This window comes from Anopheles moucheti, chromosome 3 (assembly GCF_943734755.1).
Source record: "Anopheles moucheti chromosome 3, idAnoMoucSN_F20_07, whole genome shotgun sequence".
NCBI classification, from domain to species: Eukaryota; Metazoa; Arthropoda; class Insecta; order Diptera; family Culicidae; genus Anopheles; species Anopheles moucheti.
Genome location: NC_069141.1, coordinates 14,396,002 through 14,519,296, shown reverse-complemented (window position 1 = coordinate 14,519,296; position 123,295 = coordinate 14,396,002). Strand labels below are relative to the sequence as shown.

The window sequence follows — 123,295 nt, the reverse complement described above, 5'->3', positions numbered from 1 at the left end:
CGCTTCCCTTTCCCGAGTTCCTTCGCAAGCAAAACGGCTGTTTAGTTTGGCAGTCTATGTTTGGCAGTCAAAGCATGGTTGCGATGTGTTTATTTTCTTACCGATCAACCGATCGGCGCCGATAGCACGCACGTAAACAATACACGGTGCGTCCTTGTACGGTTACTTATTTGTCGCGATTCTTGAAAAGATTTATCATCCCAGACCGTGACACCATTTGCAACGCGGTGGAAGTGGACGACAGTGCTGTGCCGGACACTTCGGCAGACGAGAAAGGACCAACGGTTCCACACGGGGGATGTTGTCGGACTGGATGTTCCGTCCCACATGGCGCATTCGTGTCGATGGCGTGTCGATAAATTAAATCCATGTACGTGTAACATAAGCACGTATATGTCGGAGGCCCCGATATTCGAGTCCAATGCAAGTACTTTCGGCTTTTCCCATCTGCTGAACGCGGAAGAATATTAAATCACTATGCACACAAAGAGGTGATTGTGTTCCAACACGTCCAGCGTTGCCGGCCCGTGGAAGAGGATGGAGGGCGTTAAGGGTGCATCACTAACCGGAAGTTCTCGATTAATTACATGCTGCACTGTGAAGCAACACACCTTTCGTACATTCTCTTGTGTGTCATCAGGAGTCAGAGTGTACTGGACTGCAGCAGTCATTTAATCAACTGGTATAAAGTTATCCTGTGGGAGAATTATTGTGGCAACCGCAAATCATCTCCCCCCGGGAAGGTGGAACTTGTAACCGAAGAAAGCAAACACTTGTGACAAGGAGTGGCCATATCTGCAAAGGTAATTAAACGTGGAGCGGTTGAAGCATTGAAATACCCTTTGTGGAGTAGCTTCCTTTTGTTTCAATTTACAACTCTTGTTCTATTAGGAAGCTATTTTCATTTACTGAACATGATTTTATCTATTTGGTTGCCTAAGCTGTCAGCTGACTCACGCATGTCCCAGAAGAACAACAATCGCACATTCGTTTCAACGTGCAAACCGTTTAGCTGACCGTTTGTCCAAACAAAAGATTTAGCCGGTCAAGCTAAATATGGGGACGGTTGGTCATCATCTCTGGTAATAAAAATAAATGAGACAATTAGCACTGGTTTGCTGCCTCTGCACCGCCGTTGCATCTCACACGGGAATTTCGTATGTAAATTTCTCCAGAGCACTTGGATGGTTTTTAAAATAACAGAGCCCTCTAGCGGCAAAAAAATACATCACACCGGACAACAAAGTCTACGCGAACTTCAGCGCTGTAGTTCATATCCGTTCCATTCGTGCCTTTGTTTCGTTTGTTTGGAAAAAAACTTTATCAACTGCCCAAAAAATCTAACCGGCGCCAAGCAAATTCAGAACTAAACGTTCCGGATGTTTTATTTCATGCATTCCCATTGCATGCACGAGTTGCTATGTACACGCACGCTGCTGGAGAGTTGTGCTTTTTGTCCGGTTTTGGCCTGCCTTACTGTGGGTTTACTTTCGTAAAACTTTACTTTGGCCGACCGAAGGAACGCACAACAACCAAGGCCACACAGTTATTGTGCGTGTGCGTGCGTCCGGTTACTGTCCTTCAAAAAAGGGGATAAAAGATTGGCCGATGCAACTCACGGCGGAATTGCTGATTTGCATGAGAGGTTCTGCAATAAATCCGAAAATACATTTCTGCGAATGGAGTGGCGAGTAGCGTGAAGAATAATTTCAATGTGCTGATTATAAATGCATGTTATTAAAAAGAAAATATTATAATACACTCATCAAACTCTAATGTCAAACGTTAATTAATAAAACATCGGCCCTAATTGACTTTATTTTTGGACCACCGGACCTTCAATTACCAACAAAGCGTTTAATAACCGGCAATCCTGCATTCCTAGTGACCTGGAGGCTTCCTGTACATGGTGCATTGTTCCGGCACACAGTGATTATGCACACATCTCGAAACCATACACCGTACCGCGGGTCACAATTGTTTGACCTTCTTACCTTTTTGTTGGCCCTGTTCGGTCGGGCTGACATCGACCAGCCCGTACAAAGCGAAAGGGATTTATCGATTTTTAGTTTATCCGCATGTCGAACATTCTGACGCCACCGGGCAGGGGAAGTAAATAGAAAGTGTTTCGGGGGAAATAGCAGGCGAAGTGTTTGGCAAAATTAAGCAAACATAAAAATGCTCAAAATGGATTTCCCGTGTACACTGCCATGTACATAAGTGGAAGCAATCGTCCAAAATAGCGTATGGTGTTTGGCGTAATTAGAAGGCAGGGAAAATTGCCACTATTTTTCTGTTGACGGGCTGCTGTACAGTCACATACAGCGGTGACAACAGAAGCAATTGAATGTGTGGACAATAAAGTGTCGCAACTCAAACTGTTGCCGTTGATGGTAGCTCCAACCACACTAATTTCATCATATGCTTTATTAATCCATTTATCCGCTTAAGAGAGAGGGGTTGATTAATGGCTGTTGGAGTCCCGATGGGAGTACTAGGGAGTTTTTTTTTTGTTTAGGAGCTTAAGGTTGATGTCTACTGGTCTTTTATAAATTTTTTTAATTAATCAATCTTTTTATTGGGAAATATTTTAGAAAACGTCAAAAACTCCTTCAAAATCTCCTTCCATTTATGAGCTGTCAGATTGGTTTTAGAAGTCAAACGCAAAACTGACTTGTGATCTCCACTCCAACGAACGATCTTCAGTAGAAGTACCCCTGTCTGCACGGTTATCTGAACCAATTTTAAGTGATTTAACAACGTACGCATTCACTCTTCATTCAGTCGTCTCCGTAGCACCCTGTGTGTAATATTAGTGGTTTGCCTTCCCGGCAACTGCGTTAAGCTGCATCATGTCGCCATGATCTCATGTCTTCCCGCCGTCGCCCTACTCTACCAGCAATAAAAACCACAGCAACAAACCAACTGCTTCAACACTGACCAGCAAATCCCTGGGTTCCGTTCCACTTTCCCCTCGCAGTTCGGGACGTCCTTAAGAACACGCGCTCACAGTAGGCAAGAAGAAATGGCCCCTTCACGTGAAGCCGCTGGCGGACGATAATAATGACATCATCATCGCGCGGTAAGCGCGTGTTTGTAAAATGACGGGGTTTGAAATTAACGCCACACATGGGTGACTGTATCTATTGTAACCCCCGTCCCCAAACAACTGTGCGGGAAAGACCGTACGACCACACCACAAGGGGTAAGAATGGGATCGTTTGCGGTAGTTTGTTTGCATGATCGTTAACACGCTGCACATATGGCACACAAATATGCGCCGAATGTGTCGGTTTCGCGCGTTTTGTCAACACTTGTGCGTTTACCTTCCGGAATTTTCTACCCCGCTGGGATGGAGTTCATCATGGAGGCACTATTTTTTCACTCACCCCATCGAGGCACTAGGCGACACTTCTAACCTACTTCTAACGAACCGTTAATGAAGCAAATTGTGGCACCCATCTTTCCAGTGAAATTTCTTGGGAAACTGATGCCGGGTGGAGGTTAAAGTTCAACTGACATTAAGTGTTGTCCAAGCGACACTTTGCTCACTGCCGATGGGCAACTGCGTGAATCGTCTCACATCACACTCAAACTCATCTTGCTCCACCGTAAGCGGTAGATGAATTCCATCAACCCGTGGCTAGTGAATCACCAATTTGTCGCACGAAACAAGGCTGGAATGTTTAAAAGTTTTCGCACGTCTCACTGATTATGCTGCGGACGGTAGGAAAGCCGTACCGCAATGTCTAGAGCGAGATTAATGTTCAAACGAGACTAGGTTACCAGTTGTATCCCCGGCTAAAGCGCCACGAAACGACACACCGATCAGGGCAGACGTAACGAGTTGGTATGCATATTACAGTGGCGCATATTTTAGGTATGTTTAAATTCGAAGTAGATTTGACATTGATAAATTTAATGCATAACAATGAGTTATTTTATTGGTGATCGCGGGTAGGGTGGTAGAGGGAAATGCATTCTCAGGCATGTATAGTGATTTTTTTGCATACATTCAATACAATTTCCTATCGGTGTGGTTTAAGGAAGAAATATTGAAATAAAAAATGCACTCTTATGTGACACTCTTTACCTTTCAAATAGTTACACTGGAGGAAATAAATATAAAAGTGCAATATTTTTTATATGTAAGTAAAAATAATTAAATCAGCAAATGTTATTCAGATTGAAACTAGATCACTGCACAATAATGTCTTCTTTGGAATGGGCAAATAAATATAAAGACACCATTGAAATATCTTTTGTTTGATCATCACCGTGACGCTCTACAGCAGCTAGAAACTAAAGTCACCAGAATAGCATGATTGGGTGGGTTTTTTTTAAAAAGTTTGGAAAGTCCTATTTAAAGTAAACCAAAACACACATCCAAACATCCATAAATTAAATGATATTGAAATTAAGCTTAATGCACGAATGCTTCAAGCTTCAATTAAATTAATTTTAGCTTGCCTGTGTTTATAATTATTTTCATCAGTGTAACGTAAACGTGTTAGATTTCGTATCACACACAGTGATGCACCATAGATCACTGACTAGCATCAGGAAATCATTAATAAGAAATTTTATTACAAATAAAAAACACTCTGCGCCACGATCGTCCAATCTGCTTTCAGCGTATCATTGATTATTGATTGTTTGGAAAGCCACATGTCACAACGAATCAATTTATAGCAATGAACTAACGTCAACCGTTATCACTTGCTCCACATTGCGCCTCGATAGTGTGTTAAAGTGAAATATAATTATATATATAGTTTATAACGTGTTCGCAAACATTCGCCAAGAAAGTGTTGGTAACGCGAACGCTGTACGTGAAAACATATTGTCCAAGCGCCCAACGCACACTACACACGAGTGACAACCGATTCTTATCAGTTTGATAGCACATGTCCTAAGGTAAGCCATTAACCAAACATTACCGAATAATGTTTGTTTCCCCACAAAACGTCCGTCAACAACTTCAGCGAAGTGGCATTATTCACCTTCCAGCACGGTTAAGGTTGGTGCGCAAAGAAACGGCCAAGCATTTCCAAGCATACCCGACCGACCGGTCGGTGCATTTCGCGTGCGTATTTGTTCAGCAAAATAAACCAAACTTGTCGCACGCAGCAGTGTCGTCTCGCATCGAGGTGGAGTTCGGTTTTGCGCAAGTGGGATTTGCTTGTTTTTAATCTTACTGCCAGTTTGCTACACCTCACCCGACTATCGACGGCAACACGTTGCAGTCGTGGATGTGCGCTGCATTAACCAACACACACCGGAAGAGGTAGCAACAAAAAAGGTAAAATAAGTAAACAGATAAAGGCAGACAAAACTGAAAACCACCCTTCGGTAATGACAGCGATAAGCTTTCGACCCTTATTCGCAACACGTGTGGTTGTGGTTTAAAATTCCCCTCCCCGGTGGAATTTATATGCGTACAGGAGTCACTTAAAATTTCACCACCAGAGTGAAGTGATTTTGCATGCTTTTCGCATGAAAAGCCATCCATCCTCCGCTTTCACAACCCACACCAAAATGCGCCAATGCAAAACGGCACCTGTTGTTACCTGCTTCGTTTCGACGGGTGGGCCTTATGAAAGGAAACCTAAACCTCGCCATCATCCGGGGTTTGGTTCGTTTTCGGTGCGGTTTCCGGTTCTCTGGCCTGAAGGGCGCACCAATTGAAACCCAACACCGCGGTGGACCGATCGTACAGTTGGTGCCGTTTTGCTGCACTTTTTCCCCTCTTCCTAGTGGGTGCCTTCCGTGGAAGCTTCTAGGGTGCGTCAGCTCTTATGACACATTGCCTTTTTGGTGTCTGATGAATGATGCGATGAGCATGCAGCCCTAAGTTTGTAGCACTTGGAGTAGCGCACCGGTTTCGTCCAAGACGCGTACCATCCCCGCAGACATCACTGGTGCTCGATCACTGGTGCCAACAATTCGTTCCATTTCCCGCAGTGTGTGTGGCTCTGGTTAATGTCATCCCGTTCCCGAACCACACCCAACCACAATGTCTCAGTGCGTGCGGTGATCGAGCAAAGATTCGGTGTGGCCAAATGCGAAGTACAGTCTGGATTTCGGTAAGGGGTGGAAAAAAAACCAGAACCAAACAAACACAAATGGCGCTCGTTGTTTCGACGTAAACAATCGCATCAACTTTACTGCACGGCGGCGGTGTAGAAGTTATTATACGCTTTCTTAATTTACAATCAACTGTGACTAAACACACACACAAACACACGATCTGCCCGTGCTTTCCATCTCGAGTGTGAGGTTAAATATGCATCCAACAGTGGCAGTGATGATTCGTTACTTGGACCTTCCAGGCCACCGCAAACTGAGGTCCGGAAATTAATCGTCGGAACGCAAGATCAATTGAACGCTATTGACTCCGGAACGGGGGCACCAAATGGTGCTATTGACGTCACGGTTCACTGTGTGTCCATAAGGTACCAGACAACCAACTAACCCCTAACTCCCCTTTTGGGACTTTCCCCGATGACAGTTTCCCAGTTGTGTTTTATTGTTTTCCGGTTTTTCTTTTTATGTTTGCTGCATTCCTCAGAACTTCATGATGCTTTCAATGGACGCACAACTCCATTGATTGCAAGTCCTGGATCACTGATCGGTGGAAAGCAGTTGAGGGCTGGAGGCACTTAGGTGCGCCCCAGCATCGGTATTCCGACATTGACCACACTGCCCTGGTGTGCGTGAGCACTGTTACCCCATTCGCGGCAATGTCTACCGCCTGCTAGAGGGTGACTATGCGTCAAGGTAGCTCGATGCGATGATCACGAGTTTGCACGCGAGTTACGGTACGTTCGTGTGAGTAGTTGTGATCGCGGAATCGCGGAGACAGTCATTACAGACTCACCTTTGCCGTCGAGGTTCGGTGATTCATCAGCACGCACGCATGACGTGTGTGTTTTCCGAAACTGGTACGGTGGACTTTTGTCGACGCGTATCAAGGAAGTGGAGAGGGGAAAGACCATTCCATAATAATGCATAGTGATTTGGTGACTATGCTTCGGTAGCTAGGTATGTCTGCACAGATGTCGACGCTGGCAATGCTAGTTACCAATTGAAGAATTAATATTCCTTCTGTTTGTACACGCAGTTCATTTAGGCTTCCTCACTTTGATTTTGAAGTCATTTTGACGTTAAAGGGAATGACCCCCAAACAATGAGAATAAATTAAATCCATATTACGGAACTGCATGTCTAAAATGGGAAGGAATAGAGGTTCTAACGTAGCTAGTTTGGAACGAACAAACAGTAAAGGTCGGTAAGGCATGATCCTACAAGCAGTTACGGTATGGGTTCAAATCTCAAAGGTTGCGTGCCGTACAGAATTTTATTATTCTGCAAGATTCAGTGATTCAGTTATTCCAGTTATTATAAGTTGTTATAAGTATAATAAAGATCGGTTTTTAGAGTTCAAAAAGATATTCCAGCCTCTTTTCAAGTTCCTTGTCTTCTCGTGTTAATAATCTTTTTCTCCAATTGTAGCATTTGTGCTTCATATTCTTCAAGAATTGTAAAGTAAGTAATAGAATTAAATCAGAAACGTGATTAAACGCAATGAATCAATATCGAATAAAGATCCCTTAGGAACAGAATGAGAAAAGAACTAGCATAGCATCATAGCTTATAAGTAAATTAAATAACATCTGTTTTAAGCCTTTATCGTATCAGCTCAGTTCGAAGCAACAACGCAACAGTTTGTTGATTTTTGTTTTGCTCTGTTCGCCTCCTACATCTCCTATGTGTTTAAGTTTGCTGTGCTGTGTTATCATTATACACATTTCTTCTCATGTTTTTTTATTCTCGCTGTTCCCTTCCAATTCGCTGTACGATATATCTTGACTTTCTTATACACTAGAACTGTTTATCTCATACGATACGACTCGAACGTACGGGGACGAGTTTCCCGTTAGCAAAGGAAGAGTTGTCGCACTGGTTTGCTTCTTGAAACCCCGACCGAAGGCGAAGAAAGAAACTCAGAACAGAACAGAGTGGTAGAACGATAATCTGGTACCTCGCCAAGGGAACTGGGCGTCTGTCAAAAAAGTTAGAAAGCTCGAAAGTGGACAACTGTTAAGGCAAAGAAAGAATAAAACACACAATCGTTCGTTTTCTCTTCTTGCGGGGTCCTAAACTCGTGCAGCGTCGAAAGGGCTCAGCGGTTCGATCGTTTAGGCCACTTTCCTGCCAAACAGCTTAGCGAGTTAGTTACAACTGCACGGCGACCAGGACGGGCATATCAGCCGGTACGTGGTTGTTGAGATGTTTCAATATTTACCATTGGTGTTTTGAGTGCGTTGGTCAAACATTTTCACGTGCACAACGTGCGTATGTCTTCAATGTTTTCCGACGACCCGCAGCGGTGAGAAACAGGCTAGTTGCGCTCTTTATTTACCCATAAGGGAAAATAGGCTTTCAAAGAGAGAAAAAGAGTTAAAGCCAACGACAAAACCCAACCGTGGATAGGATGTGTTCCTATTTTTTGTTTGTCCCATGCCCATATCATCGGAAGTGGAACACCTTCGGACTGTCAAAACAAAAGTTTGGATTTGATTATAAAACTATCCGCCAACAGAAAACGTTTACGTTCGCGTATCAGTTTTATTGTGCAAGCTGTTCAACTCTGGGCTGTACGGCCCCGGTGGTTCGCAAATGTAAGCCAACGTGAAAGACTAATACGTCCGCTGGACGGGAAAATCCACCTGTCGTCAGGGTCGTTTATTTCATTTTCCAACAAACAACAACTGAACCATCAAAATCCGATGTTTATCGGTGGGTGGAATGGGTGTGAAAAACCACCCTCAACCACACGCCTGGCACATACATTCTATAAGTGGCCGCGCGTCGGAGAAAAAGATTCACTTCACACGCTCCGTTTTTATTTTTGTGAGATGAAGTGTTTCAACATTTGGAAGTCTCTTATAGCAAGCTAAACAGCGAAATATAATGGATAGCAATCAACACCTCCAACAACCGCTCCAGGTCGCGAATTGGTGGTGGAATTCTTCCCGGGAAGCAACATTTTACACTGCCGGGAGCGGGGATTTCTGCTTCCCGAACATTGCCCCTGAAAACCCACCGAAAAATGTGTGATTCAAAAAACCGGTTCACAAACCACGAAGCAGAAGAATAGGTTAGGCAGGAAGAGCTTGAAGTATAACCGTTGCGTCACGGCTCCGAGATGCTGATCTTGTTTGGCTTGTTGCTCTGAAAGATGATCGACAGCATACGATCCATTATCGTTTGTATTCTCAGAGCCCCATTCTATTTCCGACGATCACTTGTCCCGCCTTTTCACTTCAAGGTTTTGCAGCATAAGACGTTCAACCAAATTTGATGACCTGAAAACAAGATTTAAACCACAGAAAAGCACACGCACACAGCCAGCACAACAACTTCACATACTAATGGGGCACCGCAAAAAAAAAACCACCAACGATCGAGCGTATGCTGATGTTGCAGATCGGTAGAGGTGTTTTCATGCCATTTTCCTTGCCTTGCTTGTTCTACCGGCGAAGAAAATGTTGCTCGTACCGACCGAAGAAGACGACACGATAAATTTGGCGAAGTAAACAATTTATCTTTCACTGTGCATCATATTCTTGGGTTAAGCAAGCGGTCAAAATAAAGTAACAAAAAACAAAAAGACAGACGAGCAACTCTGTCCCGATCAGCACATTCTTCCAACATACTGCTGGCGTTTGCCTTTGGGGCCGGACCGGCGGACGGACGGTTGGTTTTGCGTTTCGTTTCGGCGAGCAACTTCCACCCGTAGCTGGTGGGATGCAAACGCGGCAACAACAACCAAGAAGGCGACACGCAGTAACGATACGGCGATGGCGACGAGCTGCTTAGGGCGGCCCCACGGTCACACACATATTCACGACGAGTAAAAAAGATAGCGCACTTTTTTACATCTCCTTTATATATATATGCAACATGGGTCCACTTGTGCGGTTCGCTGAGAACGGCGTGGCACTCTTGCACTGCCCTTTTTTACCCTTTCACCAAAGTTCTACCAAATCACAAAATACGCATGCATGACGGTGACTACATAGAGCTTGTTACGTTTGGCACCACATTGAACTTCACGCGCGAAAGCGAACCGCAACACATTTTCGGGTGACATTTGGGCTTTAGAATGCGCCAATCCCCACGATTGGGTACCGGATCCGTGGGACGCATCCGAAACACCATCTTCTGCCGCTTCACTGACACAGCTTTACGAACGCTTCACTTTGGGGGGGTATGGAATGACGCTTCTACCGTGCCACTAGCGTTTATGAACACGTGAGCTCGGTTCGTTCTGTTAAGCTGCGCATCGATGGGCGATACCGAGGCGTCGAATGATATTGGCGCACAATCGCTGAAAGCACTGCCGATCACTGCGATGCAAAGACACACTCACAATCAACACGGGTGCACGTTTGATAATGCAGCACAAAGTGCAGTGGCCACAACACACAAATAACACTCACAGGCTGATTCTGGTACTGGACGGTGGTACGAGCACACTAACCGTACGTCTCACTGCTTCGGCGGTCTGTACATGAATGAATGGCGTTGAATGGAGCTGAACGGATGAATGCGATTGAAGCGACGAATGAACGTTGGGTGAATGCAAGGCACGCCGTAAGGTGTTAACAATAGTTGTTAGTGATAGGTCTACAATTATTGTTCGTAATCAATTTTCTTCCTTTTTCCAACAAAATCCTGTTGCATAATTCACTGTAGAACACTAAACATGATTAGTTTAGCGCATAGAAACCGATGAAATATAATTACGTGTGTTAAAATAAAATGAATTTGACTTTAACTATTTTTTTTTAATTTTTTTTTTATTTCATAAATTTATGTACCATGCTGTTTCATTATGAAATTATTTGAGTAAAGTAATTGAAGTGTTCCTGTGTTCCAATTCATGAGGTGAAATGAACAAACCAAGAATTGCCTACTTTTAGGGGTTTTTATGTTTCTGATCAAACGTCGCTGAATGCGGTGTATTTGTCTTGCATACTTTCAGGGGTGAGAAATTTTCGGAAATTCGAAATTTTCACATTTTCATAATACGGAAACGATTATAAAAAAATGATAATAAAAAAATGATAATGGTATAAAATGATTGAATATTTTAAAAACAAGTTTAACACTAAACATCAATACATTATAATTTTATTTATAAGCTTTTAATGAAATAATTATTTGTGTTTTGCCATTTTGACGAATTCTTTTGATCGCAAACAAGATCGCATAATACATTTTAATAATTAAATTTTATTAAAACAACATGTAAAAAATACAATATGGGTTAGATTTTAAATTATTGCATCGGTTCATAGATCTAAAACGCTGAGTGACACGTTAATATTTTTAAAGTTTACGAAAAATAAACAGTAAAATCAAAGTTAAATAAATGTTCGAAAACGATTCAACCGAACAACAATCGTTGAACGTTCAACCACGTGTTGTAAACCATCTCGAACAAACGTCAAAGAGAGCCAGACACCACGAACAAAACACAGAGTTTATAAAGAGAGGCCACCGCGCACGGGAAAACATTTCGTTCCAACTCGTCAATCGGTGCGCACGTACGTGCGTGTTGGGTGCGTGCGTATGTGTGTGTTGTGAACTTACTTTGCCTACCATTGTCAAACGAGGCGTGCGTGAATTCGTGTGCTGTTGGTAGTTTCGAGTTTCTCTCGCACGGAACGGCCGTCCGTGTGTGTGCGCGTGTATACGAGCTGGTCGCGTGAAATTAATGCACCATTACACCACACAACTGAAAAACCGATCCGCGATCGTGCGTTTAGTGAACGTGTGCGTGTATGTGCGCCAGTGAGAGACGACCGTATAAAGGGTGGAAAAAGGCGCGCGCCCTGCGCTAGGGAGCAGAAAACAGAGGGCGGAAGGTTAGATTTTCCCGTACATATTTTCATCTTTTCCACCGCTCGCTTGCCTCATTGGATACGCAGAAGAGAAAGAGCGAGAGAAAGATCGAGCGAGTGGGAGTGCGAGATAGAGAGAGATATTACATAGTGCGAGAGTAAAAACCCCTGTGGTAGTTGTGCGTGCGCGCTCCGTGTGTGCGCAAGGTTTTACTTTTTGATATTATTTTCCCCTGGCCTGCGGTGTCAGTGGGAAAAGGGGTAGCGACGGTTGGTGAGTGCGTGCGTGTTTGTGTCGCATCAGTGTGCGTGTGTGTGTGCTGTGCTGTATGGTGTTGTGTTTCTTCACGAGCGTTGCGCTGCTACTGCTGCTGCTGCCATCATCATCATCTCTTCGACGCAAGTAGCGCGGTTGAACCGTGTGTTGTGTTGCATTGCTCGGGCTCGGAAACTCTCGACCTAATAGTGCAAAATGGCCACGAGCGACGACGAACATTTCCATCTGTACGAGGTGTTTCAAAATTGTTTCAACAAAATAGCCAACAAGCAGCCGCCTGGTAAGTCACCTTAACACATCCACATCCTTCTCCATCATCATCATCATCAAACAGCATCTCATCCACGCACCGTCATCATCGCCACCGACACCATAAAGCGTCAAATTCGTGAAATGATGACTGTCGGCCGGTGCACCAGTGTGCGTGCGGCCGTGCGTGCGTGCGAAAGGCAAGAAAAGGTGGTGTAAATACGGCGAACCGTGTTATCCCTTCTGGGCAAACGTACCTTCGTAGTGTGCGTGCGTGTTTTAATGTCCGTTTGTTGAGGAGCTATTTTTTTTGTTCCCTTCGTTTCTTTCAACTTTATCAATTCGCATCCACAAACGCACAAGCGGAGAGAGCGCTAAAACAGAACAGAGGGTGCATTTTTTCTTTCGCTCACGCTGCTTTTGAGCTAGGGGAAAATGTGCGGGAAGAAACGGTACGACAAAAAAAGAAGCCTTCTTCGTTGCGTCCCTTTCCCACACGATCGAAGTAGTGCGTAAACGTGTGTGAGATTGTGTGGTGTGTGTAAAGAAAAGCAGCAAACAGCAGGGGTAGGAGTGTAATGAGCGTGTGTGCGTGTAATGTTACAGTCGATTAGGCTTGACTCTTCTGGCCCTTTTTTTTAGACGAGAGGCAAAAGAACCAAGAGAGTTAGAGCAAAAAAGAACTTGTATCGGTTTTTTTTTTGGTTGATGCAAAATAATCCGGAAAATTATGCGTTTTTGGAAACTTTTGTTCTTCATGGCGTTAGATTGTTTTTTGTTTCTTTTGTAAAAGATTGCTACGATTGTTTGCGGTACGGTGAAAGGTTCACTCTGGGCAAAACGCTGTAAAACTGCTGCTGTCGTGGGCGACTTTGTGCTCAGCAAATGTAGTTTGGGGCGCTGTTGCGTTTTGCTGTGAGGAAAAGCACCTTAAACACACACACACACACGCGCGAGCGTGGAAGTCAATGCAAGAGAAGGGACATTTGTGTGTATGGGTGCATTGTTGTTGTTGGGGCTTATTGTGTGGTGCAATCGCGTATGGAATGATGACGATAGACGTTTGGAAGAACACAAGAAAAACGGCACCACCAAGCTGCTATTGGAAGTTGGCCATCCAGACGGTACATGGGAATCCAGCATCTCACAGTATGGGTGTACTATTGCTGCGGCTGCTGCTGTTGATAAAGTGCGTCGCACAATGAGCTGAGCGAGAAAAGTGTTAAATCTCAAGAGATTCTCATCTGAGAAGATGAGCAGGACGGAGAGCAATGGTGTGTTGTGATACTAATACTGCCGTTTGCTACTACCATTACTACCGCCTCAAAGTCTTTGAAGCGCGTTTGGAAGGGAATGCAACTTTTCATTTGGCAAATCTTTTTTTAAATATTGTGAAAAGATGCTCCTGTTGGGTTTCTTCGTTTTGGCCTCGAGCTAATGTGGTTATTTATTCGAAATATCAAGGATTGTTTGGGAACACTAGACTCGGTGTATTCTCTTGCATAAGCCACGCGTTGGCAGATGTTTGTAAAATATTATTTTTCTTCACATCCAAAATCGTGCTGTCATGCAAGGACCTGTCAAATGCATGCGAAATTGTACCGCGGGGTGGCGGTGGCTGCCACATCCTGTGTGCAAAGGCGTTTTGGGAAGGAAAAGTAATCTTTCCACCCGTTTGAGACGTTTCCGTGTTTCGCTCCTTTTCACTCACAAAGTTGCGTGTACTACACGGGTGGGTGGGCGGGGGACGTACGGTGTTGTGGAGCACAGCGGGGCAGTATGTGGCAGCCTACTTTGTTGTGCTCTGGTAAGACGTAAACTTTGTTTCCTAATGAGTTGTCCGTCCTTGTCAACTGGGACGACGGAGGGTGGTTGGCTGAAACAACAAGGGGATCGGAAAAACATTGAGTACACACACACACGCGCGCACAGTGCCCCGTTTGGAGTTGAAGTAGTACGAGTCGAGTCTTCGAGTACATTTCCTTTTCAGGGGGGGGTTTTACGAATACTGCGGTTTTATATTACTTCGACCCAAGTAATGCCCCGCGAGATGTGCGTTGGTCTGACGAACCTGTGGGAGAAATGTTCACCACCTTCCAAGTCTGGGCGGCTGCAGCATGTCCCATATTTATGTCTTCGTTCAATGTCGTCGCTGTGCATAAATGTGCGGCGTGTCTCCAGCTGAAAGATACTTGCGCGCACGGTGGAGTTTGCCGCTGCTGCTGCTTAAATAGTACCCGCAGCTTTTTTTACCACAGCCCCCCATCGGTTTCGCTCGGTTCTCCATGAGTCTCCGGACACAGAGCACACGGGCTGATATGGTCCGTGGAGTGCATAAAACATGTGAATGGCATTTTCACCCCTTGCGGTGACTTCTTAGCCAACGACGAATACCTCGCGAATAAGGCAATCGAAACTGTCAAAAAGTGAGAGTCGAGTCAACCGCAAACCTCCGACTGGAGCACTGTAGAAGCGCGAACGCACCCGATGAAGGCAAAGCACACAAAGCTACACACAGACACACCACCCCATTTCCATAGGGAATGGAAAAAGTCCCATAGAATCCGGGACTTTGGGGAGTATGCTCCGTCCCTCCCTACAAGATACAAACACTGACCAAGAAAGGCAAAAAAAGCAAACACTTTTCCAGACAATGCTATGCAAACGAGCACACAAGCAAGAGAGTTTTTTTTTAAGGGGCCACATCGGTGTGTCTCCCCGACGAAGAAAGACTGCTCTTCTTCGTTTTTGCACCCCCCACATTGCGAGAGGGATGAAGATGGCAGCAGCCAGCCTCTGGAGAGTGCACGCGCGTATTTCTTGAGCAGAAGGCCGCCTTCTTGGGTTTTGCGAGAGCTCCGGCTGTGGTACACGACACGGAACACAGGAAGCCAACGACTTGTACATTGTTTTTCTTGCCTTTTTTTATTTGCTGGGGAAATGCGGAACTAGCAATTGGACGCCCAGTGTTGTCAAACAATAGAGGGTCTATTCTGGGCCATTGTTAAGCTCATGTGAGTGAGCATTTGCATTTGGGTGTAGCTGCTTTTATGTGTGATGGCTATGTAGGCCAACAAGATATTTCTTATCATTCACAACATGCGTCAAGTTTAATGGGTCCGAAGCAGCAGTATTAATAACTCTAATGTTAGTTATGTTAAAAATGCCCAAAATTTTGTTGGAATCAGATCAGTATCGAGTCGTTATTGAGCTTATTTTCCATTAATTATGCCGAGCCTGCAGGAATCTAAAATTGACTTCTAAAATGTGCAGATGATTAAACGACCCGCTCTGTCTTCATTACGACAATTGGATCTGCAAATTTGAGAAGGTTTAAAAGTAATCATCCAGGAGCCCCCAAGTTATCGTTCAAGATGTCCCTAGGGTTGAAAACAATAGGGAAACGATGCAAAATTGCAACAGGCATTTGTCTTCTCATCAAAATTGAATTTCTTTGTGCTTCGTCAGTCGTCCTGATTGTGTCCAATGGTTTTAGAAGATCGCTATATCACGGATTGTACCAACAACAGTCCTAAAAATGCAATGATATTTAGTTATAATGCACGAAACGACGAACGATCGACGACTGGATCAAAACATGTGATATCCTGGTCACGGCACCAAAGTAAACCAATGAATATGATTGTTTTCTTTTCTTTAGGCTAATCCTGCAATCACTTACCATTTGGTGTTAAATAATAGTTTTAATATAAACACAATTAGGACCAACAATCAACTATTGATACTGTTACTGGTCTGGTGTTCATAGCGCCCAATATATGTCCTGTTTAAATTATGTCTAATTAAGCCGTATTCCAGTGGACTATGTATTTAACAAACATCAAATATCAAACAATTCAACAATGACCAGCAACCAGCATCAACAATGTATTGCAATGTAATTCGTACAAATTAATAAAGCCACATAGAGACGGGCGTGTGTGTTTGCTTACACGTTTTCCGGTTTGAAACAAATCAACACCATAGCATGAATCATGTTGCGATAAGAAAATGGGGAGGAGTGGGGGGGGGGGGGGGGGGAATAATTCAGCCAGCTCTCTAGTCGCCATGTCAATAGAAACAACAAGTTACAGATTATACAACCAACGCGACATACTGCAGCGCGCGCCTGTGCACTATAATGTTATGCCGCGCCGTGTTTTTATGATAACTGTTATTTGTTTCCACTGAAAAACATACGTATTTTTGTTTTCTTGCGCGCCGTTGTACCTCATCGGCCTGACACGCGAGGCGATATGCCGAATGCAAATAATTCATCATCTCACACCCGCCGATCCGGTGTGACGATTGTGAGAAAATGGTCCAAGAAATAGAACCAAAACTGTCACATTTTGCCGATGAATCCGTACAGGCAGTTTGGCAACACAGGCGCGCGCAACAACGGTCCGGGTGTTGTGGGGTCGTGGAATATTGCTTCGACAGTGCTCTGGAGCGGTCAGACAACAACAAACAAAAAAAAGCCACGTTTGCGTCCCCCGGTGCTGCGAGTGGTTTACGCTAATGGCGTAATTTTGCCATTTGTTTTTAGCCGATCACATTTTATATTTATGGGACAATTATAAATGGTACTTGTCACATACGCACATTCGGCATACGCATACACGCAGCGATCGTGGCCCAACGAGATTTCGCAACGCGATCGCCTGCCTTTTCGGCTGCCCGTTGCGAACCGTTTCGTCCAAAATTCGCGATCACACATGAAACATTAACCATGCCGGGCGCGCGTTCATGCTGCAATGCCGCAGGAGGCAGCACCACCCCGATGGCGAAGGGTGTACAGTAATGCTTGTTTTTTTTCCTTCTTCTTTCAAACATTTCTCGCCAGTACATTTAATGCTTCTAGGACCGTTAATCTTTTTCAAACTCCCCAAACCTTATGCCGTATGGGAATGTTGCGGACGCTTCGTTACGAAAAGGGAGAGGGTCCTGTGGGGGCAAAAAGCGATGTGTGTGTGTGTGTGTGTGTATTATTTGTTGCTCCCCGTCACCGGGTCCGTTCCATCGAGCTGCGAGTTTCTTATCTTGGCGCGTTGTTTTTATTGGTCCACGATGGTAAGCTCCGGCAGTAATCGAATTACTGGAGGAAATGTGGATTTGCCTGCCGCTCACGAGAGGGTCGGAAGCGGCCGACACATTTACGCGGACGGGCATACCAGGCATACATATCGATGCAAAGAAATAGAAACATCAACCAATCAGCTTGCCTATCTCTCTATCAGCTAGTCGAACCAGACGCTAAAGATAAACGATTGTTGCAGGGGGTTGGGAGGGTGTGTGTGTGTGTGTGAGGGTGGACCGGGGAATGTTCGGGGAACATCGGAGCGAAGTGCAACAGGGGCCGGTTTGCTGCAGATTAATGGTTTTGGTTGCCGGAGCCGTTGGAGGTTGATCGTCGTAGAACGCCGAATGGCGTGGAAGTTACCGAAGGCCCTTTTTTTCAAAACTGGCAACTTTGGCGATTAATCGAGAGGCGCGATTACGTTACCGCCGTATTGCCAACCACCGCGCTTGTAGGGCATCGCACTACAGAGTCCCGACAACCTCTACCCGCTGGCGCGAAACGATTGATAAAAAGCCATTGCACAAATAAAAGCTCTCGTGGTGCGGCCCGTGGCTGGCGTGGCGCGCTGCTACCCAAGCGGCGCACACTGCCGTTGATTTATCGTCGAAGGTCCGGAGATAGCTGCATGGGGGAGACCCGCCCGAAGGCGTTGTGGATCTATGCGATCATCCACGGCGTGAAGCAGAGCTGCAGTAGCTCCGGGACGGGATCGATCTGAAATGATCAAGGAGTCACCAGATATACGGTTGGCATTCTTATCTAAAACAAAATAAGCAAAAAACCCGAGTAAAATATTTGCTCCTTGGAAAAATAGGTAGCACATTCTGCATGAATTTTGCCCGACGATCGATGGTCCATAGTTTGGTACGACCGAAAAGGAATCCTGTTTGGTATGTAAGCTTGGAGCTACAACCATACTTTTGGTACTCGCTTCATTTGTCTTATGATTAGGTATAATTCCCGACCCGGGTGGGATAGTGAATCATTTCTCATTTATGTTGTCATGTGGGAAACGTATTAAAAGCGTACCGAAAGCAGGTCTTTACCGGTTGTGAATTTGCATGGAGAATTGGAAGGAGACCTAGCTCTGAAATTACTATTTCCATTCGGAGGACGCATGCACGAGACGGTTTGAGGTCATGTGAACAATTCCTTCGGCTATTAAGCCATTTGCTACCTCTGGAATCCAAGTCCTTGCTTGGAGCGCTGCGAAATTTCTTCGTCTCTTAGTCTTTAACATTGGAAAAGAGTGTCTCATGAACTATGGTTAAAGTAAATAATAATCAAACACTATAAATAATATTTTGGGGCGACTCCTTGGAGTATTGGTAGTGACGCCGGCCTTCAATCCCTCGTACGCAGGACCGACTGTCCAGCTACCAGTAAGTAAAGTCATAGAAGGCCAGAAATGACAGGCTTATACACCTATACATTTTGGTCGAATGTCATCTTCATGAAGATATAAATAAGTAAATAAATAAATAATATTCTGAGAGTCCTTCCTGTTCGAAGCGGTGCATTATACAAATCAATAGAAGGTTGTTTTTCATTTAATCCAATTTACCTTCACCGGGCATTAGGACTCTTATCAATCCGCTAGGCATTATGAAAAAAAAATTTATTGACCCAGTCGATGACTAAATAGCGCTTGGCAAAAAAAAAAAAACCGACTTAGCTGTCCACACTTGCGCCACCTCCACAACCTTGCGCGCACCACACGAATTACCTGCGAGGTAAAACAGAATGACGAAGTTATCACGCGGGCTAATCGATAAGAATGCGTGCGGGGAAAATCGGAACGCACAGATAACAATATGTGACGGAGATCTGACGCGCTTCGTAGCAGCGTAGGGCACATCACCTCAACAACTATTAGGTTAACGATAATAATCAACCGTTTCGATCGATTTTGATTCGATCCGCGTTCGATTCGCGCCTGCCACCCTTTGCTGGCACGCCTGGCTGTATGTGTGTGAGAGAGGGGGTGGTAATGGAACCAGGATAATAGAGGGGTGACGAGTGTTCCGTTTGGTGGAGTTCTGGTGGTGGTGTGCATGTTTGCGTGCCGCCGAATGTATTCGACAGTCGGTCGCGCTATCAATTATCACTCACCCTTAGCTCTTACGTATCCGCGCGATGGTAGACCGATGACTGGTTGGACATGGTGCTGGACTTCCCGAGAGGCGGAAGGAACGGCACGGTTATTATCAGGGCAGAAGGAAACCAATCACCCTAGTATAACTATGCCATACGAAGGATACCCTAAACAGGAGACAACCCCCGAGAACGTTCTCTCCCGCCGCTTGGTTGCGGTGTCTACGTAGTCGTAAAATCCAACAACCAACGCGAACGCCCCAGAGAGTACTAACCTTCGAAGGGTTCAGCCAGATAGTGGGTAAGGGTGGCAATTATCTTTCCGATTAACGCGACGAGAGGCACCGGGCACGGTGCAGACAGCGGTGTGGTGTACAGTTTCTTTTTCGCCCGTAACGTATTAAGTCAAAGTATTCACTCCCCCGAACAGTAAATGATGGCGATTATTATAATTGTATCGCGCGTATCGTTTTTAATTCGATCGATGATAAGAGAGGATCAGCGTGTGAACAGCATGATTTACTAGTCTGGTGCGACTGAGTTGTTATTGTATGCCAGGTATGCGGGGCAAATGGGTAGCTAGCACGCTTGCGTTTGCTGTTGCGCTAGCGTTGGTGAGACTCGGCGCAAACTGAATACGAATTTTGAAGAATGTGGCACGGTGTGCTTATCAGTTGATTCCAGTTGATCAGTTGATTGTCTGTTGGTGGAAAATAATAATATATTCTGTGTAATGGAGCAGTAGTACTGGTGGAATGCTGAAAATATCTTGAAGAAGACTCTTAATAATGGACATATAAAACTCGAGAGTTCGAAGATTTCGAAGATTCGGTGTAGAATCTCCCTTGGGCTATGAACTTCTAAAGCGATAACTTGGGTATCTGACATAAAAAAACCAATATCTCAAGACTATTCTTCGGAACTTCGTTGTACAGTAACTGCCTGTTTGCTATGTGCCTGTACTAAGACCACTTGCGTCTCGAAAGGCTCGAATGCAGTTGCGTTCATACGTCATGATCGATGACTCACTTTCACATCCGGTCGAAGACTTGGTAGCAGTTTAGGGGTGCAAAAGAACAATTGGCCTCTTTGTTGAAGAAAGGTTATTTCTGAGGAGTTTTGAGGAACGAGTGAATGAGGAGCGCTCAAGGCACAAGTGTTAATCACCAAGACTCTAGGGAGTTAGACGTAGGAAAGAGTTTCATATTAAACTCGAGAGTTCAAAGATTTCGAAGATCCTGTGCAGAATCTCACTTGGGTTATGAACTCCTAAAGCGATAATTTGGGTATCTGACACAAAAAACCAATATCTCAAGACTATTCTTCGGAACTTCGTTGTACAGTAACTGCCTGTTTGATGTGTGCCTGTACTAAGACCACTTGCGTTTCGAAAGGCTCGCTTGCAGTTGCGTTCATACGTCACGTTCGGTGAGTCACTTTTACATCCGGTCGAATACCTAAGCAGCCCTTTGAGCTACGCAAGAGGTTGTCTGTTTGTCTCTTTCTTGCTGAAGGTGTATGTCTCCCCTTGAACGTGTAGTTGAATTCATAGCGCAAGTGTTAGCGATCCAGTCCCAAGGAGTTGGAAAGAGTTGATATTATTGTGACCAACTATTTCAACTATTTATTCTAGGGTCGTCCACGTCCACGCTGGAATCGAGTCATCCAGTCATTTCTAACCTCCACGGTTCGCCCCAACTTTAATTCTTTCTTCAACGACTGTTTTTGTTACGATGTGATCATTAGGCGAGGGCTTCCATTAGGGAAGGAAGGGACTGTCGGAATGTCGACGCACTCGTTGCTTTAGTTTAACGGGTTCGGTAGGGCAAACCTTGCTTCCCTTGTCATCTCGGGCCGGTGTCATCGCCGCAACCCGTAGCTCGGCTGAGTCCGCCAGGGAAAATCGAACCAACCATCGAAAATGCGCACCGAACGCGCGCGGTGTTAATCGCCCTCCTTCTTGGTCCTATTGGCTGTTTGCTAATGTTTGTTGTTTTAGACCTCGCGCTGGCCGCCACCGAACCGACCCATTCTGGACGGCACAAACAAAGCTACATATTGAAGCTACTGCTGCTGCGGCTGCTTCACCCAATCCGTTGGTCCGCCGGGCGTATGCGTTGTTTAGGTTGCGTGTGCAGCGAATGATCATCATTATAATATTTCTCTCTCCACTGGTGTAAGAGATTCCTCCACCTCCCCTCCATTCCCAATCTCTCCCTAACCCTTCTTCCGCCTGACCGACGTTAAGCGCTTCGGGAACCGTTCTTGAGTTTCACTTTCTTCGTTTTCCGTGCGCGAAGTCGCGAAACGCTGAATGTCGTTGAAATTAGCACCACGCCGCGCAAAGTTGGAGCACCGCTGACGGGCGAGCGCGTGTGTGGAGTCGCGCAACAGTAAATGGATTATTTTTTTCCCTCTTCGTTCGTTTCCTCAACGAACCGCCAATAATCTGCGACGGGTTTTTCGGGGGTGGCTGGGTGGGGTCCATGGCGAAAGATCCGGCGGGCAATGCGCTACGCTGTCGTTCATGCGTTTAATTATTGATCCAATGGTCTGTTGGATTAGGGAATGCAGGAAGGGCGCATTACACACCGTAGGAACGTTTTATCGTCCGCGTAAAGAGCGCGAGAGCGAGTAAGATGATATGGGTGAGTTGTGGAATAGCAGAGTTGAGCATAAAAAAGTAAGATGTTATGATGATCAGATCAGCTTGGAGAAACCGTGCATGAGATGAGGGATGATCTTGGGGTGGAAGTCACCCAACCAACCATTGCATGCTCCCCTTTTTTGTTCCGAACCGTACAAGCTTCTAGAGTTTGTCTTTGTATCGTAGTGTCTCCCCCTCCCTCCCCCTTCTCATCATCGATCGACCGAAGATCGCCATCGTTTCTGTGTGTTTTTCTTACTTTTTCACTTAATGATGAGCACGACGCTGGTAGCATCTTTTTTAGCTACATCATTCGAACCGATAGAGAGCGAGAGAGAGAGAGAGCGAGAGAGATGAGAGGGTTGAATGGGGGGTGCTGGGTGTGTGGGGGGGAGATGGTTATGGGGAGATCAAAAAACATAAATAATGAAATTATGGCCTTTTTCTTGGACTGTATTTTTGGAAATCATGCGCCTTTGTTTGTGTCCGCGCTTCTCTCTAGCGTCCGCTTGGTTGTTGCCGTTGAATGCGCTATCCGTGTTGTCTAGTCCGCGCGGCTGGTGAAGCTGATGATTCCGGCGCACCACACACACACACACACTCTGCGGTGGTGGGCATTTTTGCGTCCATCTTTATATCCCCACGGGGAACGCGTGCGACACACCGAACGAGTGCGACCGAATCTCACGATCGTTGGTGGAGTTAGTTCATTCTTTATGCAGTTTTGTTTTTGCTTTGAAAGTTCTCCAAGCCACCACAAAACGGTGTCGCACTTCCTAAGTCATTTGGCTCGGTTATTTATCGCCGCTATGGTCCGTTCGCCTTAGCGCGCAGCCTCTTTTGCCTTTGTGCGACTTTTTTTGGGGCGCGGTGGGTGAACCGATGATCATTCACGCGCGTTTGCTTTGCTGATATTATTAAACAGCAGCTACGCAAGCAATAAAACCGTACGAGAAGTATATATCTGCGCGGTATGTTCTATTTCTGAGGGAGCATTCTGACCATGGAGCGGAAGAGATTGACATTTTTGCCGTCCCCAAAATTCTACGAATGCAGTGTTATCTCATGGGTTCGTTCGCTCGTCTCCAAAGGCTACATTTTACCGGCCTTGATGTTGGGATCTCCACACCAGAGCGCAAACAGGGATTTAACCGGCGCGCAGGGTTATGGTGACAGGTTTACGCAAAGTAATGGCACCTCTCCCGTTCTTGGTTGAAGTTGCGTTGCGTTTTTTTTTTGTGGAAAATTTATGATTCTGTCTAATGGCCGGTCAAGTTAGATTCCATTGGTCCGATCCTACTTGGCGGCACGCCGTACTTTACGATGTGGTGTGCTTTAATGGGAAAATTGGCAATCCCAATGAAAGCAACACTACTTTTAAATTTCTTTTATATTTTATTTCACCCACAGACACAGTTTTGCTTGAGATTTGCTTTATCTGCGCAGCAATCGAAAACAAAGCGAATAATTACAAAACTTCCACGTTCCGTTAAAGTAGCAGTGGATTTAAAATCAATTTTCCCCGGGGGCATAAGCCGGTGGGGGAGGGGACCGGTTGATAGTGTTATTTAATTTCCTGCCATCCAAATGGCGTGTGAAAAGCAATTGGACGCGTGATGATTATCCCATTTTACTGGTCCGTCTCCCTATTTTTTCTTTATCTTCCATCCTCTCTCTCTCTCTCTTTCTATGCCTTCAAAGACAAGGCATAAAATTGAATTAGACTGTGCGCGCACTTCGGTAGTGTAACACAAATTGCGTTCAACATTTTCCTTTGATTTATGCCCATGCCCTCCGCGGTCCTTCGGCCGTTTGGGCGTTGATGTATGCTGTCGTCATTACGATCAGGGCCACAACCATCGCCCAGCGTTTTCGCTCGGAAGGAGAAGATCTTCTCTCTAGCATTTTGGCTTCACTGCGGCGACTGATTCACAAGACCAAACCAACGAAAAAAAAAGGGAAAAGGTACAACGAATAAGACAACACCAACAAGGGAGAAGGGGGGGGGGGGGATCATTCCAAAGTGTGAAAAACTAATGCGTATGTAGAAGCGAACCGCCATCGTTCGTTGGGAAACGGAGGAAAATTAGTAATAGTGTAGCAATAATAACAAGCGCGCGTTTTTTTTCTTCGTTGGTGCGCTTATGCGGAAAGGGAGAAGGAGGAGGAGAAGGGACAGGGTTTGAGGCAAATAAAAAAAAACGGAAGATGATTTTGAATTACTATTTATGATTTTATATCTTCGCCTTTTTTTTTTGTTGCTTTCTGGTGCTGGTCTTGCTGTGCCACACGGTTCAACTTTATGACGGGGCATAATTCTTCGGCGTAGTTTGTAGAGACGAGACGAGCCTATCCTCTTCGTGTTGCGCTACTAACTCATGCGTGTGTTTGTGTGTGTGTTTATATATGGTTAAGAGTGAACGTTATGCGAGGGATGCTGTTAGGAAGGCAGTAAAAGATGAGGTGCACTTCGTCGTTTCGTCGGGGGTCGTCGTATGCATTGCTGTGAGAAAAGTGTCCATGAGTGGTGAAGCTGCTGTGTGGACGAAGGTGGGGGAAGGTGGGACGAGCACGATCGAGGCATCCTATGCTGGGCTGCTCTTGGCATATGATCATAAACATTAAGAAGGCAAGTTGGTGGCGGCGTCGGGCTTTTTCGGAATTATTGGTATGGGAAAAGTTGAAGCAAAGCCAAAACGAAACAAAAAAAAACTGGAGAAAAAGGGGGAATAATATGGAAATTGTACGTCAACAAGGAAAATAAATACGAGGAAAAGCCAACATAATGTATAGTTTATCTTTGTCTCCTATTTCGTTCACTCTTCCGGTGGTAGTTGCGGGTGGTTGTAATTCTGATGTGGGACGTTTGTTTCGCCATCACCATCGCTCTTGGTCCAACGAGTTTTGTTTGCCCAAAGTGCACATTGTAAGTAGCACTAGGCAGCTAGTCAGTTTCTTTCATAAACAGCGCAGTAATAAGCATAATAGGCAAAAACAATCTCTAATTTTGATGTTAAAAATAAAGAAGCAATAATTTTTCCGAGTCTCCCATCGTTATGTCTCCGTCCCGCGACTTGGGGTGGAAATTAAAGGAAAAATTATGAGCTGGCATACATCAACGCCGTGTTGAAGAATTCCCTTCATCTTACCAAAACCAGGTTTTTTTCTATGCTGCCCAGAATGTTATGTTTCCTTTACCTTATCCCTTTTGCTGAAAAAGGAAGAAGGTTTTTTCTTCTTTCCTTGGATATCAGTAGTACCAGAGCGAGATAACGCAAAACCTTCGAAAGAGAGGGAAAATCCACTCCCAAGATGAAAAACTCCAATGTGAATGATGGCAAGTTATCAAAGTCTCCTCGGCTAACGATTATTCTCGAAGAACTTGAGCAAAACCAACACAATTCGAAGCATTTTCGTTTTGGATTTCCAACTTTTTTTGTTTTCTTGTGTGTCATTAGAACTTTCTTTCGCGAGGCCAGGAAAAGCGAAGGAGGACCCGTTTTTACCTCCCGTCCACTGCACATATGCGTCCCACACACACACGCGTACAGGAAAGGGGACCGGATTACGTTTCCGGGTCCGTTCAGTGTGAAAATGCCCTTTCGGTATTTCCTTGCCGGCTTTTGTAATGGGCGAAAGCGAGAGTTAAGCAGCCTGGGTTTGAGCATTAGCTGACCAAAAAACAACAATTTAACTCATTTGTGACCCGGCGGCGGCATTAAGTTGTGTCAGCACAGCAACACGGCAGCAGGGTCGTGTGCTGTGTGTTGGTCGTTCTCAATTGGCAATCGATACGTGCATAACCGGAGCAGGGGTACAATTGTTGTTCGATATAACTTTATCCACATAACTTCCAGCTAATCTGCGGTCCGGTTGCGAAATTATTTCTTACCGCACGAAAAAAATCACAGGAATAGATAGTTTGCTTTTCTGTTTTTTTGTTTTTGCAGCACCCCAAGAAGTGGGTCGTGTGCGGCGATTCCGCCATAAACGATCGCAGCGCAGCAGTCTCTTAATCAGCGGTGTTGGTTGGTGGTGGCTTCTCTCAAACAGGCTTGCTCCGCGCGGCCGTCACCGGCGTAGATCGCAATCTTGCGCAGAGTTTGGTAGCGGGCACCGCCAACCCAGTCCTCTGCGTGTCCTTGCTAGGTCGACGGACCGCTCGGTTCGGCTGCCAGTTGTCTGGCCGTGCGGGAAAAGAAGTCATTTCCCGCTGCGAATTAGCCCGCTTGGACTTCAAAAAATGCTCTCTCGCCTCGCTGGCAAAGGTTTGCTGCAGGAGGACGTAAATAAAAAAAAAAGTACAACAGCTTAAATCATAACACCACCACGGCATTTCTTGGGGTGAAGGTGCGGAGAACGTGCGCCAAATGCTGCTGGAAGGCATATTTTCCCGCCAGTTCCTCTCGGTGCGCCCTCGTGTACTTCACCTGGGCGCTGTGGTTTTTGTTAATTTGTAATTGTGTTCGCCGTTGTTTGGGATTTCCCGGGCCACGGGAGTTTCAGAGTGTTTTGCGGCGGGCCCCGCTCGGTTCGGACAGTTATTATTAACCGCGCAGTGGTTGAGTTACGAATTTTACCTGCAAAAGTAGCCGCAAGGGGTTTTTTGGTTGCTTTTTTTCCCTCGTCTTCTGCTGCTGTGTGGTGCTCTGCAGCATAACTGCAGCACCCACACCAGGGACTCCGGTCCGCCTACATCTTGGGTACGTGTGTTTGTGTGTTACGCCGCTGGATGCAGGAGAAGGGCCAATGGTTGATGAAGGTCGGAGCAATAGACGGCGAGCATTAGAATTCCACCACACCGATCGGTCGGTGGGCAGTTTCTGTCTTCTCCCGCACGGCTTACACCGTTTGACGTGACGTGACTGACTTGGCCCGGTTCGGATGAGGAGTGAGTGGCCTTGCAGAATCTTGTCTTGTCTACCGTTCTGTAGCTTTCCTTCTGCCGTTCGGCATGTTCGGTGGCCTGTGGCTCTGTCCGACTTACCTCTTCTGAACCGTTGCCCGACGGGGAATGGAAGGAGTTGTTTGGACAGGCTTTTGATGCTGCGCTAGACGGCGTGAGGGAGGGATTTTTTACATCGTGTCGATGCAGACGATGCAGATACGGATCGGACGGAAGGCTTGCTGGTGGCAAATAAGTGGCACAAGTTTCGTACGAATATTTGGAAGCCGGATCTCGATTGGTTAAATGTATATCTCTTAATGAACTATTAATTGAGTTATTAGAGTGGACCCTCCCACCCCTGCGATCCTTTTAATGATATCGTTTGCCAATGTGAGATTTTGATAGTGGAGGAAGTCTGCATCTCTCTTGAGTGGTGTAAGTTCAACCAAAGAAAATGATAATCTTTTGCCTTGACCATTTAACACGCCCGATTCGCATTCGATGTTCGAATGTGATAGATTGGAAATCAAAACTGTGGAACGGCCCGGTATGAAGTTGGAACCGCCATTATTGCTTCCTGCATCATAATTAGCTTGCTTATGAATAAAATTACCGATGTGCACTAATTTGTGCGGTTTTGTCGGTCCTTCCGGACCCGGCAGAAGGCGGCGCAGAAGCGAGATCGATTCGGAATAATGGTAATTGAGTGCACCGCCGTTCGCGTTTGGAACTCCGGCCCAAAAACCGTCGATTGCAATGCCCAAAATGTTGGGCTGCGCCGTTGGGTGCGCTGGCAGGGAAAAACCCGTTGAAATGCAACCATAATTTTAAACGCGCGAGCGACGTTCTAAGCGAGGAGGGGCGAGGACGGAATGCGCGTTTAGTGTTTTGGCAAAACAGCAAAATCAGCATGCTCTCCTCCCGGGGATGGTTTCGGAGTTCGCTACGCAATTTAAATAGCTTTTCCTGCTTTGCTGCTGGCACAATTTATCGTGGCATCGTACTCTCGCTCCCTTCGCCGTGTGCGGTGGTTCTGGTCGCGATAGAGGGAGTTTTATGCTTTTTCACGTGCAATATTGCGAGTGTGCGTGGCGTTCAACTGCGCTGCCTTCCACCACCTTCACCGTCGGATGTGATCGTCCGGAATGCAACGGGAAACGGTGCAAATGAACGGGCGAATAAGCTCAGAAATTCCGTGTTCCGTACGCTGCTGCCCGGGAATGAGTTCCTCCAATATCGCGCGAAGTCAGTCAGTCAGTCAGTTGGGCAGAGATTGGACGAACGTATCTCTGTGCGCGTCCTTACGTCATCGGCCACCGTTAGCCCAAATCACGCTGCGAACGACAGATCCCACAACGCGCGGAACCTTCTCGCGCCTGTGGGAAACAGCTGCTATTATTTGTGCGCGCTCCACATGTGTTCCCGCGCGGCTCCTCGCGGTGCTGTGGCATCAAGAACGCATTTTATGCTGTGCGGGCAGCAAAAAGGATTCAACCTGCGCTCTCCTCCGCGTCGCCGTTCGTTTCGCTGGGGGATGACGATGGTGGTTCTGTTTATCTTTCGGCTGTATTCGTACGGGGCGCATTTTGTGTTGCATTTCGCGATGTGTGTGTGTGTGTGCGGACAGTTTGTTTGAGGTCATTTGCATCCGTACCGTGTGCCGGGGGGTGGGTGGTTGGGTGTGTTGACTTGCCGGGCGCGGCGAAGTTCATCCGTGCATGGCAGGGTGGATTCTCTTTCGCGTTCCCATACTGCGATGATAATTAACTTTGTTGTCACGAATTAGTCCCTCAAGTGTGTGTCTGCACAACTCTCTCTAGCTCCCTGTAGTTCGCCTTTCGCCCAGGGATATGCATCGACACATATTTTGGCCGTGCGCGCGCTGTGTGTTCGTTGCCTTCTTCGGGTTTCGTTTTTGATTGTTTTTCGATTGCAAAGGTTTTTGGTATTATTATTTGCATGTTTTTGCCTGGCCACCGCAGCAGGGGGGAAGTTAAGCAGCAGCAGCAGCAGCTCCGGTACGATAAACAATTCATTGCGATGGGAATACGCTTCCCCGCTATAAGGTTAGACATTGTAATAAGGTGGAAATTAGTTTTCCAGCGAATGTGAAAATTATTACTATGTTGTCTATTTTCACATGTCTGCCCCGGGGGTGGAAAAATCATCACGCCGGCCACGAGTTTGCATTGTATGGATGATGGAAATAACAATAAAATCTGACTTGTTAATAAATTGGTTCTCTTGCGTAGATTCGGAGGTATCCTGGTCACGGCACCAATTGACCTAAGAACAGGTTGGTTCACGTACAGCAACTGTTACGCTGGCAATTTCTCTTTGAAACATGCAATTAAATTGTTCCAACAATATTTTATTTTTAATGAGTTTTTATAATATTTGACTTTATTCTAAGTGAGTGTTAAACTTTCTAATTAACTATAATTATTCGGCTAACTATTGAAGACTCCTGGTATGTTTCAAAATAAGGTCTAATGCACTATTTATAGCAACCGTAATTTATTTAATAAGGGAAATAAAAGAGTGTAGATAGATGAAAGTTTAAAAACACATAAGAATGTTGTGCGTTCTATGTTGTAATTCAGTATTTATAGTAGAGATGGGAATAATAACTCTTTTCAGTATTTTGCACGAAAGTCAAAGAGTGGATTTAAGGATTTGAAACCTAAACTCACTCTTTAGAGATTGATTTTAAAAATATTACACAACATTAATGTTTTTACCACTCTTTTGAGATTATACACGTGACAAAACATGTTTTCTCACTCGTGCTCAGTGTTTACAATTCCAAAAAAGTGATAATATTCTTTTACTCATTCTTACAGGATGATTATAATCCAAAGAGTAATAAAACACTATTTATTCACTCCTGAGTGGGTTTCTAGTAGGCACAGACAGTGAGAGTGAGTATTAACGCAAAAGAGTGATAAAATCAGTAATAAAAGTCTTCGTGCTGATTTATATTTATTCACTCCCTCGAAGATTTCAACTCACTCACTCACTTCTACTCAGTGCGCACATCTTTAATTTATAGAGTATGCTATATTTTAATAAAAAATTGTTTTTATAGCACAAATAGCATCTGAACTAACATTAGTGTTTAAACTGTTGTGACAGGCATGTGCTAGTAACTTGTTGCCCCGAGAGAAGAAGAATCAGGTAGTCTTCAAGATACAGAAAATCTAAACGTCTCTTTATCTTCCAATATAAACCAATTTGTTTGTCTTATACTTCATGTATTTTATGGCACACAAATTAACAATCAATCAGCATTTTAATAAAGAAATACATATTTAACAAAAAAGTATTATATAGATAATGTTTATCTTCGTCATACTACTCCATCATCTTGCGACATAATTGTTTCATTGGACCCATTAAGCATGACATGTTGTAGATTTATCAACTGCTTTAAGTGTTTCGTTTATTACTATACCCCAAACCCGTTGCCATAAAAAAGTACACATTTCACCTAGTTTCTCTGGGTAATCACACAAAATTTCCGGAAATGTAAAATGCACATCAGTTGCCATATAATCAGTTATATCCTCGTCTGGCCACTTAAGCGTTGCAACGCTCGGGAAAGGAAAACCTCCGTGCGTAAAGGATTCGTACGTGCATTACGCAGTAATTATCCGTGTGCCGGGTCGATTCCGGTTTACAGCTCGCCGCCCCATCTCCTGGTTACGCCCCACTCCACTATTGTCTTGCTTTTGCTCGGTTTTTGGCGGCATAGTAGCATTTATCATGATAAAAGGGAGGACAGTGATGCATTGGTGTGTTGTACCCCAAACATGCAGAAAGGGATGCTATAAGCGGATGCTACACCAAACAACACCAACACAAAAAAAAAACCGAACTTCCTCTTGAAAGCTGCCCTTTTGCTCCCAATTCTATTTCCTTTCGTACGCCGGGGTGTGTTAACAACAGTGTCGAGAGTAAAAAAAAACAGGATTCTCCTTTCTTTTGTGCCGGAGTGGTTTTTGTTTTCGTTGGGTGCATAATTATTACCCGTTATTCTGCGTTATTCATCCTCCACGTGTGTGCAGTGGCTCGCAAAAATGGCCCTCCGAAAAATAAAATACGAGCAAAAATAAGGAGAGAAACGGTAAAGTGGCGGAAATCGGATGCACTTTCCAGGACGGACAACGGTTTTTGGGGTTTTTTTTGTGTTTTGTGTTGCTTGATTGTTCGATACCACTGCGGATAGGAGTGATCTTTTTCCCGATCTTTCCTCATAGTTCCTGCCTCATAGTTTCGTTGATGTTGTTGACATTGCGTTGTTGCGTTTCATTTAGCAACGCTTCCATTTTTCCATCAACAATTTGGCTGGTGCGTTGGAAATATGGGCACTTTTTCGGCCATAGTTCCCGATCGTATTCGAATCGGGAAACCCACACCAGCAAGCAGGACGTGTTTGTGTGTACTGTACTGCACTGTATCGTTTGCGCACTCCAATCGGTTCCGGATCGCTGCACAGTTTCGTCCTCCACCCTGTGTTGGTCCTGTGTATCTGTAGGACTTTTCATGCACCCTCATTCTCCTTGCTTCTCTCTCTCCCTCTTTCCATCTCGCCCTTCGTTGTATCCCTTTTTGGTTAGTTTAGTGCACTTATTTTCCAACCCCCCGTATGGTGTCGCCGGGGAAAAAAAGGGAATCGTCATCCTTTTGCGTGAACCTGCTTTCCGGTACCGGCACAACGGTAAAGTTAGCTTCACCCAGGCACACTGCAGCAAGTTTTCGGGGTCGTCCGTAACGGGAGGACCCCTATATGTGTGGCTGTAGGAAAGCGAGAGATGTAGGTTATGCTAGCGCGCGCATTGCCAACAACATTGCACGACCGTTGGTCGTTAAATACGTTCCAGCCTCGTACCCGTGTGTTTCTGCTGGGGGTTTTGCAAGAGAAGAAACTTGTGACCGTTTTGCGTTGGATTTTTATGTTTTTCCCGGGGTGTAACCGTCGTCGTCGTCCCTTTTCCCTTCGCACTGCGCACTGATGGCGGGCGGGGTGTCCTGGCTGTGCATCTCCCAACGGTTGCGAAGGGGTGCGAATGATTCTGTGTGTGAGTGTGGTTTACCGCACAGTGAAGTTCCGCCAGTTGTGTTGGTGATGTCCTGGCGTGCGTTTGGGTCCAAAATCCGGTGAACGATGATATGCAGTACGATCCCGTACTTCCCTTTGGAAATTGGAAAGGAAGGTGCAACGGACGATAGAAAACAGGATTCAGACAGAGAAAGAGAGAGAGCGAGAGGTCATGGGTGTGTTTGTGTGCTTGTACAGCATCGTCTGTTACTGACGATTCGTTCTGCCTGATGCCGTTTCGCCTACACCAGCCACCGGGAATGGTACGATTCTTCTGGTCTGCTGTCGACTACCACTGCAGCCTCCCGAACATAGGTTTGCTTATCCCGTGCAAACCATAAACAGGGACCGCCGGGATGAAGTCACGCGCTTGTGTGCCAAGGGCGAGGAACGGCAATGATATAGTTTTTGGGAACTCAACTGCCGGGAAATACAGCAACGGCTCCGGTATATTAACGCTTTTGCCAGAGTTAGTCACTCGGAATGGGAAAAGAACTAGGTTTGTTTTACTTTTTCTTTCTGTACATTTTACTCCATTTCCAGCTATATTCGATCCTTTCGGTCCTGTTATCCTGACCGACTGAGAAACACGGGGAGTGTTGTTCGTGTATGTGTGTCGAGTTCGAATTCTCGACTGGGAGTCACTTTTTTTTCTCCAACCCCTCGATGTGTGTGCACTGTTCCACAATTTTCGTTTCATTAATTTTTAACTTTTGTTGGCGCTCCGCTAACTCCCCGCGGAACCACCAGGGATCTTTAGGTTATTGGAGAGTTCTTCAAGGCATGTAGTATGGATGACGAGTCACGACTGGAAAATGCGCAACGGTTGGGATTCCTTGTTTTTTTTTTGTTCGTCCGTTCTCTCGACCTCTTTAACGGGGGGGTCATACAGCAGTCCGTCGTTTGTGTCGTGCCGCATTTATTCGTCCCCATCACGTGTTTGTGCGACTATTTCTTGCAGACTACCAAGCAGAAGCAGGCAGCGATCCTTTTCGTTTGGAAAATGAACGGTGGATTTTTTTTTCGATTCCCTCCTTTTTTAATAGTTTTTTTTTCGAGATTGCCGCCCACTGGACTCTCATTTGCTTCAGCATTCGAGCTTACTCATATGCTGCACATATTCGATTTACCCAAACCCCAACGTTTGCTCGGTGAAAGGACTGTAAATGCCCCTCCAGGATAGCGTGGTTCGTTCGCTTCCTGGAAGATCGGAAGCATATCGTGCAATCGTTAAAAATTCGATTATAATGTACCCGGGGTCAACCTCCCCTCTTGTTTGATTACATTTTGGGGGTTTGCTGCACTTCCGGGCACCTAAACTCATGACTAATTTAATTTTCGATTACTCTTTGCTTTCACGCGTGTGGGGAGGGGAGAGAAGGTGGCCAAAATTCAACGACTGAAATCTCTTGTTCCTCTGTACCTCCAGGGAGGGTCACCAGGTTGAAAAAGCTCATTTAAAAACAACATGACACGAGATGCACCCGCCACATAGGTAATAGTGTGCTTCACGCAACGTTCCTAACCGCAAAACATAAATTCGCGGTATGACGCCGGGGGTGAAAAAAAAAATCCCACCCTAGCCTCTATTTAACGATCCCTCCGGTCATATCGACCATTGGAGCGCGTTTTCTCGTACCACACAAACAATTATGTAGTGGGCTTGCAACTCCCCACACTCAAATAATGGTAGCTAATATTGGTGTTGTCGCTTCTGGTACGAACCAGTCGTCGGTAGCTAATAAAACTGATCAGCTAAAGCCAGGCAAAAAGGCAAAGTAAATGAACCATTGCCCATACACGTCAATCACAAGATAATGGGGGGGTTTGTTCTTATTTTTCTATTATCATGGGTGGTAGTGGTTTTTATTTTGTTCGGTTTTTGTTTTGGTGCGTTAATTGTACAGGGTGTGTGGGGGGAGGGAGGAGTGAGAGGGGGTGTTCTTTCCCATTTTATTGCAAAACCCCAAACCAACCGGGAACTGACCGGGTAGGGGTGACGCACACAACACACACCGTTGCAGGAACATATGTCGCTGGCGGAAATTGACTCTTTACGAAAAGAATCGAACCAGGATGATGATAAGCGACCTTCGACTATTGGTTTGCGTCTATTGGGGGCAACAGACGGGATGTGGAGGTGAAAGTGGAGGCGGTGTACTGGTTTATGATTCCAATAATCAAATCACCAACTTCACCGTTCGTCTCTGTGGAACTCTCTGGAGCTGGAAGTGATGTGAGGAAGGTAGACTTCACCGGTGATCCACATTATGGTTGATAATTTGTAGTAGCAAATGTATTTTGGCAACCAGAGCACTTCTACCGTTTCGATCTGTTATCAAGTTGTCAGCCTGTGCGTCTATTTTGCACGCTACTCCCTTTTGGTGAGGTTCTTTATCAATAATTGAAAATATTGTCGATCATTGGATGAGTTTAGCTAAACTACAGTATCGTTTTAGAGGGTGATAAGATGGTTCCATTTTGCAACCGTCATTGATAAAATTGGCATGGTTCATTCGCCTAGTGTTTCCCCGCTTCTCCTCCTGGCCATCTGTTATCAATGAGCTACGATGAGCCTCTTTTCCGGTCGATCGATAACAATCTGCATTCGTCCGTTCGTTGCCTTCATGCGGCTGGCGGTCAGATAGGTGTGCAGTTCGATTATATTCCTACCGCCCCGACCATTCACACCTTGGGGCGCTTTACGTTGGACAGAAAAGTTTATGTAGCTTGCCTGGTTATGGTTATGTAATCAGTGATTAATACCGTCCTTGTTTCTGTAACTCTGCTGGTGGAAGAGGTGGGCTATGTTGGGAAGAAAGGCCATGCAACATGCTCAACATGTGGTGTTGCTTTTAAACGAAATGCAACTGTATCACTATCGCCAGATTGCTGGATATTCGACATCTTCAAAGAGGTCAGAGTTTCCTTGCGGACTATTGGGCTAAAAGGAGTATGAAGGTCAGAGAATTATAAATTTCTTGGGCGTATTGCTTTGCAACCTTTTTTGAAGAATTCTTACCGAATATCTTCAAAATTGAGGAATTTATAAATAGTCTCCCTGATGATGTCTAACATAGCGTTGGTTTACGGTTATAGCTGATGTAATACAATCTCCACAACCCCATGATTAATTGTGTACAAAATTTACCAAGATGACGAATTCCCGGTACGTTGCCCGATTCTGTGTTTTGCCTTCTATGGACTTACACCACCTTCTATGGACTTGGCTTGGTGTAGCCGAGTGTGTGCTTGGCAACTTAGTAACCATCACGACGATCGCAACATCAAGAGATCCACGCGATCGGGGAAAAATGAAACCACAAAATGCGGGTTGGAATACAAATACACACATACTCACAAGGCTCATTACCAGCGACCTCGTTTCACTGCACAAACAGATGCACTGCCATTGGAAAGGGGAAGGAGGGGGGATGGGTTGGGAAGATATCCTCCCCAAAGAGGAGAAGGACATCGGTGGGAGGTGCAACGTGATGCACATGCTTCTTTGGAAGTGCACCGCTACCATGCGACAGATGTTTTAGCCGTGCGCGCCGAGAAAGTTCACATGCATTTTTTGTTGCTTTTGAGAGGTTAAAAGAAAAACGTAAAAACGGGGGGAACATGTTTTGCCATTCGGGGGCCGCATAAAATCTTCGCACTGTGTGTACGGGCCTGTGGTTTAAGTGGAAACTGGTGTGCTCCTACAGGTTGCTCTGCTTGCTTGCAGCGTGAATCTCGCTTAGCTTTGCTGATCTCAAATGTGTTCGTCCAAACCAGTGAATGTTGAATTCTAGCTGCTTAATAGCGTGTCTTCAATATCACCAAACTGGGAAAAAAGGAACTTCAATAAAGATGCCCAAAAATACAACTCTCGAGCACCGGATGTGTGTGTGGAAGGAAGTGATCGGGCAGTTATCCTAATTGTTTTGCATCTACATTAACGCATTCTCCCGGCGGGATATCGACGCTCGTAATGAGTTTCGCCCTAAAGCAACTGCTGGTTGTTGCGCTTGGTTGACGGAAATTCCACCATCTCCGGTTTCCTTTTTTATTTCGACATCCACTTCTACTGCGCCAAGTGGTCTCTAAATGTTTCGAGTGCGCGCGTTCCGGGAGAGCAGGCGCACGAGCACACTTCAACTCCACGAGGGGTCGTCTAGGTTCGGCGGGTTCGTCGAGCGAGGAAAGAACGCATCTATGCTTGGCAGGCGGCGGCTGCTTCTCAACGGCGGAGGATTAGGATAGGTCACGCGCATCATGAGATTTTTCGTCGGCGATCGGCGGCGAGGGTAGAGATAAAAACTGAAGATCTTTTTCCCTGTGCCGAACCGTGTGTTGATGTTGCTGTCGGTGGTTTCGTTCGCGTGTCGTGTCGATGCACACCGCGGCTGCAGTACGAACCAAACCCAGCAGGATGTCTCATTTGCACCTTGTTCCATGTTGCGTGTTGCGGCTTACGCAAAGGAACGTACACGAGTGAGTTAGATGCAGCGGCTGATCAAGTGCGTGCACGGAGACGATCGTGTTTTGTCGATCATTCAAACCGAAATACCGACAGATCCAAGCGCGGATGGGCACACACCGGATAGATGCGTGATTTGGGATTTTCCTTCATTCCACTGTACGTTCCTGCCGGCTCTGCCATGTAACATCCGGTCCGGCCCCAGGGACCACAAAAATCGGGAACGAAGGAAGCAAAACGTAACAGAGCATAATCATCGTCATGTTAGTTGTGTTTGGTCCTTGTTGGGTCCGGCATCTTTTTTCCGAGGGGGTTTAATTTATCCTGCTCGATGTACCCGCGCGTGTGTTTTTTCTGCATTCTATCCTTTCCGAAGCGGTTGTACAAGTTTCGGGTACAACTGATACGTCGCTGCACGGCAGATTAATAAGCAGAAATAATAATTAGGCTGGAAGGAAAGTATTTTTGGACACTGCCCGGTGGCAGCGTGCGCTGAGTTTTGAGTGGCGATTTAGGTAATTGCTGTTGGCGTTGACGTATAGGTTGGTTATGCGTAGTGACGCTTAGTTAATAGGCCACGACTAATTGGTTGTAAATATTGTACGGAGAAGCAATGGTGCAGGCTTTTGTTTGATGATATTGATAAATTGGTATGGAGTATGGAAAAAATGGAGTTGGAGTTTTAAAGTGTTTGAGAGAAATAATTCTGTCATTTTGAATGCCTTGGTGTGTCGAGCCTCTCAATATTTCTTACAACATTATGTTTGAACTGCTTGAAATTCACGAATTGTTGGGAAGACAGCCCAAAGACTTCAAGTAAATATCATAAACACCAACTAATGAACTGCAGTAACTGCTATAATGAACACAACCAACTATAAATCAATTATCACTTCTTTTATTTAGGGCTGAAGTAGTATCTTATAGTCGTTTAAAACTATTATAATAATTATGGTAATCTATTTTCATTTATTTGTCATGTAGACGTTCACAGATGAAGTTTTAATCATTTTTATATTCATTCCTCTTGCTATAAAAAATCTTGTTTGCTTATAGCATTTATTTATTATTGAATGAACTGTAACTAAATTTTTGTTCTGTAAATCTGTCCCTCGCTCACATGAAATAGATGTAAAATTCCTGTGCAAGAAGCGAATGAAGAAGTAATTGTGTGCGTATTGTTTATTCTATGACAACAAACCACTTGCTCTGGAACCTTCAACCATTTTAGTGGCGGTGTCGAAGTAGCAGCAGGAGAAACGAACGGTATTTATAGGCAAATTTGTCCTTAGGATGTATCGAGGGTTGTAGGGCCGTTGGGCGTTTGTTGAGCCATTATTACACCCTCCCCTAAAGCGGTTGTTTGGGGATGATGGTGAAAGTTGACTTTACTGGCTTTTCCGGCTTTTTTTTCTCTCGTGCGGAAAAGGGACATTCTAATTCACAAATTTATCCACTAGCAGAGGCTTCTTTGCTCTTGTGTGTGTGTGTGTGTGTGAAATGGCATTTAGAGGTATGCTGGTATGAGCTGCTTTTTGTGGATTAATACGCAACGGAAAGCGGTTTTTCGCGTGCTGCCATATCTTCACATGTGTTCGCGCCACAAACACATAGCATCAGACTATGCTGGTCTGGATTCCTACACCGTTGTGGGTGCATGTGAAGAAGCAGCATAAAACCGACCCCGAGACCCGAGAACGCGAGCGCACACACCGTCGTGTGCACCATCGTGTAAAGCTGGTCAGCGCTTTTGGTCGGCGCAACAGTTTTTGTTTATATTTCTCTCCCTCCCGGCCCAAAACACACGGCGCTGTCGCTCCCGGGGGGGGGCGAGAGGTTGCCGTTGTCGGCAGGGTGGTGGATTTATCAATATTTGTTTTGAATGTTTTGAATCCGCTTGCCGTTTCCTGACCTCGGCACACACAACCCCAACACTCTGCGCGGCGGTCGGCAGACGGCGGGGAAACAACATGCAAAGACACGGTCGAATGATTGAGAGATAGAAGAAAGATTGACAGGCTAACTCCTGGCGGCGACCGGTAATATCCCGCGCTCTGCGCCCTTCTGCTAGCAGCGGTTGTCCCGTGCTCTGTTTGAGGACGATTGAGGAACAACGGTGCTATACGAGTACGGTCCATGATGTGCGCGTGCACATGTGTATCTTTGCTGTAGGTGGGTACAAATTGATCCATCCCCCGCACTGGCATTTATCGGAGTACTCGTTTCCTGTTGGCTGCTGGCTTCACCATTTGCTCCACGCCTTACCACCACCGGTGGCGGTGGTGGTTTTGGTGTGGTGCGTTTGCATCCCTCCTGTCAATCGGCAACACACACACACGCCAGGGGTAGGATGTCATTCTCGGTTCGTTCGCGATGGTGTAATAAAACTCTAGGGGTGCTTTCGGTAGTGCACACACTAGCTTTTGGGGTCGGTGTGTTGGACTTTTTTTTTCTGCCCTCCATTCCAGTCAGCTACAGTGTTGTTTTCCTACTACGTTACGTTACCCCCTGAAGCGACGTTAAAAAAATGAAACGAATCGCGGGACAACACACACACACTGGGGGTACCATTCATCAGCAAAACACCGGGCGTCAATATTCGAGCATATATTTGCAGTCCCGAATGCGTTAAGGCTATTCCGTTTTTTTGTTTTGTTTTGAAGCGCAACTGGTGGTAAAATAGGGTGGCTTCAAGAGTGCCACAACAAATTGGTTGCATGTCAGGTTCATTTGCTGTGGACTGTATCAATTACAGGACTGTTTTATGAGTGAGCAACATTTTTTGGCTTTGAGGAAGAAATTCTGGCGTTGTCCCCAAGATCCACGGATCCAGATGTACAACTTGACAGCAAAGTTAAGTTAAGCAAAGACAGCAGTTAATAAAGAAAGAAGTTTCACATTTAACGTTGAATGTACATGATCAGGCGGGGTATCTTTTAGATATCTTTAATGAACCTGTGTATGAACCTGGTGTCTGAGGAGCTGGCCATAATAATAGGACAGTCTATACTACTAGAACAATAGGTGTTTAGGAGATTGATACTAGGGAATTAGGGATTTAAGTTTTCGTTGCTGGAAGTTTGAAGAATTATTCGATTTATTTTTGGCCAGAATATCAAAACATACAGCAATGTTTTGAATATGAGAATAGAAATTGATCTTTCGGAAATGTGGATTCGAGCTTTGTGGTACTGGACTTATTGCTATCATCATCATTAACATTACAGGCAGTTCCCGAGATACGCGGTTGTTGGAAATTTGACAGCTGATTTAATTTATAGCATAAAATCTAAAGAAAAAGGTGAAAATCTTGTCGAAAATGGCTTACTTTATCATATAAAACATTTGTTTTTAACTTATGTTAATGTAATCTTTTTAAAAATGATCAGACTCGCTGAATAAATTAAGTGCAAAGAAGGAAGTCGACTCTGTGACTGTGAAATATAAACGAAATTGCACCAGGATTTGAATTACGGGGTTATAGTGGTTCGCTATAATATCGTATTTCGGGGTCTGTCTGTATTATATTTCGCTATTTTAGTGCTAAACTTTTCTTTTCTTACTTCATAAAATTTTAAATCTTTAAGTTTCAAATACCTAACTTACCTTTCGGCAAATGAAAAATCTGTTAAAAGTTCAACATCCGAGGAGCCACCAACGAAACACATCCTTAAAGGACGGCTACACACCGACACAGCGCCGGTCAATAAACTTTAGCCGACCATCTGCTCCGTTTCGACCTCAGCGCGCAGTTCGGCCACGAAAACCCGTTCTTGCTTCAGGTTGTCGAAAATTAGGAGTGTTAAATGAATGGGAGCCTAAAATCAATCCCGCCACAACGAAGCGGTCCATTAAAATAATGTCCATTTTCAAGAAGATCTTAATCAACAGGTTGTGCGTACACAACATTCGGCTTCTCGTGGGCCTGGTTGGTGTAGTTTTACCGGCGAAAAAAAACCCCCAACGCTATATGTCCCCACGCGTGTGCCGCCAGTCGTCCGGTAAGTGTAATTTGGACACGGGTTAGGCGCACCGCGGATGCGCCGGGGTGGGCCCGTTTCGCACGCGTTCACGACCGATGCACCAATTCCGCGTTCGTTCGGTGATAAATTATCAAAAAACGAACGGGCGAGATATGCTACTCGAGATCTTCCCGAGGAGAAGGGCACCAGAAGTTTGGTGTATCAAAATTCAAAGGAGCAATCCCCACATCTGTACGGATGTGAGTGCTGCTTGCTGCGCTGTGTAGTGCGCGTACTCGGTTATCGTCTCCGTGTCGGGTGCCGGGAACGGAAGAGCGAGCATAAAAGGAGCACAGCAAGGCAGTGCCCCGAGGCTCAAAAACACGCGCCGCTTTATGTACTCTCCCCTTTTGTGTGTGTTATGCTTTGGGGTGGTTGAGTTCATCGGCACCGTCACGTCGCGGAGGGAGAGAGTTGCGCTGTAAGTGTATGCGTGTGTCCGACGGGAAGGATTCGTTCTCCTTTTGCGTGTGGCACCGTAGTGGGGGTTGGCTTCAAGGGTGGTTTTATGTATACCCCTTTCCGTTTAATATAACAAAGAAAGGGTCTCGAAAGGGGGGTTGGGCCCTTACCAGAAAGGGTCTCGAGCCGGGAGACCCAACCGATCCCCCGTATGTGTGTATGGGTTTTTTCTTTCTTTCAGATGCGCGGCGGGATCGAAGAAATCGCAAAACGCTCTATCTATCTCTATCGTATCTCTCGTGCTTTTTTGTTTGTCGGGGTGATTATGTTTTACGCATTATTTTAGCCGGTTTTAAAAAATTTCCTTGAAACTCAAATAAAAGCCAAAAAGGAAGGAAAAAACAGAACGAACGAACAAGGACAGAGCAAAAGAGATCCAAGGAAAGGTTAATGGTAGACCACAAACCAGTCTCCGAGTCCATGTCCCGGTCGCGTCACATCACGATCGTCGTTCGAAAAAAGCCCTCCCCCCTCCTCAACCACCAAAAAACGAGATGAGGCGAACCGTAGCAAAACATAGCACAGCCAAAACATGGTACAGGTGGTTCCGAGATGCAATTATTAACATATTTATGGTTTCACTGCAAAAATTGCACTGCAACAAGTGGGGGCACGATGGGCAGAAAGGGGAAGAACACCAGAAGCTACAAAAGGGATGTGTTTTTGGATGGTGTGTGGTGGCGCAATTTCGGTGCAACGATCTCCAACGGGGGGGTGTGGAGGAGACAGGCGCACTTTTCTCTTCCTTCTGCCCCGTGTGGCGCGGCTATAAAACCGGAGCGATACGATCGTTTGAATGTGTGCGGGGCCAGATGTTTCGAATTGGTTCCTTTTTTTTTTGTTTGGTGTGCCGTTCGCAGGAGGTGAATATCGACCCTCGGAAAGGATAGTTGGATCTTGATCTTCGTTTTCGTCATTCATTGGGCGCGTTTCTTGGCTTTTATGTTGGTCGCCGGCACAACGGTCTTGTTGTCGATCGATCCGCGTTGATTGGGCTTCTATTTTTGTGTTTGTTCTCTCGTTTGTCCTCACAAAGCGATACTTAAACTGAGTTTGATTTTTTAAATCACCTTCCCCGCAACGCCATGTTGAATTCAAGCGATCGTTTTTGATCCTTTTCGAAAATTGTGTTGACTTCAGTGTTTTCTTCCAAGATGTACATGATCTCCAAAAGTGGAATGAAATATAAAATTTTTGTGTGTTGTTGCTAATATTAAAGAACGATCTCTGCCCCATCGTGGAACACTGTGAAACAACCCTTAACGAAGGGAGCTTAATTTGGACGCTTTGGCAGTCCCCCCGATCATTGGCGTGTGTCGTTGTTTTTAATGTGTTTTTTTTTGTTATCGTAATTTTGCTGTCCGCGCCCGCGTGTGTGTTATCACCCGTACCTGGCGTTCACCGCATGATGATTATTCTACCTTTTCGTCCTGCTGGGCTGCGTGCGCGTTCGTCGCCTAGCCGGTCAATCAAGTCTCCGCAGCGGTGGTTTGGTGAGCGTGTGCCCCGGCATCTTCGCTTTGTGACCATTTTCGTTCGCACTCATCGGACTCAGCCGGAGCAAAGAAAGGTGGCGGTGGTGGTGGTGGTCAGTGATGCGCGATGAAGGGTCGTCTGCACCGTTTTGGTCGCGTGCACCCGGTTGGCCGGTTGCGCGTGCGCGCGCGTGTCCATCCATTCACATCGTCTTATGCGTGTGCGTGGGGCGATGTCCCCGCGGGTGTGTCCGGGGCCGCGCGCACGGGACATGTTTATTTATCCTTTTCTTCTGCCTTCTGCCCTGATAAATGGTTCACCGTTTCACCCGCAAAAGGTGTTTCGCAAGTGAACGGGGCGATAAAACAAAGCGCAGAGAAAATGTTCGCAAAATCTTCACAAACAAGAAAAAAAAAAGTTGTCTTCATCGTTATTTGAACTTTTCTTTACTAAACTTTTCCTTTTCCCTCTCTCTTTCTCTTCTTCTCGTTTACAGAAAAGGCAGGCTACCAATCACCATATGGCGGCATGGACAATGGCGTGGTAAGTTCTGCTTCAAGGATTTGGAAACTACCTGATTATATGCAAACAAAACGCACATATCCTTTGGCGCGGGGGGTGGGTGGTGGTGGTTGCGCGGTGCGGTGGCCGGGACAGGTTTCGGGATGCTTTCGGGTGCGTCCGAGAGTCGTCAACGAGGCGTAAACGGGCGGGACCAGCCGGCAGTTCCTGTTGCCCCCATCGTGCACCGCGCGAGAGGAGGATTCGGGACGTTTGTACTGCGGCTGTGCTTACTTTGTAGGTTAAGTGTAGGCTTTCTGCGGAGGATGACACACACTCTCTTGCTGGTCTTGCGCTGCATTCGACAGGTGATACGGCTCTGGTTGCAGCCAAGCAAAAACGAAAACCACACACACATACATTGCGATTACACATATATCCCAAGACTGTGGCGAAGGTTGACAGTTCGTCGTGAAGATAAATTGTGCAGGAGAGGAAAAATTGGAAGAAAATCATTTATTTCTGAAAGATGAATCTTTCTCGTCAATATGTTTCATTTTCCAGTGTCTTTTACCTTTGGAATGGACTCCGTGTTTTTTCGGATGGTTGCGTTTTGTTTCGTTGTTTCGTTATTTTTCCCGATGCGTACCCGAGAAGGGAGAGGTTACTGCAGGACGTTGAACCTGAAGATGATTCGAAATCAATTGTTTTGATTGATTTTGGCGGATTTTATTTTTTTTGTATTTTAATTCTTTAATTTTTTCTGGTTACAAATTAGACTAATATTTTTTTGTGTTTCAAAATTGTTTTTATTGCTAGAGCATTTAAATTCATTTTTAAGACTATGAATAAATTAATTCATTTTGAACCTTTTATTTTTGAGCTATAAAAAACCAAAACCTGTACTGGTTTTTAAAAGGAAGCACACCTGTAACAGGGAACTTTTGCTTTTTTGTGTGTGTCCCTTTTCCCCCGTAGCTCAAACAATGGTTTTTCCTGACAGAAGAGACCACGGTACAAAGATTGTCTTTATGCGACGAAAGAAAAAACTCTGCCACGAGCCACAACGCTTTGACGGCTGTGTGTCTCATCGTTGGCTCGCTGGGTTTTTGGTTTTAAATCGCTTTACACCGGCCGTTGAAGTGTGCTGCCGAAGCAGCAGCAGCCGGATGGTGTTTGTCTCGTTCCGTAAAGTGACGATGCCCAAAATATGCTACCAGAGTCGCAGAACAGGACTCCCTTGAGCGCACACTTGGTAGAAAGGCTTTGGTAAACAAAAGGACAAACATTCTGTCCCCTGTGTGTGAGCGTCCCTATTGCTTTCTTGCGGCTCGAGATTTGGGGAAGCGATTCCAGTCGAAGGTTATGCCGTTTTTGCATGGGCACGCTTTGAATTTTGTCTGAAGGGAATGGCAAGAAGGAAAACAAAAAAAAACGCACATGAAAGGATGTTTTACGCATCGAGATATGGCTTGGAGAGAAGAGAGAGTGAGAAAAAAAAACAGATAGAATAAAGGAAAGCAGCATTAAAAGTATGCTGCATGGTTGATGCATAATGAAGAAAACTAGTTAGATTTTTTTATCCTTGTGGAAGAAGAAACACGAATAAAAAAAAACGAAAGATGAAAAAGGAAAGCGAAATGCATGCATAAAGTGCAGCAAATTATGCTACACAATAGAGCAAAAGGAAATACGTATGCGGAGGCACAGTGTGTGCCCTTAGGGGATTTAAGTTGAGGTGGAATTTGAAGGTGAAAAACTCTATTTCTTGTTGCATTGCAATTTCTATTTAATTTTCATTCCAACGCTAGACATTCAAGAATAAGTTTTCGATGCTTGCCTTAATAGTATTATTGATTTTTTTTATTACACTGGATGCAGCTCTGTGATAAACTCAGATTAACTTCGTTAGACGACGAGTAATATCTTGGATTCTTAAAATATTGGTAAAGAAGCAACCCCAGGATCTTAAAATAGGTCCTTTGAAGGATGACTTGATAATTTCTTGAATTTTTGGCTCTGTTAAAACAATATTTTCCTCGTCATAAAATGCTTGCCACCGAAGAAAAAAAGCACAAGAGAAATAATTATAACCTCGTCTAAAAAAAGCAGCAAAAGGACAAGCGAAAGGAGCAGCCAAGCATCCTCCGGAGCCGGTTTTGGTTCGGTTTCGGTCGGTCATCATCATCATCCACCCCATTCCCGCTTCTCTTGTCCGTCCGTTGTGGCTTGATTTGGTGTGTGTGTGTTGTGTTGCTTGAAGACTATGGAACTTGATTAAGGAAAGATTCGACCGATGAGCGCACGCCATGATCAATCGTTCTCTTTTCTCCTGTAGCAAAAAAACCTCCGTCTCGAACCTTTTGCGCATCGAGCGATGCCAGCTGTCGCCCGTAGCTCTGACACCGTTGCCGTGCCGCATAGAAAGCCGACGCCTGTTTGGGCCTGTTGTGTTTTTTTTTTGTTCGGGGTTTTTCTTCACTTTTGGCTGGCTTTTGCTTTTTAAGTTTTCTGGTCCATCCATCCATCCATCCATCCGTCCCATTCTTTATCCAATTTTTGGATAGGTTCCTGTGGTTGTCCTTCTGTTGCGGATGGTCCTTCGCAAAAGGCAGTATTCTGTCTTGTGCGGGTCTTGGAAAGCGTTTCTCTGCGATTGAACCCGAAGCCGGAGGTGTTCCCTTAGGCGGGTGGGAGCCTGAAGAAAAACGAGCGACGGAACGTGCGTGAAGGAACATGTCCAGGTTTTTTGTTTGGTGTTCAATACCCCTTCACAAGGCACGGTTGGAAGGTGATTCAAGGTATTTAAATCGGATTGTTGTCCGTATGTGGCAGAGGATCTCGTACGCGTGGAGCTCGGGATGTCTGGCTTTTCCTGCCCGAAGCGCGATTCCTTCCTCCCTAAGGAAAGGTGGGGATGAATATGGATCGGTATTATGTTTTTTCCTGAGGTTCTTCCTGTTGTCTACAACAAAAAAAAGGCAGAAATTAAACGATACATTTGGAACTAACTCAATCAACAGCGAGAGACGGTATATGACGGTACGAACCGGCGGTTTGTGGACAGTTGCGGAGGAAATCCCTTCCGCAGGAGGACCAACCGGAACAGAACCTGTTTGCGTAGCCTACCGTGTGTAACTAACTAACCGAACCCATCTCGTTCCCCCATTTGTCCGTTCCTTCCCATCGGAAGGCAAGCGTTTTTATTCGTACAGTTCGCCCGGTAATGGGCGGATAAACTCAAACTTCCGTCCCGAACCGAAGACGACACATGATCCTTTCCTCGCTGTGGATACTTCAGGCACTCAGTGATGATGATGATGATGCTCTTGTCTAGTTTCCGTTCTTGCTTAGCCTTTTATTACTTCCGGTGGATCGTCATGTTTTGATGCCTTCGAGAAAGGATCACAGTTTCCCAAGCGCTGCGCTGCTTCTGGTGCATCTCAATATTCATTTTTCCATTCATTCATTCCAGAAGGACTGCGTCGTAAACGGGAATACATTTAAATCTGTTTTTTTGCAAAGCTTCGGCGAAAAAAGAGGCCGGTCCGCAAGGCAGGATTCTAGCGTTCCATCACTATGGTTGTAATTATTGTACCAGCAATGCATACATCACCGTAAATAGGGCGCCGTTTTTAAAAGGAACACATCTCGGTGCGTCGAGTGACAGATAACGGATGGGAAATGGTGCTCCAGTTCTGTTCGCCATCATGTCCTTCACCTTTTGCAGTATGAGTCCCCTGACAGGGGACTCGCTTTTTCTTTAGTCTCTTGAGTGATAGATGTTTTTTTTTTATATTTTGGGCTTGTAGTTGCCAAATTAAATACCTTTTTGATGAAGGTCATGTATGTCGCCGAGCACGGTAACTGAATTTTTGTAATTGCTTCCATGATCATATGATCCAGTGTCTTGGGTTATTGGAAATAAAACCGTTAAGAGAGTATTGTATTTCCGACCTAAACGATCGTTTCCCAAGCCAGATAGAGATCTGGCGTATCCGTAGCACCGCGACCCCGTCCAAATACTTTCACACAATTCCCGAGAAGGTGTAATGATTACGTCCATTAATGTTGGACATTAATGTGGACCACTTTTCGCGCTTGTTGCGTTCCGTGTCGTTTCTCCCCCCTGGGGGACGTTCGGAAGGGTGCTAAGCATTTTAATAAACCTATCAAGATCGAAGGACACAACTCTCGGCGCGCGGCAGCGTGTGTGTCGCATGTGGGGCATTGCGATTTACGAAATATATATCTCGGTGTGTGTGTGCCACCAGAGTCTTTTGTGTGCGCAAGATATTCTGTTCATAATGTGAAGCTGTACAAATTGTGCATATCGAATCGTAAACCGGGACAGAGATTTACACGGCAGCCGAACTTTTCTTCACATGGTCCCGATCGACATGGCATTAATTCGCCCTCCCCCCCCCCCCCCCCCAAGGGTCGGAGAGTATATGCTGCTGTAGGAGGGGTGTGTTTGCTGCTGGGAGGGAGGGAGAAGGGACGACCCGCAGCGCTGGGGCAGCAAGTCGATTGTGCAACCTTTGAAGCAAATCAGTATCACTAATCCCTCGCTTCCCTACCGTCCAGATCTGGTTGTCTTTTGCGTGCTTTCGTTAATGCAGACAGGGTGTGCGCACGAGAGGACTAGGGGGAGTTCTTGTTGATGGTGGAGATCGGGGAAGCCAACAAAGTCCGCCGAATGGCAAGTACCGAGGAACAAGTTGTAGGGAGAGCCTTCGGTTCCGAAAAAGCCTGGAATGGAGATAATATACATACCACTCTCGAGCTCCCAATCACGGTGGAAGGTGGGTTTTGTGCCCGGTGTTCCTGGCTTCCAAGCTCATGCATTTTCGCTGTGGGTTTTCCATCCAATCAGCCGAACCACCCTACCCCATTGCTCAATCTATCGTTTTGCGGGGAAATTCTCACGCTTCCGGGAATGCACGGTTGCAAAATTTCTTCTCTTTTACACCCTTATGTTGCTGGCGTCACATGCCCCCGGGGGGGCTTTTTGAATTTGTTTCCAAGTCCTGTTTTGAATGTTGTGTCTCCCCCGAGTACCGTTGGACACACTTTATGCGACGGTGTGGTAGAGCTTATGCTGTTTCTTAGCAAGCTTTTCGAGAGTCGTAACACACACGTAAGACGAATGGGACGCTTGAATAATGATAGTGTTTTGGAACGTATAGTTTATGTATTTGGTCGCATGATTAAAACAGATCTAAATTGAACAGAATTCTTATTGAAAAAAGTAACTAATTTTGAAATGCAATAAGAACGAACGAAATTTGTGTTTCACAGTTCAACATCATTGTATTTCACTTAGTCCATTGTTTGCTTATTTGGCCGTTCTTAAAGTGCATGTGTAATTCATTCGCTATAATTATAGTCAAATTCATGCAATGTTCAGTTTATAACATCAGATTCACGTGTTATCCATCATTGTTTTCTTAATATCGGTTTTGGATAGTCTCTAAAATACTCAGGTTAGTGGCAGAGCAATTTGATTTCTTTATTTTTATTCTAAACAATTTGTATAATAAACAAACTGAGCTGTCAAAATTAGAACTGTCAAACCACGTATGACAGACTCTATATATCATGGGGACCTTCTGTATTTAATAATCTGAAGTATTGCAGAGTGAAATGGACATAGTGTGATGGCGCTGGAAGCAACAAGTTGGACGAAAATTTGATTTATTGTTTACCCCACGTCATGAACTTATCAATCCACGTACATTTGATTCCCGCCTGAGCGGAGTGCTATAATGCCAAACCGATCCTGTCGTATCAAGGGGTTTGTTGCTTGCTTTTCGTGGTGTCGTTTTTTGTTGTTATTCGTACTTGTACATGTGTGTTTGTATTGATGGTTAGATGTTCCATTCGCCCTCATCTATCCCACTATGGTATCTTCCTGTGCCTCCTTCATCCCCCCAATCGCCCAAATCATACGAATCCGCATCAACAGCCCGCTATCCCCTGCGAGGTTCCTGTTGGGTTTTCTTTCTCCTTCTTTCCGTTTTTCCACTCCACCAGATCTGTTTCTCCCTTGTTGAAGGCTGTGAAATTTGAGGGCGAAACATAACAATAAGAAGATGTGTTTTTTCCTTTCCGAACGAATCACCCTGTGCTGTGGTGTTGCGGCGGCTCCTTGCGTGAGGTATCGCGTCGTCCTGTTTGATGGGCTCCTACTTTCTCGTGGCACACGCTCAACCCAAACCGAACCTGTCTCTTTTCCGTCATTGGTGTCTTGCACACGATCGCCGTTTCCTTCTCCGTCCTGCCTGCACGATCGTGCGGTTGTCGAGTTTTTCGGCTCAGTGTTGGCCTTTCGTTTACGGGGAAACATCTGTTAACCTAAAATGCGGGCCCTTTTTCCTACCTTCGTTCGTAGGATCGTTTCTTTTTTTCGCTGTCTCTCCTGTGCCGTGTGTTCCTTTCACGTTGTGCCCGTGTTTAATTTCCATGTTCGTCCTTTCCGTCATCCACGCAAGTAAAACGCGGGCGCACTGCCACAGTGCTAGTGATCAGTTCACCTCCACCAAGCACATTAACACACAAACAAACGCACATACAGCCAGCAGCACATGATAATCAATCTCTTTGGGTCCCTTTTTGTCGCTTTTCTCTGTCGCACTTGCGATCCTTTCCCGTGCGCAGAGTGGGATCTTCTCCGCACGGTTTGCGTGTTCCCTTTTTGCTTCGACGTTCCATGCTTCATTACATGGTTCGCTTTTGGGAAACACTCCACCATACATGCATCCTTGCCAGGGATGCCCGTCGGGTGAAACTGTGAGGCCGCAGAAAAAGAACCGAAAAAAGAAACTCCCTTTGAAGGTTCTTTTTCATTTCGTTCTTTTTTTCGGTGGAGTTTTCTACTTCGTGCGCTTGGGAAGATATTCTTCGCTTTCTTATTTATATGTGTATTAATTTCATCAAAGTGTCTAGCGATTCAAGCTCTCCTTCTGCTCCATCCTCCGGCGTGTACCGTCTGTCACTATTACGGCCGCCTCGGTCCTCGAATCCTTCAGAAATCAGCGTGCGCTGGTGTGAGTGTTCCAGCGCATATCCTTGCTGGTTCATTTTCGACGCGTCTTGTTCTTGTTTTGTTTCGCTCCTTTCGGATCCTTCGGAACTCCAGAAGGGTAAAGTGTGCGTGTACTGTGTAATTTACTTCTTTAATTTCACTCCTGCTTTTTTTTCTTCTCTGGGCTGCAAAACCGTTTTTCCTCGCCCGAACCTCACCAGACGTTGAAGGATTGCGAAGTGCATTCGGGGAACGACCGGCAGTCCCCTCTCGAAGGGCTGCGTGCTCTAATAATGAAGAGGAGGTTTCTTCTTCTGCTTCTTCTCCTCCATTCTATTTTACCTTTTGTACCATCCACTTTAGGTGATTTTTCTGTGCACCGAACCCATACTCTCGGCGTTCTGTTTTTACTACGGATTGGGTTTTTATTTTCTTTCACTACTTGATGCTCGTATAGTTTTCTTCATCAGACGATCAAGCCGAAGCGGGGGGAATTTTTTCCAACTCCAATTTGTTGTGTTGTTATGTCAAAGAATCTGGGTGTAAAGTACTGCAGAGGGTCCTTTAGCTCTTCTTTCCAGCTTCTGGCACGCTCTCCTTTTGCAACTCCCGGGAACTTTTCTATTTCGTACCGTATTTGAAATGCATTAGGGTTTTGTGTGGATGGTTTTTTTTTATTCGCTCAACCCAAATGCCATTATTATTATACCATTAAAGTAGCTCCATACGCTTTGCTTTTAGTTGCTGTTGCACATTGTCAACCACAGCGGGTAAAGCGAAAGAAGGGCACGTTGCGAGACACGAACCGTCCCGGCCGGGGTAGATCGCGGGAGTGAACTCGGGTGGATAAGACCGAAAAACGGCACACACCACTCGCACGGTGTGCGATTGCAGTACGATTGTGACGGAAATAAAATCGCCTACCGAAAACTCCCCACGTCCACAAGGGTTAACGGGGCCCGGGGGGGGGGGGGGGGGGGGGTGGTTGCAATGCGCTGCATGTTGCTTCGCTTGTGTACTGCATTTTGCCGCAATGACTCCGATCGGGCTGTAGTTTATGTGTGGTGCACTTTTTTCCACCTCTATGCTCTCCCTTGTGCTCCAAATTAATTAAAACAATTCCATGCAGTGTGTGCCGTGTCGGTGGTGTGGTGTCCCGGCGTTGTCTCACGAGCTCTCCAACAACACACAGGTACCGGTCAGAATTGTAGGTTGGCCTTTTTTCTGGTTTTGTTGCCGCTCATGAAACGTTGCGTTATCGCACCCTATTGCACCTAACCGGCCTCTAATGGCGATGGAAGCATTGGAGGGGGGCTTTTTTCTGTGTGTCCTTTCGGCTGAAAAAAGTAGGCCTTTCTCAACAACCATTTCATAGTTTAGTGGATGTTGAAAGAGGCTCTAAATTTTGGGACGTTTCATACTGATAGTCATCTGCGCCATGCGCCAGAGGGAGGCAATAAAATGATCTTGCTCTGCGTTTGTAAAACCTACATGCATTCGGGTCCTTTCGAGGAGCTAATGGAGCACCGGGAGAGCGCATGCATACCTTCTGAAAATCATCAAACCAATCTAATGAACCCCTCGCTGCTCTGTGGTTGATCTGAACAAACAGCAAACCCATTAGGAAAGCAACGCAAACGGAGCAGCAAAGGGTTTTCGATTTGTAGGTGCACGGGAAGGGATCTCGCATTTGATCGGGTTGATCCTCCTTTTACTACACGCACGCAAACGGTTGTTTTCTTCAGGTTTGAAAGGCATTTACAATTTCGTACGGCTGTGTAAGAGCACTCCACGATCGACAAGGTATTCTGCAATGATCGTTTAGCGTGTGTTAAAGGCGTTTCATAATTAGGGAAAAGTAATTTTCGTGTTGCGGCAAAGCAATCCAACGTAAATTATTTAGTTTCTATATTTTTTGGTTTTACTACGATTTAATGTTGTGTTGAAAAATTGAAGCACCAATATATTTTTCAATTTGGCAGTTTGTTTTTCTTTTTATTTCGCATCATGGAAGAATTATTCTATAATTTATTGTTTACTGAAATTCGTCTATTTGCGTCGTAATTAAATTTTATTAAATGTTGAAGGAATAATAATTATGAACTTTACAAACAGGTATCATAAACTGAGCTACCTAAACGTACAAATTACATTATAGCAGATGAATTATAGGAATGAACTACAAGAACAGATGAATAAGCCAGAGATGAACAAATTATCAAGAGATTTCTCGCTTGATAAGACTTTACACTCTTCCAAATCAATCTTGATTGTTCTGTTCCGATTTTTGATCGATGCTCAAGTTTTCCGCATAATGTTATTTAGATATTGTTTATGTGGGTCGCATAGGTATGGAATCGAATCTTCATAAAGCTTGCCTTTTCGAAAAGTTGTTGAGTTATATAATTCCACAAATTATCTCCAAACAGTTAAAATTGGAGTTTGGAAAAATTAAATATAAATGCGACCCCATGCACCGAGCCACATTTATTGGCCAACATTTCGCACAGTAATTCTCACCATCGTTCAGTGATATTGATTCAATTATTTGACCCATTCTTTAGCGCGCAAACAACCTTAAAATTGCTTCCCCTTGACAGCTTGAATGGTAATGATTATGATGATCGCATCGCGTCTGATAGAGGCCCCTCGGTGTCCGCCAGGGGGACGCTGCCTCGCGCGCACCATAATAGATAATATACATTTGACATGCAGTACCGAATTAATGTCTTCAGTAGTAGGTAACACCGTTAATGTGCCGGCCGCGTGCTAGTTGCAGCGGCGAGCGAGAGAGCGAGCAGGCAGAGCCCGTTGAAAATAGAGCCTGCTGTTGCCGCGCGCACGGTGGTTGTGTACGCGGCTCTGGTGGCTGTTGTCGATTTTTGCCATTTATTATTATAATTTTTATGGCTTTGACTATTTACCGCCGGTTGGGCATCCGAAAAGCATAAAACCCCTCCACCCGGTGGAACGCTCTTTCGCGATTGAAATATCTCCGCGCAACTATATTCCCCTGGTGCCGCAGCCGCCGCCGCGATTCGATGCAGCAGCGTCTGTTCGCGTGAAGCTGTGCCTCCTCCCTATGGGAGACCGTCGTGAAATTGTCACCGTTGTCTAGTTGAAGTGGTGGCCCGTGTGTCGTTGTGGGATTAAATGGCAAGGGAAAACGGGAATGAGCGGAAGGGGGGGAGGGGGGAGGGGATGGAAATGAGGCGAAGAGCACCCTCTGCTGTGTCACCAGCAACAACACCACCACCACGACGTGCCACGGTCCCGGTTTCCTTTTTTGTTGTGGCCACAGTTCTTTGGTCCCCTTGGCTGGAGTTTTCGCGTCGTTTGTATTTCTTTTTTTTTGTCCCCCGTTCAATGCTGCCGCCACCACCAGCATTCATTACATACGAGAGCGCGCGCTGTACGCGTTTTTGGACGTATGGTGGCGCACGAGTGCCGACCGGCCGCCGCGCGGTCAATGCTGGGTTGAAATGCTATTGTTGATGGTATTATTTCCCGCTCGCCGCGCGCTGCTTGGCGTTCGTCGTTGGAAGGGAATAGAGAGACACGGGAAAATAAAGGGAACATGCCAACATGGCGCGTGGTCCGAGCGAAAATATGGAACGAGAAGGTGGCGAGTGTGTGTGTGCCGTTTGCAAATGAAAGTGTTTTATCTTGTCTGGTCCCGCGGTCGGTCGCGCGCGCGCGCGCTCTCCCTCCAAGGGTGAAAGAATGGCGCGGGCATCTATGCTCAAGTGCTTAGACGCTGGTATTAGTTGCAGTGGGTAATAGTGGTGGTGGTGGTTTAAAGGGGAGATCCTGCCTCTTCTGCTGCTGTGAACCATGTCACAACGATCACATTTTCGTCTTACTCTTGCAAACATTGTACTGCTTTTTTTATGTTCGTATTAAGCTCAGCATAAAAAGCATAACAGCAAAGCATAGGTCAGGTCACCGAGGGGACTCGATGGAAAATGGCAAGCGGAAAGGATCGCCGAGTGGTGCGCACTTTAAGATCTCTTTTTCCCTAACCGCTACTAACCATATTAGACCTCGATCGCGTTCCATGTGGTTTGGCTGAGCGTCGTTGGACGTTAATGCTGTTTCTGTTTTCTTTTTTAAAATGCTTTTTGCGTGTATGTGTATTTCATTTCTTTTCTTTTCTTTTGCATAGTTTATCCACTACAATTATTGTGCAGACATTGTCCACCGCCAAAGGGTGGGGTGGATTCGGTGGGGTGTGCCTCCCCCTAAACGCTTTCCAGACATTCAAACCTGAACCGAAACATGTCCCCCCGGGATGTTTTGGGGGGTGAAATGGAAGTGGGTTGGAACAGGCTCATAGTGTGTGGAGAAGAAGGTGCGGAATTCTGCGAGAGTTATCCATTTTTGGAATGGAAATGTAACGATTCAATAATTGGATTAAGCCCACAAAAAATGAGTACTACAAGCCCCTAAAACTGAACTACTACCAATACCATTACTTGTGCTACTGATCTACCACGAAAACGATCGAGAGATTAGACTCCACCTTGGGGGTGAGTCTGGGGGTGCGACTTAAAATCATTTTTGTGATATCGAATGGGTTTTTTTTCGGTTCCAAAACCCACGATTTCTGTTGATTTCGTTGATTTCTTGGATATTTTAGATGATATTTGGTTTTTTTTTAGTAAGGCACACACCGAATTGAACTTCTTCGCGTTGATGATGGTAGAGGCTACAACTCTCAACCAGTGGCCGGCTTGTATCGCTAGATAAAAAGCGTTGTTTGGCCGTTTGCCGAGTATGTCAGTCGGTCTCCGCTATAAAGTTAAGGTTGTTGTACTACCGCCACTGCTAGCGACATGTCTTTATGCTTCCGCCCACCACCCAAGTACCTTCGAGCGGGCTTCTGAGACATTTTGGGTCTCCGCCGAGATTGAGGGAAACCCCCCCGGTCTCACCCCGGGGACCCAGAGACATTGGGGTTTTGCTGCCGGTTTTGCTGTTTTAACCTCGCGGTTGTTAATTGTGGTTGTTCCACGTCATCGTTACCCGCCAATCCGTGGACCGCTTAAAATGCGTCTCCACCCCACCGTACGCGCACCCGACGGCGGGCCAGACTTGGTATGATAAGTTGTCTTGTAATCCACCCACAAGCCACCGCGCGCGCGTAGTCTCTACACCGGGCGAACATGGCTTTTTTTGTGTGCAGGGTTTGTTTGGTTCCCTTTTGGGCCCCGGGACATACCACAAACAAAATAATGGCATTTTGGGGGGTTGGATAGTAGTGGCGGGGGACAACGAAAAAAAAAAGCGATTGAACAAGAATTTATGTTTGCTGAAGATAAATTTAGCCTGCACTCTCGCGAGCACCCTCCAGCGGGAGAAGAGGGTTGGAGTTGCTGGAAAGTAATTTTTTTTCTGGAAAAATCCTCCCCATCTACCGGGAGGAGCGACCGACATTCTTTTCCGCTAGTGCAGACCGGAGGCAGCAGGAGCAAGGGCTGTTGTACAATCTTAAACTGTGAGAATGTTCCATAAAGGGCTGTCGAGGAGCAGACGTCGGTGAGGCGAAGAATCTTTGGCAGGACAAATTCCTGGCGGTCGCGCTACCGTGTAGTCCTTTTTCTGCATCTAACCGATCGGCTTTTCGGGGTGGTGGTGATGGTATGAAGTGTTTAGTTTCCTTTAGCTTATACCGCCCAGGAGTAATCGAACCGGGCGCGCGCGCGTCTGGACGAAATGTTTCGATGACGGTGATGATGATGATGATGGCGTGGTAGTTATCTTATTATTGAATTCTCTATCATAACGACATGGCAAAAAGGGCATGCGTTCCTACACGAACACGGTGATTGGTGGTGGTCGCGCCGAGCTGGGAGGTTCGTCGTCTGCACACGCGACACACTGCGACAAGCGTCACAGAGGAAGGAACCCGCGTGGAGGCGCGTTCTTACGCGTTTGTCGTTTTTATTTTCGGCTTTTTGTTGCGTCCATTTTTAATGCCCTAACTATTGCCATGGCCACAGTACGTACGAGATATGTGGCGATTGCGATGATGGAAGCAAAACCACCATCATCTTTCGGTGCGATTATTGTGGCAAAATTTAAGCAACTAGACGCGATCTTGAGTTCAAAGGTTTGAATATTTTTTTGGGGTGGGCTGGTGTGAAAGAACGGCCAAGGTTAGCCCATGGTGCTGCGCTGCTAGCGAAGAAAGTGTACCGAATGAACAAACAGAGAAAAAGAGCCAGCCAAATCAAGTGCACGACGGAGCACAGCGTTTTGGGTTTTGTACGCCCATCGATAACAACGTGGCTGCCTACTGCCACTGATGGGACCCGCCAAGTACGATGCCGGGTCTTGAATTCGCTCCTGGTTTGGTCGGTAGCTGTAGGGGGCGCTGGTTTTGCGCCAAATGGTCGTTTGGTAGTTTCGTTTGTGTTTTTTTTTTCCACGCGGGGAGAGTTCATTTTTTAGCAAATTGCTTAATCGCTCATAATTGTGCGAGAGCCTCGGTTGTATTTTTTATTTGTTTGTTTTGGCTGTACTTTGCGGTGTTGTTATGCTTTTGTTTTAGTCAAGCGCAAGTTTTGGTGCTGAACTGTAAGTTTTTTTTTTTGGGTTGGGTTTGACGAGAAAAAGAAGAGGTTTTTTTTTGGTTCTGCTATTTGTGCTTTAACTATGGCTTTTTATTAACCTCCCTTTCGTTTCTTGGTGGATGTGCGTCAGCCGAGCTTCTCTGGCGTTGGGCTGCAGGCTAGCGCGATGGAGGATTTTTTTCCTTTATTGCGAGGCAAGAAACAAGTCCTAGAAGTCAACTTTATTTTACCGGCTGCTGCTTGCCTTCTGTACAGCTACCAGACACCGGTTTCCTAAGGTCAGTCAGTCAAAAGCAGCATTTGTTTCGAATAGGATCATTTACCCCGCAGCGACACTGTTGATAGCTTTGATAAAATCGTTTCTTGAAGATGAAAATTTTAACAGGCAGGCATGGATGGCAAGATATTGATGGACACAGAATTGTTTATGGCACCTTTTACGGTTCAAATCTTCTGCCTTCGTTTCGGTGAAATCTGATTCAGATGCGTGAATTTGAAACGAGATTTGATATTGTATGAAGGAGCCCACTGAATCTCTTCTCGGGTCTTCATGGGGTATTCAGCCACTGAAGATTCATAGATCTTGAAGGATTAGGGAATAATATAGGGAATTTCTTTTACGAAGATTCAATCAGATTCAAGATTAATTATTATCTTAATATTGTTTGGCATTTCTCCCCATCAATGAGGCTTTGTTAATATTCATTTAAATTGAAGATTTCACTTAATTTTTATGATCGAGAATTCTTGAAGATTGATATGTGCATCTCTTCTCAAGAGCTCCATTCGGCAAAACACTACCGATTGCATTTTCTTGATCGAGATGGTGCATATTCCGAAGAAAAGATGATCAATAGGGGTTGTTCGCATCCTCTCATGCGGAAGGTTATTGATCTTATCGGAAAGGTGTTCGTACGCGAACGTAATTTAATCTTTCCTCTCGCTTATGAAACAGGAAGGAATGTGTTCCATCGCGCGATCGTGCGTATTTTTTTTGGGGTGCTCTCGTAGAGTTTGATCGAACCCGACGACCCTTCCCGCGATCGATGGTACGCTGTACGTGTGGGGGCTTAAGGTAACGAACTTTAATCGTTCTTATAGTGGCGGCCACTGGCACAAACTCATCCACATGATTTGGACCGATCTTTTTATGTGTTTCGCCTTCCTTCATCGATCCAGAACAAGAAGAAATGCACTAACCAGCATTAGACGCGCACATAACAACAAATTTATTTTCTTCCCAACCACGCGGGGTCTGCGCGCCGCGAGAGAGCCAAAACGGAAGGCAAAAGGGAGCTCGCCTTGTTGCTTGCATGGGAAGCAAGCAGAAAATAATTTTGGATAATTATCTTAACGTTCGCATTATCATGCTTCCCGCGCGCTTGCTCTGGGTGTGTGTGTGTGCGAGGGTTGTGTTATGTCGGTGGGTTTTTTTTTAAATACATTCCCGAATTGCTTCGGTTGTAAGTGTTTTGGTCCAAGGCCTGTGCACGGGGCAAGCAGCTAGACTGGGAATTGGTTTAATGAAACGGTAAAAAACAGCGATGATGATGCTTCGTTCCTTTTTTTTCCGAGGGGGTTGTTCAACCCTTCGAGCGTAGTAGTGCTTAATCTAGAACAGTTTACGGGCTTAGGATTGGGCCAGGGGGAGTTACAGCAGTGCACAGTGTCCCTTTCTCCCTTCACCATCGACCGGATGCTTGTTTGCAGTTGACAAAACAGAATTATACTTCAATCCGGTTGGAAAGGAAGGACCAAGCAGAGTGTTGCAAGGATATGTTCAGTTTCACTGCACGCAATCACGAAGGGATCGAAAAAAAGGGATCGTAATCGGCGCGCCCGGGTTTCGGGTTTGTTGGGATGAGATTTAAAGAGCCATCGAGAGCCAGGAGAGATTATATGTGACAGAGCAGTGTAGGGAAAAACGGAGGGTCATTTTGATGGGAATGTAGTTTTTCCTTCTGGTTGGTTGTTGTTGCTGTCGAGGAAGGAGATTTGATAGTGCCTTTGGTGTGCTATCCCGATTTGAATCTGGTTGCAATATTCGTCACGTCACTTCGATGATGCGTTATTTATTAGGGGTTGGTAATTGAATTTCCCAGGGCACTGGCGAAATTGATCCCGAAATATGGTTGTGTATGGTAATTGTGTGATATCTGAGGCCACACGGTGTGTGCGGTGATCGTGTTTGCTGGGAAGGAATCTAATTATTGGAGGGTATTTTTATAATCCATTGTATTCTTTTATAACGTTTAATGAGTGTTAGGTTTCTTTTTTTTCCGCAAAAAGGCTCTGCTCTGTTTGCTTTCTTCAAATGTGCTATAAATTTTTATGGAAAACCCCCAAAACCACCCTTGAAGGTGCGTTCGTTTGAAGTAAATCGGATTCCAAGAAGCTCGAAACGTTTACTAAAAGTAACCTGCAGCTATTCCAACTGTAGTTTGAATGGAATCGCATATCGGCATCGTCGGAATAGCTCCCCTCGTTGTGCGGAGATGCGAAGGTTGACAATGGCAACGAAGAATATCAAATCGAGATGAATTTTTATTTACACAGACTGGCGAAAAATAAACTCAACGATCTTGTTTCGGGTCGATCGGGGGGTGTATTCTTCTTTTTTTTTCCACGGGTGACAGGGGTTTGTCTCGGCAAAGTAAGCTCGTTTCCAATCTTAGCCCCCCTACTCCCCAACGTAACCGAGCAGAGACTAACAAGATTTGTTGTCATTACGCTGTTAAGACATTGTGTGTATCACCGCTGTTGGAAATGGAATTTGTTTTTCTGATCATTCTGTCCAAAGAAGATCCAATTCTTCGAAGTATACGCATCGCCGTGAACATACAAACGAAAAGAAAACAAAAAACAAACCCTTTCCAACCGAGTCCCGTACTCTGCCAAGGGACCCCAAGGGGGACTGTCAATTTGTCACCCTATCTGCTGTCCCGTCCCGTGCCGTTCGGTAGGTTTCGTTTTTTGGGCTTTAGGTCTTTTTTTTTGTTTCCTTGGGAACCCTGCGAGAATCGAAACAAACACCACGCCATAATATGCTCGATTAGTTCAGGGTCATTGTTGGATTGGGCTGGGCGCAGTTTCTGGGATTACGGGGGTTTGGAAGATGGTGTAGCAACGAGTTGCGGAAGCTGATGGAGAAGCATGGTGGCCGACGGATGACGGGTTTGGTCTTCCAATGGCTGGCAACAAATATCAACGCTTGCTGGTGTTGGTCCCAGTTCTTGATGCGTTACCGAACCGTACACTACCCACCACCACACATCGCTGTCGATCGATCGTGTGTGCGACGTTTGGCGAGTCTTTGCACGGTTTCGAGTTTATTATGCTAATAAGCGCAATATAATACGCATTCTTTTGCTGTTGTTGTTGGTTGTTGAATAATTTCGCCCTCATCTTCCTCCACGTCGTCTGAGACGGTCCTCAGCAGCAGCAGTAGAAGAAGAGCTGTCGATTAAGCACATACGAGAGAGGGAATTAGGTCGCAGGAGGCAGGATTTCGGCTACTCCCGCACGGAAGCTACAGGTACCGAAATCGGAATACGAAGCTGGCCTCCGTTGTTGCTGCAGTCGAGAGAGATGCTCTCTTTTGTTCCCAGACTGCTCTGTGCGCTATCGCTATCGTTATGGTGGTGCGCAAGAAGGAAGCAAACCAAAACAAAAAAAAACGAGGAAGCAAGACATAAATTATTAATATGTAAATGAATCATAAAACCGCCAAAATTTATGGATTTTCTTTCGACCAGGTTTCGACCGATTCATTCTGGGCCATTTTTCTGCGCCCGCCAACTCCAATGCGGTAGACGATTATTCTGCCACACATACAAACACCCTCAAACATAATGCTTTGTGTGTGTGTGTGGGTGGGTGACGTTTGTTATGGAAGGAGTTTTTAAGTAGATTTTTTTTAAACTGCCAACACATTGAGTGTTATCCTCCGGGTAGACTGTGGCCGATTCTGTTAACTTGGTTACGGTTTCTAGAGATGTTCGATCCTACTCCGAGGGAGGGACGATGGTGTTTTGGGAGCAGGAGAGTCTGTTGCTCATGAGGGTGAGTACAAACTAAGGGGTCGGATCTGGTTGGAGAAAGGGTGCGCTTAAACGTATGTTCATAAGGGTTTTTGGGTGGAAAAAATATAGGTTCGATTTCGGACGATGCTTCAGCGGGCGGGGAGAGTCAGTAGGCGGGGAGTACAAGCAGAGAAGGCTGGAAAACACTTTGTCATCGTAAGCTTTATAGTTCCCTTATTAGAGCATGGAAGAGATGAACGGTGACGGCGGGCAGCACACCAAGAGGTGACAAAGTGTTGCTGTATTGCGTTTGCAGTGTAGTGCAACACGGCTAGAAGGAAGCGTAAAGATCGTTCGTTGTCCCGGACGCAACTCGGAAGCAATGGTGCGTCACCCGGGCAAGCGTGGGGATAGGGAGGACCGGAAAAAATCTCCTTCAACCATCGAGAGACACCAGTGTTTTTCCGCCGTGTCCCTGTTGTTGCCAGGGGTTTTTCCGTGGCAAAGCGAAATGGATAACGCTTTCGATGCAGGGATGGACCCCATGTTTCTATGCCCCGTTCCGTCAGTCCCATTGCAGGGGGAAAAAACGGTTCGGTCGATGAGAGAGAGAGGGTTCGGAGCTGTACACTTTTCACGGTACAAAACCGTATAATAACCTCCCGAAATACACAGGCGACCTCAAAACCTTGGCACAGGACGGGCGGAGGCGTTGGGAAATGTCGGGGTCGTTCTTGCTTGGTCGTTGTGGAAGGAAGGTGTCGCCGGAGAGTGTTAGATATTCGCTATTGAATTATAAATGAACTAATACCATAACCACCCGGAATATCCCCTGGTGTCCTGGCCACACTGTCAGCGCTCGTTAGGGCCTGCCGCAGCTATCACATTCTCAGCAAATCGTATGGAAAGAAGTTGTCGAAAAAAAAAAAACGGTGTAACTTCTCAATATCGGCCAGAAAGAAGCTATACAACCGAGAGCGAAATGTTGGGAAAAAACGGGAGGACATTTGTGGCATGCTGGAACCGGAATTTGGGAGAGTCCGTCCTCCAGTAACGGGTTCCGTTCGGTTGATGATGGAAAGCACTGTGGCCGAACCGAAGCGGCAGTAGTGTGTATGGGATGTGTGTTCGGTCATGATTGGCGGTAATATTTGAATCTTTGATGGCCCCGGCCATCTAGAACCGGCTCTGAATCTCGCGCTATCCCGATAATACACCTTCCCCCCCCAAGATACCGAAACCGTCTTCATCAAGCGGGGCCCCGGTTTATGGCTGTTCGTTCATTACTATTTGATCGGGATTTTTATCTCAATCCATCTCAGTAGGCAGCGGAAAGGCAAGGTAAATCGCGCACCGAATCGTGGTTTGGGCCGAGAGATTGCTGTTGATGAAATGGGGGGGTGGGTGGGTGGTTGGTTGGAACCTGCCTGTGTTTCTGAGTGCATGTGCGGTTGAGTGAGATAATAATCTTTTCAGCAGTTATTTTTTAACAGCATCAATATAAAGAGAAGATGGTTCCACCAACAAAAAGGGCCGCGTCGGACTGGAAATGGTTTTTGGGCAACACAGTAACACAAAACACCGCAAGCACGCAGCTCGGCAGGCGAGAGTTGGTTTGTTATGTTCGATTCATCCCGCGCGAACAAAACGTACAACATTTGGGGACTGGTGAACATAATTTGAAATCGATACATGCTTGATTGGGTGAGGATTAGAAGGAGGAGAATTGAATGTGTGTTTTGTAAGGGGGGGGGGGGGGGGGGGGGGGGAGGATTTTAATACTCGCGTCGAACTTTGTCTTGTGGAAGCTTTGAAATGTCAAAAGTACATACAAGAAAGTCTTACTAATTTATCGCCCATGCTCGCGGATGAACAACATCCTGCTTGAGGAAGAGCAATCGTCTAATTTAGTGCATACTTATGAGATTCTCATTTGTGTAGACATATTCGGGATTTGCCCCCTAAAATGTAGACAAGTTAATTACCCAGAAGAAAGCGTTTTTGGGAAATTGAACTTCACGTCTTTGTAGACCTTTACGTTGCTACGCATTTAACGTCGCATGAAATTTGGCTGTTAAATAACATAATTTCACAACACTTGCCTTGCCGCAAAACGCAAATCAAACCTTTACCCCGTGGAAGGACAAAGAAAGGCGATCTAAAATTGCCTCCGTTTATAAGACGAGTGATTTAGTACGCAACACTCTCACGCACACCAAACACCACCCTCCCCTTTTTTCGGTGGGGTGGATTGTGGGGGGAGGTGGGGGTTTGGGGGGAAGGGAGCATGATAAACGGTCGCCGATTCCGGATAGCTCCTTCTTTTCGTTTCTACCATTTGTCATCGTTGCTGCTGCCGTTTTCCTGGGGTCTTTTGGGAGGGTGGGAGTTGTGGAGTTCACCGCCCGTGTGGGGGTGTGGGGTTCGATAGTTTGGTCTTGGTTGGGTTTTGGTCTAGCGATGGTCGCTGTTGCCAGCATGTCTGCCTGCCGAAAAAGCTTACCCGTCCGATGGAAGCTTCGACTTCGCGTGGCTGTGTGTTGGAGATCCTCTTGCAAAACACACGCGTCGCGTCGCGGCGTATTGGCTGTGTTGTGGCTCGTCCCATTCACACACTGGCGCGCACTGTTGCTGTGTGTGCTTTGGAGCACACGACGAAACCGATGGCCTTTTAGCTTTTACTGCTTTACCGCTGCCCACCCAATACCGCCCACCACCAACGGGGGGTGGAGGGCAACGTTTTCCAGTCCTTGAGAAAGCGTCTCCCCCCCGAGCGTTGGGTGTCCCCTCTCACGCCCCAAAACCCTTCACACTCTTCCTGCCTCGGCATCGCTGGTCCAGCAGCGCATGGTTTGATGTTTTTCGTGAAAAGTGATTCCGGTTGAGCTGTTGATGATCATGATTAATATCGAAAATTTGTCAAATATGATAATGAGCATCTCTAGATTCGCTCTTCCGCACCACCACCCGTCCACCGGTGGGTACCGGTCCCCACGCGGGAACCATTCCGGAAAGCTGAGCCAGGGAAGAGGTTGGGTGACGATTGTGCATGCAAACATTGTAGAGTATGCTAATCTTTGTCGCATGTTGAGCGAATAGTATCAATGAGAAGCGAGCTGCCGAAGAGGGTAGGAAAAGTGGTGAGGTTATGGTGCGCTGTTGTGTGCGGACCGATGCGGACTCCACCAAGCAGCGCGTTCTGTATCGAGGTCCAAAGAGGGTGGTACGTTTCGTACGGTGGTGATAAAAACCTTTAATTCGGTCGGGCGTGGTTGGCGTACAGGAATTGGCACCCGACATTGCTGCTGGTGGTGGGGTGGAACAGTTTCTAGAACTGGTCAGAATCTCGTCCAGCAAGTTCATCTGCGGAAGTATTCACACCCAAAAAAAAAAAAACGACAGACATACGCACATAACTGGCTCACGAGGACGCGTGTGTTGTGTTTGATGTGGGGAGGGTGGCGATGATTATGATGATGATGATGATGATGATGGTGATGCTGTACCGAATCGGCTCGTGTGTGGTGTTGTGGTATTGTTAAGAATGACTTTTTAGAGAGATGCTTGCGTGATGATGCCATTGTGACCATGCTATGCTTCGGCGCAACCACCAATAACACCGGAGCTAGTTTGGATTTTGCCAAGATGTTAGCATTCCTTGCTTTAGGGGGGTTGTCGTGAAGAAGCGACTGGTTGGCTGGCTCGCTCGCTGGCCTGCCGACCGAGCAGAGGCCCGAGACTAGACTCGTCCAGCTCTCCGTGCGGTCCGTTGGAAACCAATACCGGTTTGTGATATGCTGAATTTTTATCATTCGTGCTCGTTTGCGCGGGTCTTCGGATCGCGTTTTCATCCAGCTCTCATTCACACATTCGCCCCGAAACGGGTCATGCGATGGTCTACCTCCAGAGCAGGGCCCACCACGACTCGAATGGACGGGCGGGCGATAGTTTTTACATCAGAAATCTATTGCGCAGCTTCTTTTTTCTCGTGTTTCATTCACGAAGTAACTTTGAAGTGAGTGTTCTGTAACTTTAGTTTATTTTTAAAGCGGTAGACAATAGTAATCTTCCCATAAGTTGATAGTTTATATGAAATTCATCTCTGATCTTTGAAATGCGGGAAACTGATCCCGACAAGCTCAGCCAATGCCTTTCGTTCAGCGAAGAAGACAAAATCCTTTCAGCGAGCAGGGAGTGGCAATTTGGAAGTCACAGAATGAGAAAAAAAAATACACATTTTCAACCGCTAAGCCCAAGAACTAAGAAGGTACCACCGCGATAGTAGTTCGTTAAACCGCTTCGAAAAGTGTGGGATCAGTCGAAAGCTATTCATTAATCATGCATCACCCGACTAGCGGCGCGCGCTAGAGATAGTGAAAAAGGGAATTTTTGCAGGACTTTGCACTTTGGAAATCGTAACCGGTCCCTTTAAAGCTCTCTCGTCGAAGCGCGATGCATAAATCACCAAAGTTAGATTCGTTGCGCGGGAAACCCATTACCCCCGGTTCCATTCTTTGTGGGGGATCGTTTTTTTGTGTGTGTGTGTGTGTGTTTGTTTTTTTGAACAATTCGCTTCATCCAACATCCTCCTCCGGCACCCACGACCACGAACGAATCCATTAAACATAATTAATTCTAATTCCCTTTTGCCCCCCGGCGGCCCCCCCTATCTCATATTTTGCAGTACGCTCCGGAGGAATACACGCACGAGAGTCCGGTTTCGGGTGGGCAGCGATATACGTCACCGAAAACGGGTGGCGCACTGTATCAACCGGAACCGTACTACGATTCGCCCGGCGGCTCCTGGTATCCGTCGTCATCGAGCGGAGCGTATGCGCCACATTCCGGCACGGGTTACCACAACGTTGGTCACGGTGCCCATCTCGGTGGTGGTGCTGGCGGACCACAGCACAACCATGACCAGTACGCCATGTCACCGGTCGGCGTCCCACACATGGATGGTGGCCATCTTTCACAGGTGAGGTTCTTAGCACTTCTCTTCTTCTTCACCTCCCACAATTGGAGTTTCTTCTTTCCTTTCCATAGTGCATGGTTTTTTTTTGTTTTGTTATTCTTCTAACGTTGTTATCACATTTTGCTAATAATACACCTATGTTTGCTATGTTCACTTTCAATCATCACCTGGTACCGGGTTGCAGAATCAAACGCAAACACTTCCACCGATGAGCACGTTCCGAGGCAATAACGCACAAATACCGGCTATTGGTACGCAGGGCCAGAACTCACCCGCAATCTACAACGCAATCGCTGCCGGCCATCACAATCAGCATGCGCAACATAGTCCAATTGTACAAAACGACACCCTGGTCGGCAAGGCACTGCAGACGGTTCGTATGCGTTATGATAAGTCGTGGGAAGGGAACGTTCAAGATCCTTTGGATTACTCATGCACACATGATCTTCATTAGTTTCTAAAGACCACAGCGAAACCGCTTATTGTTTTATATAAAGTTTACTTTAAAAAAAAAACAGAAGAATATGAATTCATGTACATTTCAATCGAGATTGTTATTGGTATGTGGTAATGGGTGTATGTATGAGCAAAAACGAAAAAAAAAACAGATTCAAAGGGTGTTGTAACGATCTGCTCCAAGTTGGCAAACCGATAGACAGAAAAAAAAACATAATCCTTTTACATGGTCTTGTATTAATTCATTCCAACCCATTGCTCACCGACCTTTCCCTTCTCGGTTCTCGGCGCAGATGTATCCAACCGATCAGAGCATTAGCAGTTACGGTTCCAATCCCAACACACCAGTGAACTCACCTCCACCACTAACGTCCCAGCAGCAGGCACAGCAACAAGTTCAACAGCAGCAGCAACAGTCGCAACAGCAAACGACACAGCAAAGTATTCATGCCGCCGGTACGGTGCCGGGCGGTGCGAGCGGCGCAAGCGGCGGTGGTGGTGGAGGTGGCGGTCCCGCTTCCGTCAGCGTTGCATCGGCGGCCTCTGCGGCGGCGGTGGTGGCGGCTGCGGGCGGTACCTGGCAGCAGATCAATCCGGTGATCAGCAGCAACGGTGGCGGTTCGGCCGTGCTCAACAGTCTATCGAACGGTTCCTATGCTCCCGAGTTAGTGCATCGAGGTCTACCACATATGGTAAATATGTTATTCTTATTGCTAATTGTAAGCTTCTGTCCGTTTTGTTTTTCATTTCTTGTGGTCATTAATTGCGTTGAAAAGCGCCGCTTTTTGTGAACGGAACGGATTTGGAACTGATTTGTTGAAAACGCAGCGCAGAACAGTTCACTTTACGGTCACGAAATTACTAAATAAGTCAATATACAATTTGTTTTGGTACACAATTACAATATGCTTTATTGTTTTGTCTTAAAATAAGTTTGCTTTTTTTGGTTTCATTATTGCATCATATATTAATGATGTGTTTTACTTTTTTGCAATGAAAAGGTTTCCAAAATTAAACGAAAAATTATTTTTTCGCATCTTTCGTTGAACTGTGCGCGCAGTACAAATTAAAATTTACCTTTTTTTTGTATTTATTAACTGAAAATGATTTAAAACGAATCGTTTATCTGTAAACTCGCATGTGGCATATGTTTTTTTTTTCTTACATATTTCTCACAATTCCTACGCAACAGTTGTGCATTGCTGTATCCGATAAGCTTTCTGTTATGCTGTGTCCACGAAGTAATGATGTAAATTTGCGCTTTTTTATAGTAAGGCATCGAGTAAATTTTGAGAAGCTATGTTGATGTACTTTGCTTCAGATTGTAACTGTAACGATTAGATATATTTGCACCTGTAATATTGATATGTTTCCGTTTTTTTGATTGTTTATTTGATCGCAAACAACTATTTTTGAAAATTTTCTCTATGATGGCTTTTCCGTACGCCAAATGCAATCGTTCGATCGCTACGCCGACAACAATTGGATCGTTTGATCGTATAAATTTTGTTGGCAGCGATTCACACTACACTTTCTGTTTTTATTGCTGATTTAATTGAATGCGTGTTATTTCGAACAATTTTTTGTTGATGCATGTTTTTTTGTGTTTATTTTGTACTTTTTCCCCTTCAATAGGCCAATTCCCCCGAGATACAGCCGCTAGACGAGGCGATCGTGTCGTTACTAAGAGAGCATGAAAACGTCACGGTAAGTATGGCTGACGCTATGACGATCTCCGAAACAGAGCTTCGGAGGTTGGAGCAGAGGGGTGGTTGGTTTCGAAAGTCGAGGACGAACAGACACAAATTTTAAAAATAATCGATCATATTGCTGCATACGTTCACATCAGGGCAGGATCAAAAGCACAAACTCGTACTTTTCCCGCATTGCACATTACCTTTAGCATGTATTTGAAATGTAGAACAAGTGCACATCCGCAACATAAATTCTGTATGTACTGTATCTGTATCTTGAAGGCGTTTTCTTCGTATGCTGTATTTTCGTCAATTTAAATACGCATTTTTTTTGGTTATTTTACTTCCATCCGACAATACCGATTCGTAGCGTGTGTTATATAATGTAAAATTTGTCTTGATAAACTATTGCCAGGCTGCGGATCGTATAATGTGGTTGTTAATTTGATAATGCGTTATTGGTCGTTTTATATGCTTTCAATCGTATGTCGATCGCACATTGTACGTCTTCTCTACGCTTCCGTTATCACGCATTTACTCGTTACGAGCGGGCATTAATTGTAGCGACAAATATGTTTATTTTCGTGCCCGATCCGTCGTGCTAATCATTGTGTCGTTTGTTTTGTTTCTTTTCTCTTCACTCTGCAACTTAATATTTTGCTTCGCCCGTAAAGTCCTTGCAAGGGTCACGCATGGAGGAACGGCTGGACGATGCCATCAACATTCTGCGGAATCATTGCGAACCGCCGGTCGGTGTATCGCTGTCATCGATCGACCCTGCCGCCACCGTTTCGCCGTATTCGACCGGCAGTGCGCCGATCATTCCACCTTCCTCCCAGCTGCAGCACGACGCACCGGCCGAACTTTCCACCGTCCCCGTGAAAACGGAACGACTCCCCGGCAGCGGCCCAGTGTCCGTGAACAACAGTAAGTTTCGCTTCGTACCATTGCCGCAAAAATGAAAGCATACAAAAATACTCATAGGTGATTTACTATCAACGTTATCATCTAAAAAAACAGTTTATCATTTATCCTCAGAGAAACGTAAAGAACCTCCAGATTCCGATACCAAACCGAGCAGCTCCGTGCAGGGAACGGCGAAAGGTGCCAAACGGCAGCGCAAGTAGTAAGTCTCTTCTTATGCTTCATTTGTGTTCGCGCTTACTTCCAGTCCTATCCATCGTGGGGAGATAAGGCATTTGTTTTTGGGATGGGTTTTTGGATCCTTCCCTGTCTACAAATCCATCTTACACTACTGGCATTTTGTTAGTTTGCTTTTTTCTGTTGTTACCGTTTTGTTCAATTCATAACAAAGTTGTGTTTTTGTTCTTTTCTTCTTTTCTGGGGTATGCGTCATTATGTTTTCGTTACGTATTCGTTTTGTATGATACTTAAACGTTAACATTGGAACTCTAGTAGTAAAACCTCGCGCAGTTGTTCTAGTGCTGACGATGATGACGATGATGACGATTTGGATCCGCTTGCGAAGGATCGGAAGGAGAGGGAGCGAAGGCAAGCCAATAACGCACGGGAAAGGTAAGAAGCGAGAGGACTGTTGTTAGAATTGTAGGATGAAGATAATAATTTAATCAATGCTGTATGTATTGCAGAATACGTATTCGGGATATTAACGAAGCGCTGAAGGAATTGGGACGCATGTGCATGTCTCATCTGAAATCAGACAAACCACAGACCAAGCTGGGCATACTGAATATGGCTGTTGAAGTGATAATGACGCTTGAACAACAAGTGCGAGGTATGTATGCGATGAAGGCGTATGATCTAATGGCGAACCCCGTAACGTTACTCAAATGTTTTGGCCAATGCCATTTCAGAGCGGAATCTAAACCCAAAAGCGGCATGCTTAAAACGACGAGAAGAGGAAAAGGCTGAGGACGGTCCCAAGCTACCTCCGCATATCCTACATCAATCAGCCTACCCTGCGCTACCTGTAAGTAGTATGAAACAGGAGCACAGGGACTAAGCAGCGATGCTCACTCAGGTGGTCCGGTTCTACTGTAGTGACGCGATCGACGGGATGATGATCATCGGTCGGACGCATCGATCGACGCCATGATACTAAAGCTCTAAATTTGTTTTCTAATCCTTAATGCTGCCCTCCTGCCGCACTTGTGGAATGATATGACAACATCCCCTCTATCTTATGAAACACACGCGGATTAATACACAAACACATCTACACACTCACCACCACCACCACCACCACCTTATATATCGATGGATGTGCGAATGAAGGGTGCTCCGCCAAGTCTACCGCATAGTGGACCACCACAATAGCATACCAATTTTACCTGCTTTATTCGAAGATAACAAACCCACAACACTATTACAAAATCCGCACACACAACCAGTCCAAAATAAAGTAATTAGCTGAAAATATGATACAACATGACGGCCTGTGAAGCGCATCAAACCAGTGCGGGGTATGGTTTTGCATGTTTAGCCTATATGGAATTACTTTGCCAACCAATCACCTTACTTACTAGCGTTGGGTGTGCCGTGGACCGGGCAGATGATGGAAGGAATCGGAAAAGTCATGCACAATAGGAAAATGGAATTATAAAATGGCATGGTGAGGCACGGAAGCATAATTGTACATATTGACACGAACGAGAAAATGCTGCGTGTGCGCGTGAAGTAGAACAAAACGTTGTATAAACAGCAAGAAACAGAGATGAAATGAAAATCACAAAATGCATCACACACATGCATGTACGTTTGGGCATCACATAACATCACATGAACAGTTGAACGCTCTCTCACTTGCTCCGGTAGCAGTACTGTTGGACAGAGGTGCGTATCCGAGTGAGTGTAGGGGCTGTATGTTTTATACAGCTAGAAGATCACCCGTAAGAAATACTTAAACGCTAATGTACTTGCTTCCTCCCAGAGGGGAGTAGCGGTGTGTAAAAAATACGTTCAAACTTATTGTTTAAGAAATCGGTACCCCTTTCAACAATGAATTCTGTGCGCATGTTTTAGATGAATGAATCTAGGCTAGGGCGATTTTATTGCACAGCGCACGTATATAAGCTGCTGAAGGGCGGTACGACAATTTCTCTGCAACAAACCTTTAGCTTAAAACCATTACAAAACATCAGCAAGTACACACGCAGAAGAGTTTTTGTTATTAATCTGGGGTTAAAACATAATCGATCGATTAATAAACCCCTACCAGATTCCTAATAGGCAAGGTGGTGACAATTGTGGAAAAGTTATAGCGGGAAAGATGAACAGTAATAATATCATTTAGTATTCTCTATATATATACAACAATATATATATAAAATATATCGATATAAACAAAAAGGAAGCGCATAGATACGTCGGCAAAATGTACGTAGAGAAGAATGAATTTCCATGAAATCGAGCCAAGAATGAAAGCATAACAGAGAGATCATTTTCTGCACTTAGCGAAAGGGTGTAACACTGTAACCAGGCAGAAGACGATTGAATCGTCGGACTGTAGGTGAAACAGGTAAAGAATTAAGCACCGCCACCATTTATTCATGCACTAGTAGAAGCAGAAAACGTTCACGTTCGTCTGGTAGTAGGAAAACAAAATTTCACCGTTTGGATTGTATTAATCCAACCGAGATTCAGAGGATGATGCGAATTTAAAGGTTTTTGTCAGTTACTTAAATATTGTTCATGATCTTTTTTTCGGATTATTATTTGATCTTCCGTACGTTGAACGTAAGTCATTGTTAAGACGAATGAATTGCTCTTTCTCTGCCATTCGTGTACGGCTATGAGTTCCGATACCCATCTGTTTGCATCATATCACTTGACAGTGTTCAAGACTTAAACCAGTACTTAGTAAGTTACCAGTTACCAGTGTACTTATATCGTAACTTGTGTTGACTATGAACTATTGTATTATTCGTGTTCTTATTTTGTGTTTACGAACAGCGTACAATGGAATGACAAATGGAATGATAAATGCTAATCGATTCACGAAATTCACTTTTCCTACTACCAGACGAACCATCTAGCGACAAACAATGATAAATGTGCATATACCAGCGACAAATCAATGTGGAAGTGTGTATTAAAGGCGATAATCAACGAGAGAGGATGTTTGATTATTTAATGTATTTTATTTGTTGTTAATAACACTAGAACTACCAAGCGGTTTATCATTATTTATATTCGAACTACAGCAGAATTGTTGAACCCCTGGAATCTTAATGTGATGAAAATGAAGCGTTCCAGTGAAATTCGACTAACTAAACCGGTAGTTCTAGTGTTAAAATTGGTTCAACGGTAAACGCAAAGGTTTTAGATTCAACCAATGATAACTTCTGAAAGCATCACATTATTGTGAAACGTTTTCGATTCATGCGAGATATAGTTTTTTTATTTAAAAAATCATTACACAAAACATGTTTGCCAACATTATTGATTTCATTTAACCTGATAAAGAGCAACATTACATCACAATGAATTGTTATGGATAACAATTGTAAAAAAAAAACCACAATCTGGCCGTAACACGTGGACTCTGGATGATGATGAACTGCTAACATCCGGTAAAACGCCGGCACATATCTTAGGCACACGTCAGTTAACAGCAAAATAATGTTCCCCTTTCTGGTGGCGCTGAATGATTTTTTCGCTCTCTGGTAGACGACAGCAAGGAAATGATCGTAACAGTAATGTTTTTATTCGGCTTCGAGATCAGCTCGAGGAGCAGCGCGCCTGCGAATTTGTACTAAATGGCGCCAAAACAGTGTTTACAAAGATGTGATAAAATTATTCGTGAAACAGACCGTTTACAGTACCAGAGAGAAGGAAGAGGGCAAAAGGAAAGGAATAGAATAAGGACGGGGAAAAAACAAATATTCAGGTATATGCATGCAACGATTTCATTTACACCATCGACAAATCAATCAAACTGACCGAAGCGTCTACCTACAATATTGTATTGCTAATTTTCTGTTTTCGTAGTACCGGTGGGCGCGTGTGTTGTTTCTTTCTGCTATTCAAGTTATCAATTTATTTGTTTTTCTGATATATGTCGCGACGCATCCGTTTTGCTTTTCTCGGAACATACCGTTTCACTAGTGCATTTCACCCCTTGTGAAAGCTAGTGCACACAAGTATAGTATTATTCATGTTTGTAATAATAGTTTCAGCAGGTAACATGTGTAACAGTGTATCGTTACATAGGCTGCTGTATCATCAATCGATCGGACATGTCAACGATTTCTATTGTTTTGAACGTGTCGCCACATATACGCAGAATCCGTTGAATTGAAGAATAAGCGTGAAAACAACAGTAACCGCAATCAGTAATGAATTGTGTTTTTCCATTGCTTTCACTATTACTAGCTGGTAACTTTTACATCGGTTAACTTACGAAACGAATCGTTTAAAATCTTTATCTGAGTTTAGTTTCTTTCACTTTTGCTCTTAAGTTGCTCTTAAACCACGTTTTACAACAGCCAGATAAGGTGTACATCCACTCGTTTGGATGCACACTGGCATAAAACAAGAAAATTTCCCAAAAGGCTTTCATTGTTAAGCAGGTTCTTATGATTCTTTTTTTTATTTAGAGAAAAATGTTTATGTTTATTTTATGTAGTCTTCATACCGATCGTTACGGTGCGCCGTTACGGTTCGGTCGATATTTTCTTCCATTTGATTTGGTATTTTGTTTCCAAAGCAAAATAGAAAAACAAAACAAGCGTGTGTGAAAGCGAAAAAGAGCAGTGAGGACGGATTAATACAAGAAAAAAGAAATGTTACAAAACGGTACATCACACACGTGTGGGTGCGTATAGGATTTATTTCGCCATTTGAAAATGTACACCTTCCAATGTTTTATGTTTATTGCTATTTTAATTATTTTATTTTACCCGTAGTAATGTAATATTTTTTAAGCGAACTATTGCGCACGAAAAGGTATGCGAGATAGATAGCGAGATAGGACGCAAAAAGGGGTAAGAAATTGGCAACCCGGAACCAGACAAAATCAATCAACACTAGGAAAAATGGAGGCAAAATCCACACGCACGTTCCGCGTTTGTGTGCGAATAGGTTAAGTGCAGAGAGTATTTTACGCAAGGAGAGTACATATTATTTTCTAACTGATGCTTTAGTTGTAGCTGTCCTTTTTATAAACATGTGTTAGATACATTTCCTTATCTTTACCGGGAGCATGATTAACGAGCTGTATGAGCTTACATACTGCACGTTCATGTGCTGCTTGCCGGAAAATGAGTTACAAAAATGGAAAAGAAGGAAAACCAGCAACGTGTGAAACGAGATGGTGCAGAGAAAGAAGAATATCATTAAATTGCAAAAACGAAAAAGGAAAAAAAATGCGCAAGGAGATTGGTGTACGAATGTTAAGTTCTGTCACGCCAATGACAAGCACAAGCAGTTCTTCATTTTGCATGGATTTAGTTTGTTTTGGGTTCGCGCTGACCATACTCATGGTTTATACTGTTCCTTTTTTTAACGGTTCCATCAAATTCATAGATGCGAAGGTATATTTCTCCGTGTTACGTTTTGCCAAAGCCATATGACTCTCGAACGGTATATAAGATCCTCCACAACACAATCGTGTCACGCACGTTTTACAACGAAAAACATCAGACAAATCAGATAAGACTAGAAAAGCGAATAAGGAAACGGAATGAAAGAGGATAATTACACATTATGTGCAACATACAGGGCACAGTTCAAGCCAATGCATAAAATTCCTCTGATAAGATCGTTCACGATAAAAGAAAAATGATGAAGCAATTTCAGTATTTAATGGAAAGAAGAAAGAAAGGATGAAAGGAAAGGAAAAATGAAAAGAAAAGAAGCAACAGTATAAGACAAGGCATGGAAATGGGAGCATGTCCGATTGGTGCCAGGAGCAAATCAAAATAAGCACATAAATCCATGGCAAATTGCAAGGAAATGGAGGACATAACTAGAAAAAAAAAAACAGAATAAAACAAAACCACATACAATCAACAATCATTCAAGTGAAATGGCAAAATAGAGACAGGCAAAGCAAATAGAGAAAGAGTGAGCGAAGCAGATGATAATGGAAAAGGAATGCGAACATGATAACGTACACAGTGATGTAATGATAATACCCCAGATGGCTACGTTTTAATGGAAAATTTAAAAAAGGAAAAAATGAAAACACACAAAATGAATCAACAACACGAAAGAGGAAGTGGAAAAAATGAGGAAAAATCATTACAATGTATATTATGTTATTAAAATAAATGTGCCATTTTTCCATAATAATTTCGTGCTAGGACCGGTTTTTTTTTATTAATGTTTTAGGTTGTACAGCAAGTGAAATATTCATCCGAAGATAGGAAGAGAGTAGCGTAGAACAAAAGAGAAAACATTCGAGCAAGTTTGACTTTATCACGCAATCGGTTGCAATTTATTGTTCTACCGTTTTCAAAACACATTAATTGTAACACCACGATAAAGCGGGTAGTGGAGTGTGAAAAAATGTATCATTCTTCTAGTTTTGTATATAGAACTCGGCACACAACACAATCAATCAAACGCGACACGAAATTCTACACGGGGAAACACCAAACACTCCCAAAATCATGAGTTCCCTCGGCTACATCGCTCTCTAGTGATCGATCGTGGGCAATGATTGTATCTTGCGATGAGCACGCAACTTATCCTTAAACACTGGCGTGCCCGCCTTAATTTCTTTGCCCTGCAGCATGACCACGGTCGTCGATGGATGCAGCTCGTTAGAGCGGAATGCCATCTCGTCACAAAAGTTAGCTGACATCGTTTTCGTGAGCAGCGGCGATTTGACGGGCTTGCGAAGAACTCGCGTGCAGGCGGGCCGTCGTGTCGACACCTGGAACAGTGAGCTCCCCGGGAACTTGTGCGGCAGCACGCCACTGAACGGGTCGACGAAGCCGCCGGTACCGTTGCTACGTTCGCTGACACTTTCGAAGGACGATTTGGAGTTGGTGCTGGTGTCTGCTGTTTTGGGTTTTTCGCTTGCACGCCGCTGCTTTTCCAGCTTGACAGTTTGGAAATTTTTGATGAAGTTTCTCGTCGACTGCGATATCATCTTCCCGTCCAGGAGTACTATAAGCAAGGGGGAAAGAATAAAATGGAGAATCGTCCTAAGATAGCTGTTATCCGCGTACTACGCAATTGTTCAACTGACAAAGCTTATGACCAGCGGCTGCGGTGACCTTCTCCCGGTAGTGCACATCACGCTGAGCTGAACAACCCTGCAGATCGAGCACACGCAGCGAATACAGCGCACTAATGACGGGCGTTATGTCGTCCGTGGATTTGAAGTTATTCTCCGAGGCGAGCAAAATTTCCAACTTCCACAGCGGTTCCAGTGCGTCCACGTTGGCGAGCTTCAACTTTTTAATGTTCAACACCTTCAAATGGTTCTACGGGAAGGGGATTTCGGGGAAAAAAGCATGAGAAGAACACACATGAGTTGAAGCCGGATGATTGATTGGTACTAACTCACGGGACGGGAAAACGAAAACTCACCGCCAGTGCGCACACACATTCCGGGTCAAAGTCAAACCGTACCGCCCCGTCCAGCTGCTGACGTTCGATGTGGAGCTGTTCGAGCTTCTTAAGATTGCCTAAATTTTCCAATCGTGTTATCTTGTTGTAGCCAAGGTAGAGTTGCTTCAAATTTTTCAAACTGTCCAGATTTTCTATCTTGCGCAGATTATTCCACTGCAGGTAAAGGTGCGTGAGGTGCGTAAAGGCGCTTAGTTTTTCAATTTTGCTCAGCTGGTTGTTGTGCAGATACAGGACCAGGATGTTTTTCGTTGGGTAAATGTTGTTCTGTAAGAAAAGTGTTAGGAATGCAATTTGTTATCGTGTAAAATTGGTTAAAAATTCCAGTTGCATGACGAAATCGCTTTAAAATGGCATTCTTCAACATTCCCGCGCAAGTTCAAGGAAAAGGGAAAAAGCTGAGGAAACGAAAGCTCCAGCAATAGTTGGGTGAAAGTTTTGAACTCCACAGGAAACTTTCTTCTGATAAGAAAAAGGCCCACACACGGACACGAATAAACATACAAAAGGGCCCACAGTAGAAAAAGAATATGGCTTTTGCGCGCCATTTTCGCGTGTGAATGATGGTGGCGTTGAAAGAGCTGACCTTTTCAATCCCGACTGCACTGACTTGTGACAGCTTATGTGAGTGGAACGGAACCTTGGTTTGGAAAGCATTCGCCAATTGGGATCACTGATTGCCGCTTGCCGGTGAAAATGCAACCAATTTCCATTTCTCCACACATACAGTAGGCTGGTTGTAATTGTGCCTCGGTAAATAACCGATATTCTCATTCTCCTTTCCTGGCGAATTCTGTGCGAGTGTGCGAGTACGATCGATTCGCAGATAAAATGTTTTTATTAAAACATTATTGAGAGAATTTGCTGGTAAAAATATTTTAGTAATATTGGCTAAATAAAATACTCACAATCTTGGTCATATTTTTATCATTCAGATAAAGGTGCGTAAGGTTAGTTTTGGCCTTTTTCGAAAACACTTTGTGTTTGGTCATCTTGAGGGAAATGTACTTGGTTTTATGTTTTTAAGTTGGACACAAAACAAACGAAACTTTTTCTCCTTTTTAACTGTTCCAGTTCGTTGGCAACGTTGGCACTTGCACTTTTCTTTTCTGACGAAACCTACACAACGCGCTAAAAATACCGGTAATGCAACGCTTAATGCCTTTGTACAGCTCCCACTTTGCACTGAACTCTTCGGTCGAAGGTAAAACGAATTAACCGTTTCCCCAATTAACCGTGTTTTCGTTCTAAAATTGGGCGAACGATTTTCTAGTTCAAGTGAACACCTTCAGAACGGGAAGTCCCCCCGGGAAGGTTGCGAAGGTGCTGGCTTTAATGAGTTCTGACAGGGAAGAGGGCTAGCCAAAGACTATTTTCCAGAGGCCGAAAAGTAAACAACTGATACCGAAACAGGCTCGCTCGCTAGTAACGGTTGCTACGTCTAGGCATTCGACAGGCTTGTTTAATTGACGCCCGACATTGCTATCCGTCGAGCGGCATGGATGGAAGGAGGGAATATCGGTGCTGTGATGTGTACGCCTGGTTGTTGTCCACCATTCGTTTGATAAGATACTGATCAAGAATTCCTTTTTTTGTATTCAAAACACATCAAGCGGCATCAAAAAAACGTCATAAGAACTAGTAAATTGATATTTTTAATAAAATAAAAAAAGCATATTCAACAAGAAGCAACTGTATGGTGAGAACAGTTTTGAAAATCTCACTAGCGTGAGAAACTGCATGAAAACATTGCTGCTAGAATACCTAGCAGCGATGATACTGCTCGAAATCAAGTTGGTCCTGTTTGTGACAGTTGTTTGTTCTGGTTTTCTCAAAAGTTGTTTGTCATTTCGGATGTGGTTCGCAGAGAGCAGGCTGCACCACGTCACATTGAGGCACCATTGTGTATTGCAATTTTGAATTTTGTTTTGTGAATATTATTTGTGTTGAGGTGTTCAAGACCACTGGAAGGGCGAAATCGAATTCCGGAGCGAAAAGTTGTCACCAGCCGAGGTCCGTAGACAAACCACGGTGCGACGGGATATATAATTGCCCGCGGGAGCGAATAAGGTCCTTTTTTTTCTCGACTCCAAGTCAGTGCGGTCAGCGGACCAAATTTTGAATTTTTTCTCGTTGTTTAATAAAATATAATAATAAGAGAAATTTGACAAAATTTCCAATCTAGCCGCGTCCGAACATTTTCAAAATTTGTGGTCATCGGAAAACGATGGAGTGAGATTAAAAAAGCGCCACAACTACGACCGCGATACATGGTAGTCTTCGACTTGTGAGCTCGGTGTAAAAGACGCGTGAAACTGTTCTCGGTACGAATGTGCGTAGGGGAAAGTTAACGCAGGCTAAACGTTCTCGCAAAGGACAAGAAAGGCTTTGTGCCTCTGTGTAAAGTGTGCTCGTGAGCCCGGTTGTGGAAATACGCAGAATCCTATGCCTAATAAAATCAGAGACAGCAACGGTAGTATGCGTGTGAAGTGAAAAACGTTCTGCGGATAGAAATCCACGTGTCTGAACGATCGATGTTGCGTCAAATAAAGAAATTCAGCGAATCCCGTGGCTTAAGCGCACAAGTTTGTCGTGTGTCAGAGTTAAGGAAGGAATTTCGGCGAAAATGCTAGTTTGAACGTGAACAGTGAGCGTCAGAAAGCAGAACAAAAGAAATTTATAGATTCCCATGGCTGAAACGTCTAAGTTTGTCGTGTGGTATAGTTAAAGAACTGATTTCGGCGAAAATGCTGATTTGAACGCGCACGCTTATTCAGCGTCAGAGTGAGGGACAATCGATTCGTGGAAACGTGTTTTAGCGCGATCGGTCTTGCGTTACCAACGAAAGACAGTGAGTCCTTAGGTTTGAACACACACATTTACAGTGAACGGGAAAGGGAACGGATTTCGGCGAAAATGTCGGTTTGAACAGGAATGGACACGAATTAGGAGTGTCTTAACCAAGAAAATAGTGCTTTAGAATCAACCCGAAGCTTGAACTCGCAAGCAACAGTAGGGAGAAATAAAGACAAGGATTTCAGTGAAATACAGGTTTGATCACGATTGGTGAGCGTTGTGAGACGGACAATAGACCATAGTCTGGCGAATTCGGTGTTCGAACAAGCTAGCTCGTTTCATGTTAAAGTTTAACACGGACTTCTATGAAAGCGTTTGAAGCCAGTTTTAAATACTAAGGCGTTTAGATTTTTGCTGAATTGTTTGTTTAGTGCTAAAACCTAGTTTCAAAATGCCGAAAACAAGGCGGTCGACGCAACGCACGCAGTGTGAACTAGAGGATGAAAAGCATCTAACGATGATGGAAAGGCAGCGACAAGGAGATTTAGAAAACAGTTTGTCAATGCTTCAAGCTCAACATGAAAAGGAAATGGCTCTCCAAAGACAAATGTATGAAATGAAGATTAGCCATGAAAAGGAGTTGCGCATGTGTGAAAGCCGGTTCAAAGAAGAATTGGAAAAGGCCCAAAAAGAATCAGGAGTTGCAGCAGTATCTACTCCGAACGAGACAATTGGAAATATCGAAGAACTAACACCGGCACAAACGGCTGCACGGAAAGTAGTTAGCAGAAAACTACCGAAGTTTCGTGGAGAAGCCGAACGTTGGCCGCTGTTCTATAGCAGTTACGTCAACTCGACTCAAGCTTGCGGTTTTTCTAATATTGAAAACCTGACTAGGTTGATTGAAAGTTTGGAAGGAGAAGCTTTAGAAGCCGTGAAAGGATGCCTGATTCTACCTGAATCTGTTCCAAACGTCATCGAAGATCTTAAGGAACTTTATGGAAGACCGGGAAAAATACTGAAATCCCTTCTACAACAAGTGCGTCAAGTAGCGGCTCCAAATGCGAACAACCTTGAATCGTTCATAAAATTTGGCATGAAGGTGAAACAATTGAACGAACACATAACTGCTTGTGATCTGAAGGAACACGCCGATAATCCACTACTGGTAGAGGAGTTGATCGGAAAGTTACCAACTAGCGACCAAAGAGAGTGGGTGCGTTTCAAGAAGGATAAATCAGGTCCCATGCTAGCGATGTTTACAAGCTACTTACAAGAAGTAATGCGAGAGGCCAATGAAGTAATGAGTTTTAGATCGACGCAACCTGAACCGATTCGAAATGCAAACAAGAAGCGAGAATGTGTGCAGGTACACAATACCACGAAAGAAGCTGGACGTAAGGAAGCCGGATGGAAATGTTGGGTATGTAACAAACCGGGCCATGTTCTAAAAAACTGTTTTACTTTTAAAAATATGAGTCTTGCAGAGAAGATCAAAACCAAGGATAGTTTGGGACTCTGCGAGCGCTGTCTTAGAAAAGGGTGTAATGAAGAATGTACTGCCTCCCGTCATTGCAATGTAGCCGGATGCACGGAGTTGCATAATCCCTTATTACATCGAGTAACAACAATATTACAAGTACAGAACGTAAGTGAATGTTGTAATAATCCCGAAGTTATTTTTAGAACAATACCGATCACCCTGTACAACGGAAATAAGCAAGTTGACACCATGGCGTTTATTGATGAGGGTTCCTCGGCTACGCTCGTAGAAGAAAGTTTGGCGAACGCCCTACAAGCGGACGGTGAAGCAGAGCCTCTAATCATTTGTTGGACAAACGACGTAAATCGCCAAGAAGATAAATCGAAGAAATTACAACTTTCGGTATCAGCTAGAAATTCATCGGAGAAATTCTCTCTATGTGACGTACGAACGGTATCAAAACTCCAACTACCCGAACAAAAGATTTCAATGTCTTCTTTAACGAAACGATTTGCGCATTTGCGGGATATCCCAGTTGATTATGATCAAACAATGAAATCGAAAATCATTATAGGACTTAATAATGTGGAAATGCTAGCCCCTCTCGAATCTCGAATTGGTCGTAAAGGCGAACCAATAGCAGTCAGATCAAAGCTCGGATGGACTATTTACGGATCAAATGCTCAAAAGAGACAGGGACAAACATATATGCTCTTCCATCATGTGGAAATGACGAATCGTCAGCTACACGATGTTATGCAAAAACAATACACGGAAGAAACAATAACAGAATACAACATCCCAGAGCCTGTTGAAGAAAAAAGGGCAAGAAAAATTCTTGAGGAAACCACTGTCAGACGAGGGAAACATTTCGAAACAGGTCTATTGTGGCGGGTGGATCTTCGAAGCTTTCCCGACAGTTTGCCGATGGCAGAAAAAAGAAAAAAATCCCTTGAAACAAAACTAAAGAAAGATCCGCAGTTATTAAGCAAAGTCCACGAAATGATAGCCGATTATCAAAAGAAGGGATATGCGCATAAACTGTCCGAAGTAGAACTGAACAAATATTCTGAAGCAGAAGTCTGGTACCTCCCACTGAATGTGGTACAAACACCGAAGAAGCCAGGAAAAATCCGCCTAGTTTGGGATGCGGCCGCGAGAGTTGGAGGAGTATCTCTTAATACTGAATTGTTAAAAGGGCCAGACCTGTTGGTACCATTACCGAAGGTGGTTAGCCAATTCCGTGAGAAATATGTTGCTTTCGGAGGCGATCTGCAGGAGATGTTTCACCAGCTATTAATCCGTGATCCCGATAAGCAGGCCCAGAGGTTTCTATTTGGTACTGAGAAGTATGTGCTAGATGTAGCTACGTTCGGAGCCACTTGTTCGCCGTGTTCGGCTCAATATGTAAAAAACCTGAACGCGGCAGAGTATTCAGAAAGTTTCCCGAGGGCAGCAAAAGCTATTATTGAGCGTCACTATGTTGACGATTATTACGACAGCGTGGACTCTGTAGAGGAAGCCATAGAACTGGCGAAGCAAGTAAAGTTTGTTCATGAACAAGGTGGATTTAAGATAAGGAACTGGATGTCAAATTCTAAGAAGTTCCTTGAAGCAATGGATGAAACAACAACACCCACTTCTCACTTTTTCGTCGATAAGGGTGTCGAGCACGAACGAGTATTGGGAATAGCTTGGAACCCGAAGGAAGATTATTTCTACTTCGGTATGATGGCTATGGCACAGAGAGAAGAGCATTTTTTCTTAGCTGAAATCCCTAGCAAAAGAAAAGTGTTCAGTTTCGTCATGTCGCAGTTCGACCCAATGGGGTTCATCGCTCCAGTCACTGTAAGAGGAAAAATGATCATACAAGATATATGGCGCAGTGGATGTGACTGGGATACGGCGATCGATAAGACAACATATGATAAGTGGCTTCGATGGATACGCTTGCTACGGAACATTGAGTCCATGAGTGTTCCAAGACCATACTTCGGTAATGCTCAAACGTCAGAAGTATCAGATATACAACTCCACATCTTCACTGATGCTAGCGACTCGGCCTATGGATGTGTAGCGTATATTCGTGCAGTAATTCGGAATGAAGTGAAGTGCGCTCTAGTTATGAGTCGCACTAAAGTTGCTCCAATAAAACAGACATCCATTCCCCGCTTGGAGTTACTTGCCGCTGTATTAGGAGCACGATTAGCTCGTTCTGTGAAGGAGAACCACAGTCTCAAGATCATCAGAGAAGTCTACTGGACAGATGCAAAGGTTGTTCTTTCATGGATACGATCGGATCAGCGGCGATATAAACAGTTCGTCGGATTCCGTATAGGTGCTATTCTCAGTATGACGAATGTTTGTGATTGGCGGTGGATCCCGACAAAGATGAATGTGGCGGATATGCTGACCAAATGGGGTAACGACCCGGATATGACGTCAGAAAGCGATTGGGTACGAGGACCATCATTCCTGTACGAAAGTGAAGAATCCTGGCCGAATGATGAAATACCACCTGCGAATACATTAGAAGAGATACGAGCCCATTTACTCCTGCATCGAGTGAGCGTACCTGAGCTGCGTATCGACGTGTCACGTTTTTCAAAGTGGACGGTTTTAGTAAGAACCATCGCCTGTGTCTATCGATTCGTTTCTAATTGTTTACGGAAAACTAAAGGTATACCAGTGGAAACGGTACATGCCACTCTGAGACAAAAGACTATACCGAACAAAGTGACTTGTGTGAAAAGTCCACTCAAACAAGAGGAGTACGAAAAGGCAGAGAAGCTGTTGATCCGTCAAGCTCAGACTGAGGGTTTCTTGGACGAATACCGAATTCTAGAAAGGAACCAGAAACATCCGAGACACAAATGGATCACTTTGGAAAAGTCGAGTCCGTTATACAAGTTATCTACGATGATGGACCAACATGGTATCCTGAGAATGGAGGGAAGAACAGCAAGGGCAGAACACCTTCCTTTTGATCTTCGTTTCCCGATAATCTTGCCTAACGACCATCCCATTACCATACTGATAGTAAGGAGCTATCACGAAAAGTGTGGACACGGATATCACCAAGCTGTAAAAAATGAACTGCGACAGTTGTATTATATTCCTCATGTTGACGCAGTAGTGAGAAAAGTATCGTCGTCATGTGTATGGTGCAGAGTAAACCGTAACCGACCAGAGTTTCCGCGAATGGCACCAATGCCGATTCAGCGCCTGACTCCCAACGTAAGACCATTCAGTTTTACAGGAGTAGATTTCCTGGGACCTTTCGACGTAGCAATTGGGCGTAGACACGAGAAAAGATGGATCGTACTTTTCACATGTATGGTGGTACGAGCAGTACATCTGGAGGTAGCGCATGGGCTGACGACTCAAGCGTGTTTGATGGCAATCCGAAGGTTCATCGGTCGGCGTGGTTGGCCCAGGGAATTCTTTTCAGATAATGGCACGAATTTCCAAGGAGCCAGTAAGGAGTTTACTAGCACGATCGAAGAGATTGAACATCAATGGGCCGATCAGTTCACGACTGCAAGGACGAAGTGGACTTTCAATCCACCGGCGGCTCCCCACATGGGCGGTGTGTGGGAACGTCTGGTGAGATCCGTGAAGACAGCGATGTCCGTTTTAGAAGATGGCCGGCGACTAACAGATGAAATCCTGCAAACAGTGATCGTAGAGGCGGAAGATATGATCAATTCACGACCTCTTACGACGGTTATTCAAGACGAAGGGGATGAAGTAGCACTTACACCGAATCTCTTCCTGCGGGGATATTCTTCAAGTGATTCTCAAGACATGCCGACCACCGATGTAAAAGGCGCTTTGAAGGATGACTATCTGCGAACCCAACAGCTCTCAAATGAACTCTGGAGCCGTTGGATTAGAGAATATGTGCCGAGCCTCAACATCAGAACCAAGTGGTTTGGAGAGACGAAGCCGCTGGAAGCTGGAGATCTGGTGTACATCGTGGATGGTGACCACCGCAAGAACTGGGTCCGTGGTGTAGTGGAGGAGCCTATCGTATCGAAGGATGGCAGAATACGCCAAGCATGGGTGCGTACTAACAACGGTCGGTACAGAAGAGCGACATGTAAACTCGCGGTCCTTGAACTCGATAGAGGGTAACTACAGTTTAGATGGCAGACTGTGTTACGGGCCGGGGAATGTTGAGGTGTTCAAGACCACTGGAAGGGCGAAATCGAATTCCGGAGCGAAAAGTTGTCACCAGCCGAGGTCCGTAGACAAACCACGGTGCGACGGGATATATAATTGCCCGCGGGAGCGAATAAGGTCCTTTTTTTTCTCGACTCCAAGTCAGTGCGGTCAGCGGACCAAATTTTGAATTTTTTCTCGTTGTTTAATAAAATATAATAATAAGAGAAATTTGACAAAATTTCCAATCTAGCCGCGTCCGAACAATTTGATTAAACAATAGAGGGACACTTAAATTTGAAGTCAAATTATGTTTCTATGCTAAAAAAACAAAAGCTGATTATATTGTGATCATTTACAATTTTTAAGGACATAGGTTGCGAGCTAACCGAACTTCTAGACACGATTATTATTATTCTCAACATTATGATTAATCTGTGATTAATCTTTATGTCAAAAAGATTAATCGGGTTAATGTTTTTGACAGAAAGATTAATCGCCGACTGTCGAAATCGATTAAAGCTCTGGTATCCATTAATCATTTGTTTGCATTCGGCCATAGGAATAAATTGTATTATCGTTATCAGAGTTTGTTGCTGGTGTACCAGAAGCTTTCCATTCGAACCGAACTTCAGTAGACACACGAAACACTCGAACAAGTGTCACACACGAACTTTGGGCTGATTTGATTATAAAACACTTACTTTCCCGTTGTCCCACTTCGACAAAAGTACAGGCAGTTCTCAAGATACGTGGATTAGGAGATAAGCGATTTTTGGAAATATATCAGGTTAAATATAACAGGTTAAATTTAGCCGATACGGCCAGGCCGTTCTAACGAAAAAAAAACAGGTTAAATTTAACAAATAAAGGTTGTATAAAACATTTGATTCTATTTCATAAACTAAATGCAGCGAAGAATATCGACTCTTGACATTAAAGTATGAACGAAATAGCACCAGGATTTCCAAATGTATAGTACCAGGAGAGCATCCACGGAAGAGGTAGCTCCTGGTACTGCGCCGTAAGGTATGCAATGTTTATACACTAACTTTGCAACCAACTTTCCGCCGTAAGGTATGCAATGTTTATACACTAACTTTTCATACAAACCAGCTGTTTTCAGATTTCCGTTACCAGGAGAGCATGTTTTTCAAGAGGTAACACCTGGTACCAGCAGAGCAAGATGGCGCCCACCGTTTCATGAAATATTTCATGAAATTTTTCATGAAATGTTTCATGAAATATTTCATGAAATATTTCATGAAATATTTCATGAAATATTTCATGAAATATTTCATGCAAATTTCATGAAAATTTCATGAAATATTTCATGAAATATTTCATGAATGAAATATTTCATGAATGAAATTTTTATGAATGAAATTTTTATGAATGAAATTTTTATGAATGAAATATTAATGAATGAAATTTTAATGAATGGCAATTTTTATGAATGAAATATTTATGAATGAAATTTTTATGAATGAAATTTTTATGAATGGAATTTATAGGAATGAAATTTTTATGAATGAAATTTTAATGAATGAATTTTTTTATGAATGGAATTTTTATGAATGAAATTTTTATGAATGAGATTTACATGAATGAAATTTTTATGAATGAAATATTTATGAATGAAATTTTTATGAATGAAATTTTTATGAATGAAATTTTTATGAATGAATTTTTTTATGAATGGAATTTTTATGAATGAAATTTTTATGAATGAGATTTACATGAATGAAATTTTTATGAATGAAATATTTATGAATGAAATTTTTATGAATGAAATTTTTATGAATGGAATTGTTTATGAATGAAATATTTATGAATGAAATTTTTATGAATGAATTTTTTATGAATGGAATTTTAATGAATGAAATTTTTATGAATGAGATTTACATGAATGAAATTTATGTGAATGAAATTTTTAAGAATGAAATTTTTTATGAATGAAATATTTACGCATGAAATTTTTATGAAAGAAATTATTTTGAATGGAATTTTTTATGAATGAAATATTTATGAATGAAATTTTTATGAATGAAATTTTTTATGAATGTAATTTTTATGAATGAAATTTTTATGAATGAAATTTTCATGAATGAAATTTTTTATGAATGGAATTTTTATGAATGAAATGTTTATGAATGAGATTTACATGAATGAAATTTTTATGAATGAAATATTTATGAATGAAATTTTTATGAATGAAATTTTTATGAATGGAATTGTTTATGAATGAAATATTTATGAATGAAATTTTTATGAATGAGTTTTTTATGAATGGAAGTTATATGAATGAAATTTCATGAAATATTTCATGAAACATTTCATGAAACGGTGGGCGCCATCTTGCTCTGCTGGTACCAGGTGTTACCTCTTGAAAAACATGCTCTCCTGGTAACGGAAATCTGAAAACAGCTGGTTTGTATGAAAAGTTAGTGTATAAACATTGCATACCTTACGGCGGAAATTTGGTTGCAAAGTTAGTGTATAAACATTGTATACCTTACGGCGGAAAGTTGGTTGCAAAGTTAGTGTATAAACATTGCATACCTTACGGCGCAGTACCAGGAGCTACCTCTTCCGTGGATGCTCTCCTGGTACTATACATTCGAAAACTGGTAGTTTTGGAAGAAATTTTTCACGAAAAACGGGAAAGTTAGTGTTTAAAAATTGCATACCTTTAGGCGGCTTTCGAGCAAAATTGCTGTACTAGGTGCCACCTCTTCCGTGGATGCTTTCCTGGTATCGGGAATCTGAAAACAGCTGGTTTTGTATGGAATTTCCGTTTCAACCTTTCCGTTTCAACCTTCTTTCTTACACTAGCGATCTTTCGCACGGGTTTGATAATATGCAATGCAATAGTGATGGGCATATTTGTCCCAAGCTGCAAATGTCACCTCTTGAAAAACATGCTCTCTTGGTATCGGAAATCTGAAAACAATTGTGTGCGCGGCAACGGTATAGTGGTTTCACAGTTGACCAGCTGATTTGGTCATTGCACAAATTTGTCAGCATTTTATCATCTCTCGTGGCTCTGCACCTAATGGATCAAAGAATGCTATAAAACATGTTCAATTAATGAAAAAGTTCAGTAAGTGTAAGCTCACCACAGAAATCATCCGTTTTTTTTTTGTTCATCGCCTTAAACATCAACATGAGCAAAACAGGTTTCTTCGAAATTTCACTGATTGTTACCGTGTTAGTGGATTGCGTGTGATTAATTATTAATAATTAAAAAATATACTCATATCATATATTAATAATTAATATACGAATACTTGCAGTTAATTATTGGAATTAATGTGAATTTGTTCGATATTGCAACGACTTCAACCGTGTTGAAAAATAAACTTAAGCAGCTTAGATAAAAACGTAGAACGTATTGGAAATATATTTATATTCTGATCAAGGCAAGCCAAAACTAGAATGAATTACAATGGGGCTTTTTTATCGGATGCGTTTTATGAGTGCTTGTCAAACACAATTTACGCGTCTGAAGGGAACTTTTCACCAATCCACACGTACTATTGGTCAAAATGTTCACCATTCTTCAATGTGATCGTTCACAGTAGACCACAAAAAGAAAATGAACAGAAAATCCTTAAACCATAAAAAACGGACGGTTTCGAAACATTGCTAAAGTTACCATCGCTGAAATCAGCGCAAAAGCAAAAGAAAAAAAACCCGTCGGGCAAGACGGAAAATTTTGTTCTGAACTTGAAAGGTACGGCAAATGAGATTTCATCCGGCAACGTCTCGCATTTGTTGCACCGGCAGCTGCAGTCGGTTTTGCGGTGGCAGGGGAGAAAAAGCGAAATGTGTGCACCGCGAAACGGAAGAGCAAGGTATGGAAGTGCATTGCCGCTACCGCGAAGTGCGCTCGGGCATTTAATGACCAAAACTTTGGAACCGGCTTCAGAACGCCCGGTGAAGTTGTGCTGCTTGTTTGGGAAATTTTATTTCAGGTTAGTTGTCCCCCCGTTGTCAACCTTTTTATAATTTAAATTATCTTCCTTTTTATCAGCAATAATTTCGAGCGACATTGAAATCAAAGATGAAACGCGCCCCAACCGGGTGCGGCCTCATAGTTGGGAAAGGATGTGGCAGGAAAATAAAACATAAATCAGCCGCAAACCGTGCCTTATTTCAAGCCCGACCGAGTAGCAGTAGGAGAAAATTAAAAAAAGCAGTTTGAGCACGAGTCAAGAGCACCGTTTTCAAAAAAGGAAAAAATATTATTAAAATACTTTCCGCACTGTGAGGGCAACATTCGCATGTCCTTAAGACTGGGATTAAGAAATCAATTTTTGCATTTTATTAAACCACAGCCAGTGTGTGCTTCGTGCTCGTGATTGTGGTTGACGTTGCGGAAAGCTTTTTTATTCTGCTTTTGCATGAGAGAGAGAGAGAGAGAGAGAGAGAGAGAGAGAGAGAGAGAGAGAGAGAGAGAGAGAGAGAGAGAGAGAGAGAGAGAAAGGGAGTGAGAGAGTTATAATAAAATCTACGAAATTGGAACTTATTTGGCACATATCTTAGAACTTCGATTTGTAAGCTGACACGGTGGCAAATTGGTAAGATTGTCCCGGCTATCGCCCAAAGTTGCAACCTTCTGCGGCTGATTGGTGCCGTTTGTAGAGTGGTATAGTTTAATGCTTAAATTATGGAGGAATTTGTATGACCGTTTCGGCACTGAGAAACGTTCCTGCAGCTCGCCATATGCAGAGCCGTGGGTCAGAAACAACTTTTCCAATTCCAACAGCAGTGAAGTGGAAGTTGCACTTGTAGTTCCTTGGTGTTTTGTATTGTTTTAAAACGAGCGTATGATTGGCTCGTACGATGAAGATGTTCCAATTCAAAGTTTCGGTGCCGTCAATGTGTAACTGGCACTGTGTGCTGCGATATGTGAATATTGTAACGTTTGGCTTGAAATAGGACAACTTTCCACCTGCACAGATCGTCCGGGAGTGTTGGGATGTGCAGCTGAATAAGCTGCAGTGCATGAAGAATTGTTCAGAATAATAGAAACGCGGTTCAGTTTGCAATTAAAAAAACGCAATACCAAAGTAGTTAGCATGAGATGATGAACTTTGGACAGAATGTACGCGTAGGATGCGTAGTGAACATGTACCGCAGAACAATCGATCGATGGATCGTTCTATATCGGGTGATTTCTTTGCTAATAAGTAGTCAAAACCATGGAAGCAGTCTTATCGGGTTCGAGTTCCTTGTGAGGCAAACTGTTAATTGTTGGTTGAGAAATAATATTTCATTTGATTGTCTGCATGAGCATTATTCCATCGCAAAAAATAGGAATTGAACATCCAAAATCTCACACATTTTCGTCTGTTTCGTCGGCAAAAATACGAAACGGTGATGAGTTTTATTTAAAAACCCCTTAAACACATATCAACGGTTGGGCATATTTTTTTTTGTTTGGGCCACTGCATTCATTGTAAAAATGCAATTAAAATTCGATACTTTGATGAAGGCAAAACACCTGGGGTTTGGCGGTTGGGTTCGATTTTCGTTTTGGTTCGTTGCCCTCTCTCTTTCTCTTTCTCTCTTTCTCTCCCTTGATGTATTCGCGAACCACATCAAAGGGCTCTCAACCGGTGGCATGTAACGATTAAAAATTACACTGTCGAACGTATTAATTGCCGGTTGATGCAACGCTGTCACAACCATTGTTTGGACAAAGAATTCGTACCGTTTAAAGCGGAACGTTGGATGATTGAACAGTTTCATTTCGATGGGCTTCTTATCGATCATTATCATTGTTTTAATTAAAATGTGGCTTAATCCCAAATAGCCTGAAACGTTTGAAATCAAACCATAACGCTGCTAGAGGGCTGCTTAGTGAAAACGCGAACCGTGTGCGAACCTTGGGGGTGCTTAAACCGCACGCAGCGCACGATGGAACTATTGAGTTCCAAAGTAGTCGGTTAAAGGTTCCCGACGGAACTATGCGGTTCTTTTGGAAGCACACGGTACTCGATGGAACTTTGTTTACAATTTGATAGCTCTACTGTCAAATGACGGCTCCGCAAACGAAGCCATCCGTTTCAGGAAGTTGTAAGTGAAAATAAAATGGTTTTAATCCGCGTTAAGTTGCATTAAATCAACGTGCTGGATTCCAATTCGCATCTGTTTCATGCGTCTTCATGTACGATTAAGGATGAGGGTCCTCCTTATGTACTCCAGTCATCATATCCTTGCGATCGCGAGGTTATCTGCTCCTGCAACATAGTTCGTAGCGCATACTCTTCTGTGATTAAGGCTCACAAACTACGGCAAAGTTCGTAGCACCCGCCGATTGAAAGTGGTAATAAGTGGCATTCGTTTGTTTTGTGTTATTGTGTAATAAAAAGTCAACGATACATAAAAATATATATACAATTATTTTGCAATAATTTAATAAAAATCCGAAATAACAATTGATACCTAAATAGACAAAACATAAAAAGCAATGTACACGAAAATGTTATTTTTTTTCATTTAGATTGGTATCATTCATATATGCATTTTGTAGGGTGTGACGTACTAAAACTAAATGGCCGAATTAGTAAAGTAGTTGTTCTGCTGTCTCTGAAAACCCCTAGGTTCGAATCTCAGAAAATGATAATTAATAAATAAGAAAAAAGAAACATAAAGCCATAAACACGAACAGCTCCACCGTGTAGTCAGGCATTCACATTTTTTGACGTTTTGGCCGAGGGCTGCTTAAAGGTTGCTTAAAAGTTCGCGGAACTTCAAGGGTGGTTATCTACTGCAAACGACCTATTTAAAGATCGATCTTTAGCATTGCCAAATTGGCTGCTTAAGCAAATCTGGCTACTTGGGATGTTCTTTGAGAAATTATTTAACACACTGTGTAGCACATTATCGTGTGGTATTGTTGTGATCATGGGCTAGGGCTTAAGAGTGTACCTATTTCAAGCTTAATATTTTTGTTCTAGGTTGAGTTTTTTATTTGACAAGGTTGTGACTTTAAAATTAAACTTTTCTTTTGATGAAGGTTGGACTATTTTCATACTAGATTGAGGCATCCACCTTTACAGAGTGTTAGATACGGCTTTGACAAGCCGGAAGCGTGTTCCATTTTGAGACTAAAAACACAAGACTATGTTTGAATTGGGGGTAGATGCAGATGTAACACAACATATTTGTGATAGTTAAATAATACTACTTACTACTACTTAAGTCAACAAATGGCCTCTCTAAAGTGAAGTTTCGTATGCAAAGATGCAGTTAGAAGTGAAATATAATAAAAGCAGCATCTTGTGTTGTCGTCTAGCACGATATTTTGATGTGAAATTACACCGGTAACTGACGGTGGTTATGGCAAAGGTTTTATTACCTAAGCAACAGTTATTTGAAGCCACCATCCATGAAAGACTTGGTTAAAATATGGTGCCTCGTTTATTTGTTGACACCAGACGAATATCTCATTTGCAAGCTTTAGTCTTTTTTTCTACTGAGCTCAGTTAAAAACATCTGTTAAACTGCACCAAGCAGGCCAACACGTAAGGTTGTGAGCGATAGAATAAATGCTTATAAATATGGACCTAAAATAAATAAACTAAGCTAAGCGGACACGATGCCAAATTTGTTAACTTTCTCAAACCAACTCAACAAAGGCCCCAACTATAATTCCGCCCTGGACCTCCAAAGGGATTGATCCTCCACTGACCAGGAGCACCTAGTACAGCAATTTTGCGCGAAAACCACCGCAAAATCGCTTCGAAAGCTACCAGTTTAGTACAAAGAGAGCATCCAAGGAAGAGGTAGCACCTAGTACAGCAAATTTGCGCGAAAACCACCGCAAAATCGCTTCGAAAGCTACCAGTTTTCGAATGTAAAGTACCAGGAGAGCATCCACGGAAGAGGTAACCCCTAGTACAGCAATTTTGCGCGAAAACCACCACAAAATCGCTTCGAAAGCTACCAGTTTAGTACCAGGAGAGCATCCACGGAAGAGGTAGCTCCTGGTACTGCGCCGAAAGGTATGCAATCAACTTGCAATGCAATGCGCCGTAAGGTATGCAATGTTTATACTCTAATTTTGGTACAAACCAGCTGTTTTGAGATTTCCGATACCAGGAGATCATGTTTTTCAAGAGGTGACATCTTCCTTCCCCCTCCCCTCCTTCCCCTCCATTAATCAATGGCGCGAAAACTGGCGGCCAAGATGGCGGACAATATGGCGGACAAAAAGGCAGACAAGATGGGGCTCAAGATGGCGGACAAGATGACGCTCAAGATGGCGGACAAGATGGCGGACAAGATGGCGGATAAAATGGCAGACAAGATGGCGGCCAAGATGGCGGACAAGATGGCGGACAAGATGGCGGACAAGATGGCGGACAAGATGGCGGCCAAGATGGCGGACAACATGGCGGACAAGATGGTGGACAATATGGCGGACAAGATGGCGGATAAGATGGCGGACAAGATGGCGGACAAGATGGCGGACAAGATGGCGGCCAAAATGGCGGACAAGATGGCGGACAAGATGGCGGCCAAGATGGCGAACAAGATGGCGGACAAGATGGCGGACAATATGTCGAACAACATGGCGGACAATATGGCGGACAAGATGGCGGACAAGATGGCGGATAAGATGGCGGACAAGATGGCGGACAAAATGGCGGACAAATATGGCGGACAAGATGGCGGACAAGATGATGGACAATATGGCGGATAAAGATGGCGGACAAGATGGCGGACAAGATGGCGGTCAAGATGGTGGACAAGATGGCGGACAAGATGGCGGAGAAGATGGCGGCCAAGAGGGCGGCCAAGATGGTGGACAAGATGGCGATCAAGATGACGGACAAGATGGCGGATAAAGATGGCGGACAAAGATGGCGGACAATATGGCGGACAATATGGCGGACAAGATGGCGGCCAAGATGGCGGACAAAATGGCGGACAAGATGGCCACCAAGATGGCGGAAGATAGTGGACAAAGATGGCGGACAAGACGGCGGACAAGATGGCGGACAAGATGGCGGACAAGATGGCGGCCAAGATGGCGGCCAAGATGGCGGACAAAGATGGCGGACAAGATAGTAGACAAGATGGTGGACAAGATGGTGAACAAGATGGCGGACAAGATGGCCGCCAAGATGGCGGACAAAATGGCCGCCAAGATGGCGGACAAGATGGCGGATAAGATGGCGGAAAAGATGGCGGACAAGATGGCGGCCAAGATGGTGGACAAGATGGCGGCCAAGAGGGCGGACAAAGATGGCGGACAAGATGGCGGACAAGATGGTCGACAAGATGACGGACAAAGATGGTGAACAAGATGGCGGACAAGATGGCGGATAAGATGGCGGACAAGATGGTGGACAAGATGGCGGACAAGATGGCGAACAAGATGGCGGACAAGATGGCGGCCAAGATGGCGGACAAGATGGCGGCCAAGATAACGGACAATATGGCGGACAAGATGGCGGACAAGATGACGGACAAGTGGGTGGCCAAAATGGCGGACAAGTGGGCGCCAAAAATGGCGGACAAGATGGCGGACAATATGGCGGACAAGATGGCGGAAAAGATGGCGGACAAGATGGCGGCCAAGATGGTGGACAAGATGGCGGCCAAGAGGGCGGACAAAGATGGCGGACAAGATGGCGGACAAGATGGTGGACAAGATGGCGGACAAAGATGGTGAACAAGATGGCGGACAAGATGGCGGACAAGATGGCGGATAAGATGGCGGCCAAGATGGCGGATAAGATGGCGGCCAAGATAACGGACAATATGGCGGACAAGATGGCGGACAAGATGACGGACAAGATGGCGGCCAAAATGGCGGACAAGATGGCGGCCAAAATGGCGGACAAGATGGCGGACAAGATGGTGGACAAGATGGCGGACAAAGATTGTGAACAAGATGGCGGACAAGATGGCGGATAAGATGGCGGACAAGATGGTGGACAAGATGGCGGACAAGATGGCGAACAAGATGGCGGATAAGATGGCGGCCAAGATGGCGGACAAGATGGCGGCCAAGATAACGGACAATATGGCGGACAATATGGCGGACAAGATGGCGGACAAGATGGCGGCCAAAATGGCGGACAAGATGGCGGCCAAAATGGCGGACAAGATGGCGGACAAAATGGCGGACAAGATGGCGGACAATATGGCAGACAAAATGGCGGACAAGATGGCGGCCAAGATGGCGGACAATATGGCGGACAAGATGGCGGACAAGATGGCGGCCAAGAGGGCGGCCAAGATGGCGGACAAGATGGCGGACAAGATGGCGGACAAGATGGCGGACAAAGATGGTGAACAATATGGCGGACAAGATGGCGGACATGATGGCGGACAAGATAACGGACAAGTGGGCGGCCAAGATGGCGGACAATAAGGCGGCCAAGATGGCGGCCAAGATGGCGGACAAGATGGCGGCCAAGATAACGGACAATATGGCGGACAATATGGCGGACAAGATGGCGGACAAGATGGCGGACAAGATGGCGGACAAGATGGCGAACAAGATGGCGGACAAGATGGCGGCCAAGATGGCGGATAAGATGGCGGCCAAGATAACGGACAATATGGCGGACAAGATGGCGGACAAGATGACGGACAAGATGGCGGCCAAAATGGCGGACAAGATGGCGGCCAAAATGGCGGACAAGATGGCGGACAAGATGGTGGACAAGATGGCGGACAAAGATTGTGAACAAGATGGCGGACAAGATGGCGGATAAGATGGCGGACAAGATGGTGGACAAGATGGCGGACAAGATGGCGAACAAGATGGCGGATAAGATGGCGGCCAAGATGGCGGACAAGATGGCGGCCAAGATAACGGACAATATGGCGGACAATATGGCGGACAAGATGGCGGACAAGATGGCGGCCAAAATGGCGGACAAGATGGCGGCCAAAATGGCGGACAAGATGGCGGACAAAATGGCGGACAAGATGGCGGACAATATGGCGGACAAAATGGCGGACAAGATGGCGGCCAAGATGGCGGACAATATGGCGGACAAGATGGCGGACAAGATGGCGGCCAAGAGGGCGGCCAAGATGGCGGACAAGATGGCGGACAAGATGGCGGACAAGATGGCGGACAAAGATGGTGAACAATATGGCGGACAAGATGGCGGACATGATGGCGGACAAGATAACGGACAAGTGGGCGGCCAAGATGGCGGACAATAAGGCGGACATGATGGCGGACAAGATGGCGAACAAAATGGCGGACAATATGGCGGACAATTTGGCGGACAAGATGGCGGACAAGATGACGGACAAGATGGCGGCCAAAATGGCGGACAAGATGGCGGCCAAAATGGCGGACTAGATGGCGGACAACATGGTGGACAAAATGGCGGACAAGATGGCGGCCAAGATGGCGGACAATATGGCGGACAAGATGGCGGACAAGATGGCGGACAAAATGGCGGACAAGATGGCAGACACTATGGCGGACAACATGGCGGACAAGATGGTGGACAAGATGGTGAACACGATGGCGGACAAGATGGCCGCCAAGATGGCGGACAAGATGGCGGCCAAGATAACGGACAAGATGGCGGACAAGATGGCGGACAAGATGACGGACAACATGGCGGCCAAGATGGCGGACAAGATGACGGCCAAGATGGCGGACAAGATGGCGGACAAGATGGCGGACAGCATGGCGGACACGATGGCGGACAAGATGGCGGACAACATGGCGGACAAGATGCCGGGCAAGATGGCGGACAACATGGCAGACAACATGGCGGACATTATGGCGGACAAGATGGCGGCCAAAATGGCGGACAAGATGGCGGACAAAGATGGCGGACAAGATGGCGGACAAGATGGCGGACAAGATGGCGGACATGATGGCGGACAAGATGGCGGACAAGATGGCGGACAAGATGGCGGCCAAGATGGCGGACAAGATGGCGGCCAAGATAACGGACAATATGGCGGACAAGATGGCGGACAAGATGGCGGACAAGATGACGGACAAGATGGCGGCCAAAATGGCGGACAAGATGGCGGACAAGATGGCGGACAAGATGGCGGCCAAGATGGCGGCCAAGATGGCGGACAATATGGCGGACAAGATGGCGGCGAGATGGCGGACAAGATGGCGGACAAGATGGCGGACAATATGGTGGACAAGATGGCGGATAATATGGCGGACAAGATGGCGCCCAAGATGGCGGACAAGATGGCGGCCAAGATGGCGGACAACATGGCGGACAAGATGGTGGACAAGATGGTGAACAAGATGGCGGACAAGATGGCCGCCAAGATGGCGGACAAGATGGCGGACAAAATGGCCGCCAAGATGGCGGACAAGATGGCGGACAAAGATGGCGGACAAGATGGCGGACAAGATGGCGGACAAAGATGGCGGACAAGATGGCGGACAAGATGGCGGACAAAGATGGCGGACAAAGATGGCGGACCAAGATGGCGGACAAGATGGCGGCCAAGATGGTGGACAAGATGGCGGACAAAGATGGCGGACAAGATGCCGGGCAAGATGGCGGACAACATGGCAGACAACATGGCGGACATGATGGCGGACAAGATGGCGGCCAAAATGGCGGACAAGATGGCGGACAAAGATGGCGGAAAAAATGGCGGACAAGATGGCGGACAAGATGGCGGACATGATGGCGGACAAGATGGCGAACAAGATGGCGGACAAGATGGTGGCCAAGATGGCGGCCAAGATAACGGACAATATGGCGGACAAGATGGCGGACAAGATGACGGACAAGATGGCGGCCAAAATGGCGGACAAGATGGCGGCCAAAATGGCGGACAAGATGGCGGACAATATGGCGGACAAGATGGCGGACAAAGATGGCGGACAAGATGGCGGACAAGATGGCGGACAAGATGGCGGACAAGATGGTGGACAAGATGGCGGACAAGGATGGTGAACAAGATGGCGAACATTATGGCGGACAAGATGGCGGACAAGATGGCGGACAATATGGCGGCCAAAATTGCGGACAAGATGGCGGACAAGATGGCGGACAAGACAGTGTACAATATGGCGGATAAGATGGCGGACAAGATGGCGGACAACATGGCGGACTAGATGGTGGACAAGATGGCGGACAATATGGCGGTCAAGATGGCGGACAAGATGGCGGCCAAGAGGGCGGACAAAGATGGCGGACAAGATGGCGGACAAGATGGTGGACAAGATGGCGGACAAAGATGGTGAACAAGATGGCGGACAAGATGGCGGATAAGATGGCGGACAAGATGGTGGACAAGATGGCGAACAAGATGGCGGCCCAAATGGCGGACAAGATGGCGGCCAAAATGGCGGACAAGATGGCGGACAATATGGCGGACAAGATGGCGGACAAAGATGGCGGACAAGATGGCGGACAAGATGGCGGACAAGATGGCGGACAAGATGGCGGACAAGATGGTGGACAAGATGGCGGACAAGGATGGTGAACAAGATGGCGAACATTATGGCGGACAAGATGGCGGACAAGATGGCGGACAATATGGCGGCCAAAATTGCGGACAAGATGGCGGACAAGACAGTGTACAATATGGCGGATAAGATGGCGGACAAGATGGCGGACAACATGGCGGACTAGATGGTGGACAAGATGGCGGACAATATGGCGGTCAAGATGGCGGACAGTATGGCGGAAAAAATTGCGGACAAGATGGCGGACAAGATGCCGGACAAAGATGGCGGATAAGATGGCGGACAAGATGGCGGACATGATGGCGGACAAGATGGCGAACAAAGGTGGCGGACAAAGATGGCGGACAAAGATGGCGGACAAGATGGCGGACATGATGGCGGACAAGATGGCGAACAATATGACGGACAACATGGCGGACAAGATGGCGGACAAGATGGTGGCCAAGGTGACGAACAAGATGGCGGATAAAGATGGCGGACAAGATGGCGGACAAAGATGGCGGCCAAGATGGCGGACAAGATGGCGGACAAAGATGGCGGACAAGATGGCGGACAAGATGGCGGACAAAGATGGCGGACAAGTTGGCGGACAAGATGGCGGACAAGATGGCGGACAAGGTGGCGGAACAGGTTGGCGGACAACATGGCGGACAAGATGGCGGACAAAATGGAGGACAAAGATGGCGGACAAGATGGCGGCCAAAATGGTGGGCAGGATGGCGGACAAGATGGCGGACAAAGATGGCGGAAAAGATGGCGGACAAGTTGGCGGACAAAGATAACGGACATGATGGCGGAAAAGATAGTGGACAAGATGGCGGACAAGATGGCGGACAAGATGGCGGACAAAATGGCGGACAAGATGTCGGCCAAGATGGCGGACAAAATGGCGGACAAGATGGCCACCAAGATGGCGGACAAGATGGTGGACAAAGATGGCGGACAAGACGGCGAACAAGATGGCGGACAAGATGGCGGACAAGATGGCGGCCAAGATGGCGGCCAAGATGGCGGACAAAGATGGCGGACAAGATAGTAGACAAGATGGTGGACAAGATGGTGAACAAGATGGCGGACAAGATGGCCGCCAAGATGGCGGACAAAATGGCCGCCAAGATGGCGGACAAGATGGCGGATAAGATGGCGGAAAAGATGGCGGACAAGATGGCGGCCAAGATGGTGGACAAGATGGCGGCCAAGAGGGCGGACAAAGATGGCGGACAAGATGGCGGACAAGATGGTGGACAAGATGGCGGACAAAGATGGTGAACAAGATGGCGGACAAGATGGCGGATAAGATGGCGGACAAGATGGTGGACAAGATGGCCGCCAAGATGGCGGACAAGATGGCGGATAAGATGGCGGAAAAGATGGCGGACAAGATGGCGGCCAAGATGGTGGACAAGATGGCGGCCAAGAGGGCGGACAAAGATGGCGGACAAGATGGCGGACAAGATGGTGGACAAGATGGCGGACAAAGATGGTGAACAAGATGACGGACAAGATGGCGGATAAGATGGCGGACAAGATGGTGGACAAGATGGCGGACAAGATGGCGAACAAGATGGCGGACAAGATGGCGGCCAAGATGGCGGACAAGATGGCGGCCAAGATAACGGACAATATGGCGGACAAGATGGCGGACAAGATGACGGACAAGTGGGCGGCCAAAATGGCGGACAAGATGGCGCCAAAAATGGCGGACAAGATGGCGGACAATATGGCGGACAAGATGGCGGAAAAGATGGCGGACAAGATGGCGGCCAAGATGGTGGACAAGATGGCGGCCAAGAGGGCGGACAAAGATGGCGGACAAGATGGCGGACAAGATGGTGGACAAGATGGCGGACAAAGATGGTGAACAAGATGGCGGACAAGATGGCGGATAAGATGGCGGACAAGATGGTGGACAAGATGGCGAACAAGATGGCGGCCAAGATGGCGGACAAGATGGCGGCCAAGATAACGGACAATATGGCGGACAATATGGCGGACAAGATGGCGGACAAGATGGCGGACAAGATGGCGGACAAGATGGCGAACAAGATGGCGGACAAGATGGCGGCCAAGATGGCGGGTAAGATGGCGGCCAAGATAACGGACAATATGGCGGACAAGATGGCGGACAAGATGACGGACAAGATGGCGGCCAAAATGCCGGACAAGATGGCGGCCAAAATGGCGGACACGATGGCGGACAAGATGGCGGCCAAGATAACGGACAATATGGCGGACAAGATGACGGACAAGATGACGGACAAGATGGCGGACAAGATGGTGGACAAGATGGCGGCCAAGAGGGCGGACAAAGATGGCGGACAAGATGGCGGACAAGATGGTGGACAAGATGGCGGACAAAGATGGTGAACAAGATGGCGAACAAGATGGCGGATAAGATGGCGGACAAGATGGTGGACAAGATGGCGAACAAGATGGCGGCCAAGATGGCGGACAAGATGGCGGCCAAGATAACGGACAATATGGCGGACAATATGGCGGACAAGATGGCGGACAAGATGGCGGACAAGATGACGGACAAGATGGCGAACAAGATGGCGGACAAGATGGCGGCCAAGATGGCGGATAAGATGGCGGCCAAGATAAAGGACAATATGGCGGACAAGATGGCGGACAAGAAGGCGGACAAAGATGGCGGACAAGATGGCGGACAAGATGGTGGACAAGATGGCGGACAAGGATGGTGAACAAGATGGCGAACATTATGGCGGACAAGATGGCGGACAAGATGGCGGACCAGATGGCGGACAATATGGCGGTCAAGATGGCGGACAATATGGCGGCCAAAATTGCGGACAAGATGGCGGACAAGATGGCGGACAAGACAGTGTACAATATGGCGGATAAGATGGCGGACAAGATGGCGGACAACATGGCGGACTAGATGGTGGACAAGATGGCGGACAATATGGCGGTCAAGATGGCGGACAGTATGGCGGAAAAAATTGCGGACAAGATGGCGGACAAGATGCCGGACAAGATGGCGGACAAAGATGGCGGACAACATGGCGGACAAGATGGCGGACAATATGGCGGACAAGATGGCGGCCAAGATGGCGGACAATATGGCGGACAAGATGGCGGACAATATGGCGGACAAGATGGCGGACAAGATGGCGGACAAGATGGCGGACAAAATGGCGGACAAGATGGCAGACAATATGGCGGACAACATGGCGGACAATATGGCGGACAATATAGCGGACAAGATGGCGGACAAGATGGCGGACAAGATGGCGGCCGAGATGACGGACAAGATGGCGGACAAGATGGCGGACAAGATGGCCGCCAAGATGGCGGACAACATGGCTGACAAAATGGCCGCCAAGATGGCGGACAACATGGCGGACAAAATGGCGGACAAGATGACGGCCAAGATGGCGGACAAGATGGCGGACAAGATGGCGGACAAGATGGCGGACAATATGGCGGACAAGATGGCGGACAAGATGACGGACAAAATGGCGGACAAGATGGCGGACAAGTTGGCGGACAAGATGGCGGACAAGATGGCGGCCAAGGTGGCGAACAAGATGGCGGACAAGATGGCGGACAAGATGGCGGACATGATGGCGGACATGATGGCGGACAAGATGGCGAACAAGATGGCGGACAAGATGGCGGACAAGATGATGGACACGATAGCGGACAAGATGGCGGACATGATGGCGGACAAGATGGCGGTCAAGATGGCGGACAATATGGCGGAAAAGATGGCGCCCAAGATGGTGTACAAGATGGCGTACAAGCTGGTGAACAATACGCCGGACAATATGGCGGACAAGATGGCGGACAAGATGGTAGACAAGATGGCGGAAAAGATGGCGGACAATATGGCGGCCAAGATGGCGGATGTCTGCCATCTTGACCGCCATCTTGTCCGCGTTCTTGTCCGCCATCTTGTCCGCCATCTTGTTCGCCATATTTTCCGCCATCTTGTCCGCCATCTTGGCCGCCATCTTGTCCGTCATTTTGTCCGCCATATTGTCCGCTATCTTGTCTGCCCTCTTGTCTACCATCTTGTCCGCCATCTTGTTCATCATCATGTCGGCCATCTTGTCCGCCATTTTGTTCGCCATCTTGTTTGCCATTTTGTTTACCATGTGGTCCGCCATCTTGTTCGCCATCTTGTCCACCATATTGTCCGCCATTTTGTCTGCCATATTGTCCGCCATCTTCTTTGCCATTTTGACCGCCATCTTGTCCGCCATATTGTCCGCCATCTTGGCCGCCATCTTGTCTGCCATCTTGTCTGCCTTCTCTTCCGCCATCTTGTCCGCCATCTTGTCCGCCATCTTGTCCGCCATCTTGGCCGTCATCTTGTCCGCCATTTTGTCCGCCATTTTGTCCGCCATCTTGTCCGCCATCATGTCCGCCATCATGTCCGCCATCTTGTCCGCCATATTGTCCACCATCTTGTCCGGCATCTTGTCCGCTATATTGTCCGCCATATTGTCCGCCATCTTGGTCCGCCATCTTTGTCCGCCATCTTTGTCCGCCATCTTGTCCGCCATCTTGTCCGCCATCTTTGTCCGCCATCTTGTCCGCCATCTTGTCCGCCATCTTTGTCCGCCATCTTGTCCACCATCTTGTCCGTCATCTTGTCCGCCATCTTGTCCGCCATATTGTCCGCCATCTTGTCTGCCATCTTGTCCGCCATGTTGTTCGACATATTGTCCGCCATCTTGTCTGTCATCTTGTCCGCCATCTTGGCCGCCATATTGTCCGCCATCTTGTCCGCCATATTGTCCGCCATCTTTGTCCGCCATCTTGTCCGCCATCTTGTCCGCCATCTTGTCAGCCATCTGGGCCGCCATCTTGGCCGCCATCTTGTCCGCCATCTTGTCCGCTATATTGTCCGCCATATTGTCCGCCATGTTGTCCGCCATATAGTCCGCCATCTTGTCCGCCATTTTGTCCGCCATCTTGTCCGCCATGTTGTCCGCCATCTTGTCCGCCATATTGTCCGCTATTTTGGCCGCCATCTTGTCCGCCATATTGTCCGCCATCTTGTCCGCCATTTTGGCCGCCATCTTGTCCGCCATTTTGGCCGCCTTCTTGGCCGCCATCTCGTCCGCCATATTGTCCGTTATCTTGGCCGCCATCTTGTCCGCCATTTTGGCCGCCATCTTGTCCGCCATCTGGTCCGCCATGTTGTCCGCCATCTTGGCGGCCATTTTGTCCGCCATGTTGTCCGCCATCTTGGCGTCCATCTTGTCCGCCATCTTGTCCGCCATCTTGTCCGCCATCTTGTCCGTCATCTTGTCCGCCATCTTGTCCGCCATCTTGTCCGCTATATTGTCCGCCATATTGTCCGCCATGTTGTCCGCCATATTGTCTGCCATCTTGTCCGCCATTTTGTCCGCCATCTTGTCCGCCATCTTGTCCGCCATCTTGTCCGCCATATTGTCCGCCATCTTGTCCGCCATATTGTCCGCCATCTTGGCCGCCATCTTGTCCGCCATATTGTCCGCCATCTTGTCCGCCATTTTGGCCGCCATCTTGTCCGCCATTTTGGCCGCCATCTTGGCCGCCATCTTGTCTGCCATCTTGTCCGCCATGTTGTTCGACATATTGTCCGCCATCTTGTCTGTCATCTTGTCCGCCATCTTGGCCGCCATCTTGTCCACCATCTTGTCTGTCATCTTGTCCGCCATCTTGGCCGCCATCTTGTCCACCATCTTGTCCGTCATCTTGTCCGCCATCTTGTCCGCCATATTGTCCGCCATCTTGTCTGCCATCTTGTCCGCCATGTTGTTCGACATATTGTCCGCCATCTTGTCTGTCATCTTGTCCGCCATCTTGGCCGCCATATTGTCCGCCATCTTGTCCGCCATATTGTCCGCCATCTTTGTCCGCCATCTTGTCCGCCATCTTGTCCGCCATCTTGTCAGCCATCTTGGCCGCCATCTTGGCCGCCATCTTGTCCGCCATCTTGTACGCTAAATTGTCCGCCATATTGTCCGCCATGTTGTTCGCCATATTGTCTGCCATCTTGTCCGCCATTTTGTCCGCCATCTTGTCCGCCATCTTGTCCGCCATATTGTCCGCCATCTTGGCCGCCATATTGTCCGCCATCTTGTCCGCCATTTTGGCCGCCATCTTGTCCGCCATTTTGGCCGCCATCTTGGCCGCCATCTCGTCCGCCATATTGTCCGTTATCTTGGCCGGCATCTTGTCCGCCATCTTGGCCGCCATCTTATCCGCCATCTGGTCCGCCATGTTGTCCGCCATCTTGGCGGCCATTTTGTCTGCCATCTTGTCCGCCATGTTGTTCGACATATTGTCCGCCATCTAGTCTGTCATCTTGTCCGCCATCTTGGCCGCCATCTTTTCCGCCATATTGTCCGCCATCTTGTCCGCCATATTGTCCGCCATCTTTGTCCGCCATCTTGTCCGCCATCTTTGTCCGCCATCTTGGCCGCCCTCTTGGCCGCCATCTTGGCCGCCATCTTGTCCGCCATCTTGTCCGCCATCTTGTCCGCCATCTTTGTCCGCCATCTTGTCCGCCATCTTGGCGGCCATTTTGTCCACCATCTTGTCCGCCATCTTGGCGACCATCTTGTCCGCCATCTTGTCCGCCATCTTGTTCGCCATCTTGTCCGCCATCTTGTGTCCGCCATCTTGTCCGCCATCTTTTCCGCCATCTTTGTCCGCCATCTTGTCCGCCATATTGGCCGCCATCTTGTCCGCCATCATGTCCGCCATGTTGTCTGCCATGTTGTCCGCCATCTTGCCCGGCATCTTGTCCGCCATGTTGTCCGCCATCTTGTCCGCCATTTTGTCCGCCATCTTGTCCGCCATTTTGGCCACCATCTTGTTCGCCATCTTGGCCGCCATCTTGTCCGCTATATTGTCCGCCATCATGTCCGTCATCTTGGCAGCCATCTTGTCCGCAATCTTGTCTACCATCATGTCCGCCATTTTGTCCGTCATCTTGTCCGCCATCTTGTCCGCTATCTTGTCTGCTATCTTGTCCGCCATGTTGTTCGACATATTGTCCGCCATCTTGTCGGTCATCTTGTCCGCCATCTTGGCCGCCATCTTGTCCGCCATATTGTCCGCCATATTGTCCGCCATCTTTGTCCGCCATCTTGTCCGCCATCTTGTCCGCCATCTTGTCAGCCATCTTATCCGCCATCGTGGCCGCCATCATGTCCGCCATCATGTCCGCCATCTTGTCCGCCATATTGTCCGCCATCTTGTCCGCCATGTTGTCCGCCATCTTGTCCGCCATCTTGTCCGCCATCTTGTCCGCCATCTTATCCACCATGTTGTCCGCCATCATGTCCGCCATCTTGTCCGCCATCTTGTCCGCCATCTTGTCCACCATCTTGACCGCCTTCTTGTCCGCCATCTTGGCCGCCATCTTGTCCGCCATGTTGTCCGCCATCTTGTCAGCCATCTTGGCCGCCATCTTGGCCGCCATCTTGTCCGCCATGTTGTCCGCCATGTTGTCCGCCATCTTATCCGCCATCTTGGCCGCCATATTGTCCGCCATCTTGTCCGCCATCTGGTCCGCCATGTTGTCCGCCATCTTGTCCGCCATCTTGTCCGCCATCTTGTCCGCCATATTGTCCACCATCTTGTCCGCCATCTTGTCCGCCATCTTGTCCGCAATTTTGGCCGCCATATTGGCCTCCATCTTGTCCGCCATCTTGAGCGCCATCGTGGCCGCCATATTGTCCGCCATCTTGTCTGCCATCTTGGCCACCATTTTTCGTGCCATTGATTGATGGAGGGGAAGGGGGGAGGGGGAAGGAAGATGTCACCTCTTGAAAAACATGCTCTCGTGGTATCGGAAATCTCAAAACAGCTGGTTTGTATGAAAAGTTAGAGTATAAACATTGCATACCTCACGGCGCATTGCATTGCAAGTTGATTGCATACTTTTCGGCGCAGTACCAGGAGCTACCTCTTCCGTGGATGCTCTCCTGGTACTATACATTCGGAAACTGGTAGTTTTCGAAGAAATTTTTCTCCACCGACGGGAAAGTTAGTGTTTAAACATTGCATACTTTTCGGCGGTTTTCGACCAAAATTGCTGTACTAGGTGCTACCTCTTCTGTGGATGCTCTCCTGGTATCGGCAATCTGAAAACGATCTTCGAAAGCTACCAGTTTCCGAATGTAAAGTACCAGGAGAGCAACCACGGAAGAGGTAGCACCTAGTATAGCAATTTGGCGCGAAAACCACCGCAAAATCGCTTCGAAAGCTACCAGTTTAGTACCAGGAGAGCATCCTCGGAAGAGGTAGCACCTAGTACAGCAATTTTGCACAAAAAACCACCGCAAAATCGCTTCGAAAGCTACTAGTTTAGTACCAGGAGAGCATCCGCGGAAGAGGTAGCACCTAGTACAGCAATTTTGCGCGAAAACCACCGCAAAATCGCTTCGAAAGCTACCAGTTTCCGAATGTAAAGTACCAAGAGAGCATCCAAGGAAGAGGTAGCACCTAGTACAGCAAATTTGCGCGAAAACCACCGCAAAATCGCTTCGAAAGCTACCAGTTTTCGAATGTAAAGTACCAGGAGAGCATCCACGGAAGAGGTAACCCCTAGTACAGCAATTTTGCGCGAAAACCACCACAAAATCTCTTCGAAAGCTACCAGTTTAGTACCAGGAGAGCATCCACGGAAGAGGTAGCTCCTGGTACTGCGCCGAAAGGTATGCAATCAACTTGCAATGCAATGCGCCGTAAGGTATGCAATGTTTATACTCTAATTTTGGTACAAACCAGCTGTTTTGAGATTTCCGATACCAGGAGATCATGTTTTTCAAGAGGTGACATCTTCCTTTCCCCTCCCCCCCTTCTCCTCCATTAATCAATGGCGCGAAAACTGGCGGCCAAGATGGCGGACAATATGGCGGACAAAAAGGCAGACAAGATGGGGCTCAAGATGGCGGACAAGATGACGCTCAAGATGGCGGACAAGATGGCGGACAAGATGGCGGATAAAATGGCGGACAAGATGGCGGCCAAGATGGCGGACAAGATGGCGGACAAGATGGCGGCCAAGATGGCGGACAACATGGCGGACAAGATGGTGGACAATATGGCGGACAAGATGGCGGATAAGATGGCGGACAAGATGGCGGACAAGATGGCGGACAAGATGGCGGCCAAAATGGCGGACAAGATGGCGGACAAGATGGCGGCCAAGATGGCGAACAAGATGGCGGCCAAGATGGCGGACAATATGTCGAACAACATGGCGGACAATATGGCGGACAAGATGGCGGACAAGATGGCGGATAAGATGGCGGACAAGATGGCGGACAAAATGGCGGACAAATATGGCGGACAAGATGGCGGACAAGATGATGGACAATATGGCGGATAAAGATGGCGGACAAGATGGCGGATAAGATGGCGGTCAAGATGGTGGACAAGATGGCGGACAAGATGGCGGAGAAGATGGCGGCCAAGAGGGCGGCCAAGATGGTGGACAAGATGGCGATCAAGATGACGGACAAGATGGCGGATAAAGATGGCGGACAAAGATGGCGGACAATATGGCGGACAATATGGCGAACAAGATGGCGGCCAAGATGGCGGACAAAATGGCGGACAAGATGGCCACCAAGATGGCGGACAAGATGGTGGACAAAGATGGCGGACAAGACGGCGGACAAGATGGCGGACAAGATGGCGGACAAGATGGCGGACAAGATGGCGGACAAGATGGCGGCCAAGATGGCGGCCAAGATGGCGGACAAAGATGGCGGACAAGATAGTAGACAAGATGGTGGACAAGATGGTGAACAAGATGGCGGACAAGATTGCCGCCAAGATGGCGGACAAAATGGCCGCCAAGATGGCGGACAAGATGGCCACCAAGATGGCGGACAAGATGGTGGACAAAGATGGCGGACAAGACGGCGGACAAGATGGCGGACAAGATGGCGGACAAGATGGCGGACAAGATGGCGGACAAGATGGCGGCCAAGATGGCGGACAAAGATGGCGGACAAGATAGTAGACAAGATGGTGGACAAGATGGTGAACAAGATGGCGGACAAGATTGCCGCCAAGATGGCGGACAAAATGGCCGCCAAGATGGCGGACAAGATGGCGGACAAGATGGCGGAAAAGATGGCGGACAAGATGGCGGCCAAGATGGTGGACAAGATGGCGGCCAAGAGGGCGGACAAAGATGGCGGACAAGATGGCGGACAAGATGGTGGACAAGATGGCGGACAAAGATGGTGAACAAGATGGCGGAAAAGATGGCGGATAAGATGGCGGACAAGATGGTGGACAAGATGGCGGACAAGATGGCGAACAAGATGGCGGACAAGATGGCGGCCAAGATGGCGGACAAGATGGCGGCCAAGATAACGGACAATATGGCGGACAAGATGGCGGACAAGATGACGGACAAGATGGCGGCCAAAATGGCGGACAAGATGGCGGCCAAAATGGCGGACAAGATGGCGGACAATATGGCGGACAAGATGGCGGAAAAGATGGCGGACAAGATGGCGGACACAAGATGGCGGACATGATGGCGGACAAGATGGCGAACACGATGGCGGACAAGATGGCGGCCAAGATAACGGACAATATGGCGGACAAGATGGCGGACAAGATGACGGACAAGATGGCGGCCAAAATGGCGGACAAGATGGCGGCCAAAATGGCGGACAAGATGGCGGACAATATGGCGGACAAAGATGGCGGACAAGATGGCGGACAAGATGGCGGACAAGATGGCGGCCTAGATGGTAGACAAGATGGCGGCCAAGAGGGCGGCCAAGATGGCGGACAAGATGGCGGACAAGATGGCGGACAAGATGACGGACAAGATGGCGGACAAGATGGCGGACAAAGATGGTGAACAATATGGTGGACAAGATGGCGGACAAGATGACGGACAAGATGGCGGACAAGATGGCGGACAAGATGGCGGCCAAAATGGCGGACAAGATGGCGGACAATATGGCGGACAAGATGGCGGACAAAGATGGCGGACAAGATGGCGGACAAGATGGCGGACAAGATGGCGGCCTAGATGGTGGACAAGATGGCGGCCAAGAGGGCGGCCAAGATGGCGGACAAGATGGCGGACAAGATGGCGGACAAAGATGGTGAACAATATGGCGGACAAGATGGCGGACATGATGGCGAACAAGATAACGGACAAGTGGGCGGCCAAGATGGCGGACAATAAGGCGGACATGATGGCGGACAAGATGGCGGACAAGATGGCGGACAATATGGCGGACAATTTGGCGGACAAAATGACGGACAAGATGGCGGCCAAAATGGCGGACAAGATGGCGGCCAAGATGGCGGACTAGATGGCGGACAACATGGCGGACAAAATGGCGGACAAGATGGCGGACAAGATGGCGGACAAAATGGCGGACAAGATGGCAGACACTATGGCGGACAACATGGCGGACAAGATGGCGGACAATATGGCGGACACGATGGCGGACAAGATGGTGGCCAAAATTGCGTACAAGATGGCGGAAAGGATGGCGGACAATATGGCAACCAAGATGGCGGACAAAGATGGCGGACAAGATGGCGGACAAGAATGGCGGACATGGTGGTGGACAATATGGCAGACAAGATGGCGGAAAAGATGGTGGACAAAGATTGCGGACAAGATGGTGGACAAGATGGCGTACAAAGATGGCGAAAAATATGGCGGACAAGATGGCGGAAAAGATGGCGGACAAGATGGCGGACAAAATAGCGGACAAGATGGCGGACAATATGGCGGACAAGATGGCTGACATGATGGCGGACAAGATGGCGGACAAGTGGGCGGCCAAGATGGCGGACAATATGGCGGACATGATGGCGGGCGAGATGGCGGACATGGTGGCGGACAATATGGCGGACAAGATGACGTACAAAGATGGCGAACAATATGGCGGACAATATAGCGGACAAGATGGCGAACAGGATGGCGAACAAGATGGCGGACAAGATGGCGGCCAAGATAGCGGACAAGATGGCGGCCAAGATAACGGACAATATGGCGGACAAGATGGCGGACAAGATGACGGACAACATGGCGGACAATATGGCGGACAAGATGACGGCCAAGATGGCGGACAAGATGGCGGACAAGATGGCGGACAGCATGGCGGACACGATGGCGGACAAGATGGCGGACAACATGGCGGACAAGATGCCGGGCAAGATGGCGGACAACATGGCAGACAACATGGCGGACATTGTGGCGGACAAGATGGCGGCCAAAATGGCGGACAAGATGGCGGACAAAGATGGCGGACAAGATGGCGGACAAGATGGCGGACAAGATGGCGGACATGATGGCGGACAAGATGGCGGACAAGATGGCGGACAAGATGGCGGCCAAGATGGCGGACAAGATGGCGGCCAAGATAACGGACAATATGGCGGACAAGATGGCGGACAAGATGGCGGACAAGATGACGGACAAGATGGCGGCCAAAATGGCGGACAAGATGGCGGCCAAGATGGCGGACAAGATGGCGGGTAAAATGGCGGACAAGATGGCGGACAATATGGCGGACAAGATGGCGGACAAGATGGCGGACAAGACGGCGGACAAGATGGCGGACAATATGGCGGACAAGATGGCGGCCAAGATGGCGGACAAGATGGCGCCCAAGATGGCGGACAAGATGGCGGCCAAGATGGCGGACAACATGGCGGACAAGATGGTGGACAAGATGGTGAACAAGATGGCGGACAAGATGGCCGCCAAGATGGCGGACAAGATGGCGGACAAAATGGCCGCCAAGATGGCGGACAAGATGGCGGACAATATGGCGGACAAGATGGCGGACAAGATGGCGGACAAAGATGGCGGACAAGATGGCGGCCAAGATGGCGGACAAGATGGCGGCCAAGATGGTGGACAAGATGGCGGACAAAGATGGCGGACAAGATGCCGGGCAAGATGGCGGACAACATGGCAGACAACATGGCGGACAAGATGGCGGACAAGATGGCGGACAAAATGGCGGACAAGATGGCTTACAAAGATGGCGGAAAAAATGGCGGACAAGATGGCGGACAAGATGGCGGACATGATGGCGGACAAGATGGCGAACAAGATGGCGGACAAGATGGTGACCAAGATAACGGACAATATGGCGGACAAGATGGCGGACAAGATGGCGGACAAAATGGCGGACAAGATGGCGGCCAAGATGGCGGACAATATGGCGGACAAGATGGCGGACAAGATGGCGGACGAGATGGCGGACAAGACGGCGGACAAGACGGCGGACAAGATGGCGGACAAGATGGCGGACGAGATGGCGGACAAGATGGCGGCAAAGATGGCGGCCAAGATGGCGGACAAAGATGGCGGACAAAGATGGCGGACAAGATAGTAGACAAGATGGCGACCAAGATGGTGGACAAGATGGCGGACAAAGATGGCGGACAAGATGGCGGACAAGATGGTGGACAAGATGGCGGACAAGATGGCGGACAAGATGGCGGACAAGGATGGTGAACAAGATGGCGAACAATATGGCGGACAAGATGGCGGACAAAATGGCGGCCAAGATGGCGGACAAGATGGCGGACCAGATGGCGGACAATATCGCGGACAAGATGACGGACAATATGGCGGCCAAAATTGCGGACAAGATGGCGGACAAGATGGCGGACAAGATAGTGTACAATATGGCGGATAAGATGGCGGACAAGATGGCGGACAACATGGCGGACTAGATGGTGGACAAGATGGCGGACAATATGGCGGTCAAGATGGCGGACAGTATGGCGGAAAAAATTGCGGACAAGATGGCGGATAAGATGACGGACAAGATGGCGGACATGATGGCGGACAAGATGGCGAACAAAGGTGGCGGACAAAGATGGCGGACAAAGATGGCGGACAAGATGGCGGACATGATGGCGGACATGATGGCGGACAACATGGCGAACAATATGACAAGATGGCGGACAAGATGGCGGACAAGATGGTGGCCAAGGTGACGAACAAGATGGCGGATAAAGATGGCGGACAAGATGGCGGACAAAGATGGCGGCCAAGATGGCGGACAAGATGGCGGACAAAGATGGCGGACAAGATGGCGGACAAGATGGCGGACAAAGATGGAAGACAAGTTGGCGGACAAGATGGCGGACAAGATGGCGGACAAGGTGGCGGAACAGGTTGGCGGACAACATGGCGGACAAGATGGCGGACAAAATGGAGGACAAAGATGGCGGACAAGATGGCGGCCAAAATGGTGGGCAGGATGGCGGAAAAGATGGCGGACAAAGATGGCGGAAAAGATGGCGGACAAGATGGCGGACAAAGATAACGGACATGATGGCGGAAAAGATAGTGGACAAGATGGCGGACAAGATGGCGGACAAGATGGCGGACAAAATGGCGGACAAGATGTCGGACAAGATGGCGGACAAGATGGCGGGCAAAGAAGGCGGCAAAGATGGCGGACAAGATGGCGGGCAAAGATGGCGGACAATATAGCGGACAAGATGGCGGACAATATGGCGGACACTATGGCGGACAAGATGGCGGAAAATATGGCGGCCAAAATTGCGGACAAGATGGTGGACAATATGGCGGACAAGATGGCGGACAAAATGGCGGCCAAGATGGCGGACAACATGGCGGACCAGATGGCGGACAATATGGCGGTCAAGAAAACGGACAATATAGCGGCCAAAATTGCGGACAAGATGGCGGACAAGATGGCGGACATGATGGCGGACATGATGGCGGACAAGATGGCGAACAAGATGGCGTACAAAATGGCGGACAAGATGGCCAACAAGATGGCGGACATGAAGGCGGACATAATGGCTGACAGGATGGCGGATAATATGGCGGACAAGATGGCGGCCAAGGTGGCGAACAAGATGGCGGACAAGATGGCGGACAAGATGGCGGACATGATGGCGGACATGATGGCGGACAAGATGGCGAACAAGATGGCGTACAAAATGGCGGACAAGATGGCGAAAAAAATGGCGGACATGAAGGCGGACAAGATGGCTGACAGGATGGCGGATAATATGGCGGACAAGATGGTGGACAATTTGGCGGACAAGATGGCGGACAAGATGGCGGCCAGCATGGCGGACCAGATGGCGGACAACATGGCGGACAATATGGCGGACAAGATGGCGGACAAGATGGCGGCCAAAATTGCGGACAAGATGGCGGACAAAGATGGCGAACAAGATGGCGGACATGATGGCGGACAAGATGGCGGACAAGATGGCGAACAAAGGTGGCGGACAAAGATGGCGGACAAGATGGCGGACAAGTTCGCCGACAAAATGGCGGACAAGATGGCGGACAAGTTGGCGGACAAGATGGCGGACAAGATGGCGGACAAGATGGCGGCCAAGGTGGCGAACAAGATGGCGGACAAGATGGCGGACAAGATGGCGGACATGATGGCGGACAAGATGGCGAACAAGATGGCGGACAAGATGGCGGACAAGATGGCGGACACGATGGCGGACAAGATGGCGGACATGATGGCGGACAAGATGGCGGTCAAGATGGCGGACAATATGGCGGAAAAGATGGCGCCCAAGATGGTGTACAAGATGGCGTACAAGCTGGTGAACAATACGCCGGACAATATGGCGGACAAGATGGCGGACAAGATGGTAGACAAGATGGCGGAAAAGATGGCGGACAATATGGCGGCCAAGATGGCGGATGTCTGCCATCTTGACCGCCATCTTGTCCGCGTTCTTGTCCGCCATCTTGTCCGCCATCTTGTTCGCCATATTATCCGCCATTTTGTCCGCCATCTTGGCCGCCATCTTGTCCGTCATTTTGTCCGCCATATTGTCCGCCATATTGTCTGCCCTCTTGTCTACCATCTTGTCCGCCAACTTGTTCATCATCATGTCGGCCATCTTGTCCGCCATTTTGTTCGCCATCTTGTTTGCCATTTTGTTTACCATGTGGTCCGCCATCTTGTTCGCCATCTTGTCCACCATATTGTCCGCCATTTTGTCTGCCATATTGTCCGCCATCTTGTCCGCCATTTTGACCGCCATCTTGTCCGCCATATTGTCCGCCATCTTGGCCGCCATCTTGTCTGCCATCTTGTCTGCCTTCTCTTCCGCCATCTTGTCCGCCATCTTGTCCGCCATCTTGGCCGTCATCTTGTCCGCCATTTTGTCCGCCATTTTGTCCGCCATCTTGTCCGCCATCATGTCCGCCATCATGTCCGCCATCTTGTCCGCCATATTGTCCACCATCTTGTCCGGCATCTTGTCCGCCATCTGGTCCGCCATCTTGTCCGCCATTTTGGCCGCCATTTTGTCCGCCATCTTGTCCGCCATCTTGTTCGCCATCTTGTCCGCCATGTTGTTCGACATATTGTCCGCCATCTTGTCTGTCATCTTGTCTGCCATCTTGGCCGCCATCTTGTCCACCATCTTGTCCGTCATCTTGTCCGCCATCTTGTCCGCCATATTGTCCGCCATCTTGTCTGCCATCTTGTCCGCCATGTTGTTCGACATATTGTCCGCCATCTTGTCTGTCATCTTGTCCGCCATCTTGGCCGCCATATTGTCCGCCATCTTGTCCGCCATATTGTCCGCCATCTTTGTCCGCCATCTTGTCCGCCATCTTGTCCGCCATCTTGTCAGCCATCTTGGCCGCCATCTTGGCCGCCATCTTGTCCGCCATCTTGTCCGCTATATTGTCCGCCATATTGTCCGCCATGTTGTCCGCCATATTGTCTGCCATCTTGTCCGCCATTTTGTCCGCCATCTTGTCCGCCATCTTGTCCGCCATCTTGTCCGCCATATTGTCCGCCATCTTGGCCGCCATCTTGTCCGCCATCTTGTCCGCCATTTTGGCCGCCATCTTGTCCGCCATTTTGGCCGCCATCTTGTCCGCCTTTTTGGCCGCCATCTTGGCCGCCATCTCGTCCGCCATATTGTCCGTTATCTTGGCCGCCATCTTGTCCGCCATGTTGTCCGCCATCTTGTCTGTCATCTTGTCCGCCATCTTGGCCGCCATCTTGTCCACCATCTTGTCCGCCATATTGTCCGCCATCTTGTCCGCCATCTTGTCCGCCATCTTGTCCGCTATCTTGTCCGCTATTTTGTCCGCCATATTGTCCGCCATGTTGTCCGCCATATTGTCTGCCATCTTGTCCGCCATTTTGTCCGCCATCTTGTCCGCCATCTTGTCCGCCATCTTGTCCGCAATATTGTCCGCCATCTTGTCCGCCATATTGTCCGCCATCTTGGCCGCCATCTTGTCCGCCATATTGTCCGCCATCTTGTCCGCCATTTTGGCCGCCATATTGTCCGCCATTTTGGCCGCCATCTTGGCCGCCATCTTGTCTGCCATCTTGTCCGCCATGTTGTTAGACATATTGTCCGCCATCTTGTCTGTCATCTTGTCCGCCATCTTGGCCGCCATCTTGTCCACCATCTTGTCCGCCATATTGTCCGCCATCTTGTCCGCCATTTTGGCCGCCATCTTGTCCGCCATTTTGGCCGCCATCTTGTCCGTCATCTTGTCCGCCATCTGGTCCGCCATATTGTCCGTTATCTTGGCCGCCATCTTGGCCGCCATCTTGTCCGCCATCTTGTTCGCCATCTTGTTCGCCATCTTGTCCGCCATCATGTCCGCCATCTTTGTACGTCATCTTGTCCGCCATATTGTCCGCCACCATGTCCGCCATCTCGCCCGCCATCATGTCCGCCATATTGTCCGCCATCTTGTCCACCATATTGTCCGCCATCTTGTCCGCCATTTTGTCCGCCATCTTGTCCGCCATCTTGTCCGCCATATTGTCCGCCATCTTGTCCGCCATCTCGTCCGCCATCTTGTCCGCCATCTTGTCCGCCATCTTGTCCGCCATATTGTCCGCCATCTTTGTCCGCCATCTTTATCCGCCATCTTGTCCGTCATCTTGTCCGCCATCTTGTCCGCCATATTGTCCGTTATCTTGGCCGCCATCTTGTCCGCCATCGTGTTCGCCATCTTGTCCGCCATCATGTCCGCCATCTTGTGTCCGCCATCTTGTCCGCCATCTTTTCCGCCATCTTTGTCCGCCATCTTGTCCGCCATTTTGGCCGCCATCTTGTCCGCCATCATGTCCGCCATCTTTGTCCGCCATCTTGTCCGCCATCTTGGCGGCCATCTTGTCCGCCGTCTTGTCCGCCATCTCGTCCGCCATCTTGTCCGCCATCTTGTCCGCCATATTGTCCGCCATCTTGGCCGCCATCTTGTCCGCCATTTTGTCCGCCATATTGTCCGCCATCTTGTCCGCCATTTTGGCCGCCATTTTGTCCGCCATTTTGGCCGCCATCTTGTCCGCCATCTTGTCCGCCATCTTGTCCGCCATATTGTCCGTTATCTTGGCCACCATCTTGTCCGCCATCTTGGCCGCCATCTTGTCCGCCATCTTGTTCGCCATCTTGTCCGCCATCTTGTCCACCATCTTGTCCGCCATCTTATCCGCCATCTTGTCCGCCATCTTGTTCACCATCTTTGTCCGCCATCTTGTCCACCATCTTGTCCGCCATCTTGTCCGCCATCTTTGTCCGCCCTCTTGGCCGCCATCTTGTCCACCATCTTGGCCGCCATCTTGTCCGCCCTCTTGGCCGCCATCTTGTCCGCCATATTGTCCGTTATCTTGGCCGCCATCTTGTCCGCCATCTTGGCCGCCATCTTGTCCGCCATCTTGTTCGCCATCGTGTCCGCCATCTTGTCCGCCATCTTGTCCGCCATATTGTCCGCCATATTGTCCGTTATCTTGGCCGCCATCTTGTCCGCCATCTTGTTCGCCATCTTGACCGCCATCTTGTCCACCATCTTGTCCGCCATCTTATCCGCCATCTTGGCCGCCATCTTGTTCACCATCTTTGTCCGCCATCTTGTTCACCATCTTTGTCCGCCATCTTGTCCACCATCTTGTCCGCCATCTTGTCCGCCATCTTTGTCCGCCATCTTGGCCGCCATCTTGTCCACCATCTTGGCCGCCATCTTGTCCGCCATCTTTTCCGCCATCTTGTCCGCCATATTGTCCGCCATCTTGTCCGCCATTTTGGCCGCCATCTTGTCCGCCATTTTGGCCGCCATCTTGTCCGTCATCTTGTCCGCCATCTTGTCCGCCATATTGTCCGTTATCTTGGCCGCCATCTTGTCCGCCATCTTGGCCGCCATCTTGTCCGCCATCTTGTTCGCCATCTTGTCCGCCATCTTGTCCACCATCTTGTCCGCCATCTTATCCGCCATCTTGGCCGCCATCTTGTTCACCATCTTTGTCCGCCATCTTGTCCACCATCTTGTCCGCCATCTTGTCCGCCATCTTTGTCCGCCCTCTTGGCCGCCATCTTGTCCACCATCTTGGCCGCCATATTGTCCGCCATCTTTTCCGCCATCTTGTCCGCCATCTTGGCGGCCATTTTGTCCGCCATCTTGGCGGCAATCTTGTCCGCCATCTTGTTCACCATCTTGTCCACCATTTTGTCTACTATCTTGTCCGCCATCTTTGTCCGCCATCTTGGCCGCCATCTTGGCCGCCATCTTGTCCGCCATCTTGTCCGCCATCTTGTCCGCCATCTTGTCCGCCATCTTGTCCGCCGTCTTGTCCGCCATCTTTGTCCACCATCTTGTCCGCCATCTTGGTGGCCATCTTGTCCGCCATTTTGTCCGCTATCTTGGCCGCCATCTTGTTCGCCATATTGTCCGCCATATTGTCCGCCATCTTTGTCCGCCATCTTTATCCGCCATCTTGTCCGTCATCTTGATCGCCATCTTGTCCACCATCTTGGCCGCCCTCTTGGCCGCCATCTTCTCCGCCATCTTGTCCGCCATCTTGTCCACCATCTTGACCGCCATCTTATCCGCCATCTTGTCCGCCATCTTTATCCGCCATATTGTCCATCATCTTGTCCGCCATCTTGTCCGCCATATTTGTCCGCCATTTTGTCCGCCATCTTGTCCGCCATCTTATCCGCCATCTTGTCCGCCATCTTGTCCGCCATATTGTCCGCCATGTTGTTCGACATATTGTCCGCCATCTTGGCCGCCATCTTGTTCGCCATCTTGGCCGCCATCTTGTCCGCCATCTTTGTCCGCCATTTTGGCCGCCATCTTGTCCGCCATCTTGTCCGCCATCTTGTCCGCCATCTTATCCGCCATCTTGTCCGCCATATTGTCCACCATCTTGTCCGCCATGTTGTCCGCCATCTTGGCCGCCATCTTGGCCGCCATCTTGTCCGCCATCTTGTCCGCCATCTTGTCCGCCATCTTGTCCGCCATCTTGGCCGCCATCTTGTCCGCCATTTTATCCGCCATCTTGTCCGCCATCTTGTCCGCCATCTTGAGCGTCATCTTGTCCGCCATCTTGAGCCCCATCTTGTCTGCCTTTTTGTCCGCCATATTGTCCGCCATCTTGGCCGCCAGTTTTCGCGCCATTGATTAATGGAGGAGAAGGGGGGGAGGGGGAAGGAAGATGTCACCTCTTGAAAAACATGATCTCCTGGTATCGGAAATCTCAAAACAGCTGGTTTGTACCAAAATTAGAGTATAAACATTGCATACCTTACGGCGCATTGCATTGCAAGTTGATTGCATACCTTTCGGCGCAGTACCAGGAGCTACCTCTTCCGTGGATGCTCTCCTGGTACTAAACTGGTAGCTTTAGAAGCGATTTTGTGGTGGTTTTCGCGCAAAATTGCTGTACTAGGGGTTACCTCTTCCGTGGATGCTCTCCTGGTACTTTACATTCGAAAACTGGTAGCTTTCGAAGCGATTTTGCGGTGGTTTTCGCGCAAATTTGCTGTACTAGGTGCTACCTCTTCCGTGGATGCTCTCTTGGTACTTTACATACGGAAACTGGTAGCTTTCGAAGCGATTTTGCGGTGGTTTTCGCGCAAAATTGCTGTACTAGGTGCTACCTCTTCCGCGGATGCTCTCCTGGTACTAAACTAGTAGCTTTCGAAGCGATTTTGCGGTGGTTTTTTGCGCAAAATTGCTGTACTAGGTGCTACCTCTTCCGAGGATGCTCTCCTGGTACTAAACTGGTAGCTTTCGAAGCGATTTTGCGGTGGTTTTCGCGCCAAATTGCTATACTAGGTGCTACCTCTTCCGTGGTTGCTCTCCTGGTACTTTACATTCGGAAACTGGTAGCTTTCGAAGATCGTTTTCAGATTGCCGATACCAGGAGAGCATCCACAGAAGAGGTAGCACCTAGTACAGCAATTTTGGTCGAAAACCGCCGAAAAGTATGCAATGTTTAAACACTAACTTTCCCGTCGGTGGAGAAAAATTTCTTCGAAAACTACCAGTTTCCGAATGTATAGTACCAGGAGAGCATCCACGAAAGAGGTAGCTCCTGGTACTGCGCCGAAAGGTATGCAATCAACTTGCAATGCAATGCGCCGTAAGGTATGCAATGTTTATACTCTAACTTTTCATACAAACCAGCTGTTTTGAGATTTCCGATACCACGAGAGCATGTTTTTCAAGAGGTGACATCTTTCTTCCCCCTCCCCCCCTTCCCCTCCATCAATCAATGGCACGAAAAATGGTGGCCAAGATGGCAGACAAGATGGCGGACAATATGGCGGCCACGATGGCGCTCCAGATGGCGGACATGATGGCGGCCAATATGGCGGCCAAAATTGCGGACAAGATGGCGGACAAGATGGCGGACAAGATGGTGGACAATATGGCGGACAAGATGGCGGACAAGATGGCGGACAAGATGGCGGACAACATGGCGGACCAGATGGCGGACAAGATGGCGGACAAGATGGCGGCCAAGATGGCGGATAAGATGGCGGACAAGATGGCGGACAACATGGCGGACAAGATGGCGGCCAAGATGGCGGCCAAGATGGCGGCCAAGATGGCTGACAAGATGGCGGACAAGATGGCGGACAAGATGGCGGCCAAGATGGCGGACAAGAAGGCGGTCAAGATGGTGGACAAGATGGCGGACAAGATGGCGGACAAGATGGCGGACATGATGGCGGACAACATGGTGGACAAGATGGCGGACAAGATGGCGGACATGATGGCGGACATGATGGCGGCCACGATGGCGGATAAGATGGCTGACAAGATGGCGGACAAGATGGCGGACAAGATGGCGGACAAAGATGGCGGACAATATGGCGGACAATATGGCGGATAAGATGGCTGACAAGATGGCGGACAAGATGGCGGACAAGATGGCGGACAAAGATGGCGGACAATATGGCGGACAATATGGCGGACAAGATGGCGGCCAAGATGGCGGACAAGATGACCGACAAGAAGGCGGACAATATGTCGAACAACATGGCGGACAAGATAGCAGACAAGATGGCGGACAAGATGGCGGACAAGATGACGGACAAAATGGCGGACATGATGGTAGACAAGATTGCGGACAAGATGGCTGCCAAGATGGCGGACATGATGGCGGACAATATAGCGGACAAGATGGCGGACAAGATGGCAGACAAGATGGTGGCCAAAATGGCGGACAAGATGGCGGACAAAATGGCGGACAAGATGGCGGACAACATGGCAGACAACATGGCGGACATGATGGCGGACAAGATGGCGGCCAAAATGGCGGACAAGATGGCGGACAAGATGGCGGAAAAGATGGCGGACAAGATGGCGGACACAAGATGGCGGACAAGATGGCGAACAAGATGGCGGACAAGATGGCGGACAAGATGGCCGCCAAGATGGCGGACAAGATGGCGGACAAAATGACCGCCAAGATGGCGGACAAGATGGCGGACAAAGATGGCGGACAAGATGGCGGACAAGATGGCGGACAAGATGGCGGCCAAGATGGCGGCCAAGAGGGCGGCCAAGATGGCGGACAAAGATGGCGGACAAGATGACAGACTAGATGGCGGACAATATGTCGAACAACATGGCGGACAAGATGGCAGACAAAATGGCCGCCAAGATGGCGGACAACATGGCGGACCAGATGGCGGACAAGATGGCGGCCAAGATGGCGGACAAGATGCCGGCCAAGATAACGGACAATATGGCGGACGAGATGGCGGCCAAGATGGCGGCCAAAATGGCGGACAAGATGGCGGCCAAAATGGCGGACAAGATGGCGGACAATATGGCGGCCAAGATGGCGGCCAAGATGGCGGACAATATGGCGGACAAGATGGCGGACAAGATGGCGGACAAAATGGCGGACAAGATGGCAGACAATATGGCGGACAACATGGCGGACAATATGGCGGACAATATAGCGTACAAGATGGCGGCCAAGATGGCGGCCAAGATGGCTGACAAGATGGCGGACAAGATGGCGGACAAGATGGCGGACAAAGATGGCGGACAATATGGCGGACAAGATGGCGGACAATATGGCGGCCAAGATGGCGGACAAGATGACAGACAAGATGGCGGACAATATGTCGAACAACATGGCTGACAAGATGGCGGACAAGATGGCGGACAAGATGGCGGACAAGATGGCGGACAAGATGACGGACAAGATGGTGGACAAGATGGCGGCCAAGATGGCGGACAATATAACAGACAAGATGGTGGACAAGATGGCGGCCAAGATGGCGGACAAGATGACAGACAAGATGGCGGACAATATGTCGAACAACATGGCGGACAAGATGGCAGACAAGATGGCGGCCAAGATGGCGGCCAAAATGGCGGACAAGATGGCGGCCAAAATGGCGGACAAGATGGCGGACAATATGGCGGACAAGATGGCGGCCAAGATGGCGGACAATATGGCGGACAAGATGGCGGACAATATGGCGGACAAGATAGCGGACAAGATGGCGGACAAGATGGCGGACAAAATGGCGGACAAGATGGCAGACAATATGGCGGACAACATGGCGGACAATATGGCGGACAATATAGCGGACAAGATGGCGGACAAGATGGCGGACAAGATGGCGGCCAAGATGACGGACAAGATGGCGGACAAGATGGCGGACAAGATGGCTGCCAAGATGGCGGACAACATGGCGGACGAGATGGCGGCCAAGATGGCGGCCAACATGGCGGACCAGATGGCGGCCAAAATGGCGGACAAGATGGCGGACAATATGGCGGACAAGATAACGGACAATATGGCGGACGAGATGGCGGCCAAGATGGCGGCCAAAATGGCGGACAAGATGGCGGCCAAAATGGCGGACAAGATGGCGGACAATATGGCGGACAAGATGGCGGACAATATGGCGGACAAGATGGCGGACAATATGGCGGAAAAGATGGCGGCCAAGATGGCGGACAAGATGACAGACTAGATGGCGGACAATATGTCGAACAACATGGCGGACAAGATGGCAGACAAAATGGCCGCCAAGATGGCGGACAACATGGCGGACCAGATGGCGGACAAGATGGCGGCCAAGATGGCGGACAAGATGCCGGCCAAGATAACGGACAATATGGCGGACGAGATGGCGGCCAAGATGGCGGCCAAAATGGCGGACAAGATGGCGGCCAAAATGGCGGACAAGATGGCGGACAATATGGCGGACAAGATGGCGGCCAAGATGGCGGACAATATGGCGGACAAGATGGCGGACAAGATGGCGGACAAAATGGCGGACAAGATGGCAGACAATATGGCGGACAACATGGCGGACAATATGGCGGACAATATAGCGTACAAGATGGCGGACAAGATGGCGGCCAAGATGGCGGCCAAGATGGCTGACAAGATGGCGGACAAGATGGCGGACAAGATGGCGGACAAAGATGGCGGACAATATGGCGGACAAGATGGCGGACAATATGGCGGCCAAGATGGCGGACAAGATGACAGACAAGATGGCGGACAATATGTCGAACAACATGGCTGACAAGATGGCGGACAAGATGGCGGACAAGATGGCGGACAAGATGGCGGACAAGATGACGGACAAGATGGTGGACAAGATGGCGGCCAAGATGGCGGACAATA

General features: G+C 46.9%; 2 protein-coding genes across 4 annotated transcripts; one reads left to right on the top strand and one right to left on the bottom strand.

The window, feature by feature from the left end:
* The first annotated feature begins 11,614 nt into the window (after nucleotides 1-11,614).
* Nucleotides 11,615-74,966, top strand: LOC128300178 (protein daughterless). Of its 3 annotated transcripts, none has more exons than XM_053036155.1 (12): nucleotides 11,615-12,472; nucleotides 43,176-43,222; nucleotides 65,489-65,782; nucleotides 65,964-66,152; nucleotides 66,529-66,927; nucleotides 67,871-67,942; nucleotides 68,604-68,856; nucleotides 68,968-69,055; nucleotides 69,346-69,465; nucleotides 69,540-69,685; nucleotides 69,765-69,880; nucleotides 70,186-74,966. In XM_053036155.1, the coding sequence occupies exons 1-12, from the start codon at nucleotides 12,388-12,390 to the stop codon at nucleotides 70,225-70,227; spliced, it is 1,851 nt and encodes a 616-aa protein (XP_052892115.1). In that variant the 5' UTR covers nucleotides 11,615-12,387; the 3' UTR covers nucleotides 70,228-74,966. The 3 variants fall into 3 exon arrangements, with proteins under 3 accessions (XP_052892115.1, XP_052892116.1, XP_052892114.1); XM_053036156.1 differs by having other exon boundaries at nucleotides 68,950-69,055; nucleotides 69,364-69,465; XM_053036154.1 differs by having other exon boundaries at nucleotides 68,950-69,055.
* A 349-nt stretch (nucleotides 74,967-75,315) lies between these two features.
* Nucleotides 75,316-77,483, bottom strand: LOC128304458 (protein phosphatase 1 regulatory subunit 42-like). Its single transcript, XM_053041649.1, has 4 exons — nucleotides 77,400-77,483; nucleotides 76,453-76,758; nucleotides 76,109-76,346; nucleotides 75,316-76,026 (listed from the first exon to the last, which is right to left on the bottom strand). Exons 1-4 carry the CDS (start codon nucleotides 77,481-77,483, stop codon nucleotides 75,551-75,553), a joined length of 1,104 nt encoding a protein of 367 aa, XP_052897609.1. The 3' UTR covers nucleotides 75,316-75,550.
* Nucleotides 77,484-123,295: the final 45,812 nt, after the last annotated feature.

Coding starts and splice junctions, on each gene's coding strand:
- LOC128300178 (XM_053036154.1), top strand. CDS start 12,388: ATGGCCACGAGCGACGACGAACATTTCCATCTGTACGAGGTGTTTCAA. Junction 69,466..69,539: donor GCCAATAACGCACGGGAAAG/GTAAGAAGCGAG, acceptor TATGTATTGCAG/AATACGTATTCGGGATATTA. Junction 69,881..70,185: donor CAGCCTACCCTGCGCTACCT/GTAAGTAGTATG, acceptor GTGCGAATGAAG/GGTGCTCCGCCAAGTCTACC.
- LOC128304458 (XM_053041649.1), bottom strand. CDS start 77,483: ATGACCAAACACAAAGTGTTTTCGAAAAAGGCCAAAACTAACCTTACG. Junction 76,347..76,452: donor AATGTGTGTGCGCACTGGCG/GTGAGTTTTCGT, acceptor CCCTTCCCGTAG/AACCATTTGAAGGTGTTGAA. Junction 76,027..76,108: donor AGCCGCTGGTCATAAGCTTT/GTCAGTTGAACA, acceptor CCTTGCTTATAG/TACTCCTGGACGGGAAGATG.